Source organism: Quercus lobata, chromosome 6 (assembly GCF_001633185.2).
Source record: "Quercus lobata isolate SW786 chromosome 6, ValleyOak3.0 Primary Assembly, whole genome shotgun sequence".
Taxonomy (NCBI): Eukaryota; Viridiplantae; Streptophyta; class Magnoliopsida; order Fagales; family Fagaceae; genus Quercus; species Quercus lobata.
Window position 1 is genome coordinate 51,927,675 of NC_044909.1, and position 143,815 is coordinate 52,071,489.

A 143,815-nucleotide genomic window follows, 5' to 3' on the forward strand; every position below is an offset into this window, starting at 1 on the left:
ATAACCCATTTAATCATATAAATATCTTGATTATTATTGTTATGGTTGTTGATGCCCCTTTTTTTGCAAATCCATATCCAAAAGCTCATGAGGAAGAAAGCCCAATGAAAAGCAAGGCCCAAAGGTCCACCAAGAAAACCGAAGAGCAAGAAAGGTCCAAAGAAATAAGTGAAAGTGAAAGCAATCTACAGCAAAACACAAATCTGTCGTAGAATACAAATCTGCCGCATAATACAGATCTGCCGCATAATACAGATCTGCGGCATAATATAGTTCCCTGGCAGAATAGCTTCGACAGACAAAGACAAATTGGGCCCAAGACCCTTTTGATCCAGTCAACACTATTTGGCCTACAAAGGCCCAAATCCTTTTGTATAAAAGATAGGCGTGAGAACTAATATGAGAATCACGGTGAAAAGAAACAAGGAATGGCAGGAAGTGTCAACAGCAGGAAACGCGTGAAGGAAAGAAAAGCCAAACCAAAGGAAAATGACAAACGTAGCAGGAAACGCGTGAAGAAATAAGATAAAACACGTAGCAGAACGAAACAGAACTAATCTGCTACGGCAAGAACGGCGTGGCAGACAAACACAGAAGATAGCAGAGCAAACACAGAAGGGCCAGGGCACCACCAACCTGTACCCAGCCAATACAAGGGAGGTGGGCCCACGGTTAAGGGGATTCAGAGGGCGTGGTTTGATGGTGGGGGGAAAAGGGGGTCTATATTTGGTTTCCTGCCGTAACTTCTTTTCGGAAAGATATCTTGCTGGGATGGTATCTTACCCAAAAGAAGTAATAAATGGTTGGGACAATTTGATGCATGCCATAGAGCTAGGTAGTAAGGTAGAGGTATACAGCAGGAACAAACAAAAAGGAATTTTGTTGTGAAATGAGTAATGGTGCAGCAGACATGTACTGTACTGAGTAATGGCAGGGGCAACCAATGGATGAGTAGGTACTCTTAAAAGGATGCCCACAACAAACCAAAAACAACTGGTGAAGCCCTAAGGGTAAAAGGGAGAAATCTCATTGAATCAGTTGGCTATAAAAGGAAGGTAACCACGGCAGATTAAGGGGACCGAATGGAAGAGGAAAAAACAGGAGAAGAGGAAAAAAACAGGGGAAGGGAGAAAAACACTAAAAGAGAGAGACCCAATGGAGGGAAGCACTTAAGGGAGGAAAACCCATGGTAAGAGGATAGTAAGCATCCAGAGAGAGGTACCCAAAAAAAGGAAAGACCAAAAATGGGGAACAACACACGGCAGGAGAGTAGTAAGAAAGTAACGGTAAAGAAAAAAAAGTAGAAAAAGAAAGAAAGTGGTAAAACAAAGAGAGAAAATATGGCAGGAATAGGGGCATGCATCAATAGACCATCTTTTCCCTCCCTCTTAGCAAACTCACTCTTTGAAGTCTCCAAAAGTAATAGCTAGTAGCCATTTAGGCCTATTCTCCAAAATGCACAACTTTTGTGGCTGGAGCCTATGACAAGATTGTTCAAGTTGGGGTTTGGGTTCTTTCTTGGTTCACTTATCCTATGGGAAGATTCAGTACTTGATTTTGATTGCAAATATATTTTATTTATCTCATTATAAATTATATCTGCTATATTTAGTCATCCTGCCGTAACACGTTTTTATCACATCTACTGCATCAGTTATCCTGCTGTGGTATCTTTACTTTTTGTACTAGTTATTCTGCTGTAGCACCTTTTCTTTATATTTACCGTGTTAGCTATTATATTGCTAAACCTTTCCTGTGGAAGCTTTCTTCTTTATTTGTTATTATGTGTTTCACTGTTGACACAAACTAATCATTATCCTGCCATAAGTGTATATATATATATATATATATATACACATATATCTTGTTTCTCATGTTCTGCAAAAAATATATTTTATATATGTATATGTGAATACGTATAAGTATATATACTCATATATGTATGTATATATTTGAGAAAATGCTAACCCATTTAAACTAACATTTGTTTGATGGGTATTTTTTTTGGGTTTCAGATTTATTTATGTGCAGGAAGTAGAAAAGTATTCCTGCGGTAAAAACGAAGAGCAGTCATTCACATTGCAAAAGGCTTTACTGCACGGCAGAAGGCTTTAAAGTATGGCAGACAGCTTTAAAGCACAGCAGACAGCTTTATTGCACAGCAGAACGCTTTACGATAGAAAATTTTATTGCACAGCAGAAAGTTTTTTTGCATTATAGAAAAGTTAGTCCTGCGGCAGAAACTGGAGAAAAGTTCCTTTCGCGGTAGACATTGGAGAAAAGTTCATTTTGAGGCAGACACTGGGGAAAAGTTTATTTTGCGGCAAAAACTGGAGAAAAATTACTTCTGTGGCAGAAACAGAGGATAAGCACCACGTTTTGCCCGCCGTAAGCATGCTCCTAGCAGACGAGACATAGTTTGCGCATAAGCCGGACCAAATTGAGTTGTAGTTGGACCGGTCTCAACTCCCTTACTCAGAATACTCGAGCCCAATACCGCAGGAGGCAGCCCAGCCCACTTTAACCACAAAAAGGCCCACTACAATGGTGGGAGTTCTTAAAATCTTTTATATGTATATAGATTTAATTAGAATGCAAGCTACTAACTCTCAAATACCAAATTGAAATTCCTATATTTTTTGTTTATCAACTCAATTTAATCCAAATAAATAATATAATTATAAAAAAAATTATATTGTATATGTAAATTAATATTAAAATGCAGCACCACATTAAAAAGTCGGAAAGAGGTTCCAATAGGTCAAAGAGCATTGACAAACTACATTTTACCAACTACGAATATCAGATCTGAACTCTGAAGTACCTTTATGAGGAATGTCATGCACTAACAAATAGGAAAAGAAAATCACAAATAAGAAGGGGCAAAAAATTCAAAAAGTGTGCTCGATCAATAGCATGGAGTGGACGAATTGGGCTCCAATCTCCCATAATATCTGGCAACAATCATGTTTTTCCATGCCACGCGAAAACTTACTTTTGACAAATCCGACCACTCTCCAATGAGAACCTCACCTATCTATGGGTATGTCAAAATCACCATATTTAGATGAGAAAATTGAAACATACTCTCCCATAGTGTTGCATTTTGGGACGGAATCAGATTCAAACTTAGGGGGCGAAATTTTTTGTTCAAAGATTTAAAAAAAATAGAATATCAATACTAGAGGTTGACAAAGTTGTTTTATCAGTATTAATTTATTAATTATTATTTGTATTTTTTCTTTTGAAAAAAAATTAATAATAGGATTTTATAATCAAGAGTTTTGTAAGTCAATTGACACGTTTTAATATTTTCAAGGTCTAACTAATGTGTGGATGGAGTGATCAATATGTGGTGTAAGGACGCGATTCGCGGCGGACCGTAACAGTGTCGGGTTCGCACGTAAAAAGGCCCCTAACAATATCATTTGTAGAGCGTGGGTTTGGAAGGCTAGGCCTTGATCGACAGGCGGTGGGTTTTTCGTGGTGTTCTTACAAGTTTCGGTTTTCCTTCACCCCTGGAGTTTTTCTCCTGGAGGTGGGCTGGGAGGCTCTGGTTTTTGGCCATTTTTCCCAACCCCCTCTCTAGGTTACTTATCTTTCCTTTTATATCTGCCTGCGTTCATTGTCCTTTGTCCACGTATAGGGTCAACCTTTCCAAGACTGATACTTGTCCCATCAGCCCATACCCAAAGTCGTTGGGGGTGGTCGTAAAAGTCTAAGAATACGACTCTGTCAGGTTCAGAGCATTGAATGGCAGTGAGGGCAGCTTTCCCTGGATATTTTAGATCTTTCTCCCAAGTTTCAGTCCTATACCGCTTTTACCCCTCTTTCAGGGGGGACTTTGGGTTTGCCGAGGACTGAGCTGTCCTCGGCGGTATCCATAGGCTATTTTGTTGAGCTTAGGCCATAGCCCTCCTCGGTTTGGGCCTTCGGATTCTCCCCGGGTAGATGGGCCTGGCCCATAAATTATTGGGCCCCACAATAGCCCCTCAAAACTCGGCTGTCCAGCCTCTTGGTTGGAAAGGGGGGTTTTGGTGATGCCGAACCTCTTCCTACGGCCTAATCAATTTGGCCTATTAATAATGCTGGCGGTTCCTCATCTGTCCAAGAAATGCGCCGGTCTATGAGACAGTTTTTTAATTTTGCGCTTGATGCGCTCTTATCATTTGGGCATCCCAAAACGTGCTTTTAATGCCTACTATTTACGAGACTACTTTAATTCGGCGGTTTGTTTCGATGGGGTGGAGAAACGGAACCGGCATGTTGGTATTGGCAGATTCCTTTGGAGATCTGAACCTATTAAATGTCTCCCGCTCCACCCTCAGTATAAGAAGGAAATGAGGAGGTTATTGTTTTTGTAAAGAATTCCTTCTCATCCTTCTGAGATTTGAAATACTTGGCCTCCCCTAGGGTTCATTTTACCCACTGGTTCACAAACTAAATCGTGATACACTTTATCATAACAACAAGTGATGCAGGAGCCAAACCCCTCCCATAAACGCCATGTTCCAATAAAGCTCATTATGGCTCGATCGGGACAGGGATGGCGAAGACTCAAAATCAACCTCACCCTTCTTTCAGTCAAAATCCGAAGCAGGGACTTGTCACGTCAAATTTTCGGCGTGACTGAGTCGAGAACACCCATCATCAGTACCAACTGCTCTCCTATGAGCATACCTGGTATGGCTCTAGTGTGTTGGGAGTCAGGATCGAGGCAGGGACTAAGTGTCTCTACTTCTTCCTCTCTTCCTTCACTGGTGCTATCCTCCGTCTCCCTTTCTTAGTCTTCCCAGCACCAGTTCCATCCTGGTGCTTTCACTTCTCCCTCTTTTGCTCCTTTTTCTTTCTTTTCATCTCTTCTCTCTTCTTCTCCTCCTTCTTTACTCATGTCCTCCATCTTCTTCATTCATCTCCTCCTTCTTCTTCATTGATTTCTTCCTTACTATTTCCTTCTCCGCCATTTCTTCCCAATGAAGGTTCTTATCATAATATGAGCAGTATTGAGGCAAAGATTGGAGAGACTTTGAAGACGAGTTTAAAAGACGCCTGACAGTTTACTTATCTGTACTACGGATGTAATTGTCGCTTAGGCAGTTCACATTTTGTATAGGCTCGTTCGAGCCCCTCTTTGTACGTTGTAATAATTTTTCGTATTAATAAAAATCGTTGTTATTTTATTTCGCATGTTTTGTCTATATGCCTTTTTTTTAAAAATCTACAAACGCTGCTCGGCACAATAATATAGCATCTAAATCAATGACGACTAAGACCAAAATTCTTGATAATAAAAAGACGTCGCCATAACTTTAATAGAAATGCTTGGCACAATAAGGCCGATCAGTGAAGAGTAATACTTACCCCATGCTAGCCGAGGAGGAAAAACGAAGGCTTGATGTCATGTGAGGAATAACCATGTGAAGATATCTCACCCACCAAATGAACAGCCTTCTTATATGACTAAGTGCTGGGGCGTTCCACTACTTTCCTTACACCTTTATGGCCTTAACCTTTTATGGTGTTTAAGCCGTGGATGAAGTGTCCTGACATTTTTATCAAGTAACCCATCTTACGAGATTCAAACATTTTCTTATCCTAGTATTTGGTTTCCCCATTAGCTTGGGTCCGAGGACCATACAAGGCCTTGGTTCTGTCCAAAACTTGTAATTTTTATAACTTTTTGTACTTGGTTTCCCCATAGGCTTGAGTCCGAGGACCATACAAGGCCTTGGTTCTGTCCAAAACTTGTGATTTTTATAACTTTTTGTACTTGGTTTCCCTATAGGCTTGAGTCCGAGGACCATACAAGGCCTTGGTTCTGTCCAAAACTTGTGATTTTTATAACTTTTTGTACTTGGTTTCCCCATAGGCTTGAGTCCGAGGACCATACAAGGTCTTGGTTCTGTCCCTGGACCCATATGCTGAACGGGCCTGGGCCGCGAATTTACTGGGCCCACAAATTGAGAGGTATTTCCGTAGTCTTTGATCACGCGGTACTTCCTGGCGTCCCAGTGTTCGAGGTGCGCCTTCCCGAGACTCCTTTAACCTCAGGGTTGCAGATGACGTTAGAAATCGAGCCAGAGACGTTTTGTCTGTAGCGTTCCTTGGGACACTGCGCGAATTAAATGTCACCGGTTCACTTCTGGGTATAAATGGGATAGGGGATCACTTCACTTGCACATGAACTCTCCTGTTCCCTTCAGAACTATATTTCTTCCATATCCGCGATCTCTCTTTCTAGCGCCACTGCCTCAAAGCAAGATGTTTGAGGCTTGGATGGGGATGAAATGTCTCCGCACGCTTCAGAGGCACCGAATCCTCAAGGTGATATGGTATGGACAAGGATGGCACAGATTCAAGCCAGTCCTCCGTCTTGACAGGAGGAAGATGGTATTCCTCCCTCTTTTAGTCAAAATCCGAAGCAGGTTCTGGTCATGCCAGATTTTTGGTATGTCAGAAAAAGGAATTTCCGCCATCAGCGCCGTCTGCCCTGTAGCAGGCAAATTTTTGCGGGGGCTTCCCAACTTCCGGCTCCCTGCACCTTTTCTGTAGATGGTGTTAGCCTGAGGTCAGGTTCCCTGCACCTTTTCTATACCGGTGCAGGCCCCAAGTTGGGTTCTTTTGCTGCCTGAGTTATGGGCGTGCAGAAGCATGGAGGAGGAATAAGGTCTCGAGGCAGTAGCCAACCTCTCCTCTGTACTGCTTCCTCGGCTTTATCTCCACTCTCTTGTATTCTTCGTTACTTACATAGTTAGCTTCGATGTAGGCTTTGTTTCAGCTTTCCATTGTACACTGCACTGTTCCTTTGTCTTAATAAAGTATGTGTCTATTTCTCTATACATATCTTTCTTCTCCGTAACCACTACTTTATGCATGAATATTAAATATGAGCTTGCCCTTAATGATATTCTAGGCAGAGAAAGGCCTTAACACAGATTCCTACTAGTTTAGACTTACAAATATTATCAAACATAACAAGGTTAATCATCAATAAATTAAACTCTTGGAACTAACCGGGATAACGGCTGAGTGCTGCGCGATGCATGCTAGAGCGATGTCCGAGTACGACAAACTCTAAGTAATTCGTCCGAGAGGGTAGCCGAGTAGCGAGGGGCTTTGGTTGTGCTTATGGATAATATGTTACGCCGTATCGCATCAACCCCTTTGATATTGGGGGATCAGAGGGTAGATCGAGGAATCCGCGCAATCAAGGTATTAACCCATCTGTTAACGCGGAGCTTTCTTTTCGGATGGATTTTGAGGTTTATGTGCCATAGTTTTTTTTTTTTTTTAAATAGTTGGTTCCTCATCCAGGTGGTTGGTTTCCCCATAGGCTTGAGTCCGAGGACTATGCAATGCCTTGGTTCTGTCCAAAACCTAGTTTTCCTCATTCAGGTAGTTGGTTTCCACAGAGGCTTGAGTCCGAGGACTATGCAATGCCCTGGTTCTGTCCAAAACCTAGTTTTCCTCATCCAGGTAGTTGATTTCCCCAGAGGCCTGAGTCCGAGGACTATGCAATGCCCTGGTTCTGTCCAAAACCTAGTTTTCCTCATCCAGGCAGTTGGTTTCCCCAGAGGCTTGAGTCTACAGACTATGCAATGCCTTGGTTCTGTCCAAAACCTAGTTTTCCTCATCCAGGTAGTTGGTTTCCCCAGAGGCTTGAGTCCATGGACTATGCAATGCCTTGGTTCTGTCCAAAACCTAGTTTTCCACATCCAGGTAGTTGGTTTGGCTTGAGTCCCCTATGAAAACCTAGCAGGTAGTTGGTTTCCCCAGAGGCTTGAGTCCACGGACTATGCAATGCCTTGGTTCTGTCCAAAACCTAGTTTTCCTCATCCAGGTAGTTGGTTTCCCCAGAGGCTTGAGTCCATGGACTATGCAATGCCTTGGTTCTGTCCAAAACCTAGTTTTGCACATCCAGGTAGTTGGTTTCCCCAGAGGCTTGAGTCCACGGACTATGCAATGCCTTGGTTCTGTCCAAAACCTAGTTTTCCACATCCAGGTAGTTGGTTTCCCCAGAGGCTTGAGTCCATGGACTATGCAATGCCTTGGTTCTGTCCAAAACCTAGTTTTCCTCATCCAGGTAGTTGGTTTCCCCAGAGGCCTGAGTCCGAGGACTATGCAATGCCCTGGTTCTGTCCAAAACCTAGTTTTCCTCATCCAGGTAGTTGGTTTCCCCAGAGGCTTGAGTCCATGGACTATGCAATGCCTTGGTTCTGTCCAAAACCTAGTTTTCCTCATCCAGGTAATTGGTTTCCCCAGAGGCTTGAGTCCATGGACTATGCAATGCCTTGATTCTGTCCAAAACCTAGTTTTCCACATCCAGGTAGTTGGTTTCCCCAGAGGCTTGAGTCCATGGACTATGCAATGCCTTGGTTCTGTCCAAAACCTAGTTTTTCTCATCTAGGTAGTTGGTTTCCCCAGAGGCTTGAGTCCATGGACTATGCAATGCCTTGGTTCTGTCCAAAACCTAGTTTTCTCTTTGTGTGGGATCTTGGCTTTAGGGGAGTTAGCTCCTCAGCCAAGCCCCTAGAGTTTATCCATATAGTTAACGCTACCAAATGCCTAGTTTGCTCTTTACGGGGGACCTTGGCTTTAAGGGAGTTAGCTCCTCAACCAAGCCCCTAGTCAAGAAATGTAGTCCCTAACAGAACTTTATACTAGAACTCTATAACCAACGGTTAGAAATAACGAAGAAACTCTATCGACCCACTTCCTATACCAACACACAAGCCTTCCCATAGACGGCGCCAATTGTAAGGACGCGATTCGCGGCGAACCGTAACAGTGTCGGGTTCGCACGTAAAAAGGCCCCTAACAATATCATTTGTAGAGCGTGGGTTTGGAAGGTTAGGCCTTGATCGACAGGCGGTGGGTTTTTCGTGGTGTTCGTACAAGTTTCGGTTTTCCTTCACCCCTGGAGTCTTTCTCCTGGAGGCGGGCTGGGAGGCTCTGGTTTTTGGCCATTTTTCCCAACCCCCTCTCTAGGTTACTTATCTTTCCTTTTATATCTGCCTGCGTTCATTGTCCTTTGTCCACGTATAGGGTCAACCTTTCCAAGACTGATACTTGTCCCATCAGCCCATACCCAAAGTCGTTGGGGGTGGTCGTAAAAGTCTAAGAATACGGCTCTGTCAGGTTCAGAGCATTGAATGGCAGTGAGGGCAGCTTTCCCTGGATATTTTAGATCTTTCTCCCAAGTTTCAGTCCTATACCGCTTTTACCCCTCTTTCAGGGGGGACTTTGGGTTTACCGAGGACTGAGCTGTCCTCGGCGGTATCCATAAGTTATTTTGTCGAGCTTAGGCCATAGCCCTCCTCGGCTTGGGCCTTCGGATTCTCCCCGGGTAGATGGGCCTGGCCCATAAATTATTGGGCCCCACATGTGGCATAGGAGTTATCTCTATGGCTATGAGGATGGAGTTATTTGAGAGGAGCATAGTTGTAATTGGATTAATGTTATTGGGTTTTAGATGAGAAAATTGAAACATACTCTCCCATAGTGTTGCATTTTGGGACGGAATCAGATTCAAACTTATGGGGCGAAATTTTTTGTTCAAAGATTTTAAAAAAATAGAATATCCATACTAGAGGTTGACAAAGTTGTTTTATCAGTATTAATTTATTAATTATTATTTGTATTTTTTCTTTTGAAAAAAATTAATAATAGGATTTTATAATCAAGAGTTTTGTAAGTCAATTGACACGTTTTAATATTTTCAAGGTCTAACTAATGTGTGGATGGAGTGATCAATATGTGGCATAGGAGTTATCTCTATGGCTATAAGGATGGAGTTATTTGAGAGGAGCATAGTTGTAATTGGATAAATGTTATTGGGTTTTAGTGATTTTTTTTGCTAGGATTTGTAATTGATTTGTTGTTATTGTTTTTGTTTAGACTGGATTTATGATTTGTCCTAAGATTTTTCTTATTATCCGAATATGTGCATTTTTCTTTTTATAGATTTTTCTTGTTCTCTATTTGTTGGATTTCTTGGGTCAATTTGTAAATTTTGTTGGGGAAGGGGGGGGGGGGAGGTGGCAAGTATATAAATTTAAGAGCCAGAATTAAAATTCTTTTTATTAATATATGTGCTAGAATTTTTTTTTTAAAGGTTGGGGGGTGGGGGGATGGCCCCCCTTAGCCTTCACTAAGCTAAGATCATATAAAATGGTATAACTTGTACTACAATTGTCCATGTGGTATATTATGAATGGTGAAAAAAAGGTAGTGAGTCTATGAAAATGATATGCAGGGAGAGGTTTGGGTCCAGTGTCTAGTGGCATTGGACCTGTTGGGATTGTGACACGTGTCCATTTTTGGACATGTGTTACCATCCGACCTAATTTATTGCATTGAAAATACTCGACCTAAATTGAACCCCGCAGTCTACATATAAGATAATTGTGACCAAAATTATAACAGTTTATATGGTTCTAAAACTATTATGCTCCGTTTGAAATTGTAGAAACTTCCTATTTTGTTTTTGTTTTGGTCCAATTAGGCAATTCCCAATTGGTCAATATTTGCCGACTTAGAAATAGACCCTTTTAAAGTCACGAATGGCATTACAAATTTGCAATTTGCAACTGAAAAAATCATTGGTTTACAATTCTTTTAAGTAGCTAGATCCTTTTCATTCTTGCACATCCCACTCACCGTGTAGAAAGGACTTCCTAAAATGAACGACTGCGGAGCCTATGGGCAAAGTCTAACCTATCCTCCTGTTAATATTGACTTGATCAATGCGAACCTATCAATACATACATCAATCGCTTTCTGTCTTCGTTAGTAATTAAGCAATGAGGCCAATATTTTAATTAGTATTAACACCTCCATAATACCAAGGGAGAGGGTCCGATAGCAGTATAGCACTTGAATTTTCAAATACGGCCTTTGTTTATGTCGATTATTAGTTTATTACTCTTCCTCTTCTTCTTGGAAACAACTTGTACCAAAATAGAAAAAAAAAAAAAAATCTGTGATGATTTTCTTATGGTAGGACATCACTGTATATTAAATACCATTTTCCAAGTTGCAACTGGGTAAGTGTAGAGGTAAAACAGAGGTGTATGCGATATATTAAGTTTTATAATTAAATTTAAATGTAGTTCAATTGACAAATAAAGATAAATATAAGCATTTATTTTTTTCTGGCCCCAATACAATACGAACATATATTCAAAACTGAATAGGTATTCACGAATCTAATACAATTGACAAATAAAGATAAATATAAGTTTTTTTTGGGGTCTTAATACAAAATGAACACGTATTCATAACTGACAATGAAGCACTGACTCTTTAGTTAGTGCTTCAATTGCATGGTCTACATAGCTTATTATTACCTAGGGCATATCTTTGGTTGCTAAAAGATATACATGATCCAAAAGGACCTTATCTTTTTACAATTACGAAACAAAAGCAGTCACGCTCTTATTCTCAATTGGTCAGTGGAGTTTGAAACAAGAAGAAAGAGAGGAACTAGGAAGTGGATAGCCCTAGACTTTGAGCTAAAATTCCTAATGCAAATCCCGAAGTAATAGGCTCAAAAATATTGAGAAAACAAGTGTTCTCCTATACGAGACAACACTTGTTTTCTTTCCTTCTTTTCAGGGGCGGAGCTACTTGTATGAATGGGGCCATGATTTTAAAAATACTTTAATATATATAATTATTTAACATTTTAATTATTAGCCTACAAAAATAGACTTGGTCTTCCCAAATATTTGAGCTAGTCTAATGATGTTCTTAAAAAAATATTCCAATTGATCTAGTAATTATAGAGAATATTTTTTTTTTCCCTCACATTTATTTTTTATTGTAAAATGTGTTTTTGTGTCTATTAAAGTCTTGGATATTTCATATCTTTGAATACTTCATTAGTTCAATTGAAATTTTTTTACTCACTTTGGTAAACAATTTGGTAATTTATATTAAAAATGAAAATTTTAAGGATTTACTATGAAAGATACTAAATTATATGTGTGTATGGATATATGTGTTTATGCGTGTTTATGAAAATTTGTATAAATTAATAAATTAGTATCATAAGTTGGTCCTCCAAACAAAAATTTCTGGCTACGCCTGCTTATTTTTCAACCCTTTTTTTTCTTTTGGAATGGATTAAGTTTATGGTTTAATCAAGTTCACATTGAAAACCCACTTTTAAGAATTAGCAACTAGGAGTCTAGGAGAGGTTTTCCTTCATCTCGATTCTCTAGCCAAACGTGAGACATGTTTTTATGGTTTAACCAAGTTCACATTATAAACCACTTTAACTCAAAATAGAGACACGTGGCAGCTAAAAAATTTAATGATTCGTATGAATCATATGGGTTTGTTTAGTTAGATATTCTCCAAAAAAAAAAAAATAAAAAAAAAAATAAAACGAAAAACTCTATTTCACAATAACAATTCCTCGTAACTTTTTTAACGTTTATTTTAAGTTTTAAATACCAATTTACAACAGCTTATCTAAATACACTTAGTGTATGTTTGGTACACTTAATAATTCTTGAAATGTAATAGTTATTCATGTATAATATCAATTCAGTTATTTGGTTGCATCTTTATTATATGGATTAGTTATTACATTAGAATAACTATTTTTTAAATTGAAGAGTAGCTATTCCTCTTTAAAATGAATATAATAGCTATTCCTTAATGTATATAATACGCTTTAAAATTAATATATTTCAAAAAATATAAAATTTCCTTATACATCATCTTTTACAATCAAACTTATGAATAATAATAGTTATTTTATTACAATGTCTTTTATTTTCAGTAATAAAAATTATTATTCCTAATGTAATCTATATTCGGTGTACCGATCGTATTCTTAATGTCTCACTGCTTCTTAAAAATCAAAAAGATTTAGAAGTTTTTGGGATCTTATGTGTTTTTTATCTTCTTTTGTTACCGTTCCAAACCCATATAATGGTTGCCACCTGCTTGTGAATATGTGTGACCACGTGTCATTTAAATCCAACGAATGGACACCTATGTACACTCATGTCATACTGAGAAGGATGTTTGTGATTGAGAATAGTTGTAGCCAGAAAGCATTAAATACTCAAATTGCACGCAACAACATTAACTTAATAAATAAATAAAAACTACTAGTTATGTAAAAGAATTTGAGGACAGTTCTAGAGTATCAAATATGAGAATTAGCTCATTAAAGCATTTTTTTTTAATTATGGTTTATATGAACAAAAGGACATATGGGTTAAAATAGGGGGAAAATTTAATGTCTTATATAGAACACTGTCATCACATTTTGGATGCCAATCGATACGTGTGTTTGATTTATCTCTTTTTTTTTTTTTTTTGGAGCTTATCTCATTTGCTTGAATAGCTTTTACTCAAAAGCGCATCTTAAACAATTTAAGGAAATTTTTTTTAAACAATATACAATTTTTTTTTTTTTTGAGCAAATACAAATAAGTATAATTAAAGTACATATATAGAGCCAAGTTTATCATGACAAGTGATAACATTTTTATACATCTATGCAAAAAGCATGTAAACCCAACACGTAGTTCTAGAAAACTCCTAGCTCACCTAAAAAAAAAAAAAAACACTCCTAGCCAACCTTTTCCTAGAAATCGTATACCAAAAAAAAACCCAAAATACCTATTTTATGTTGACAATTTAGCATCTAAACATAGGAAATGTAAACCGACATCATTATATTTTTCCCTGAGGAAAATAAAAGTTACAGAGATTTAACAACCACCAGACTCCATAAATGAAAATAAAATAAAGAAAAAACATAGAAAAAAAATGTGAAATTGTTTTATTTTTTCATTTTTTGGTTGGTTATTGGCAGAAATTTCAATAGAAAAATAAAGAAAATGAAAAATCTATATCATGAAAAATATTTTGATGAACACATTGAAAAATGGTTACATCTTTTCTTTGACAAACTGAAAATTAGAAAATAATAATAATAATATTGCACTGGGACCCAAAAAAAAAAGATGTATTTCTTATTCTAATTAATATTACATCTAGTCCAATTTTTTTTTTTTTTTTTGATGAATCATCAAATTAAAAAAAAAAAAAATACCACTGCTATTTGTTCAAATGAATAAGTTTTGGGATAATATTTTTCTAACATATTTATTGAGATTGATGTTGATTGCATTTTATCATTAAACGAAAATACTATGATCAAACTCTAGGTTTCCTGTTTCATGAGAAAAGACTAACGAACAAGTCGTGAAATTATGTGTGAAAATAGATATGTGGCCGAAATCTATGTGTGAAAATAGATATGTGGCCGAAATCGCAGAATCATAACGGAAGACTTTAATGTGTCACTAGCAACCAAAATATTAACAAGTAAATTAAAATTATATTAATTTTTTTTTTTTAACAATAATGATTATTTAATTATTATATTCTATCTCTTTCTATCTACTTTCTGTTTGTTTGGTTTTTTATGTGTGGAGCCCACAGCTGCCCATATGCATTGCTGGCCTTAAGCCATCGCTTTGTTCGTTTTCTTTTATAGGCCTTTGTCTGCTGAGAAAAGAGGAGAGAGAGAAAGAGAGTTTCAGTTTGTTCAATCACACTGATTGAGAGCTCCGTATATATTCAATTATCTCTTTCTTTCTTCGTCCTATTCCTCCTCTAGCATCTACAACAAGACCAAAAAAGAGTGAAAAGTTTTCATTTTTATTCAATATTCAGGAAAAAAGAGAGTGACCCATATAAGAAAAAACCCTATTGGCCACAGTTTTTGAATTGATTTTGATGGATCTATGGATCTAACGCTTTTATACCCACTTGTATTGGTCTGTTTCTTTTAGATCCCCATCATTTTCATTTGGTGGTATTCAATAGCTGACATCAACTGATCTAGGAGCCTGATTACACTGTGAGTTCTCTTTTCCTGTGTATGTTTGGTTTTATTACAACTTAGCAATTAATGTGTTTGGTTTTTTTTTTTTTCCATTTAAATTTGTGTTTTTGGGAAGTTAAAGTTACTGAATTTATGGTATGTGGGCAAAAATTTGTATGATTGGAGTGTGGAATGTGAAGGTAGATTTAACCGTTACTCTTTGCCACAACTCCTATGTTATTTTATTCATTTAGAGGTAGTATTAGTAGGGTTGTGGTTTTCTTGAAGTTCTTAGTAGAAATGGAGATGGGTTTTGGATTTCAGGCCATATTGTGTTCACTTCAATGAGGTTTTTAAGCTGAGAATTTAGACTAAAAGTTTGTTTCTTTTGTTGTCTACATGATGTGGTTTTGATTGAGAGTAGAGGGTAGGGATGTTATTGTGCTAATCATGTTGTTTGTTTAGTTCATATGGAGGTTTTCTTGGCCTGCAGGGGAGGAGGTTGCTCTGGTTTTGGTTGTAGAGGGAGGGATTGCATCCATTTTGGATGTGGAGGAATTGGAGGCTGGCCCAGGTGAAATGAGGGATGTTATCAAGGTTGATAAACTTACTGAGGGCCTGCTGGGGGCCATCCTCGGACAGTTATGTCTACTCGGGTTCGGATGCAGCAGGCCGGCAAGATGGATTACTTTGGTACAAAGACACCGGGCAGCACATGAATGGTGAGTTCTCAATGGCAGTCGTCCAGGCCAACAATTTGCTTGAGGATCAGAGCCAGATTGAGTCAGGTCCCTTGAGTTCGCTAGAGTCTGGACCATATGGCACCTTCATTGGAATATATGATGGTCATGGTGGGCCAGAGACTTCACGTTACATTTATGATAATCTATTTCAGCATTTAAAGAGTAAGAAACCTATGCTCAGATGGATTTTTAGCATGAAAAGTTGAAAACGTTTGTTAATGCCAAAATTGACATTTACTCAGTTCCGTGTTAAAATTGAGAACCATGAAAGTTTACATGAGTTTCTTTCAGTAATTCAGGGCTTTTGTTTTGTTATACTTAAATCGTTGGGTTTGAGGTGGGAAATTAAGTCAATGGTTCTCATGATTGGGTTGAATTGTATTTTTGCAGGGTTCACCTCAGAGCAACAATCAATGTCAGTGGATGTGATACGGAAAGCATATCAAGCAACTGAGGAGGGATTTCTGTCTGTTGTTACCAAACAGTGGCCTATAAATCCCCAAATTGCAGCTGTTGGATCTTGCTGCCTGGTTGGTGTGATCTGTGGTGGTACTCTCTACATTGCCAACCTTGGTGATTCCCGTGCTGTGCTGGGGAGGCTTGTCAGGTCAACTGGGGAGGTTCTTGCCATCCAGTTGTCAGCAGAGCATAATGTGGGAATAGAATCTGTGCGACAGGAGATGTTCTCTTTGCACCCGGATGACTCACATGTTGTGGTTTTGAAGCATAATGTATGGCGTGTTAAAGGCTTGATACAGGTGAGTTAGTTGTGTGGGTGATGATGTCTTTCATTTGAACTAGCCCATGTAATAAATTTTTCTTCCCTTTCTAATTTCTTGTATCATTTTGATTTGTGGAATTGAGATGTTACAACATTAATGCTTTTGAAACCTTACTGACATTTAGTACTAAAACTAGCTACAAATTCCATGTCATATTATGGATCCTTTGATTTTTACCAATATTTATGCCAATATTAGTTCAGTTTGTGCATGCAGCACATGTCAGCTAAGTAATTAGAGTGATATATTATCCATGTAGGCCACATGTGATTCAGACTTTGTCATGTTGTTGAGTCCATGGTTTCTAGTCTCAGAGCCTGCATTCAGAGTAAGACTGTTAGAGTTGTTTGTGTAAATTTGTGTGCTAATAATTTCTGAAGGATGTTGTTTGAGGGACTATATTGCTTTAGACTTCATTTTGGTTCTGCATGGAGCCTCTCTTTTTCTTTGTAGGCAAGTTGTTTATAGTTCCTTTCCTATGTGCACATGTTTAACAAGAGGCTTCGCTGGAAACTCTTGGTTTTGTGGTGTTTTTCTTCTCTTTTCTGTTTTTCTTTCTCTTGACAACATATGAATTTCAGTAAAGAAAGTAATATTGACAAAGTATTTTGATGTGACTAAGGAAATCATGTTGGAAGACTAACTAGCTGGAGAATGATTTGAGGGATGAAATATGATTTTCCAACCTAAATACATTATTTAAGGTTGGCATTCAGCCGAAGTTAATTTGCATTGTCATGGAATGATTCATAGAGCACGTGCATGGCTTTGTGAGAAAAGGGTTTACATGTTACAAGCATCACTTATTAGCATTGTTTAAATCATGTATAATTCTATCATAAGGTTCAGCACATTCATCATGTTAGATTCTTTATAGAAAGCATATATTTGGACTATGGTATTTCTGTAAATAATAGGAATAGTGTGGAGATTACAACAAGTTTCTTTGTTATCTCTATAATGTAAGTATTCCATAGTTTGGAAGTAATGGCTCACAATAAAAATAATTAGGCTAAATTTCAAATTGTAGCCTCTAACTTTGACCTATTCTCAATTCAGTCCTTTAAGTTTAATTTTTTAATCCCTTTGTCATTTCGTCTAGTTTTGTCCAATCTGACCAATAATTTTGGTATTTTTCAATTTCCGAAACAGCACTGTTTTGATGGACCTAATGGTGTGGATTGGACAGAGTAACTATATTGGAAACAAATGGAAGTTAAAGGACTAAAACAAAAACAAAGAAAAAAGCAAAAAACACTTTAGAGGACTGAATCGCAAACACGTCGAAGTTAGAGGGTGTAATTTGTAAATCAGCCAAAACATAATATTGGTAAATTGCTTGCTGTTCCAAAAATTTGAGATTGGCAAGTCAGTTATCTGAGGTCCGAGTCACCTTTAATTTGGAACCTAAAGTTATTTTATACTTGAGAAACAATTCTTATGCCTAGTTGATCTAAGTGACAAAAGGAGGGAGAAGACTGTTAAGATCCTAATGTTCCACATTGGTTAAGTGTGTGTTTATAAGCTCTTGGACACCCTCCTTTTGCAAGCTGGTTTTCAAGGGTGAGTACTACCTATGAGTTTGTAACATTTGGTATCAAAGCCAACCATCACCCTGATTAATTGGGTGTAGCTCATTAAGTATGGGATCAAATGAGTTGCAACTTTGTGGTCGGGTCCCAGAAGGGGTGACTTAGAGGCTAGATTAAAATTACTGATAGTTGAGTGAAGTCACCAAAAAGAGAAAGAGCTACCAACAGATCAGTGTCGCTAGAGTGAGCCATCATGGACGTTGGCTACGGAGCGTGGTGGTATGTTATGATCCTAATGTCCTACTTTGATTAACCATGTGTTTATAAGCTCTTGGACACCTCCCCTTGCACGCCAGTTTTCAAGGATGAGTTCTACCTATGAGTTTGTAACAAAGACAAACGATGGTCACGTGCCTCTGGCAATTATTTTCCTTTGTAAGTGCCTTTGGCACTTATGCTGGCTTGTTTGATGAAAAAAGCCTTTGGTTGGATTGGTGTTTAAGATAGATCCTTCTAATATTGTTGATGAACCAATATGATAGGCCATTATGATCTTTGCTTTGAAGATGACTAGAAATCCTGGTTACAGATGGTCAACATTTAAAATTAAGAAACGCAAGGATGAAATATTTATCCGAAACGGGGGAATAAATGAAAGAGAAATGGCATTCATACAAGGATAAGACCCTAAAAATGTCTTTACATCGATGCCATTTATACTTTATAGTTTGTAATTGATTTTGACACAATCACACTAAAAGAAGTTATATAATAGTGCCCCTGTGATGAAGGACAGGGGATGGTGTTGGGCAGGGTCTTAGGTTCCACTGATTCCTGAAAAAGACAACCCTTGTACGTGTTATTGCCTTACTGATGATTCCTTACAATATCTCTATGACAATGGAAATTGGTTTCTTTTGAATTAGATGAATTTACCAAAATTAGTTGGGTATGTGGATTTGTATTCATGTACACATGCATGTATGTGTAAATTATGATGCAATTTTTGTGGCATGCTGAGCATTTTTATTTCTCTTGGTTTTAACAGTTGCTTATCTGTGGATATGTTTTGTGTTTCAGATATCTAGATCTATTGGTGATGTATATCTAAAAAAGGCTGAATTTAACAGGGAGCCTTTGTATACTAAGTTTCGCCTTCGTGGACCTTTTAAAATGCCAATTTTAAGCTCTGATCCATCAATTTCCGCGCATGAACTTCAACCCCATGATCAGTTTCTCATATTTGCTTCTGATGGGCTGTGGGAGCACCTTAGCAATCAGGAAGCAGTTGATATTGTTCAAAACCACCCACGCAATGTAAGATATTTATCACAGCAATGGCAGTTCTAATTTGTATTTGTATTTATTTGCATGAAATTTTAGAGTTACCAACAGTTGGCTTGACCTAGTAAATTTGGAATTGTTAGTTACTTGTGAAACTTTGTGGAGATCTTGGGGCTTTTCAGCCCATCCAATAAGTACACATGCTTTCACTTTGTGTTTACCATGATTGTTATGAGTATCATATGAGGGGCCTCAAGAAATGATAGAACTTGACATTACTTGTTCTGTTCATGCAGGGAATTGCCCGGAGGCTTGTGAAAGTTGCGTTACAGGAAGCAGCTAAGAAGAGGGAAATGAGATACACCGATCTGAAGAAAATTGACCGCGGTGTCCGCCGACATTTCCACGATGACATCACAGTCATAGTTGTTTTTCTTGATTCAAATCTTGTGAGCAGAGCAAGTTCAGTTAGAGGCCCTACTTTGTCTGTGAGAGGAGGTGGTGTTCACCTACCTGCGAAGTCTCTAGCCCCCTGTGCCACACCAGTGGAGCTTAATAGTTAATACTACTTGATTAAGCCGCCTCATTGTACTATTGTACGTGTTTTTAGATCCTTCTCAGAATTCCAGTGCCTTCAGCTTGTATATCCAAGAGAGATAAGAGAAGGTGTGGTCATTTTTATCTTGTACAATGTAGATTTAACCAAGAACGTGTATTTATTTAGTTTCTAAGGACTTGAGCAAGGAAAGAATCAGTGAAATAGAGCTTCAAAGGTGACACTGATGATTCTTTCTTCGAGACTGTGTTCTTACGTATTCATTTTCCTCCCCCTCTCTTTCTTTCATTTTAGAGTTTTGTGTTTTGTATATTATGTGAACTTCATCCCTTGAAATCAAAGTTTCGGATCCTGTTGCTTCACGGCTTTGCTTTACTTTTTGCACTTTCAGATTCTGCTTGTGTGTGCTTACTTGAAGAGATACATATTGGTCTGAACTGATTGGAAATTCTGCCTTAATTGGTTACCATGTATGTGTGTTTAATTACCAAAATGTCGTGAAAATTCAGTTTTGATAACTTGAAAACACCTCAAATGTGTTTTAGGTTTTCATAACTCATCACTAAAAAATCAGAGAATTGAATGATGGAAACAAAAGTTGAAAACACATCCAAATAAACTACTCAGTCATGGGATCCACCAATTTTGAGTTATAGGTGATCGAAAACTACAAATCCAAACAGCACCTTATACTTGCAGTTGGCAGGGAACTCTGGAAAAGATATGGATGAGCATCATTGGGTGCATTTTGCACATCAAAAGAAAAAATAAAGCTGGTACAAATATAGGTTCCAAAATGGGTCTTTGTTTCCTGTGTAATTTAGTTATAGATTGATGATGGAGATTAATTAAAAAGAAAAAGCTAATCCAAACTGGAATATTGCATACGTTATTTCATTGAACAGATTCAATCCCAAATCCACTCATTTTTCGGCCAATCAAATCCACTCATTTTTCGGCCAATCAAATCCACTCATTTTTCGGCCTGCTGAAAACCAAGTAGTTTAAAATTAAACAAACCTTTAGATTAGATTTTTATTTTCCCTAAAAGTTTATTTGTTAAAAGTTGACAAAAGTACAATGATACTAAAAAAATGAATTTTTTTTATTCACTTGAATATGTTTGGGAAGTAATGAAAGTTGTACTTTATAAGAGTTTTTAGTTTATTTTTGTTATTATTTATGAATTTTATTACACTTTTGGTACTATTTATGAGTCTTATTGCATTATTCAACTAACTTTTGAGTTTTTTTTTTTAAGGTACTTTTAGCAGTTTTCAATTTCAGCTAAATAAACTGTTTTCAAACGAACTCTTAAATAAATACAGTAAAACTTAAAAAAAAAAAAAAAAAAAAAAAAAAAAAAACAAAGCTGATCCAAACTAAACCATTGAAATCAACTGCTGGAGACATGCATGGTTTATGCCAGATGAGCTAACAATGAGTTAGAGCAAAATCTAACCAGTCATTAAGCTAAATGATAATAAAATATCATTTAGCAATTGGACTATACAACTTACGTGAGATTGAGATGAGAGATAAAAGCAAGAACAATTCTAGAGACATACCAAATCACACACACAATTTTAATTTTACAATTTGTTGATTTGTGCAATTGTGAGTAATTGATTTTTTTTGCGTACTAATAATTTGTGTAACCCACTATTTTTTGTGACTACTCACAATTGCACAAGTCAACAAATTATAAAATTGGGCATGCGATTGGGTGTCTTTAGATTGGTTTTAGAGAGTGCATTCACAAGAGAGAAATTAAACCTAGCAAGGAGACCAAAGCCAGACTTTGAGAGTCCAAACATCTATAGTTTTGTTGGTAGTAGTACTGTGAACATAACAATTAGGGAAAATAAAAGACCACAACTTTTTGTACCACAATTTTGGGACAACTCTATGGTGTGTGTGTTTTGAGTAAGAAACGGATGTGTTACAAAAGCTAAGAAAGTGAAACAAATGTGAGAATTAGTTGTCGTCGAATTATCCAGTACACAAAACCCTGAAACAGAAACTAGAAGAAAGGAAAATATGACAAAATCCGAATCTTGGGACCTTCCCTGGCCAGCAAGGGCATTGGTAATCCTATTCACCTCCCCAAAAACATGCTTAACCATATAATAGTGAATCCTCCATAATAGACATGCACTCATCCTCCAAAGGCAAAAGATAAGTATGAATGCTAACATAACAATTCAGAAAAGAGATTACGACTGAAAAATCAAGCTCATCAAAAGGCACAATTTTAATGTGATAGACTATGAATAATGAAAAAAAAAATTATAAATTTATACGAAAGTAATAGATAACAATTCATAATTTATCAAGTTAAAAAAAAAAAAAAACTCCAAATTCTGGAGGGAATTCACGTCAGGAGAAAGTGAAGGGAGCTTTGGGTAGTGCGGCTGCCTTTTTCCCGCTTCCCTGCGCATAGAAGTCTACCCCATTGGTCATGAGAAAGAGGGAGAGAGAGGAGAGGCTCCACTTCTTTAAAAATTGTCATTTCCCTTGTCACTTTTTAGGGGCACAATTCTCGATATCCTCCATTATTCTGATTTCTGACTTACCAAACTGTTCTTTGGCACCCTAATCTTGACTCTCATCATATAATTATTATTAACTTAAGGCTTGCATATTTCTTTTCCCATTATAGTCTGTAGAGCAAAGATTTGGCATAAATTTCTTAAAAGTTTTAATCATTCGTTGATAAATAATAATCTAGAATTTATTGCAAAATTTTAATATTTCTATGGTAGAATTACCAAGCCATAGGTGCAGTTTGGATAGCTGAAACGTGTTCAGCATTTTGCGTTTTCAGCCTCTCTTTTTTTTTCTTTTTTCTTTTTTTTTTTTTAACCAGCGTTTGTTGTCCCATAAACAGCGTAATTAGGCAAATAAACAGTACCTGGTTAATGAACAGTAACTTTCTTATTATTATTTTTTATTATTTTCAATTTTTAACAAAATAAGTTGTATCCAAACAGATTCATAGTCTGTTAAGTACTCAGAATTCAGAATATTTATAGTGTTGGTTTCATGATATTTTAATGATTAAAATAAGGCATTCATAGTTTCATGCTATAAGAATTATGTAAGTGTCACTTGTCTCCAACACATTGACTATTATGCGATGGAAAAAAAATTAGTAGTCTTCTATAGGCTATGTCAATACTGGTTCAGCAGGTGGTAAGAATTTATCAATGCTGTTGCAGTTAAAATTATTTACTTATCCTTATTTCTTTTCTTTTCTTTTTAATTTTTTTTTTTTAATTTTTCACATTACAGCTTACAAGCAAAGCCAAGCAATATGACAGGACGACTAAAGACCCAAAAAGAAAAACAAGGGTCCTCTTAGCAAGTTTTTTATTTATTTTTATTTTATTTTGCTGTGTAGTCTTGACTTTAGCCGTTAATAGACAATTGAGGGTCCAAATCTTTGTCCATATGTCTAGACTTAGCTAGGGTACTCCACAAGAAGACGAGTAATTCTGCAGAGAGATACAAAAATTTTCTCAACATTTTTCTCTAGTAAGTTAGTGCAAGTCTCTGCAGGTTTACATTTTTAAAAGGAACAGTGTCAAATCCACACCCATTTTTATGATAAGTTATGGTTAAAATATATTACTTTCACATCTTGCAGTAACATGAATTTTATTTTGTATTAATTACAATAATATATTATTTTTTAAATCATGAGAAAAATATATATAAAAATTTATCATATGGCCAGACTATAGTACTTAAAAGGTGAAAATGTACTTTTGGTCCCTAGATTTTGGACCTATTTACAATTTGGTCCCTAAATTGATTTAGGTACTAGATTAGTTCCTGATTTTCAAAAATCGTTTTTAAAATAGTCCCTACCGTCAACCCAGTGACAGAAAATGCTGAGGTGGCAAACGGAATACACTGTTTGCTGATGCGGCTAATAAAATAAAATAAAAAATATTTAAATGCCATGTCAGCATTTTCTGAATTAAAAAAGCCATGTCAGTTTAATTAAAAAAATAAAAATAATTTATATTTTTCAATTTCAATTTAATTCAAACTAAATTAAAAAAAAAACTTTTAAATCTAATTTTATTATTATTATTATTATTATTTTCATTATTTTTTAGGTTAGGAGGTAAGATCACAAGAACTTGTTCTTCATGTTCTTCCTGAACTCAAGAACAATCAAACCCAGAACAATGCAAAATTTCATACAAAATCCCTATCCTCCATCGAAACCTCCAGAACATAAAAAAATCATCAAACCCAAACCTACATGAGAAAACCAACCCAGAAAAATCATCAAACCTCCAACCCAGAACATGAACTTCATTCTTCATGTTTTTCTCCAAATCAAGACAAACCCAATTAACTAACCCACTCAAAATCAATCTCAGCACAAAAAATCCATACCTACAAACTGAAATCACCACCAACAACCAAAACAACCACCACAATCACCCACACCACCAACCACAACAACCACAAATCACCACCAAAAAAAAAAAAAACCAAATAATGAAAGCAAAACAGATCCAACACTCGCAGTGGCCCATGGTGAGCAAAACCACGGCCACCCACGAGCACCAACGGCCCCACGCCAGCCCACGGCGATCTGAATCCCACTTGTGCCGATCTGAACCCACCCACGGCGAGCCACGACCACCGAAACGCCACTACTCAACTAGAAATCACTGATTTAGAGAGAGGGAGACCAACCTAGAGGCGCTTGAGCCAGCGGCTGCGTCGTCGTTGTCGAAGGAAGAGGAGGAGGAGGAGGCAGCGAAGCCACCACTGGCCTCACCAAAACCTACGGAGGCTGGCTCTGAGCCGCAACCGCCACTGTAACCGTCATAGTCTGAGTCTGCGGGTGTTCCGGCAAAACCACAGTAGCGGAGGCGCTGGAGTCAAAAGCCGTGAAATCAAGTTGCCTCGCGAGCTTCTTAGCTGTCGGAGCCTCTGTCGTAGACGAGCAGGCTATCGGTCCGTCCGATTGAGCTTTCTTCGGAGGGAAATCGCTTCCCTCACCTTCCCCCATGAAATTCAACAAAACTCAATTCCAAAAAATATTATTATTATATATTTAAACTCAAATAAATAATCACTGAAATTCCTCAAATTGACACAGTTTCAGATCCGAAACCGAATCGGAAAGCCATTGAAACATAGAGAGTGTGAAGATTTTTTTTAAGCTGATGAGGTTAACCAAAAAAAAAAACAAAAAGAATTAAAACAATTATGAATTTTTATTTTTTAAGAAATGATTTTAGTTTAAATTAGATTTAAGGTTTTTTTAAAAAATTTTAATTTACATTTTTTTTTCTTAGGGCTGGCTTTTTTTATTAATTTAAATGCTGACACGACATTTAAAAAATGTTAAATATATTTTATTATTATTATTTTATTAGCCACGTCAGCAAACAGTGTATTCCATTTATCACCTTAGCATTTTCTGTCACTGGGTTGACGGTAGGGACTATTTTAAAAACGATTTTTGAAAATCAAAGATTGACCTAAGACTTAAATCAATTTAGAGACTAAATTGTAAATAGGCCCAAAATGTAGGGACCAAAAGTGCATTTTCGCCTACTTAAAATTAAGGGCTAGTCACATTCCGGAGTGTGCTTGCTTTTCATAAATCCAGCAGCACCACAACCTAGTAACACTAGTGGGTGCCTGAAAGAGAAGAGAGATAGAAAGCCTAAACTCTTGCTTAACTGTTAATAGAATTTTCCTATCGAGCCAATTAGCTGTAGAATCCATGCCAATAAAAGGATTTCATGAGTCCCACATGGAAAGGCTGTCAGGCTACAACATGCATCTCTAGGCATTCAACCAAATCACAAAGCACAAAGCTACAAATGCTTTTCCTGTGCTCAACACCTCATGTGATTTGGTCAGATTAAGGTCTCAACCAGAAAAGGCCTAATCCTTGCGGCAAAAATAAGAAAACCCATCCTATTTGCAATTGGACGAGAGTAGAAATGTGACCTCAAATCTACAAAGCTGAGAGTAGAAATGGGACCTCAAATCTACAAAGCTAAGAGTGCCAACCGCCAACACTAGAACTGATACTTGACAATTTCATGCCACATTCATAGAAGCACACCACCATCATGATCCCCAAGACATTAACAGCATTACCAAAATTTAAATACAGCCAAACAAAATGGGCATTCAAAACCAGAATCTATGGATTAATTTTTCATGAAAACAGAGTTATAAAATGATATTCACGGTCACAGAGCGTACATTTTGTGAAACAGCTCAAGTCTACAAAACTAGAACAAACATCTCTATTGCAAACACATCAAAAAAAAAAAAAACAAACAGAAAACCTTAGTTGCCTTTATATTTCGGGTCAGCCACCACGTAATGATACGCTATCACTAGTACGAAGATGAACACGCCAAGGAAATTGGCAAAGAAGCCGAGGTCCTGATCGTCGATCATCTGTAACAAAAACACGCAAAACATCACAATATCAATTTCTCCTTCTTGCTTAGTAAACAAGATCGATTAAAATTGAAAATTCCCAGTTAGGAAAAACTGACTCATGGCTACAAGATACCCAATTCATCACACATCCAAACAGAGAACAAGGACTTGAATTGAAATGGAGAACAAATTAAACTGTGATTTTTTTTTTTCTTTTGAATTAGATTGATCAGATTTCCCATTTACAAATTACCAATGTCAGCTCAGATAACCAGTTCCGGACCAAAAATCTTACCCCAAATACCAATTTGACTCCCAAAATTGATAAGCTAATACACAAAAACATATTCCAACTCATTCCAAAATTGATCAAAAATACCAATTGTTTTTCACAACCAGCCTGCCATACACAAAAACATATTCCAAATACTCATACAAATTATGCTCAATTACTCATTACTCAATCATGCAATTAGGTCCAGCAATGAGAAAGCCAATACAATTACTTAAAAAACCAAGAACAATTTTCATTTCAGAGGGAGAGTGGAGACAGGGAGTTACCGGCGGAGTGGCTGGCGGCAGCGAGGCGGTGAGCCGGTGACGGGTGAGAGAGAGAGACACGTCAGAGAGCCAGCACTCAGCAAAGCCGAAAGGCGAGAGAGAGACTGAGAGAGTTAAGGAGGAAGGTCCGAGAAAATAACAATTTTATAGTTAGGGAGTTAGCCGTGGGTTGTCCACAAAACGACGCCGTTTTCATGTTGTAGTTGTTGTTGTTGCTTTTTTTTTTTTGGGTAGCCCTTGAGATTTAGAAAAATGACACTCTATCCCAAACTTAAAGGGAAATTTTTTTTCCCTCTTGACATCTGATTTACCAAACTTTATTAAATTAATATTAGAAATGTTGTGTACTAACTTGCAATTTTCTTAAGAGCGGATTTCTAAAATTATCTTATTTCATTGTTAAAATTCATTGTTTTAAATTTTTTATTACAGTGTATTTTAAAATATTAAGTGTGAATTTTTCTTTTTCTTTTTTATTTTCTCAATGGGTTATGGGGACATTTTCCTTTGTAAGTGTTTTATAGTGTTTAATAAATATTGTATTTTTATAATAAATTTATTAATTATTTGTTTACTAGAACACTAGCATTAGAGAGTGTAAAACCCCCTAATTGCTATTTTAGCAACTAGACCCTTAAAAGCAAGTTCCATCTGAGTATGTAAACCCAAAAAATTATCCATCCTAACTACAGTAAGGTTGCATATTTGCAACCTTACTATTCATGAGGTTGTAAAGAAAATACTACTTTTCTAATCTTCCACACACTCTTTCTTCCTCTAACACACTTTCTCTCTCTTCTTACTTTTTATTTTTTTATTAGGTAATTTATATTATTTTATTAAGTTGCATGTAAAAATAAAAACTGAGATATTAGGTGTATTATTGGATGTGTTGGTAAAATAGATAAAGTAGTGTTTAAGAATGTAAAATATGTGTTTTTTTACATCCCCCAATGCTAAAAATTTAAAATTCTTACTTTTAAAATATTTCATTACTAATATAAACAATAAGGGGGAAGAGTGTTAAGTTTCTTCAAACTTTAAGGGAAGGGAGTGTTTTTCTCTTTCAGGTTTGGAGCTAAGTGTCATTTCTCCAAATTTCAAGAGAGGGGAGTGAAATTACCCTTTTTTTAACTAAGTGAAATGACACCGTTTTGTTTAAAAAATAAAAAGAAAAACTATGCTAAACGATTCCTTTATATATAAGGAAATTATGTTGGAAGATTGTGGTGGGCCTTTTTGTATCCTGGGTTGAACTGCTCCTGCTGTACTGTGGCCCAATAATTCTGGGATAGGAGAGTCGAGACTGGTTCAATTGGAACTCATCTTAAACCAGCTTGTGCGTAAGTTAGGACCCCTTGGCATAGATCTAGGTCACGTGCCCATGGCAGGAAATGCTGTCATAAAAATGTTATAGCAAGAGAAACGTAATATAGCAGGATAGTTAAAAATATTCTAACTAAAGTGCATGCTACTGACCAAAGGTGACGTCTAAACAATTTTTGCAAAAGGAAAACACGATAATATGAGTATGGCAGAAATAAATTAGTGACAAGAAAAATAATGTTAGTACTTTGGAAGGAAGGGGATTAGTTTGTCAAACTTGGCTCCTCAACAGATTTAAGTTTAAGAAGGTAACCAATCTCCAATATAGGTAATTTCACAGGGAATTCTGCCATAGAAATTACTTACTTTGGAAAATGGACCTAAGTGGCTTAATGTCAAATTCTTTAACTCGCTAAAGAATAGGCTATTGAGAGGGAGAGAAGTGAGCAGCCTATTGGTGCATGCTCTATCACTCTTCACTCCTGTTTTTTCTTCTCTAGTTTCTCTGTTTTTCAAAGTTTTCTCCTATTCTTCTTTGTCGCCGTTATTCCTCCTCTTTACTGTGCATAGTTAAAGCTTTTTTATACTACCTGCCGTGATAAGATTTACCATTTTACCCCTTAACTACTTTTAGCCTATTGAGGGTGTCCTTCCCAAATTGCCCATTAGTCTGCTAGCTGCCCAACCACCACCACTACCCTGTGCTGGCCGCACCATGCTTCATTCCTAGACAAAAGTAGTTTTTGTTTTGTTTTCTTGCTTCTCGTGGCATTCTCATCCGGATAAAGGTTGTGCTTCTCTCTTGTAAAGTTATGATTTACAACTATGTTTTATGTTGGTTTTATTCCATAACAAAAGGTGTTGTAATTACATTAATTTTGTTTTTTGTATTTTGTGGGATTTTATTATATTGGATTTAGTATTAAGTTAGTGAAGAATCGAGCATGAAATAAAGATTAGTGCAGTTTTGCGGCTAGCTAGCAAGAAGTTTGCGAGAAGAGTAGTCCACAAAAAGGCCATGTGAGAAGTATTTTGGAGTTTAGGAAGTTTTGGGGATTTGCCAAAAGAAACCAGTGAGGCTTGACGGATGCAATCAGGCGTATTGTGGGATTCAGAAAGTTAGAGAAGACATGACTTCGAGAAGTCTGTTGGTAGCGGGAGCTTGGAGGACTCAAGTACATGAGGTAGACTAGGCTTGGAGGGTCTTTTGTTTTTTTTGTACTCCAACTTTATTTTCTAGTAGATCGATTTCGACTTGGAGGTCGCGAAAAGGTTTTTCGTCGAGTTCTCCGATTTTCTCTTCGATAACACGTCTTGGTGTTATCTTGTATTTGCATCTCTTTTCTTTACTCTTTAAGCTTTATTTTTATCGTTGATAATGGATGAATATGGCTTAGGGTAGTGTTATCGGTTCTTTGTGCTTATTTACTCTTATTTCGCACTTAATCTAAATTAGAGTAAAAGCAATCTAGCAGTAATCTTTAATTGGGGGTTTGAACAAGCTCTTGTGTTTTAGCACAAATACTAGCTTTCATCTATTTTGGGTGATATGTCATCCTAGCAAGACATTTCCCTAAAAGACTTTGAGCGAGAACCCCAGAATAAGCTTCCTTCTTTTCCCCACTGTCAGACCATACCCTCTCTTATCTTTGACCCGCAACCCATCACCCCTGTATTGGCTGGGTACATGTGGGTTGTGACTAAGCCTTATGCATGCTCCACTCCCATATGAGTCCATGGCTTGTCTGGTGTTCACGTGTTTGCCATTGCCTACGAGTTTGTCTGGTCTTGCTACGCGTTTTGCTGCTCGTTTAACACTTTGTGGCGTGATGAGTAATTGAGTCTTCATTCCTTGTATCTTGTTCCTTCTTTGGGCTAGATATTGCTCGGGTATGGATCTTTTCTTCTTTAATTCGGTCCTTGTCTCCTTTTACTTCCGATTCGTGGGCCAACTAGTATTCCTGCCACACCACTGCATCATTTCTACCATGATAGCGTTTAACTTGTGTTTGCTGGGCCTTCTTTGGGTTTGCCATGTTAGTTCCATGTATTATTTTTTCCCTTAGTTTATGTTGCCCAGTACTCCTGTTGGGTTAATTCTCATATCATTTTAGGCATCCTTAGCCCATTTTATTTCTTTTGGCATCCTTGGCCCGTTTCATTCCTTGTGGCATCCTTGGCCCATCTCATTCTTTCTTACTTCTTTCATTCCCATGGGTTTTTGCTAAATCTTTTAGGTTTCCCCAGCCTAATTACCATATCCTTTACTTTTGGGTTTATTGGCCTTTGACCAATCTCATTTACTAATCCCTTCCTTTGGGCTTCTTCGGCCTGTCTTTGCTTGCTTTCCACTTCTTATGATTCTCATGAGTTTATTACTTCCTTATTTGGGGCTCCCTTGGGCCCATTTGCCTTTTTTGGGGCCTTTTTACTATTATGTGGGCCTGTGTACCATTATTCCTATCATTTGGGTTTAATGGTTTTTCTTACTTTGCTAATTCTTCTTTCTTCACCCCTTTTATATTGTTGGGTTTCTTCTTGTCATTGGGCCCTTTTGCCAAAATGGGCATTAACAAAGGCTAGCTAGCCAGAGAATGATTTGAGGAATGAAAAATGATTTTCCATCCTAAATACGTTATTATTTAAGGTTGGCATTCAGCCCAATTTAATTTGCATTGTCATGAAATAATTCATAAAGCACGTGCATGGCTTTGTGATAAAAGGGATTACATGTTACAAGCATCATTTATCATCATTGTTGTCAATCATGTATAATGCTATCATAAGATTCAGCACATTCATTATGTTAGATTCCTTTATAGAAAGCATATTTTTGGACTATGGTATTTCTATAAATAATAAGAATAGTGTGGAGATTACCACAAGTTTCTTTGTTATCTCTATAATTGTAAGTATTCCATAGTTTGGAAGTTATGGCTCACAATAAAAATAATTAGGCCAAATTTCAAATTGTAGCCTCTAACTTTGACCTGTTTTCAATTTAATTTTTTTAGTCCCTTAACTTTAATTTGTTTTCAATTTAGTCAGTTCGTCTAGTTTTGTCCAATCTTGCCAATAATTTTTGTATTTTTTAATTTCCAAAATGAAGCTATTTTTGAGGAGCTAATGGTGTAGATTGGACAGAGAAACTATACTGGAAACAAATAGAAGTTAAAGGACTAAAACAAAAACAAAAACAAAGAAAAAAACAAAAAACATTAAAGGACTGAATTGCAAAAGCGTTGAAATTAGAGGATGTAATTTGTAAATCAGCCAAAACATAATATTGGTAAATTGCTTGCGGTTGCAAAAATTTGAGATTGGCAAGTCAATTATCTGAGGTCTGAGACACCTTTAATTTGGATCCTAAATTTATTTTATACTTTTTTTTATAGAAAATTTTAACTTATGGTATCTATTCCTAATGATAACTCTTTTATCATCAGATTAAGACACTAATAAATTTTTGGTGTAGGCGGGGATTAAACTCCAAATCTTTTATTCAACCATCAGAGACTTTACCAGTTGAGTTCACTAGAACTCACATTTTATACTTAAGAAACCGTTCATATGCCTAGTTGATCTAAGTAACAAAAGGAGGGAGAAGACAAATAATAGTCACGTGCCTTTGGCACTTATGCCAGCTTGTTTGATGAAATTAAATAAGCCTTTGGTTGGATTGGTGTTTAAGATAGATCCTTCTAACATTGTTGATGAACCAATATGATTGGGCCATTATGATCTTTGCTTTGAAGATGACTAGAAATCCTGGTTACAGATAATGGTCAACGTTTAAATTCAAGAAACGCAAGGATGAAATATTTATCCAAAACGGGGGAATAAATGAAAGGGAAATGGCATTCATACAAGGATAAGACCCTAAAAATGTCTTTAGATCAATGCCATCTATACTTTATACACTTAAACAAATACAGCAAAACTTAAAAAATAAAAAATAACAAAGCTGATATCCAGACTAAACCATTGAAATCAACTGCTGGAGACATGCATGGTTTATGCCAGATGAGCTAACAATGACCTAGAGCAAAATCTAACCAGTCATTAACCTAAATGATAATAAAATATTATTTGGCAATTGGACCATACAACTTACATGAGATTGAGATGAGAGATAGTAGTAAAAACAATTCTAGAGACATGCCAAATCACATCCCTAATTTTAATTTTATAACTTATTGATTTGTGCAATTGTGAATAATTGACATTTTTTGCCTGCTAATAATTTGTGTGACCCACCATTTTTTGTCATTGCTCACAATTGCACAAGTCAATAAATTATGAAATTGGGCTTGCGATTGGGTGTCTTTAGGTTGGTTTTAGAGAGTGCATCCACAAAAAGAGAAAAAATAAACCTAGCAAGGAGACCAGAGCTGTAGACTTGAGAGTCCAAACATCTATAGTATTGTTGGTAGTAGTAATGTGAACATAAAGATTGGGGAAAATAAAAGACTACAACTTTATGTGCCACAATTTTGAGACAGCTCTAATGTTTTTGTTCTTTTTGAGAATGAAATGAATGCATACAAAAGCTAAGGAAGTGAAACAAGGCGAGAACTAGTTACCGCTGAATTATTTAGTACATAAAACCCCAAAACAGCAGCCAAGGAAGAGGAAAACATAACAAAATCAGGATCTTGGGACCTTCCCTGGCCGGCAAGGGCATTTGTAGTCCTATTCACCTCCCTAAAAGCATGCTTAACCTTATCATAAGTAATCCTCCATAATAGAGACATGCACTTATCCTCCAATGGCAAAAGGTATATATGAATGTTAACAGAACAATTCAGGAAAGAGACCACAGCCAAAGAATCAAGCTCACCAAAGGCATAACTCTAATGAGACAAAGTGAAATTGATAAAAAAAAAAAAAATAGTGAATTTATTGAAAGTAATAAATAGACACTCAAGTTTGCTTTAAAAAATAAAAAATAAATAATCGCTTACAATTTATCACATGAATACAATTTAGCGCGCCAGTGCAAAAAAATAATTCCAAATTGTAGATAAAATTTAGGGCAGGACAGAGTGAGGGAACGTTGGGTAGCTGGGCTGTCTTTTTCCGCTTCCCGGCGCATAGAAGTCTACCCCATTGGTCATGAGAAAGGGTGAGAGGCTCCACTTCTTTAAAAATTGTCATTTCCCTTGTCACTTTTTAGGGGCACAATTCTCCATACCTACGAGCTAAACCTGAAAAAGAGATAGAGAGATTCTCCATTATTCTGATTTCTGACTTACCAAACTCGTCTTTGGCATCTTTCTTTGCTAATCTTGACTTTCATCATAATATTATTATTATTGACTTAAGACTTGCACATTTCTTTTCCTATTGTAGTCTGTAGAACTAAAATATGGCATAAATTTCTTAAAAATTTTAATCATTCGTTGATAAATAATAATCTAGAATTTATTGCAAAATTTTAATAATTCTATGGTAGAATTACCAAGCCATAGTCTGTCAAGTACTTAGAATTCAGAATATTTATAGTGTTGGTTTCATGATATTTCAATAACTAAAATAAGGCATTTATAGTTTTGTGCAGTGAGAATATGTGTCACTTGTCTGATGTCTCCAACACAATGGCTATTTTGTGATGGAAAAAAAAAATAGCAGTCTTTTATAGGCTATGTCAATACTGGTTCAGCAGGTGGTAAGAATTTATCATTGCTGTTGCAGTTAAAATTATTTAGTTATCCTTATTTCTTTTTTTCCTTATTTTTTTAATTTTTAAAATTTTCACATTACAAGCAAAGCCAAGAAATATGACAGGACGACTAAAGACCCAAAAAGAAAAAGAAGTTAAAAAAAAAAAAAAAAAAAGTTGTCCTCGTGACCACAGTTCAAGTGTCAAGGTTTTAGCAGGTTTTTTATTATATATATATATATATATATATTTATTTTTCTGTGTAGTCTCGACTTTAGCAGTTAATAGACAATTGAGGGTCCAAATCTTTGTCCATGCGTCTAGACTTAGCTATGGTACTCCACAAAAAGACGAGTAATTCTGCAGAGATATACAAAAATTTTCTTAACATTTTCTCGAGTAAGTTAGTGCAAGTCTCTACAGGTTTACATTTTTAGAGGAAAAGTGTCAAATCCACACCCATTTTTATGATAAGTTATGGTTAAAATATATTACTTTCACATCTTGCAGAACAAGAATTTTATTTTGTATTAATTACAATTATATAATATTTTAAAAATTATGAGAAAAATATATATAAAAGTTTATTGTATGGCCAAACTATAGTATTAAAATTAAGATTGATGTTAATAGGCACTCTATAGTATCCATTATAAAGTAATTTTAGGTTAAATCATTTTGTTTTATCTCAGATTTTTAATTAACTTTATAAGATGTAAAGTCGATAAAATTAAATTATTAAATTTAACTTATCACTTAGTAATATTTTAAGTCACTTTATTAATTTATACTAATTTTTTATTACATGAACTCCACAATAAATCACCCTTAACTCTTGGATGAACATAAATGCCATTAACATTTACTTAAAATTAAAACCAATAATGTGCTCTCTCTTTTCCATTGGAGTTTGGTGAAATCTTTTTCTCTGAATAAAAATTTGCAATTCGTAAAATAAATAATAAATAAAAAAGTGTTAGCAATCAAAATCAACTTTTTCCTAGTAATAATTGAGTAATTGTAGAATGATTGTGAAATTAACTGTGGTGATGGAGAACCTATATTATGTTTCGGTAATATTAATTTAGTATTTATTTTGATATTTTTTATCTAATAAATAAGTGATATTTATTTCAAAAAATCATATCAACTACTTTAATAAATTAATCATAATTTTTTATACTATTAAAAAGATAAATTAATTATTTATTGAGATAGTTTAATGTAAATTTTTGAAATAAGTGTCATTAATTTATTGGATAAAAAATATCAAAATAAATACTGAATTGCTATTATCCAAACATGACATGAGTGCTCACTGTACATCTGCTGTGTGATGTACACAATGAGCTCACTAGATTCTCATCTGATTCTGATGGCACCAACTACAAAATTTTTTTTGCCAAGGTCAAGGTTATGCAAATGCCAATATTGTAATACATGCTGTCCTGTGGCAAAAAAACACAAGGGCAATTATGACTTTGGGCAGACCTAAGCCCCACTAAATCCCCTGTTTTACTGTTTCCTTCTTTATTACTGACAAACCAAACCAGCAATGATCAACCTCAAATTCCATTTATGTTTCCACGTTAACTTTTTTTTCTTCTTCTTTTTATCCTTTATAAGGTTCACTAGTCTCACACTCTTACTTCAGCGCGTGGTAGCACCCTCATAACCTGAATTGACATTTTTTTTGGCTTTTTTTTTTCAATTGAAGATATCCGAATCTCTTCGAGTTCGAGTATTATTCATCCGTGTGTATAATCAATGTCCTACATGCACTATATAATTATAATGAAGAAGCTCTTAGAAGGTTTTTGAACTCTGAGTCTCATGAATCTTGTGGGAGGTTAAGAAACTACTAGGTTACATGAAGTCACACTTGTTTATCGTGTATTGTAACAACAAATATTCTCGTGACATCGAAATTATTCCACTTTAAAAAGTCATCTTATTCTAAAAGCCTTTTAACTAAGTAGCATAACTTATTTTCCTTTATTAGGAAAATCAAAATTTGAATATTTCATTTTTTATTATTGTAACTATTAAATTACAGAAAACAGAAAGTCTACTTATTTCTTAAAATTACTTTTGTTCCACTCGCAAGTAAATATGATAATAGTAAATAGATTGGCCAAACGCACATTTGACTAATTTATGAATATTTAAACTTTAATTTCTCTATATAAGAAAAAACATAAATCTCCTAAAAAAGAGAGAGAAATGTATGACACTTCTGATAAAGAAAATGTTTATTAATTACACATTTTGGTCTTCAACTTTTGTCTCATGTTTCAAATTGGTTCTCAACCTTTCAAATGTTTTAAATTAGTCATTAACTTTTTAAATGTGCGTTAAAAAGGTTCTCCTCAACTGTTGTGAATTGGTGAATGAAAAGGTATAATCCTGGAAAATGAAAACATTAAAAACCAAGTATTAATGCTGATGCGAAGCCCAGGTGATAGTTTTTGTATATATATATATATATATATATTTTTTTTTTAATAAAAAAAAGTCATCAGTTGTTGTGACTTGTAAGAAGATGAACACGTTAAGGGCATTTTTGACACCAACATTGAGTTAACAAAAAAGAACATAACAACCATCATCAACTAGCACTAGAGTTCTAGATTAGCATTTGTGTTTGATTTTGGTAATTATTTGCCAAGTCATTTTTATCGACCAGTAAACGATGGAGAACTATTTGACATACATTTAAGAAGTTAAGAACTAAACCAAAATATTTGAAAGAATAGAGATCATTTTCAAAATATGTGACAAAATTAAAGACCAAATATGTAATTAAATCCTAGAAAAACATAAACCTTAGCACACACGTTGCATAGATCAAAGAGGAATTTGATTTCATGGTACACTTCACTAGTGTTTCGACGCTCCAACACCGCGTGAAGCAATTCATTCCAGAGATACCATATTTGCATTAAACAGTGAATCTGGGCCCAAACATTCTCTCTCTCTTTCTCTCCCTCTCTTGCTTTGAGCCTGAGAGTGAGTGATAGAGAGAGAGAGGCTTTTTTATTTTGACTCCTCAGTCATCACCTACCTATTTCTTCTAGGCTATCTGACACCAGACTCACCACCACCAAAATCTCTGCTAAAATCTAGCAAAATATGTTTGCCTAGGCCTCTCCATGTTTCAAGACTTTTGGGTCCATGGAGCACTGAGTCACTGACCAATCCTCTTTTTCATATTGCAAAAGAAATGTTGAGCTAGTCTCTGATAAAATCCTGTTGCAAAAGAAATGTTGAGTACTAAAAAAGCAATTTGGTTTGAGTGTATGACTGGCCTTGAAGCTTTTTTTTAAGAACCAATATTTACACCTAATTAGTTTTTGTCTCATCTCTGACAAACCCATCTGTCTTCTATGATGTCTTTCTCATCTCACCAAAGGCATAGCTATACTTCAATCAGTTAACAACATAATGTGATTCTCTACAACTTTCCCAAAACCACCTTTCTGCAATTCTGCCACATTAACTCGCACTCGAAACCTCCATATTTTGGCAGAACCCACCCTTTGTTTCAGAAACAACAAAAAAAAAACCAAACCACTTGCTCTTAATTTGTGCCAAAAGAGTTAAACACATTATTGGGTACTCTAAAGTCTTGCCAAAACATAAACTTTCTGCCACAACACACAAAACCTTCATCTTTTCTTTTGGCAGAACCTGCCTTTGTTTCATAAACAACAAAAAACTAATAAACCACTAGCTGTTTGTGCCAAAAGAGTTATACACATTATTGGGCACTCAAAACTCTTACCAAAACACAAAACTTCTTGAGTTTTTAGATAGAGATGGGTTGTGTTGTGTCTAGGAAAGATGAAGAAGACGATGTTGTGTCTATCTGTAAAGACAGAAAACGCCTCATAAAATTGGCGGTGGAGAGGAGGTATGCTCTTGCAGATGCACAGTGCAAGTATAATCACTCGCTTTGTGCTGTATCAGCAGCTATAAGGCTGTTTGTTGCTCGGCATTCAGGTTCATCTTCTTCATTTCTCATCACTTTTCCTTCTTCTTCTGAGACTACTGAGACCCTTATCTCCAACCCCATGTTCCTTCAACAAAGACCATCTGAACCCACCCATGAAACCATTTCATGTCCCACCTCAGATTCTACAGCTTTTTTGGACTCTACTATTAAGATAGTAAGTGAAAAACAAGACCAAGAAGATATTGGTGACAATGAGGTTGAGGATGAAGAAGAAGAAGACGGAGATGTGGTTTGTGAGCATTTTTTCGATGAGGTGGCTCAGCCAGTGGCAGGTGTACACAAAGATTCTGGTTGGGATTTCTTCAGTCTGTTTGATGGAGTGAGAACACAAGTGGAGAATGAGTTTAGTTCTGAGGAGGATCTGAGGGTGGTGAGAGAGGAAGAAGGGATTCCAGAGTTGGAAGAGGATGGAGAAAGAGGAATGATGAGTGAGAGAAAGGTTGAGGATTTGAATAATGATGAAGTAGATCATGAGGAGGGTGGTGAGGTTGAGTCTCTGACAGAAGGGGACGATGTTAATGTGAGCCAAGAGGAGCACAAAAGTTTTAGAGTGATTGATACACCCACTGATGGGAGGGAATTGTTGGAGGCATTGAAGGATGTTGAAGACCATTTTATCAGAGCTTATGATTCTGGTTTGGAAGTTTCTAGGATGCTGGAGACCAATAGAGTTCCAGTGCTGTCTGGTTTGGAGGAAATAAAAGGTTGGTTCTTTTCTCTCCTCCTTTTTTTTATTTTTTTTATTTTTATTTTATTTTTAAATTTCCTCTCAATGTTATAATTTATAATTTCTTGTGATTCGTACATGCTTGCCGTAGTTCTATGTGTGCATATATATGGTTAAATTAGAGGAAATTAGTTACGTTTGCTTCCATGGAATGCAAATTGAGGAATAAAATGTCTTGGTGCCTGATTTTGATGCACAGGGTTATGTGTCATTGGCGGTTGTAAGATGTGACATTGTAGGCTATTTTATTTTTTATTGAAGAAATTGTGTAATGTGGGAAGTAGATTAAGTATATTCTGCCAATTTCAAAGAATCATCCCAAAGGAGTAGGAACTCACTTTCCAGTTTCCATCTTGTAGGAATGCATACAAAGAATGTATGCCCTTGTGGTGACAGATATAATTGAAGTCATCAAATTCCATTTCCTTGAATTGAATTTCCAAAAACCAAACCATTCTTGGACCTGAAAATTTGAACTGTCTTTCCCTACTTATCAAAAAAATGAAAATTTGAACTGTCTTTCTTAAACATTTTTTTTTCTTAATGCCATTTGTCATGGTGTTCCATACAGATTTTGCCTTTTTATTATTAAATTACTGACAATCATTATCTTTGTCATGTGTTGGACATTGCTCATTCACCAACTTTCATCGTATCTTAGTTACTTCATCTATTCATCCATGAAATTTGGGTGCAGAGAGCTCAACTAAGCTCATTCGGTCAATTACATTGAATCGATCCACCTCATCTCGGTCTTCCTCATGTAAAAGTCTCCTCTCATGTAGCTCCAAAAGTTCTTCAACATGGACAGAATTAAAGAGTGATTTATTTGATGACTATGGAGGAATGGAATCTGGAAGCCATTCGCTAACACTAGAAAGGTTATATGCTTGGGAGAAGAAACTCTACGAGGAGGTGAAGGTAAATCTCATTCATACGCTTTCTTATGATTTCCTCCCAGTTTCTTATTGCTTTGTTAGTCTCTTTTACCACTTGTTTGCAGTATTTTCATTCTCTGCTAAAAAAAGGAGAGACATGGGACACTCTTTGTACCATCATTATATAGATATCGGTGATTAAAATAGATAGCTAGTCATTAGGGAACCTTTTATCTGTTTTCTTGTTTTCTTTTACCTATCTACTGTCTTCTTTAATGAACCACTCTTCTTTTATTATTTTTTGTTATTTTTCCTTTTTTTAGGCTTGGTAATTTACTCTTGAACCTCCCACTGGTTCTAACTAGCCTAAAGGTCATTGGCTAACGACACTGTCAATCTCTGCTTCTTATGCCTTCAATATGTTTTTGAACATTATTTGAAGGCAAACCTTTCTTTTCTCTTTTGCGTGTGTCACTTTTTCCAGTTAAAGTATTTATATGCTGTAGCAATGGACAAACTGAATCCAAATATGACTTGGAAATTTAGGTCAAACAACTTGTTTAAGACTAGAAAATCTTTGTTTCTGAAGGGAAAAAACAAATGAGGCAGATTTATGGTGTCATGAATGTGACCCTTGGGAGTAAAAACATGTTTCTTTGATTGGCTGAAACAGAGTTTTGAAAGCAGGGGAGGTCAGCTGTCAATTCTGCAAAGCTTTCAACTAGGTTTTTTGAAGTAAAACTAATTACTGAAGTTCCATTAAAGAATGTGAACAGCCATTTTCTTTCATCTGGGATGCAGATTTTGCAACCAGAAAGCTATCAATTTTTTCCTGCTGCACTTTGCCTGTGTCTGTGCTTAGTGTCATATTTTGTTCAAAGCTAGTCCCAAGCCCAAAAAAGGGAGAAGGGTTCCGGTAGGATGACAGCTAGCGTAAAATTTAGTCACTCCATTATAAATGGATCCACGACAGATACTTTTTGTGGACACTTAGTAATGACTAAACATTGTTTCATTACCTACTTTCTTGAACATGTTTTAAATCAAATTATCAGGCTGGAGATGAGAACAAGAAAATTTATGAGCGAAAATGCTCTAATTTGAGGAACCAGAATGCCAGAGAAGATGGAATCTGCTCTGGGGACAAGACAAGAGTTGAAGTAAAAGACTTGCATGCAAGGATCTTGGTTGCAATACGAAGTGCAGAATCAATCTCCCAAAGAATCGAAAAACTGAGAGACGAAGAGTTGCAGCCACAACTTTTAGAGCTAATAAATGGGTAAGAAAGTTGATGACAGAAATTTGTGGGTTAGATTAAAGAAGCTTGAAATTTCAAATTTTGTGATAACCTCCAATTCCGCCACTTCTGCAGCCTAATGCAACACTGGAAGATAATGGTGGAATCATATGAAACTCAAAACCGAATCATGTGTGAGGTTAAATCTTTCAACTGTCCTGCCTATGGAAAATTTTGCATAGACTCTCACCATCTTGCAACCCTTCAGCTCGAAGCAGAAGTTCAAAATTGGCGCACTTGCTTTACTGCATATGTTTCTGCTCAGAAGGCATATATTGAAGCTCTTGATGGTTGGCTATCCAAGTTCATTGCCCCTGAAGAGGAATTATACTCCAGAGGCAGGTCTTCAGTCCCACGGCCTATTTTCAGTGGGCCACCGTTGCTTGTAATCTGTCGTAATTGGTTAGCTTTCCTGGAGAAGTTGCCAGAAAAAGCAGTGACTCATACCATGAAAAGCTTTGAGAAGGATATTCGAGCTTTGTGGGTTCAACAAGGAGAGGAACAGCACCAGAAAAGGAAGGTTGATGGACTTGCCAGCGAACTTGACAGGAAGGTCCTGGCATTCCAGCGGGCAGAGAGCAGAATTCTTGAATCAAAGCTTCATGAGCATGAATCACAGGCAAATGTACGTAGTCGGATTGAATACTTGACAGAGAAGAAAGCCATGTTGGATATGTTTAGGAAGAGGCTAGACATGGAGAAAGAAAAGCACCATAATAGCTTGCAAGTTACGCAGCATGTCACTGTAAATGGATTTCCAACTGGATTTTCTTCTGTTTTCGAGTCCTTGCTTGGGTTTTCAAAGGCTTCTGAGAAAATGTATGCTGATCTTTTGGCATTCGGCAAAAATGCAAAGGTCTTAGATGAAGAGGTGAGCAAATAACTTAGTATACAACGAAGAGGAATGGACTTTGAGCACTGGAGTTAAAAGTCAACAGTGTGTAAAGAAAGCTGGAAAATGGTTTCGAGGATGTTAGTATTGTTAATTGTCAAAATGTATATTTGGTTAGGCTCTGGAGATGCAAGAATGAGTTAGTACCATTTTCTCCAAAAATAGTAAATTCACAACTAATAATGGCAACTTCTATTATCTTGTATATTTGTCGCAAACTTGTACAAATTAAATTCACCTTTTCCTAAAATCTAAATTTACTGCTCCCATGCACCAAAATTGTAATAGCACAAGAGGTAAGCATCTCAATTCCCAACCCTTTCTTAAAACATAAGAGCAATTCACTTCAATTGTCTCATAACTATTTGATAAACGGCAAGGTGCTTCTCTAACACTCAAAACACATAAGCTAAGGAACTCGATTGGCATAGGTGCTATTGAGGCTGATCATACACTCATGTTTTTCCTGTGTTGAGAGAGAGAGCTTAAACCATGACAAACTCAACTGAGGTCTTCTTCTGTATGATCACGTATTCCCTTTTAAGTTTTTCTTATCAAAATCGACAATAATACTATTTTCCTCTAAACACCTTAAGCTAGTGCTTCGAAAGGAGTAGCTTTCCATCTCTACATGAAATCTCTGAAATCCAACACCATTTAAGCTGACAAAGCTTTGAGAATAATCGTTATCCATTGATTCACAAGGTGCGTTGCTGCCACTTGATATTAGAGCAGCGCTCGAGGGCTGTTTGCTTAAAAAGTTGTCAACTGAATGCAGGGCCTCCCCTTCTAGTTCTTGCCACACCTGGTTCATTGTAGGACGCTGTTTGGGTACTTTCACAGAACATCTTAGGCCTAGTTGTGCCATCTTCAGCATTATCTCCATGTTGCATGGCTCTGATAGAAGATTAACATCTAAAATTTCTTCAACGCTGCCTTTCTCTAAGCTAGGCCTTGCCTGCATGCAATTTGTTCATTAGACACAATCCCCATTTTATTTGAACTTGGAACTAGCTATTAGGGTTGAGACCTTAATGAATGTTTCCGTTTAGTAGCCCTTATTTGCTTAAAGGCGAGACAAAAAATTACTTAAGTAAACAGACTAGTTTTGAAAAAATAAGCTGGCTTATTTGCTTAAAGTTACTTTTTGCTCGCCTTTAAGCAAACAAGCGTGGTCAAACACACATTAATTAATTGAAATTTTGAATTATATGAGATTACCTTAAATTGTCAAGAAAATCACAATCCTAATCTTCTATTAGGTACTTTCAAAATACATTTGATTTAGTACTCAACACCAATAAAAATATGTCATCACAATAAAATAATAGTACATAAACTCGAGAAGTAATGTGAAAATGTTAATTTTATGTATTAGATGACTTTTGTTATTGGTTTAGAGTAACACCTTAATGATTTTTTTTTTTAATTTAAAATTTATGAACAAATAGGTGCTTCGATTACTTATCCATTCAACGACATGATAATTAGACAGCCTTCCATTAGAGTAAATTGCAGGTCGTGCAGTCACAAGTTGCAACAATATGACACCAAAGCTATAGACATCACTGAATGGGGTCAAATGGAGACTCATACAATAAGCCGGATCAAGGTATCCTGGTGTTCCTTTAATTTGGCTACTCACATGTGTTTTGTCCTCAGTAGGCCCCATCTTCACTAACCCAAAATCCGAAACCTTAGCTTTGAACTCATCTCCTACTAGTATGTTACTTGGTTTTATGTCACGGTGGATTATGCTAGGCTGAAACCCTTCATGCAAATGAGGAATGCCTGCAAAATTTTCAACCAACTTAATTTACACCATTTTTTTCTTTGTTTTCGATTTTTACAATTATTACAAATTTTATTATATAAATTAATGCATTTTTAATGTTAAAAAAATCAGAAATTTATTTATTTTTGTTGACGTGCTACCAATGACATTTATTATCAATAACATTTGTTATCATGCCAGTTTATAATCATTTTAGTCTAATGAGGACTGCACCTTTAGCTGCTCCAATGGTTATGTTTATTCTCTGCCTCCAAGTTAAGCTCCTCCCTCTCTTTACTACATGGTATTAGTATATGAAGTCAACTAAGATAAACATATTTAGGAATGTTAACATGTAGCAATGCATGCCCTTCAACATACCCGTAATGTACTCAAGCATAGAACCATTTGGAACGTACTCATAAACTAATAATTTTGCACCTTTTGGTCCTGTTCAAGGCATAAATTAAGCTTTCAAAATAAAGAAGGGGCAATATTTGGGTATAATTTTGTACATGGACAGCCTAATTTGATATGTATTTACAATTTCGATACAATTTTACTTGATTATATTTTTCATTCTTTCTTTTTGTGAATATTACTTGAACTGTCATTGCTCCATCTTTAGTATATAATCAGCATGGCTTACTTTTTGGGTGATACTGTATCTACGTACCTGGTTCTTCACAATATCCCACCAGACTTACAAGGTTCTTGTGCTTTACTTTTGAAAGTAGCATCACTTCTGATCAAGAAACCACAACAAATAATCAACTAGTATAAAGACATAAAAAAAAAAAATAAATAACAATAATTTTCTTTTGCCAGGCTATAAAGACAACATGTTGTAATTGAGTACAATTAGTAGCGGATAAATGAAATTGATATAGCACCAATCACAACTTACCACCATAACAAGTTATGAAAAAATTGTGAAATAGTCTTAAGCATTGTTCTCATTAAACACAATAATTACATGCCTTAATTTTCTGGGATGGAAGAAATTGAAACTTTTTCATATATTTTTGAACAAACATGTGTGAATTGAAACTTAGTTACCATTTCTGAATTCTTCAACGCTTTGGTAAGAATCAGCAAGGGGTCTCTTAATAGCTAGTGTTCCTTCTACATCGAAGTCCCCCTTGTAGACATTCCCAAATGCACCTGAACCCGGCAAGCAATCTTGGCTGAAATTGTTGGTAGCCTCCTCTAGCTCCACCAACTGGAAGCGCCGCAACAATATATTCTCGAATTTCAAGCTCCCTAATCATCATTTTCCCAACTCAGAACTGAGATTTATAAGCAAAAAGAATTCACAAAGAATTTGAAGCACAAAAAGTCACTAACCTTTCTTCTTGTAACGTTGCTTGAGAATTGGAAAGAGTTTTCTTTTGCATAAGTAGCAAAATAAGGCAACCACCAATATACTTAAAATTGGTGGTGCTGAAACTGAAGCTACTTCAAGAAATTGTCTAATTGCCATTACAAAATTTGATAGTGTCCTGAAAGAGAAAGCGTCGTGAACCTGTATGTTGGGTTGTTTTTTTCACTTTTGTTCCATTTTCACTTGTATGAAATATTTGCTTCAATGAAGAGAAAGATAGTAGGAAATGTTAAGCAGAGGACATTGTAGTTTGATAAAGATTAACGAACAATGCCGGCTGTATATTTATTTTCAAAGTTAGCTAGTATATGTTTTCAGAGTCGTTTACCATGTCATTTGTGACTTAGTCTTCTTTCTTGGGACGGCACATAGGCCAAGAGAACATGTACATGTACAACTATACATTTACGTAAATTCATGCATGTATACTTTGTTTGCCCGAGAAGGCATTGAATCCCCATGCTTGTCTAGTGATTCATATGTGAAATAGAACTTATAAAAACGAAAAAAGAAAAAGAAAAAAGTGAAATAGGATAAAATACATACGGGTCTAGTTTAGTCAGTTGCTCTTTTTTTATTATTATTATTATATATATATATATATATTTTGTGTGTAATATAAAAGGATTTATATTTCTTTATTTTTAGGTTAAAAAGTGCAAACTATACCACTAAAGTTTAAGGGTTTTTGAATTTTATACCCTAAAGTTCTAAAATTTGAATTTTATCCCTTAAAGTTATACTTAATTTATATTAGCATCTTTTCATAAGTTCTTTTGTTGATGTGTCTGTTAATTAAGTGCCACGTAAGCTGATGGTGTATTAATTAATCCAATTGAAACGTGGCATGTGGATTTACCTATTCCACTTCAGACAAAATTGCCTAAAATGTTTTAAATAATTAAAATAAAAACTTTTTAGAAATATAAGAAATCAAAGTCTAAAACCAAAAATAAAATAATTCAATTTTTTTTTCTTAAACATTTTCTAGGGACCTAAACAAACAAAAAAATTTCTCAAATTTTGCCAAGAAACCATGCTAAGAAAGATCATAAGCAGAAATGACAAAGAAAAACTAGAAATAGAGGAAGGTAAATACATTTTAGCAAATATATTTGTGTAATAGAAGAGAAGAACGAAACACAATTGTAAGGGCAAGTTTTGGTTCCTAGGCCCAAAAAGTAAAAGGACTAAGGGTTCGTTTGGATACAGCTGAAAACTGAAAATTGAAAATACTGTAGCAAAATAATTTTTAAATGTGTAAATAATACCATGAGATCCATTTTTAATGAAAAAGTTACTGAAAAGTGATGTTTGTGGGTCCCGTGAACAGTGCACATGTGCACTATTCATGCAGAAAGTCAACATTCACGACTTAAAAAAAAAAAAAAAAACCTGAAAACACAAAGGCAAAACGCAAATCATCTGGATCCAAACGCCACCTAAGACCCAACGAGCCCAACACAATGAATTCATAGAGAGTGGGTTGGAAATTAGACTTCAATAAGTTGGACAACAATCATAGTAGGTTAAAGATGACAAGAAAACAAAGATAAACAAATTTTGTGCAGGGAAAATCTTCCTCGTTAAAGTTTGAGGAGAGTAGTTCGTGTATATAATTCTCTTGAACTTGATTATAATTCTTGTAGGGCCCGATAATCTGTGGCCCTGGCCTATTTATTCATTGGGGCCCAAGGCCCGGGCCGAGGAAGGTTATAGCCAAGGATAGGTAATGCAAGTACAAAATAGTCCTGAGACACAGCTGAGGACGATTCAGTCCTCGGCATGTCCGAGGTCCCCCTGGAAGGAAGGACAAAAACGGAACAGAAACAGTCTGGAAAAAATCTAAAAATATCTATGTCAATAGGGAAGGACACCCTGGATAGTTTAACGACCAAGGACAAAGGGAAAGCTGCACTTACTGCCATTCAATACTCTGTACCTGACAGAGCCATACCCTTCAGCTTTTACAACCACCCCCAACTACTCTGAGTATGGGCTGATGGGACAAGTATCAGTCTTGGAAAATCGAACCCCACACGTGGACGTTGGATAAGGAAGACAGGCTAGTATAAAAGGAAAAATAAGCAATCCGGGGAAAGGGGTTGGGAAAAATGGCCAAAAACCAAAGCCTCCCAGCCCGCCTCCAGGAGAAAGACTCCCCAGGACGAACACGATTTAAACCATATATGAACACCACGAAAAACCCGCCGTCTGGTGACTAAGGCCTAGCCTTTCAAACCCACGCTCTATAAATGATATTGTTTAGGCATTTTTACGTGTGAACCCAACACTGTTATGGTTCGTTACAAATTGAGTCCTTACAGTTCTTATTGCTACAGTTTTATTTTTTATTTTTTATTTTTTATTATTTTTTATACAGATTCTCATATGTCCCCCTAGTAATGGGGGTCTTTCTTCTTTATATTACCATGTTTTTCTTCATTTCAGCCTTCCACGTGTAGATCAAGTTGCCAGCTTTGATCCTTGTCCCATTAGCACATTCCTGAAGTCATTGGGGGTAACTGTAAGGCTGAATACTACTATTCAGGTATCACATTTACATAAATGCGGTCAAGAAGTTAGCTGCAGAGCATTTAATGCAGTAGCAGCAGCCAAGGTTGTCAAAATCGCGATCCGGATCGTAAAATCGCACGATTTTACGATCCCACCTCACCAAAAAGATTAAAATCGTAGCAGGATCGCAAAAATGTTAGGATCGTTTGTAGGATCGTGTAGGATCGTATAGGATCGTAGGATCGTATGGGATCCTACCGATCCTACCATTAGGCTTTTTTGGATTTTTTTTTTTTTTTTTTTTTAAGTGGGATTCATTTGGGTCATTTGGGTTAGTCCAGTAAAATAATGCCTGGCCCACCTAATGGTCCAATACCCACAAGCCCAATGAATTAAAGTCCTAAATTACCCCTCTCTCAAAATAAAATCCCAAAAAAACCTATACTACTTAAGTTAAGTTTTCAAACAAAACCTAAATATTTTAGAAACACTAAAAAGCTTCAGCAGTCAACAGACTCAAACACACAACACACGCACCTGCTCCCTCCCGCGCGCCTCCACAGTCCGACTCCCCTGTTAAAAACCCAGCACTCAGCCCTCTCAATGGTGAACTATTGCTACTCTCAATCTTTCTTAAGTATTTAGAAACTTTCAAAAACCAGCACCTCAGTCCCGCACGGTCGCATCTGCTCAATTCTCTGTCAAAAGCTCCAGAACGTAGTAGCTCTGTCCCGCGCACCTCCACAGTCCCCTGTCAAAAACCCAGCACTCAGCCCTCTCAATGGTGAGCTATTGCTTCTTTCAATCCTTCTTAAGTATTTAGAAACATTTAGAAACCAACACCTCAGTCCCGCACCTCCTCAATCGAGTCAATCCTCTGTCAAAAACCCAGCACCTCTCAGCCCTGTCAATGATGTTGCCGTGAGCCATTGCTGCCCTTTAAGCTTTCTGGTAATCTTTTTTGGTAGTTAGTACTTATTAAGTTAGTAGTTTATCATTTATTTGCACTTTGATAGCTTGATTCCAGATTGTTGTGTTGTGTTGTGTTTATGTTTTTATTTTTCTATTTTGTTAACTAAATTAAGTAAAATTTGAAAAATTAAGAAACAGGGTCTTTAGTATTTGATTCTTTGAGAAATATTAGTAAACACAATTAGTAGTTTAGAATTGCACATAACCTGTTTGATGAATTTTCTGTGTGATTTTTTTGAGCATGCTCTGTATCTTGGTGTCTTTTTTTGCGGCTCTAGTACAAATATACAATGTCTAATTTGGCTAGAAAGAAAATTAAGCGAAAAAATGCACCAGGAAATAGGTCTGACCTGGGATGGGAACATGGTGTTGAAGTAGGTTCAAGGCAAGTTCAATGTAATTATTGCAAAGAAATTCATAGTGGGGGTATATATAGGCTGAAGCATCATTTAGCTGGGACTAGGAAAAATGTTTCAGCTTGTCCTAGTGTGCCAGAAAAGGTGAGGGAAAAATTTGCGACTCTTTTGTATGCCCAATCTGAAGCATCTATAAAAAAGAAAAGGTGGTATACTATAGAAGAAGAGGATGATGGCAATGATGATGAATTAGTTGAAGTACAACAACTACATTCATCAAAAGGGAGGGGCAAACACATAGGCTCCATGGATAAGTTTGTTACAAAAAATAAGCAAGTAACAATGAATCGTGTGTTTAAAAAAGGAGAACGTGATCTAGTGATCCAACAAATTGCTAGATTCTTCTACACTAGTGCCATCCCTTTTAATTGTGTCAAAAATCCGGAGTTTCTGCAAATGATTGATATGATTTCAAGATTTGGGATTGGCCTCAAGCCTCCTTCCTATCATGAGATTAGGGAGACATGCTTGAAGAAAGAGGTAGATTTTACACAACAAATGCTTGAAGAATATAAGGTTGAATGGAAAAAAACAGGTTGTTCAATTATGTCTGATGGCTGGTCTGATAAGAAAAGGAGATCCATTTGTAATTTTTTGGTGAATAGTCCCAAAGGAACCATTTTCCTATACTCTATAGACACATCTAACATATCTAAAACAGCTGAAAAAGTTTGTCAAATGTTAGATGAAGTTGTCGATAGGGTTGGAGAGGAGAATGTTGTGCAATTGGTGACTGACAATGCTGCTAACTACAAACTAGCTGGAGAGATGTTGATGCAGAAGAGAAAGTGCCTGTTTTGGACTCCATGTGCTGCCCATTGCTTGGATTTGATACTTGAGGATTTTGAAAAAAAGATTAAGGACCATAAGTACACAATTGCAAAGGGGAAGAAGATTACAACGTTCATATATTCTAGAGCTATGCTTTTAAATTGGTTGAGGGATTTCACTAAAGGGAGGGAATTGATTAGACCTGCTGCCACTAGATTTGCAACATCATATTTGACATTGTCATGCCTTAATGAGTTCAAAGGAGAATTGATGGCAATGTTTTCTTCTGAACAATGGAGGTGTAGTAAATTTGCAAAAACAAAAGAAGGGAAAAGAATTCATGCCATAGTTATGGATAACAATGGCTTTTGGCGACTTGTTGTCAAATGCTTGAAGGCCGCAATACCCCTTTTAAAGGTGCTTCGCCTGGTTGATTCTGATACACCTCCAATGGGATTCATTTATCAAGAAATGGAAAAAGCAAAAGAAGAAATACAGAAAAATTTCAATAATGTTCAAAAGAGGTAACCATTTTATTTATATCTTCCTTAAATTTACATTTGTTTTTAATTCATTAGCTTATTAAATATATATTCTTTTTTTTTAATATAATATCCACTGTTTTAAATTGTAGTTACAAAGAGATATGGGATATTATTGATGATCGATGGGAAGTGCAACTTCATAGGCCTTTGCATGCTGCGGGATACTATTTGAACCCTTCTATTCATTATGATCCTTCTTTTGATCCGGGTTCAGATATTAAATTAGGACTATATACGTGTCTTCAACGAATGGTTCCAGAAGTTAGTGATAGGAAAAAGATAGATATGCAACTTGAAAAATTCAAACAAGCAAAGGGGCTCTTTGGTATTGAAGCTGCCATACTAGCCAGAGATACCAAACAGCCAGGTAACAATTTTGTTTTTTGTTTTTTGTTTTACATTCAAATTCATCTTTATTAGTTGTAAATTTTATTCTTAAGACTAAGATATTATAATTCATATATGTATCAGCTGAATGGTGGGACTCATATGGAGATGATTGTCCTGAATTGAAAAAATTTGCTATAAGAATATTGAGCTTAACATGTAGCTCATCTGGTTGTGAAAGAAATTGGAGTGCGTTTGAAATGGTAAGACCAATTGACTTTGGTATATTATGACAAGATGGTTTTCTATTTTCTTTCTTAGTAAAAGTTTGTTTCTTCCCCCCTCCCTTGTGTTTGAGAATTCTCAATTAAAATTATTACAACTATAGGTACATTCAAAAAGGAGAAATCGCTTACACCAGAAAAAAATGAATGACTTGGTCTTTGTTATGTACAACTTGAAGATAAAACAAAAAAGAGCTAAACCATTGAGTACAAAAGAAGAAATTGGTTTGGAGAATTTGTCTTCTGATGATGAGTGGTTAGCAGCAGATTCTGTAGATTCAGAAGATGATAGTGCGGATTTTAATGAAGACAATGAAGGTATTAATTTATAACTTTAAAGCCTTCCTTTATAGCTAATATTTATACAAGTTATCAATGTATAGTTTGAATGTGTGACCACTAATCACTAATTTACATTTGTATACTTTACTTATCAAAAAAATTTGTATATTTTGGTTATCAATGTTAGGTGATGATGAGGTTTCAAGAGTTGCTGCCAAAGGAAAAAGTGTGCTAGTTCATGATGTTAGTGATGAATTTCCTGAGAATGATGATGGTTCTGATGATGATGATAGTGATCGGCCCCCACCTGGATTTGAGAGAGTTAGGGATTTCGATGATTACGCCATGGATGTTGATACTAGGAAGGATATAGATGATGAAATGAGATATGACAATGATAGTGACTAGATTAGAAGAACTTTAGAATGAGAATTCTCTTTTGGATTTTATATTTGTAATTAGCTAGTTTACCTTAGATTGAGAATTCTCTTTTTGAATTACATATTGTAAATTTGTAGTTAGCTAGTTTTTATATGCTAACTAGCCTAACTTATTTTGGATTTGGAACTTAGAATTTGGAAAACATTTTCCATATGTGTAGATAATATTTTGGTACTTAATTGCTAATTAAACATGTATTGAACTTTTTAGATATATTATGTCAAAAGTTAAATATATTTTGTTTCGTTAGAATAACATAAGAACAATGTAGTGCGTGTAAATTACATTTTATGATGCAATTTTTGTTTTTTAATGGATGAATTCATATTTTAAGTGATTATATAACATACAAAGTTATTATCAATAGGATTTTTGCTTAAAATCTGAAAATAGGTAAGATCTTACGATTTACGATTCGATCCTACGATCCACGATCTTACCTACCTCCAACGATCCTACGTAGGATCCCGATTTTGACAACCTTGGCAGCAGCTTTCTTCTAGATAGTTCTCAGCTTGCCCTTGTCCTATTCTCTCTTGATACTTATCCTTATCAATAAAATTGTCTGGTGTGTCGTTCTTGATGGCAAGTCGAACCTCTGACCTCTACTCTGCTTAGTCGAGGAGGCATTTTCCTTGGACTACTTTCCCAAACCTTTATGACCAAAATTCTTCCATAACTTACTTATTTGTACGTAGATATGGCAAAATGGGTGGGTCGGGTTGAGCCGGGTTCAAGTCAGGTCAATCGGGTTGCATGTCAAACGGGTTGTTGTAGGTCAAAAACAGGTCATTTTAAGCTGGTTAAAAACTGGTTCGGGTCAATCGGGTTGTAGGTCGGGTCGGGTTGACCTGTATTTTTCACATGAATTTTTTTTATAAAGAAAACAACATGCATTTGCCATTTGGAAAGTCATACAACAAATTACTTTGAATTCACCACTTATATCAAGAATGAACTACACTTATTAATACTTATTCAATAACTTTAAAAATTATACAAATCCTATCATTGCTATCTAAAACAAAATAACACAAAGATAAGTAACAAAAATACACAAGTTTTATTTCTACACAATATCAACATCCCAAAATATAAAACAAAATTACAAATGACTTATTGGATAATTCATTTGACAAAGAATAAAAACATATAAGAAATTTACAATCTTGAAAATTAATTTTATAATCTATTGTCAATTGTGGTTGGCACTCTATTTCAATTTGAGATATACATTAAAGTTTGATTGTTTACTTATTTATACATTGTCTCTTTTATGAATATCATATCATTGTTAAGCAACACACACTCTAGGAAATATAATAATTTATTTTGAAAAATCGTTTATTTTGGACATAAATTGTTAAAAAATAGGTCTAAGCATTCATAATTTATGTTAATTTGGCTTTATTATTTTCACACTTGTAAATGTTTCTCACATATGTTTATAATTTTAAATCTATGTTTTTAACTGTACTGTAACCAAATTATCTTGGCATGTACTTTGCTATTTAATATCTAAAAATGTTTACTCATTACAGAATGCTCAACCATTCATCTTTCAATTAATTTGCATGCAGTTATGTAAATGTCTCAATTGTTTCCTTAAAACTCACAACAAACAATTAAACCAATATTGTCTTAATTTTATTATTTTTTTTACCCAAAATTTTTTTTAAAAATGATTCGGGTTTGGGTCGGGTTGACCCACACAAAAAAACATGGGTCGGGTCACAGATCAACTTGTTTTTGTTTCGGGTCAAAAAAATCGGATTCGGGTTAGGTATTTTTCGGGTCAGGTCAGAAAATTCTGACCCATTTTTCCATGTCTATTTGTATGTCTTCGTTAAGGTTTAACCATCCTCGAACAGCTAAATGTCCTCGGACAAGGCCCGCGGTCTAATATATATTCTTGGACCCTTCATCCCTACAATAATAATCAGACATTGGAGAAAACTTTTACTCAAACTCAAGCTTTGCTTTTGTTTATTTTCCTGCTATTAGCAGCATGTGCAACATATTATTATTTGGGCCAGTGCCTATTTGTTTGGGTCCCTAGAAACTTATTTATTGTTTGATTTTTAAAATTTTTTTGGGGTTCCCTAAAATTGTTGTAGAAAATGAAAAAAAGAAGAAGGAATTATTGTATTTTTTTTTTAGTTCTTATTTTAAATATTTAAAAATAGGTTTTTTTTTTTTTTTTTAAGGTTTTTAATTTGACATGAGTAGATAAATCCATGTGTCATGTTTCAATTGGATCAATTAGTACACTTCATAAGTTTATATGGCATTTAATAGACACGTCAACAAAAAACTAATAAAGAGACCGCTGATGCAAATTAAGTATAATTTCATGAAGTAAAATCTAAATTCTGAAATTTTAAAATATAAAATTCAAAGACTTTTAAACTTTAGGGATGTTATTTGCACTTTAACCTTATTTTTAATACTAGGTTTTAAGGTTTTCCAACTCAAAACAAGGTTTGTTAAGGAATTGTTTTCACTCTTTTTGACTAGGTAGTATTGGGGGGGTGGGGGGGGGGGGGGTTGAGATTATTTATTTATTTATTTTGGATTATAGAATTCTTTCTTGTAAATTCAAAGAATTATTTATAAATTTAAGTATTTCTACTCGAATAAAAATTGACCTAACATTATCATGCTTCCTTTTCTGCATTAAGAACTGACACATAATGAGTAGGACTTGATGTTGTATAAAATTTCTAGAAGTTCACCAATCCTTGTCTCCATCATATCATCAATTTTATATTTTGTATTTATATGGGATTTGTGGGTGTAAAATAACTTTTAGCGACGTTACTAAATAATAATAATCTATTGCTAAATTTAGGACCAGCTGGAAAAAAAAATTATATATATATATATATATATTTTACTAGGTCTAGGATATATATGCATCCAAAAGCTTGAACCGAATTCCAAATTAGAGCCACTATATTTTTTTAATTCTACATTTCTAGAAAGAAAAAATTATATTATTATTAGACTGTTTCAAACAGTTTAAAATCACAAACCGATATTATTATATAATCATTAAAACAAATGGAAATGTTGTGGGTTTCAGTTAACTCAACTGGTAAAGTATTTGATGGTTGTATAAGAGATCTGGAGTTCAATCCCCGCCTACACCAAAAACTGATTGGTGTCTTGGTCTGATGATAAAGAGCTATCATCAGGAGCGGACGTCATAGGTTAAAAATCTCTCCAAAAAAACAAATGGAAATGTTACTTATCTACCGTTTGAATTTTTTTAGTCATTGTTTGACATTCCCACCAAATTAATAGGCTCATAAATAAGTTTTTTTTTTCCCCTCTCAATAAAGGATAATAGGATCCTTCTAAATCTAATCCTTATTTTCTGTCTACATCCTGACTTAGCAAGTTAGAGATGTGAATAAACCCAATCCTGAAACAATAATGAGGCTCAGGAGAAAGTATCTTCTGCATTGAATAGATGCACTATGCATCTCACAACATATAGGTTTCCTTTAGTAGCAAACCCACATTACTATAAGATAATCATTAATTAGATGGACATCGATGGAGAATAGGCTTAGAGTTAGTTTATATATGGGCAAGACATATAAACATGTACATGCTAACCCCAACAAATTAGAGAGAAGTAGGACAAAAAAGCCGGGAGGCTTCTGAAGTGGCCAAATTAGAAAGGGGTGGAATTGGATGTTCAACAAATCTCCCCAATTGAGGTTCAAATCTCCCTAATATTAGAGATTGTAGCTAGAGCATATGTGTGGCACAAATGTTTTCTATGTAATTATGTAGGAATTGTTTTAACAATTATCAAAACGATTCATACGTGATTGGTCATGAGAAAAGCTTAAAATGGCCAAATTAGAAAGGGGTGTAATTGGAGGCACCCCAATTGAGTTAGTGCATAAATGTGTGGCACATAGCCACAAATATCTTCTATGGTTCTTGTCGGGCTAAAAATTTGGAGCCTAAGCCCAAAATGTATGGAGTCTTGGTCCAATGAGTCCAATACAATAAATTTGCAGAGAATGGGTCAAAGAACTGAGTCCTAATGAATTGGACAACGGCTAGTATTGGATCAAAAGACAATCAAGCACAAATAAGAGATATTGATGTCTGTGGACTTTCAGTCCGAGGAGGCCACAATTATTGTATATTGATCATAGTTAGATACTAAGATAGTTTAGATTGTTACAGTGTTTTCTTTTTGTTTTTCTGATCCCTTTCTCATGGGGGTTCTTCCACATTTTATAGCTCCTTTATGATCATCTTGACCCTACACTTGTTGATAATCTGAATCCACACTTGAGTGCCCATCCCATTAGACACCCTTTTCAGCCTTCTGTGAGTTGTGGTAGCTAAGACAGCACTGTTCAGAGGTTTTCTCCACATAAATGCGGTCAGAAAAGTAATTGCAATGCATTTAATATGGTGGTAGCAGTTTTTTCTTAGATATTTTGAGTTTCCTTCCTTCTCGTACTTTCACAGGGCACATTTAGTGTATACTTGGACTACACTTGTTGTGTTTGAGGAGGTATTCCTCCTCGGATATCCTTCTATTCATACCCCACTTGTGAGATTTCAACTGGGAATCCCTTAGTAGCTATTCGTTCCTCCTCGGACTTGTCTATGTCCTCGGACATGGCCCAAGATCCAATACGCTACTTTGGGCCCTAGTCCCTACAGATCTATATATGTGAAAGGGGTGGGAATTGTTTTTAATAATACTCATGTCATCATGTGTAACAATTCTTACACATATATATTTGATCATGAGAAACCCTTAATTTTCTATCAATAAAAGTGAAGGGACAATTGGGAAAAATCACATGAACCTATGACTACTAAAAATTTCCCTAAAAGGGAAGGCACAATTCGAAAATCATTCAATTGATGCATGTAGCATGTGACAGGATCACATGATCCACTTTATTTTTGAAAAGGAAAATACTAAAGGAAATCATCTTTTTTATTATATAAACCTTACAAAGTGATGTAACAATGAATATAATTAGTAGACTTCAACTACTATTTAAATTATGGGTTCTAGTTTGCTCAACTGATAAAGTCTCTAATGGTTGCATAAGATATTTGAAGTTCAATTCTCGCCTACACAAAAAATCAATTGGTTTTTTGGTTGAAACTCTATCCCAAAAAAAAAAAAAAACCTACTATTTAATTTTTTTTTTTGGTAATTTGTAACACATCTATTTGTAAGTTCTATATCACAAAATTTGTAGTATTTTTTTGGAAATTTTTGAAAAATAAAATGTAAGAGAAGGTATACAGTATACCATCCTTATAGTAATAATGAACTCAAGTGCTAGTTGGGACTCGGGACTCAGGACTCAGGAAGGATCGAAATTAGGGAAAAGAGGTTGTGTGCTGCAAAGAGTCGGTAACATTGATACGGTGCCTTTTGAATGGAAGAAAATCACTGGAAGACTTTAGTGGGAAATTGACATATGGTTTTCTCACGGTTGGTTTGACAATTGACACAAATTTTTGGCAAGTTGTCTCCTTCATTTAATAAAGTGCCGAAAGAGAAAGTAAAGATTCAAGCCAATGAGGAATTAGAACACAAAATGCTCTATCACCACACACTCTTGATACGATGGTCACTCCACAAGTATAAGTGCTTATAGGGTATGGGGAGTAAGGGTTGGGGTTCAAGTCTTCATAATGGAGCTTCACACACATATACACTTAGATTATGTTAGAGTAGAATTTCTATCTTGTAAAAAAAAAACACAAAATGCTTTGTATACTTAAGAAAGTAGAAAAAAATTTGGACCATGGCTTAGCTCTTCTTCTTCCTCTTCTTCTTCTTTTGTAACGGATAGGGTATTGGTTTAGGAAATTTTTTTTAGAAAATTTTTTTGAAAAAAAAAAAAGTAATTAGTTTTTTTAACAACTTTTTATATTTTTTTATAAAAGTAATATTAAAATTTTTCTAAAATAGTTTATTAACAAATACCCAAAAAACATCCTAAAATAATATTTTTTACATAACCCTCCCTTTTTTTCTTTTTTTTCTTTTTTGATGGGAACCCTCCCTTTATTTATACATACAAATTAGAAAGCTATGTTTTTAAATGGAAAATACCCTGGGCTACCTTATTTACTTTTTTTTTTTTTTTTTTTAGAAAGAGCTATTGTGGGGCCCAAATGATTTATGGGCCAGGCCCATCTACCCAGAGAGAATCCGAAGGCCCAAGTCGAGAAGGGATATGGCCCAAACTCGACAAGATAACCTTTGGATACCGCCGAGGGCAGTTCAGTCCTCGGCAGACCCAAAGTACCCCCAGAAAGAAGGGTAAAAACGGTATAGGACTGAAACTTGGAAGAAAGATCTAAAATATCCAGGGAAAGCTGCTGTTACTGCCATTTAATGCTCTGAACCTGACAGAGCCGCATTCTTTGGCTTTTACAACCCTTCCCAACGACTTTGGGTATGGACTGACGGGACAAGTATCAGCCTTGGAAAGGTTGACCCTATACGTGGATGAAGGATAGTGGACGCAGGCGAGTATAAAAGGAAAAATATGGAACCTAGAGAGGAGGTTGGGAAAAATGGCCAAAAACCAGAGTTTCCCAGCCCACCTCCAGGAGAAAGACTCCAGGGGTGAAGGAAAACTTAAACTTGTACGAACACCACGAAAAACCCACCGCCTGTCGATCAAGGCCTAGCCTTCCAAACCCACGCTCTACAAATGATATTGTTAGGGCCTTTTCACGTGCGAACCCGACACTGTTACGGTCCGCCACGAATCGTGTCCTTACAATTGGCGCCGTCTGTGGGAAGGCTTGTGTGTTGGCATAGGCGGTAGGTCGAAATAGTTCCTTTTTTATTCCTAACAATTGGTTATAGAGTTTCAGCGTAAAGTTCCGTTAGGGGCTATGCTTCTTGATTAGGGGCTACGTTTGTCAGCGTTAATTGCGTGAATAATTCTAGGGGCTTGGCCGAGGAGCTAACTCCCGTAAAACCAAGTTCCAGTGCCAAAGAAAACTAGGTTTTGGACAGAATCAGGGCATTGCATAGTCCTTGGACTCAAGCCTATAGGGAAACCAACTACTTGGATGAGGAACCAACTATTTAAAAAAAAAAAAAAAAAAAAAACTATGGCACATAAACCTCAAAATCCATCCGAAGAGAACTCCGCGTTAACAGATGGGTTAATACCTTGATTGCGCGGATTCCTCGGTCTACCCTCGGATCCCCAGTATCAAAGGGGTTGATGCGATACGGCGCAACATATTACCCAAAAGCACAACCAAAGTCCCTCGCTACTCAGCTACCCTCTCGGACGAATTATTTAGAGTTTATCGTTCTCGGACATCGCTCTAGCATGCATCGCGCAGCACTCATCGGTTATCCCAGTTAGTTCCAAGAGTTTAATTTATTGAGGATTAACCTTGTTATGCTTGATAATATTTGTAAGTTTAAACTAGTAGGAATCTGTGTTAAGGCATTTTTCTGCCTGGAATATCATTAAGGGCAAGCTTATATTTAATATTCATGCATAAAGTAATTGTTACGGAGAAGAAAGATATGTATAGAGAAATAGACACATATTTTATTAAGACAAAGGAACAGTACAGTGTACAATGAAAAGCTGAAACAAAGCTTACATTAAAGCTAACTACGTAAGTAACGAAAAATACAAGAGAGTGAAGATAAAGCCGAGGAGGTAGCACAGAGGAGAAGTTGGCTACTACCTCGAGACCTTATTCCTCCTCAATGCTTTTGCACGCCCATAACTCAAGCAGCAAAAGAACCCGACTTAAGCCTCACACCGCTGAGGGAAAGATGCAGGGAGCCGGAAGCTGAGGAGCCTTCACCAAAAATTTGCCTGCAACAAGGCAGAGGCGCTGGGGGCGGAGAATCTTTCTTCTGACACACCAAAAATTTGGCATGAACAGAACCTGCTTCGGATTTTGACTAAAAGAGGGAGAAACACCCTTTCCCCTCTGTCAAACTGGAATATTCTCTTGAATTTGTGCCTCCTTTGCCCGTGCCTCACCATCTGGAGTCTCAGGAGGACACGGCGCCTTTGTGGCGGAGAGAGCTCTTTTGCCCCAACCCTCGCTTCGAACATGATGTACTAGGAGAGAAGATTGAAGGATTTGTGCGAAAGTAAAGCGACTTTCTCTCCTATTTATTTAAGAGATAAGGTGGAGGCATTTTACTCACGCGGCGTCCCAAGGAACGCTACAAACAAAATGTCTCTGGCTCGATTTCCAACGTCGTCTGCAACCCTGAGGCTAAAGGAGTCTCGAGAAGGCGCACCTCGAACACTGGGACGCCAAAAAGTACCGCGTGATCAAAGACTACGGAAATACCTCTTAATTTGCGGGCCCAGTAAATTCGCGGCCCAGGCCCGTTCAGCATAGGAGCCCAGGGACAGAACCAAGGCCTTGCATGGTCCTTGGACCCAAGCCTATGGGAAAACCAAGTACAAAAAATTATAATTATTACAAGTTTTGGACAGAACCAAGGCCTTGCATGGTCCTCGGACTCAAGCCTATGGGGAAACCAAGTACATAAAAAAATTACAAGTTTTGGACAGAACCAAGGCCTTGCATGGTCCTCGGACTCAAGCCTATGGGGAAACCAAGTACATAAAAAAATTACAAGTTTTGGACAGAACCAAGGCCTTGCATGGTCTTCGGACCCAAGCCTATGGGAAAACCAAGTACAAAAAATTATAATTATTACAAGTTTTGGACAGAACCAAGGCCTTGTATGGTCCTCGGACCCAAGCCAATGGGGAAACCAAATACTTTGATAAGAAAAGGTTTGAATTTCGTAAAGATGGGTTACTTGATAAAAATGTCAGGTCACTTCATCCACGGCTTAAACACCATAAAAGGTTAAGGCCAATAAAGGTGTAAGGAAGGTGGTGGAACGCCCCAGCATTTAGTCGTATAAGAAGGCTGTTCATTTGGTGGGTGATATATCTTCAAATGGTTATTCCTCACACGGCATCAAACCTTCGTTTTTCTCCTCGGCTAGCAGGGGGTAAGTATTACTTTTCACTGGTCGGCCTTATTGTGCCAAGCATTTCTATTAAAGTTATGGCGACATCTTTTTATTATCAAGTATTTTGGTCTTAGTCGTCATTGGTTTAGATGCTACATTATTGTGCCGAGCAGCGTTTGTAAATTTTTTTTTTTTTAAAAAAAGGGGCATAGAGACAAAACATGCGAAATAAAATAACAACAATTTTTATTAATACGAAAAATTATTACAACGTACAAAGAGGGGCTCAAACGAGCCTATACAAAATGTGAACTGCCTAAGCAACAATTACATCCGTAGTACAGATAAGTAAACTGTCAGGCGTCTTTTAAACTCGTCTTCAAAGTCTCTACAATCTCTGCCTCAATACTGCTCATATTACGATAATAACCTTCTTTGGGAAAAAATGAAGAAGAAGGAAATAGTAAGGAAGAAATCAATGAAGAAGATGGAGGACATGAGTAAAGAAGGAGGAGAAGAAGAGAGAAGAGATGAAAAGAAAGAAAAAGGAGTAAAAGAGGGAGAAGTGAAAGCACCAGGATGGATCTGGTGCTGGGAAGACTAAGAAAGGGAGACGGAGGATAGCACCAGTGAAGGAAGAGAGGAAGAAGTAGAGACACTTAGTCCCTGCCTCGATCCTAACTCTCAACACACTGGAGCCATACTAGGTATACTCATAGGAGAGCGGTTGGTACTGATGATGGGTGTTCTCGACTCAGTCACGCCGAAAGTTTGACGTGACAAGTCCCTGCTTCGGATTTTGACTGAAAGAATGGTGAGATTGATTTTGAGTCTTCGTCATCCCTGTCCCGATCGAGCCATAATGAGTTTTATTGGAACATGGCGTTTATGGGAGGGATTTGGCTCCTGCATCACTCGTTGTTATGGTAAAGTGTATCACGATTTAGTTTATAAACCAGTGGGTAAAATGAACCCTAGGGGAGGCCAAGTATTTCAAATCTCAGAAGGATGAAAAGGGATTCTTTACAAAAACAATAACCTCCTCCCTTCCTTCTTATACAGAGGGTGGAGCGGGAGACATTTAATAGGTTCAGATCTCCAAAGGAATCTGCCAACACAAACATGCTGGTTCCGTTTCTCCACCCCATCAAAACAAACCGCCGAATTAAAGTAGTCTCGTAAATAGTGGTCATTAAAAGCGCGTTTTGGATACTCAAACGATAAGAACGCATCAAGCGCGAAATCAAAAAAACTGTCTCATAGACCAGTGCATTTCTTGGACAGATGAAGAGCCGCCAGCATTATTAATAGGCCAAATTGATTGGGCCGTAGGAAGAGGTTCGGCATCACCAAAACCCCCCTTTCCAACCAAGAGGTTGGACAGCCGGGTTTTGAGGGGCTATTGTGGGGCCCAAATGATTTATGGGCCAGGCCCATCTACCCGGGGAGAATCCGAAGGCCCAAGCCCAAGCCGAGGAGGGCTATGACCCAAACTCGACAAGATAGCTTTTGGATACCGCCGAGGGCAGTTCAGTCCTCGGCAGACCCAAAGTACCCCCAGAAAGAAGGGTAAAAACGGTATAGGACTGAAACTTGGAAGAAATATCTAAAATATTCAGGGAAAGCTGCTGTTACTTCCATTTAATGCTCTGAACCTGACAGAGCCGCATTCTTTGGCTTTTACAACCCTTCCCAACGACTTTGGGTATGGACTGACGGGACAAGTATCAGCCTTGGAAAGGTTGACCCTATACGTGGATGAAGGATAGTGGACGCAGGCGAGTATAAAAGGAAAAATAAGGAACCTAGAGAGGAGGTTGGGAAAAATGGCCAAAAACCAGAGCCTCCCAGCCCACCTCCAGGAGAAAGACTCCAGGGGTGAAGGAAAACTTAAACTTGTACGAACACCACGAAAAACACACCGCCTGTCGATCAAGGCCTAGCCTTCCAAACCCACGCTCTACAAATGATATTGTTAGGGCCTTTTCACGTGCGAACCCGACACTGTTACGGTCCGCCACGAATCGTGTCCTTACAGCTACCTTATTTACTTATTATATCTAAAGTCAGACATAATTCTACTGATAGAACTTTTAGAACTAAAAAGCACTTCAATAAATAATAATAATAATAATAATAAAAGGTGCCTGGTGACCCATTAAGATTGCCTTTGGGATAGCTTATTTTTGGACAATTTTTTTTACTATTTTGCTTATTTTTGCTATTATTCATGGGTTTCATTATACTTTTGATACTATTCATGAGTCTCCCTGTATTATTTCAGCTAACTTTTAGCTTTATCTATCGTATTTTTAGCAAAAAAATTTTAATTTCAACTAAATAAACTATTCTTAAACGGACTCTAAAAAGAACTTTAAGGTCCTTAAAACTAAAAACGACTTTAATTGTAAGCCTAAAACTGAAATATTTAGAAAAAAAATGGTCTACAACTAATTGTTAATAATTTATAAATTTATAACTTTAAAGTATTATACACTGTTAATTCGCGACGCACTAAAAACATCAGAGTTTTACAGTTAAACCTCTAAAGGTTTGTCTTGCGCTACGTAATGCAGATCCTTAACATACTTGTTTAAGTTGAAAAGGTCTTTTGAGCAAAAAAGAGGGCAAAAAAACTTTCCAATTCACTGCTCATGATTTATGGACAGGGCTGGCTCAATGAATTTGGGGGCTCTAGGCGAAAGCTTTAAATGAGGCCTTTTATTATATTTAATTATAAATTCATATATTTTTTTCAATTAAAATTTATTTTTCTTGCTTTTCGAGAAGCAAAATTACTAATTAAATTTTTGCATTCAAATTCCGCTAACATTTCTTTTTCAATTGGTAACATGGCTAATCCACTTAATCTTTCTTGTGACATAATTGATCTTAAATAGGATTTTATTAATTTTAATTTTGAAAAACTTATTTCTACGGAAGCAACTGTAACAGGTATAGTTAGTAATATTCTGAAAGCAATACATACATTTGGAAAAGATTCTAACCTTTTTATATAATTTAGTACATTAATCGGAGAGTTTTCATTTATTTGCAAAACTTTTTTTAAAACTTTTAGTTTTTAAAATAAATCTAAACCATCAATATCAGAATAATTTTCATGTGTGAGAAAACATTCAAGATTAAGGCAATTTTTTTTCAGACTATAAAATTTTTTGATGGGATATTATATAATATATTATTACTATTTGGGGCCTCTTTATCAGTGGGGGCCTTAGGCCACTGCCTAAGTGGCCTATAGCTTCAGTCGGCCCTGTTTATGGATCCAGAACTTTAAAACACTTTTCACTATAATTTGTCAAACACCCAAAATACTAATGAGCTCTTCAGTTAAAACTTAAAACTTTATATCACAAAAGCTATATACTAAAAATTTATAACTAAAGCTCTACTTTCTAGAACAATGTCAAGTAAACATTATATCGTAGAAGCTCTAGTACTAAAGTTCTACATTTAAATCCCTACTTCCGATAGTTAGTTTCGATTGGGATGGTCGCAGGGTTGGACAGAGTTGGATCATGGGTGCTTTATCCTTGTTCCATCCCCTTTTCAGGACAAGTTATGGAGGTGTATAGGGTGGAGGCATTTTTCATTCCTAATTACTAATTAGGTAGCCCTATCACCAATGAGATAAGTATGAGAGAGAAAAGGGAGGGGTGGCAATGAGAGTGCCATGAGAAAACAAACAAGTGTTTATGAGATGAAAATAAAATATGTATAAAAATTAATTTATAAAAAAGCACTGCATAAAAATAAACTAAATTATATATACATATCACTCAAGGCGGAAAAAAATCTATGTGGGGCGGAACGAGATAGGATCAGTGGTGGCTCCAGAAATTTTTTCCAAGGTGATCATGAAGAAACTTAAATTAAACAAAATCTAATAAAAAGATAATTTCATATATTGACAACAACCAAAAATGAAAGCAAAAAATAAAAAAAATAAAAAAAAAACTCAAATATATGAAGTGTTACAATTTTCTTCTACGATTTTTTGATTAAAAAAAAATTTGAAATCGTTGCATGATAATTAATCTCATTATCAATACTGCAAGCTAAATCTTTTTCAAAATTTTACTTAAATAAAAATTTTCTTGGATTTTTCTTTTTGTTTGTAAGGGCTCTATATTGTTAAGAGGAACAAAGTTTGAGGACAAAATTTGACTACAAACTTAGTTGTAGTTTAAGACTATAATTTCCACTAAACAAATTAACATGACTACATATTTTGAAAATCTAACCTTTGAATTGTATGTTCTTTAAACGCATGTCAAATTTCATGTTAATCAGATGTTATTTACTATTTAATCCAAAAACTTATTTTTTTGCGTATAATTTTAAACTACAAAAACTAGAAATTTAAACATTTGATTGATGACATAAGTTATTTATCTCTGATCTTCTTGAAGTTTTGAAAGCATGGAGGATATAAGAAAAGAAAACAAAATGTAACCTAATTGTGGATTTGTCAAAATTCGTATCCAGTAAAAAAATATCGAGTGAAGTTGTAGCCTTAGTCTACAACTAAGTTAATTTATTGCTAAATTTTGTCTAAAGTTTAATTATATTGAGCTTAAAAAATTTTAGGGTGGTCACACATTTTTTTAAGGGTAAAAAAATCATAAAATTTTTAAATTTTATATATAACAATAATTTTTTTTTTTTTTTTTTTTTTTAACGTGGAGCCGCCAGTGGGTAGGATGGATTGAATGGGGCGGGAAATTTTCACCATCCCTAATGTCAGACAAGAATGAAGCCTTAACAAGTAGAATGAACTAAATAAGAATTTTTTTTTTTTTTTGAGAAGGGAACTAAATAAGAATTAAACAGGTAAGATGAGACTTTCTTGCCTCTATGTGGACTCTAATTTACCAACAAGTCTAACATGTAATAAAGATACTTTACCTTCTTCCATTCAATGACTTACTTTATAAGAAAAAAAAAATTCAAGTTACGCTTGATCTAATTTTTAATGACGTTACATCATTCTTTTTTCTTTTTTTTTAAAGGAATATTTCAACAAATCAATCTAGAATTACACTGTTTTGTTATACTTTTCATACTTACAAAATATCAAGATGGTTAGAAATCAATAACTATTTTATAATAAAAAGTTTAAATTTCAAGTATTTTTAATTTTAAAATTATATGCAAAACATGAGTTTATGGATTGGAAAATAAATAATATCAAATTAACATGAATTTTATGAGGCGAGATTTAAGTTACACTTGGGGTAATTTTTGACAATATTACACAATTTAATAATAATTTATTTGGACAAATTCACCATAGAATTACATTTTCTCCTTATACCTTTTATGCATGCAAAATTTCAATACAATCAAATACCAGTAATTATCTCATCTATACAATGTTAAATTTCAAAAAAAAAAAAAATTGAAATTATAAACAAAACATGAGTTTTTAAATTGAATAGTAAATAACAACTTAATAATACAAAATTGGTTCGTGCATTAAACGGAAACGCATAAATCATTGGTGGAAATTTTAAAATATTAGTCCAATTAAAATTTATTAAGTTGTGTAATATTAACAAAAAGTTACATAATATATCCTTCTACATATCAATTGAGGGTCACCAGTGGAATACACTAAGAATTCACTAATGTAATAACGTGAGCAGGAACAGCTGAACTACCTGAGGATCCAACAAACTTCTCTTAGGTAGGCATTAACTAATATGCATGATTCATCCATTAAATGAATTAGGATCAAAAGGTTGAGATGAACCATAATTAGGAGGGACTCTGAAATTTGACTGAACCATAACTAAATGTTAAGAGTAAGTATGTTGTAGGTGATAGAATATTAAAAGGTTAAGATGATCCACTTGGGTGAGCTACCACAACATTCACCACCCAAGCAGTAATATTTAATGGTCAACTTGGAATTTACAAAGAAAGATGAAGAGGGAAATGAAGAGAGGGAGGTGGTAGTGGAACAAGTATACAATAAAGATGCTTAAATCCTGTTGACTTGGGACACTGTTACCTGTAATCAATCTCCAAACATGCCTATTCTGAGCCATCTCAATTGTGTACTCCCAATATAGGCCTATCATCATCATATTTATCACAACAGTCTCATAAATGAAGGACAAATAGCCGCTTCTACAGGAGCAGTATTGTTGAGAACATGATAAATATAACCAACAAAGTTAGCTCAAGCATTTTGAAGATGACCACAATATTTATGGCAAGAACAAAAATTTTAAATTACATCAAATACTTCCGGACATAATAATATTTTGGTGACTGCTATCATAGAAACTGGCACTATTCACATCACAACACAGTTTGGCTAGTGAATGGTATCTTGGTTAGTTTTAGATTACTAGCCCTTTCATATACAGATTCTCAATACAATAAAAAAAAAAAAACTAAAGATCCATCCACCATCCTTAAGTAATAGACCTGGGTTTAATCATCAAAGACCTTCAACAACAAGAAAGAGTGAGTAAGGAAGGGGCTGCGAATCCAAAGAAGCAACAAGAACTGTCTGTAACTCAAAATTTTTATACATGATCACTAATTAAGTACAACGATCCAACTCACATCGTGGTAGGCTCCAACTACAAGAGTGACAACGTAACCATATATTGAACAAAATGCAAAAGCCCTAAAAAGTTAAGAACTGTATAAATAATAAAAGAAATTTTCTTCAGTTTATAATTTACAAGAGTAAAGTCACAGATCCCTTCTGCATAGTGGGCAAGAACCATGCCTAAGAAGCCACTTATCTATGCAAGCTAGGTGAAATATATGGTGGCAATGAGGCAAGCTCCTAGCCATCTCTCCGAGTTGAAAGTCCTGAATATGCAGAAATGCACAATGCCAATTAGATAAACATATTTCATAAGTTGGGTATGATAAAGCAAAGGTTAGCTAGAAAAGACGAAAATTATGGCCGAACCTGAAGGCACACTGAGCAAGAGACTCTCTCTCCAGAAGCATCTACATTGTTATTGCTTGTAATTATGATCTTTGGGATTTTTTCAACTGAATCTCCAGGCAATCCTTTAGCCCCACCAGTGTCAAAAATGTTTGGGATCTCATCAAAGCTTGCTTCAACAGCACCCATCTGATTAAGCACAATGAATTTGTAAGCAAACAACAAAAATCCATGCTTAATTTTCTGCACATCTCTGTCAGAGACTAATATTTGCATTGCATTATTATTACCTGACTTTGCACTGCACTTAACATGGCCGGACCAATCCTTTCGCGAACAAGTCTCCCACTTAGAAGGCTAGCTATGACGTCAATCTGTACCATTTTAACATGAATTGGGTTATTGGGGATAGATTTTGCAACATAATTGGAGCTTGGAAACCAAATAGGAACAAAAAAATTGTCAAATCTTTCTTCATTAAACTAACACCATATCACATCAACAATAAGGATGGAAGTTAAATTGCTCACCAAGTAGAGGACACACCCAATACCGGATTCATCCGATTGCCAAAGAACAAGAGAAGATTCAAAAACTTCAATGGAGAAAACAGCTCCAGATATTGCTCCAACAGCAGCCCCTCTAACAAACCCACTTTCAGTCTCTTGGCCTATCAAAGCTCCAGTCATAGCTCCTAACAAGGTACCCACTGCCAAGACAAATGCCCATTTTCCATTAGTATCAGTTTAGGAAAACAAGTAGTTTTCAGTGCTAGAATTATGGTTAAAAGATTAGATTCACCATTTCTTAATAGCTTAAGCTTTTGAGACAATTAGTGATTCATCATGGTATCAGAGAAATTGGTCTTGTGTTCAAACCCTTCCGGGACAAATAGGTAATTAATCATTAAAAAATGAAGGTGTTTAATTCATCCCTTAATACTGAAGGAAACTCCTAGTTATGGATGTATTGTGAATATAGATAAAGGACAACAAATCCAGCACCTCTTTGTCTACACACGCTAAACCTGTTCTCTTCAACTATACTAATCAGAATCCAACAAAAACATACCCTGTACCCAATACCTATATATTGTTTTTATTCCAAAAAAAAAAAAAAAAACTCATTTCTGTCTTCAATGAATTCTAAATTTTAGTTTTTGCAATTCAATTCAATAGTGGAATCAAAACCCAAATGTGAAAAACAACAAACTATATAAATAAGAACAAGCAAATTCATCATGGTAACAGAGATTAACAGATCAATACAAAAACAAGCCCAAAAATCCAATCTTTTTGCAAGACCCACCTCAGGAAACAAAATCAAATGCCAATTCATAGAAAAACATGAAACAATAAAGAGAATCTGAGGGGGAAAAAAAGAGACCAACCTAATGCAAAGAAGAAGGTGAAGATCGCAGAGAAGATGTTCCCAATAATGGCAGACACAGCAAAATGGCAAGCTTCTCTAACCCTTTCAATGAAATTCCCGAACGAAGATGAAGAAGATGAAGAAAAAAGAGATGGGTATGCAATAAAATCCATTGTCTTGGTCGGGAATTATACAAAAATAAAAGCTTTCTATGGCTGGGGTCTGGTTGATCTTAAAGATTTGGTTTAAATGGACCGATATATATATAAAATGTTTATATATACACAAAAAAAGAGATGGAGATAGAGATGGATGGGTATGCTTAGTGCTTAAGAGAAAATAGAATGGAGGAAAAAATAAACAAGAAAAACAAAAAACCAATCAACCAACTCGCATTTAAAGCTTTTGTTTAAATTTCTTTCCCTGAAAACCAAAACTTTTTCTTAGCTTAATTTTCTTGTGGCTGATCAAGAAGAAAGGTCTTGTTAAATGTGATTATGAATATAATAGTACTATTAAGGAAGCAGACAGAGAAAGAGAGACAGATGAGAGAAACTTCTTTTGGCGATATCCACGGGATGTTCACTTCAGCCAATTTTATTCGTCCACAAATTTTTTATTTTTTTCAGCAAATTGTGTTATAATTTTTCGGTGACATACATATTTTTCCACGAGAGATTGGTCATATAGTACAAGTTGGTACTGCGACGTGTGTTTTTTTCATCTTTGGTCGTGTTTTTTTTGGTCAGCCAAGCCAAGTACTCTATTTTATATTTATTTTGGCGTTTGGTATTTAGAAATATCTTCCACAGGTGGGTGGGTTCTATAGAGACACTCATTCTGGTTGAACCCCACACCATTTGAAATCAATAGTTCTAATAGTTCTAAGATTACAAATTATTTTACAATTTTCTTATCATAATTTTAATGTGACAGATTATGAGTAGTTAATTATCATTTATATATGGATCAACTATTTTTTCTTTACCAATCACTTTCTGCCATGTCACAATTGTGATAAAAAATTGTGAAAAATTACGTAGTCTTAGACTTTTTTTCCATTTGAAATTAATCAATGTACCTAAAAGGGTTTAGATTGTTGGGAACCTCTTATATTACGTGAATTTGAGTAATAAGTCATTATCATGAAGTTAAATCTTAACTCCTTCTACTAATCTTGTAGTTTTTAACAACATGAAGTAGTAATATTTAAGCATAATCAATGTCATATTATTGTTTTTAAGCTTTGAATTCATAATTCATCCAGTATCAGGCATGGCTTATGTGGATTAAGTCATAACATGATTTTAAACCTTATATTCACTTAATAATCTTGTGGTTTAAAACAATAAGATTTAATATTCATTAAAAAAAAAAGATTTAATAGTATTTGAATCTAATCAACATCATTGTTTTTAGTATTTGAGCCAAATCAATATCATATATTGTTTTTAAGGTTTGAACTCATCATCTATCCCATATCAAGGATGCCTTACATGTCTTATCAAAAAATAAAATAAAGAAGAGCATGCTTTATGTGGATCGAGTCACAACATGATCTTAAACCTTATGTTCACTTAAAAATATTGTAGTTTCTCTTATAAGAAAAAAATATACTATAGTTTCAAACAATAAGATTTAAATAGTATTTGAGCCGAATCAACATTGGATCATCGTTTTTAATATTTGAACTCAAAGACATATCATGACCCTTGGTCACATGCTTGAGTAGGAATAAACTAAAATGTAATAGATTAGTTACTTTGTTTAAAATGATTTTCATGGTGCCAAGGTAGTGAATATATGCTTTTTTTTTTTTAATAATGTTCTTAAATGTTTTAAATGGTAAAAATATATATTATTATAATCATGACTTTATAATACTTCTCTTTAAAAAATAAAAATAAAAAACTTAATGATAAACATACCAAAAGAAGAGTTAAATTTGTTAACAGATCATCTTACTTATTATAAGAGATAAACAACAATTGGAGCTTTATATCAATTCAAAAAAACTAAAAGATAATAATATATAGTAAAAAAACCTACCCTGATTCAGAAATTTTCACTATAGAATAAATTATTAACAATGGTTTAAACTAACAAGGCCTTTGTAAATTGACCACAAAACTCTTAACTCTTCTACAAAATCTTCGTGTTTAGCGAATTCATTTGTAACCACAGGAACTCTCTAGCACTCTAAAAAGAATTATTTTTAATTTTATGCTTTCCAGGTTGTAAAAGGCATAGCGAAGAATTTTTAATTTCTTATTTTTTTTAACTTAAAAAGGAATACACATAGATATTCTTGGCACCGACAGCATTAATTAGGTCTTGAAAATCATGCATTAAAGTGTATTTAAAAGATGAGAAATTAATGCTACGTCCACAATATTTTTCACAATAGATTTTAGTGATAAATTTCTACTCGTTGTTATTGGAAAATTATTGAATACTCCGGGAGTATCATAAATACATACTTCCCATTCTTATATGAGTTGTGGGTTTTACCGTAAATTTAATTAGTGGAACCCAAAGTTATGTGAGATAGGAAAGTACACATTTATGATACTTCGAAAATACCCAATAATTACCCGAACTGTGGATAAAAAAAATAATTAGAAAACCAATAACAACTTATCACCTAGAACTTCTTATAAAAATATTGTGATAATGTTGTGGATGTAGAACTTATCTCAAAAGATATATATATATATATATATATATAAAGTAATGTCATATCTATAAACTATTTTACAACATTTTTACAAAGTTGATATGACTAAATTCTTATTAGTTTTCATTTAGACCTATCATTAATATCACTTTTTCATTTATTAATAATCACTAACCACATCTGTAATTTGTAAAAAAATTTATAAAATAGTATGTCTTTCTAACATTTTAAAAAAAGAAAAAAAAATTCTACCTAATTTTAGTGATCGTTTGAGCAAGTCTTGCGTACTTCAATATCTTAAAAGAAGCTTCTTACACAAAATTTTGTCTACGTTATTACAAGTTGCACCGACACATTTAATTTATCAATCTAAATTCTAACACGGTCCAAGAAAATTTAAATCAAAAACAAAAGGAACTTCGTAGGTAAGTGCAAACTGAATTGTCACTATACTTGCGAAAATTTCAAATATTTATGTGGTACGAGGCCTCACTCGGTATAGGAGTGACTATGCAATCAGAAAACACGTCGCAGCCATAGTTGAAAATGTGTGCTTAAAAAGTATACCACGCAAACGCGGTGAAATGGAAAATTTGGTCAGAGCATAAATATAGTGGCTTAAGGGGACCGGTCCTTAAATAGCCAAGACTTTTAGCTTATATATGTTGCCGAACCTTTCTGCAATTTAGTGAGAGTGACTTGCTACATTTTTCAAATTAAGTTGTGAAGTTTTGTCATTAAAAAGTGAATTCCAGGGTCAAAAGCAAAGAAAATAGGAAAATATTAGAGTTATAAACTATTTTATAATATTTTTTACAAAATGCTAATGTAATGAGTAATTCTTATTAAATGAAAAAGTGATGTTATATTGTGCTTAAATGAGAACCAATGTGAGTTAACCATTTTAATAATTTATAAAAATATTGTATAATAATTTGTGGTCGTAGCATTTAAAAGAACATAGGTTAAGGCAGCAAACACTGTTGGGGCCAAAAAGGAACTTAAGAAATGAATAAAAGGTGGATGTTGAGACAGCACACAGCAGAATCAATTCAATTAAAATATATGTCTTCATCAAGTTGCTGCACCCATCCTTTCATTTATATTTCTTCTCCTTCAATCATGCAAATATCTCCGGTGACAAGCATACCAAATCATCAATGTGACTCTAAAAGTATCAATGTAATGATTCTAAAAATCTTTAATAATAATAATAATGAATATCATACGGGATTTTTTTTTAGAGGAGTATCATATGAGAGGTTGGTGGAGCTTCTTCTTTATTTTATTTTATTTTTCCAAGAATCACAGTTGGTGGAACTAACAATGATAAAAGAATATGAAATTGACATTCATTTAGAGAAGATCTTCTCTCACTTAAATCTTTTAATTTTTATATGATATTTTAGGGTTATTATTGGATACTCCGGAAGTATACTCTCTCTCTCTTACATAGAGTAGATTCCACCCACCATGAGACTCACATCTATGTGAAAGAGAAGGAATATAATCTGAGACTGACCAATAATTTTTCAATAGTTAGAGTTTAGTATAGTTAGTAAAATATGTGTACTACCTTTGTGTTAGAATTACATTTCCGCCCTTGTGTTTGTTTGACTCAAAAAAAAAAAAAAAAAATTATACTACATTGGATGTTATATGTATGAATGTATGTTGAAGGGAGGGGGAAAAATCTCATTTATAGTACAAGAAAATGCTTTAAAAATTCATGTTTTTATAATTAAAAACATAAAATGGATATTAAAATTTTATCATATTATACTTGTGCAAAGATACTTCAACTTGACAAAAATTTAATACTCTTACATAAATTTTTTTTAAAGATATATCTAGGACAAGAAAATTATAAAAAAATAAATATATGTTTAATTCCATGGTTTACTATCTATATTAAACATCAAGATTTTCATGTTTTTATAATTTTGAATATTTTATTTTCTGCCTTAAGAATTTTCTATAACGTGGATTTTAGATGTGGTTGTCAATTTGTCATCATATAAAATAAATATGTATATTTATAACAGCGTTTACATAAATGAAAATAAAATCGTTTAAAATTATATAATTATGAGACAATAAATATTATTTTTCCCTAAGAATGAATGAAGGAACATATTAAACTAACATCTCCTTCATTCACTAAAATTTTCATTTTGATAGAAAAAAGCATTCACAAATTGACTCTCTTTTCCTTTTATCCAATGAGTGAAATGAAAGAGGAAATTTTCAATAACCGTGAATTGCGACAGTAGCTTTGCTTAATTGGTTATTCCTTAAGTTTAAAATGTGTTTGGATTAAATTTATGGTTAGCTTATAGTTTACTTTCTTTTATACATCCTTGTATAATCTCATATTTTAGGTGCAAGACTACAATGTATTTTTATCAACAGAAAAAAAAAAAAAAACTAATCCAACACACGCTAACTCTTACATAGATGACATTTTTAGAATGCTGGTTTAGTTAACTTTGTATTTAGTTATAACTTATATCACTTTCATTTCTTTCCATAATCTTCAAGAAGATAATCGATAGTTCAATCATTGAGCTGCCTTCTTTCCTTAAAGCTTGTAAAGAATGCTGATTTGGTCCACTTATCCTATCACAAAAATCTCCAATATTAGTTTATGGGTCATTGTTTAGCTTAACCACCAATTAAAAAAAAGAAAAAAAAAGTGAAAATATCTTTAAACTGTTTATACATGCTTGAAATTTCCACTGAGGACCAGTTTAAGACGATAGAATTCAGGAGAAAAAAAAAAACATAAAATCTTTGGTTGTTAGGCTTTGATTTTTCTTGTTCTTTCTTTTAGGTCTTTTGGCAGGGGTGATGACACATTAGCTCAGCCAAACTTTGCAATGTTATAACCACTAATCAAGTCATAAAGAAATTTCCACTGAGGATTAGTTTAAGACAATAGAATTCAGGAGGAAAAAAAAAAAACACAAAATCTTTGGTTGTTAGGCTTTGTAATTTTATAACCACTAGCTCAGCCAATCTTTGCAATGTTATAACCACTAATCAAGTCATAAAGAAAGACACAGAATCACGCTATGATGATCTCTTGGGAGCCTGCAGACAACAACCTAATCTTAAGGGAATTAGCCAACTTGAAGTGGATGTTGTTGAAAATATTTCTAGAGAAATCTTGAATTCTAAACCCAATACCACATCAATGAAAGTCAAACATAATAAAAATTGAGTTCAAGAGATATCTGTGGTTCTAACACCTCTTGTTGTGCCTAGGCATTGGGTTGGGTTCAAACCCCAAATTGCTGGGTCTTGCCCCATCCCCATAGTTAGTAATATATGGAATTGAATATATATACAAGATTAAATAAATGCTATATATTCTAGAATTTAAAAGTTTTCGATTAAGTAGGACTAAAATAGAGTATATGGAATATAAATTTAGTAAAAGTAGAAATAAAGATAAAGGAGCTCTAAGGCTTAATATAGTCAAGAGATACCAAAGACCAAGAACTTATGATACCTTGGATCAATAAATCATAAAGATTAAGAGATTAAAGTGGATGTGAATTATAAGATATAAGAGTAAGGTGGATAAACACATCATGAGCACTGTGTAATTGTAAAATACCTCTACGGTAAGGGAAAATTATATAAGACTACTATAAGATTAGCTCTGCTTTATGGTACTAAATGTTGAGCTATTAAGAAGCAACATATTCATGAAATGGGCATAGCTAAAATGAGAATGTGAAACTGGATAAGTGGAAATGCATAGAAAGATATGATTATGCTAGAAATTCCCTTAAATTCCTAATTTGATTTGGTTGAGGTTTTCTTGTTGATAGAGAAGCGGAAAATAATTCCCATCTCCAGCTCGTCCAACGGGCTCGTCCAGAGCCTACAACGCAGGATTGATCCCAGAGTTTATCCAGAAGAGGAAGAAGCGTCCATGAATAATAGCACCACTCCATAAACTGTCCTCCATGAGGCATGATCGTCCATTGGGTTCGTCCATGAACAATCGATAGATATCTTTGGACGAACCAAACCGTCCTTCGAATAAGTTAACTTCCATTAGCGGTTACAATTTTATATCCGTTGAGGTAGTTAACTCCGGAGTTGTTGGTTTCCACAAATCCTGGAACGGTTATTGGACAAGTAACCGTCCCAGGCTCCCTATATAAGGGACCGGTCTGAACCCGACAAAGGGAAGATTCTCACTCAGACAATTTTCCAAAATACTTGGAACTTCCTTCTCTACAAAACTAACTTCTCCATCGGAGGGGGTTCGACCGGTCTTCTCCGGTCTCCTCTTTGATTGCGTTTCCTTCCTTGCAGGCCATCAACCGTTTCGATAGCCCACCGAAGCCAGGCCATCCACCTTACTGATTCGGAGCGATATCAGTTGGCGCCGTCTGTGGGAAACCGAAGGTTATTTTGCGACTTTCTTTTCCGCGACAAAGGGTTAGGATGGTCAGGACCAGGTCGAGGGCTACTAGCCCTGGCCGTCAGGGAAGCAGAGGCGCTTCAAGTGATCCCCAGCGTGATCGCCAATCTGCACCAGTCATGCAGACGTCATCCGTTCAGAATATGCAATCCATGGCGGCTGCAATGGCGGAATTGACTCGCCAAAACCAGGAGTTAAGGATGGAGATCAGTCAGAGAAGACAGACACGTGAGGATCACGCAGGACAGACACAAGGCCATGGTGACAAAGAGAATACTGAGGTTGGAAGCCAGTTTAGAGGCACCACTTCACGGGTAGTGCCACACTTGAAAGAGGAGATGGACCAAATGAAGAAAGTCATGGAGGAGATGAAGGAGAACATGAGGAGAACTAATCCTATAGAGGATTTGGTCCACAGAACAGATTCTCCTTTTACGGCTTCCATCAATGGCCACCCCTTACCATCAAAGTTCAAACTGCCTTCCCTGGACTCGTATGATGGGACGCGTGACCCCTTTGATCACATTGCAACATTCAAGACGACAATGCACCTCCAAGGGGTCCCTGATGAAATCATGTGTCGAGCCTTCCCTACTACCCTTAAAGGCCCGGCACGAGTTTGGTTCAGTAAAATCCCCCCAAGTTCCGTAAGTTCTTTCGAAGAGTTAAGCAAATTGTTTGTTAACAATTTCATCGGGGGACAGAGGCACAAACGCTCTTCGTCCAGCTTACTGACCATAGAACAAGGGGAGAACGAAAGCCTGCGGTCATTCATCACTCGCTTCAACAGGGAAGCCCTTAGCGTGGACGAGGTGGACGACAAGCTTCTACTGGCAGCCTTCCACAATGGGATTAATTCGGATTTATTTATCCACAAGCTATACGAGAAGGAGCCGCAAACCATGGCCGAGCTCGTCCATTCGGCTCAGAACTTCATGAATGCAGAAGATGCAATCATAGCCAAGAAGAGGAAAAGAGCTGAGAGGATGGAAGCGCACCCAGCTCGACACTCAGAACAAGCCCCTCGTCCAAAGAAGGGACGGACGGAAGATAGAAAGGAACGAGATGGCAGGAAGACAGGTCCCATGGGAAGAAGCCAGAACTATACGCCCCTGAACGCTCCACTTAATCAGGTGCTCATGCAAATCAAAGACGATCCTTCTTTAAAATGGCCAGAGAAGATGAAAGGGGATCCCAACAAGCGCAATAAGAACAAATATTGTCGCTTTCACAGGGACCATGGGCATGACACGGATGAGTGTTATGACCTAAAACAGCAAATTGAGAACCTTATCAGGCAAGGAAAGTTGAAGCACTTTGTTGGAAGGGATCGTACAGATGAGAAGCTGAAAGGCAAAATGGAGGAATCATCCCGGCCCCCACTTGGAGAGATAAGGATTATCGTTGGAGGGAACCTGATGGGGCGATCTTCCAAATCGAAGAAGACGTATCTCAAAGCGGTACAAAATGTCCAGCTCTCTGGACGACCACCAAGGACGAGATTAATGGACGAGCCAACCATTTCCTTCACCGATGAAGATGCTGAGAGGATCCATCACCCGTATGACGATGCGATCGTTATTACACTGCTCATTGCAGATTATACAACCAGAAGAATGTTAGTTGATAATGGAAGTTCAGCAGACATATTGTACTACCCCGCCTTCCAACAGATGAGGCTTGGACGAGATCAACTTCGTCCAGTATGCTCACCGCTGATAGGATTTGGAGGAATGAAGGTGCAGCCCGTGGGTACCATTACATTACCAATGGTGGTAGGGTCATACCCGCAACAGATAACCAGGGAAGTCAATTTCCTCGTGGTAGACTGTACTTCTTCATACAATGCCATCATCGGAAGACCCACTCTTAATAGTTGGAAGGCGATAACCTCAACCTACCATCTATCAGTCAAATTCCCTACGGAGTACGGGATAGGACAAGCACAAGGAGATCAGTTGGCAGCTAGAGAATGCTACTTAGCCATGATGGCTTTGGATGAACAGATGCAGACAATGAGCATCGAGGAGAGAAGAGTTATTGCAGAGCCCACGGAAGTGTTGGAAGATGTTCTTTTGCAAGAAGATGATCCTGAGAAATTTACCAGAATTGGAACAGGTATGAAGGAGAAGGCAAGAGAAGACCTCATCCAGTTCCTGAGAAAAAGTATCGACGTTTTTGCATGGAGTCATGACGACATGCCATGAATCGACCCAAGTGTGATCACTCATCGATTGAATGTATACCCCTTTTTTAAGCCTATCCGTCAGAAGAAGAGGGTATTCGCTCCCGAGAGGGACAAGGCAATCAAGGAAGAGGTTCAAAAACTAACCACGGCAAAGTTCATTAAGGAAGTCTATTACCCGGACTGGTTAGCCAATGTGGTGATGGTGAAGAAAGCTAATGGAAAGTGGAGAATGTGTGTAGACTTCACTGACTTGAACAAAGCATGTCCCAAGGATAGTTATCCTCTGCCACGCATTGATCAATTGGTGGACTCTACTGCTGGTCATCAGTTGCTGAGCTTCATGGATGCCTTCTCAGGATATAATCAGATCAAGATGGATGAAGCCGATCAGGAAAAGACTTCCTTCATCACCAGCCAAGGCTTGTTTTGCTACAAAGTGATGCCCTTCGGCTTGAAGAACGCAGGGGCAACTTATCAAAGGTTAGTGAATCATATGTTTCGTCCACAAATAGGACGGAATGTGGAGGTTTATGTCGACGACATGCTTGTGAAGAGCATAGACGAGGGAAGCCATCTAGAAAACCTACAGGAAACCTTTGAAACACTTCGGCGATATAAGATGAAGTTGAACCCAAGCAAGTGTGCATTCGGAGTATCGTCGGGAAAGTTTCTGGGGTTCATGGTCTCGCAAAGAGGAATTGAGGCAAATCCGGACAAGATCCAGGCTATATTGAACATGGAGCCACCGAAGAATATCAAAGAAGTCCAATCCCTCACAGGACGAGTTGCCGCCTTGAACAGGTTTATTTCGAAAGCCACAGATAAGTGTTTACCTTTCTTTAAAGTCCTCAGGAAGGCATTTGAGTGGACGGACGAATGCCAAAGGGCCTTCCAAGACCTGAAGGACTATCTCACAACTGCCCCATTATTAAGTCCATCCGTGCAAGGAGAAGAACTGTACTTATACTTAGCGGTGTCCCCACACGCCGTAAGTTCAGCTTTAATCAGAGAAGAGGGGAAAATACAGAAACCGGTGTACTACACTAGCCGGGCACTCAGAGGAGCAGAGGGAAGATATCCGCTCATGGAGAAATTGGCTTTTGCGCTGATAACGGCTTCTAGGAAGTTGAGACATTACTTCCAAGTTCATGTCATCAATGTCATGACGGACCATCCGCTTAAGAAGGCAATGAACAAGTTGGAAGCCGCAGGACGACTGATTCAGTGGGCAGTTGAACTTAGCGAATTCGACATTCGGTACCAACCGAGAAATGCAATAAAGGCTCAAGCCTTAGCAGATTTCATCGCAGAGTTCACTCCAAGTTACGAAGACCTGGGGGAAGGAGAGTACAACAAATGGGTCATCCATGTAGATGGATCATCTACATTATATGCTGGAGGAATAGGAGTTGTTTTGCAGTCGCCGGAAGGGGACAAATTGAAATACAAGGCCCGTCTGCAATACCAGACTACTAACAATGAAGTGGAGTATGAAGCCCTTTTAAAGGGGGTGGAACTGGCCAAATCTGTAGAAGCAGACACAATACTTGTCATGGGAGATTCTCAACTGGTCATAGGCCAAGTCAATGGAACATATGAAGCCAAGGAAGACAGAATGAAGAAGTATCTAAGGAAGGTAGTACGCCTTGTGAAGAAATTCAAAAAAGCAGATTTTGTTCAAATCCCAAGGGAAGAGAATGTAGAGGCAGATACTCTGGCGAAGGAAGCATCTGCGAATGAGGCGTTGGACGATATAGATGGTGTATACTACATGCCAAGTATAGACCTTCCAGAACTGATGCAGATAGAGGGAGAAGAAAATTGGATGACCCCAATAGTGTCCTACTTAAAGGACGGAAGGCTTCCAGAAGAGAATGACGAAGCTAGGAAGCTCAAGGTCAAGTCAGCCAGGTATGTGCTTATGGACGAGGTGTTATACAAGAGAGGTTTTTCCCAGCCTCTCTTAAGATGTTTGGCCCCAGACGAAGCGAATTACATGTTGAGGGAGGTTCACGAAGGAGCATGCGGGAACCATTCAGGAGCCAGATCACTCGTCCATAAAGTCATCCGTAGCGGGTTCTATTGGCCAACCATCCAAGCTGATGCTAAAGCATATGTCAAAGTATGTGATCAATGTCAACGCTTCAGCAACATTCCCAGACAACCAGCAGAATATCTCACGCCAATGATGGCCCCTTGGCCTTTCGCGCAATGGGGACTAGACATTTTGGGGCCCTTTCCGACTGGAACTCGGCAAATGAAGTTTCTGGTGGTGGGAATAGATTACTCCACAAAATGGGTGGAAGCCGAACCCTTAGCCAAAATTACGCAGCAGAATGTCAAGAACTTCGTCTGGAAGAACATTGTATGCAGATTCGGAGTACCTAGAGTACTAGTGTCTGACAATGGACGACAGTTTGACAATACACCCTTCAGGGAATTTTGTGAACAGCTTGGAATGAAGAACCATTACTCCTCACCTTCCCACCCACAGGCCAATGGCTAGGCAGAAGTAGCGAACCGATCCTTGCTGAAGATCATCAAGACTCGGCTCGAAGGGGCAAAGGGAATATGGCCGGATGAATTACCAGGTGTTTTATGGGCTTATAGAACGACAGCGAGAACTCCAACAGGAGAGACTCCTTTTAAACTAGCCTACGGAAGCGAGGCAGTTATACCAGCAGAAGTACACATGACGAGCCACAGGGTGAGGAAGTATCAAGCTGAAGAAAACGAGGAACAGCTCCGTCTTAACCTTGACCTTATGGACGAGGTCAGGATGGATGCAGAGCAGAGGACAGCAAGGTACAAAAATCTAATGGCAAGACAATATGACGCTATGGTGAAGCCTAGGCGTTTCAACATAGGGGATCTCGTCTTGAAGAGGGTTACCTTGGCAACAAGAAACCCGGCCTACGGGAAACTTGGCCCAAATTGGGAAGGACCTTATAGGGTTATCAACTGCAAAAGGCAAGGATCCTACTATTTGGAAGCTTTGGATGGGCGGAGGCTGGAACACCCTTGGAATGTTGAGCACCTCAGGAAGTACCATCAATAAGTGCTGACTCTTCACCAGTGTCCTTGGACGAGGTATCCGGACGAGCAGAAGTATTTACTACTATTAAGTGTTTTTAAGTATTTTAATAATCCCCTAGAAAGTACATTAGTGTCTTCACTTTTGTGCTATTCATGGATGAGTTGGTTTGTATTTCTAATTCAATAAGGCACTAGCTCATGAGCATGTGCCATGCCTGTGGACGAATGATTACATAAGTTTGGGTTTTCAAATATATATATTGTTTTAAAGTATATTATTGGAATCCTTATATGGTCATTTAGATTGATCCGCAAAAAAGAAAGCGAGCATGGACGAATGAAATCCTTGGACGAAAGGACATATCGTCCATGAGCTTTCCTCCAAAGGAAAGATGAAAAGGTACATCCGTCCAAAGCAAGAGACGAGATGAAACCTAAGCTGAAAATGAAGCTAAGGTCTATCCGTCCGTAACACAGGACGACATGGAACCTAACCCAAAATTGAAACTAAGGTTCATCCGTCCAGAACATAGGACGAGGTGAAACCTAACCTAAAAATTGAAGCGAAGTTTCATCCGTCCAGAACATAGGACGAGATGAAAAATAAGCTGAAAATAAAGCAAAGTTTCATCCGTCCAGAACATAGGACGAGATGAAGAATAAGCTGAAAATAAAGCAAAGTTTCATCCGTCCAGAAAAAAGGACGAGATGAAAAGGAAATACTCGTCTAGACCTCAAGACGAGATGAATTCCCAAAAGTGTTCGTCCAAGACGCGGACGAGCGAAGACTTCAAAACTAGCTTAACAATCCATTACATTGGACGAAAAATCGTTAAAAAAGTCTAATCATCAAGGACGACAAAATGATCGTCCATAATTTCGGAATAACGAAAAATCTGGGCAAAAGGAACCAATTTACTTTCTTGGTGATGTAATAAAATTCACCCCCATGCCCAAGACGAGGTGAAGTAAATTCCTAGATGGACGAACCACACATTGATGAAAATAAGAATTTCATACATAAAGCTGGAAACATATATATTCAAACACAATGGAAGTAAAAGTAGAAGTATTCATTTCTTTCATGAAATTCTAAGGGTGGACGACCAACGTCCAAAAACCCCTTTAGTTTTGAATATGAAAATGTATATAAAACTCGTCCATAATCCTGGACGAGATGATTGTACTTGCATAAACTTAAAAAAAAAAAGGGAAGAAGTAAAAAGCCCAAAACAACAGGCACTTCTATGAAAAGGCAAATAAAAGTAAACTTTCTAAGGAAATAGATTTCACTTGGGCAAGCTCGTCTTGGGATCGTCCTGAATGACTTCAGTGTTAGCATCGTCCATGATGTTGACGTCCTCGGAACTCGTCTGCAACGCGGAACTCTCTGTAGCAAGAGGGAGCTTGAACGAGTTGAAGTCCAAATCAGGATACGCCTCCTTGGCATCAGCACGGAAGTCTTCATACCCAGCTGCATAATGACTGTCTAGACGATTCTTGTACTCGTCAGATTTCTTAAAAGCAGCTATTGCTTCCTCACGTGCCTTCTCCAAGGACGAGGTAAGCTCTGAAACTTGTCCCTCGAGATGGACGATGCGGGTATCCTTCTCTAAGTTGTCAGCTTTGAGCTCCTCTACTTCGTTCTTCAACTTCGTCTCGCTTCCCAGCAGACGATTAAAATCCTCTGTCAACCTGATGACCTCCCCCTTCTTAAGCAAAACCTCATGGCCCAGCTCCTTAGCCTTATCCTTGGCTGTCTTGGCCTCTGTAGCAAGCTCCTTGGCCTGGCAGGTCGCTGTATAAAACTTTGACATAGCCTGCATTTGGACGAAAAGGAGTTAGACATTTTATTCAAATTAAATGTTTACACACAAGGACGAGGAAGAAATTTACCTTGAAAAGGTCATGGATGCCAGAACGCTCAAACTCCTTCACTGACATGTTGTAGCATTCGTTAACCTCATGATCAGTGACGATCCCTTTGAACGTCCTCCATGCATAACCCTCGTCCAGAACCAAATTAGAGGGACGATCAGAGGATTCAGACGAGCCAGACTTCTGAGAAGTTTTGGGAGCTGGGGGAGGATCAGACGGAGCAGGATGAATCGTTTGGACGGGCTCCACGTCCACCACAGGCTCGTCCAAGTTCACTGTTGGTGGCACGAACTTGGGAACCTTTGGAAGGGAAGGCCTTTGTTTTTGCTTCTTGTGGCCACGACGACTGGGAAGGTCGTCCAGGTCCACAGTACTTGAAATTGGTTTTGACTTCCTCTTCCCAGCCTGGACGGAAGCCACTTTGACAGTAGGAGCAGCAGCATCTTCGTCCCCGCTAGCCACTGTTTTCTCTTTGTTTTCCCTCATCGTGCTTATCCCTATGACGAGAAAAATTAATTTAAAAAAAAAAAAAAAAACTGAAATAACAAAGTATAGTGGACGACACTTACTTCGACGAGTGAGCTCTTCGTGACTTAAATTCTCAGCAGTTGGGATTGGACCAAGTCCCCAAGTTGCTAGACGAGTAAAAGTAACCAAGTCGTGGAAAGTCCTTCCTGGAAAAGTGCGAACCACTTCTATCTGATCCAAGAAAAACTTATCCAAACGTGGACGAACGACAGCTGCATCACCAAGATAAATGGTTAGACGAGTGACAGATTAAAATTTGTTGAAGGACAAAAAAGATAAAATGGAAAGAAAAACATACCCTCAGGGCGAAGACGACCTAGAGGGCTGGTAAAAGGAGGGAAGGAGGGAATACCCACATCAGCTGGGTCCCCAGCCCAATTTCCAGAAATAATAAAAAATTCTTTTTTCCAAAGACGGTCAGACGAACTACGGCCCGTTATTAAACTGTAATACGAACCTCTGGACGAGAACTGGTAGAACCCAGCAGATTTTTTGATCTCTGAGGGCTTATAACAGTAAAGGAACTCGTCCACTGTAATTGGACGGTTCCCTTCCAATGCCTCACGCCATAATACTTGCATGGCAACTATCGTCCTCCAACCATTGGGATTGAGCTGGTTTGGCCCAATACCCAACCTTTGGAAGAGGTCTCTGCAGAAAGAGTTTAAGGGAAACCTAAGGCCAGCTAATAGGTAAGAAGCGTATACCCCTAAGCCTGAGGAAGGGGAACAACACCATTCTCCAGGCTGGGGTAGACGAGGGTTAAGCTCTTTAGGGATTTGGTATCTATCTACAAGAGTTTTTAACTTAGCATCGTCTAAGGTGGACGCTACCTCTGGGGCACAACTATAGATTACATCTTCGTCCTCTTCCTCGTCTTGAGGAGGACTTGATGGCTGTCTGGACGAGCTAGCCCCAGATCCAGAAGCCGCCCTACGTTGTTGTTCCTGAAATTCCTCTAAGGGAATCCCAGGAACCCCAGACGAGTAATGCTCGTCTGAGGAGTCACTACAGGACGAACTATCTACACTACCGTCACTCTCAGAAGAACCGTCCTGGTAGTCGTCTATCTCTCTCTCTAGACTAGAAGATGAAGGCATGGTTGAAATGTAGAGGACTTAAAACGAGAGCCTAAAAAGAAAAAAGGAAGAGGAAATACCTGATGAAACTAGGACGAGAGCTAGACGAGAATCTTGGACGAGTTGGCAGAAGAGTGAGGAAAAAAGTGAGGGGCATGAAAGAGAATGCGCTATTTATAGGCCCCAGCAACAGGGTCAACGAAGCGACACTCACCACTCAGAGATTGACACGTGGCGATCTCTTTGGGAAACGGGATCGACGCGACTGGCCAACCAACGGTTTCGTGACACGTGGCGTACGAAAAAGCGAAACTTTGTTGAAATCACGACAATGTCCTGGACGACCCTTTGGACAAAGGGGCAACTGATAGAGAAGCGGAAAATAATTCCCATCTCCAGCTCGTCCAACGGGCTCGTCCAGAGCCTACAACGCAAGATTGATCCCAGAGTTTATCCAGAAGAGGAAGAAGCGTCCATGAATAATAGCACCACTCCATAAATTGTCCTCCATGAGGCATGATCGTCCATTAGGTTCGTCCATGAACAATCGATAGATATCTTTGGACCAACCAAACCGTCCTATGCTAGACAGACGGAAGCTCAACACTTAGACTTTCAACAAACCCTTCGAATAAGTTAACTTCCATTAGCGGTTACAATTTTATATCCGTTGAGGTAGTTAACTCCGGAGTTGTTGGTTTCCACAAATCCTGGAGCGGTTATTGGACAAGTAACCGTCCCAGGCTCCCTATATAAGGGACCGTTCTGCACCCGACAAAGGTAAGATTCTCACTCAGACAATTTTCCAAAATACTTGGAACTTCCTTCTCTACAAAACTAACTTCTCCATCGGAGGGGGTTCGACCGGTCTTCTCCGGTCTCCTCTTTGATTGCGTTTCCTTCCTTGCAGGCCATCAACCGTTTCGATAGCCCACCGAAGCCAGGCCATCCACCTTACTGATTCGGAGCGATATCACTTGTTATGGAAGAAATAAATATTCTTTTGTGTGAAAGAAAATTAATCTTCCTTGGCATGGAAAAAATAAAAAGTTTCTTATTGAATATGTAATTGGGTATTCCTTGACCTTCCATGTGAGGAAAACAAAAGACTTTTAGAAGAACATGATGTAAGTTTCTTCGAGAGTAGTTTGAGTGTGTATCTTTTTATGTAAGAGCGTTAATGGGTGTATCAAGGCTTTGAAATTATGGGTAATAGTTGTCTTTTTCAAGGAAAACTTGCTTCCATTAAGGCAAAGTTCCTACAACAAATAAAAAATGATGATTGCTTGATGGAATTTGAGTTAATGTGAAGATCATTAGAAATTGACTCAAATTCTTAATTGGTTTGGTTTGGTTTTTTGGTTTGAATGGAAAAAAAAAATCCTTGAGATGGAATTAAAGTTTCTTATTGAATTAACAATTGAGCCTTATAAATAGGTATCTTTGCAAAGGGAAATGGTTGGTAGTTTTAGCTTAAAGTCTACCTACATAAGGAGAGGAAAAGACTATTAGAAGAACACAAAGTAGGTCTATAATATTTGAAGATTAGTTTGAGTATTTATCTAATTTCAACGTGAAATAATTATTAGGTGTATTAGGTCTTTGGAATTATGAATTTGTGTTTGTTAGGCTAGTGAGTTTGTTTGTATTTGTGAGAGGTTTTGTTTATGTTTCTGAGATATATGAGCATTGTATGTTATGTAAGTGGGTTTGGTTCATGAGATTTGATTAAGAGTGATTATAATCCCTATTGTTGATAGTGGATTTTGGTTAATGTTGCCAATAGCTTAAGTAGAAAATAAATAACAATTCTTTTTTTTCTAAGGATGTATTTAAATTTATTCGGTCGTGGATTTGAAATAATTAGGTGTAAAATGTCAGGGAGAGGCTCCCCTCCGATTAAAACTCTCATGTTTCCTCCCATTTTAATACAGATAAAGGACATGTGGCAAGTAACAAATCTAACCCATCAACCACCCACAATGCATATTCATTCTACCCATATTCGCAAATCTAGAGAAACCAAACCCACATTAAAAAAAACCAGCTTCTGCCGTCGAACCAAACAGCCCAAACTGCGAAGAAAAATTTCCAGCATGTTTTGAACTGAACACCTCTGATGCTCAGACCATAAGAGTGCTGACGAGAGAAAGAGGAAAAGAAGGGAAAAGGAGACAAAAAATTGAGAGAATGACATGGCATATTTTTAGCCTTTATCTACCACATGTCCTTCATCTATATTAATCCTTCATCTATATTAAAATGGGAGAAAATGGGAGAGTTTTAAACGAGAGGAGAGCCTCTCTCAAAATGTCATTCTAAATCCAAATATCACAAGTGTTTTTGTTTAAATAAAATCTCCAAAACCCAAATCATCATGTGTTAAATTTATACAGACAATTATTGTTTCAAATCCATTTTGTACCGAGCAAAGAAATCTACCTTCGGTTGAGGGACTATACTATTTTTCGTGGATTTGTACCGAGCAAAGTTTTTTTTTTTTTTTTCAGTGGGACACCATAAATCAGTTTCTCAATCCGTCTTGCTTACTTCGGCGTGGCAATGAAAATGATACCTTTTGGTTCAAAGAGAATACAAGTACATATAAGAATGCAATGAATGATAGCCCAATAAGTCCACAGAACACTTCAATGTCCATACTCTCTTAATAATAGTATTAATTATCTTTGTACAAAGGCCTCATCCACCATTGCAAATCGTGGGCCAAATTTGCGGAATAGCATAATTTTGGCAAAATTTTAGGAAAAAAAAGCATTATGACAAAGTTATTTAGGGCCTGTTTGGTAACTCATTTTGAACATTTTAAATAATATTACACATTTTTTCACCCACACGTGTATCAAAAACACCCAAACAACATTGTTCAAACTCCTCTACCAAACACCCCCTTAGTTATGTAACACATTTTTAAAACTCAAGTCTGACAAACTCGAATTCCAACTCAAACCTGAGTTTGGCGAATTCGAGTTTCAAGCAATGTGGGCTCTATTGCTAGACGTGTCATGCGAACTGCTTGGAACTCGATTTTAACAAACTCAAATTTCAAAAATGTGATACATAACTAAATAACTTTATGAGGATGTGTTTCTACTCAAATTTTGCTAAAATTGTTCTATTTGGCAAATTTGGCCCAAATCGTGACTCATTACATGATTTTAAGCTGCATGATATATTGGTGTTGAAATGAAAGCCATATCAAGATGTCAAAACTGCAATTTACAATATAAATTTTAACTTTCAAGTGCTGGTGACCCAATAAATCTAAAAGAATGTTGTTTGATACTTTGATTTGCCGCTACATACATAAACAATAGCAATCTATCAGGAAATTAAAGCGACGAGTATTGTTTCTCATATACAGTTTTACTGTTGAAATCGCAATTCTAACAAAGACATTTTTTTTCCTTTTGGGATCAGCAACAAGGGCATTATTACTTGCTGAGACATTGTAGCGGACCTAAAATTATCACCAAACTCTTTGATTTACCATTCTAGGTGCTGCAAATAACACCATTTTGGTAGATTGTGATGGGACTAGCAAAGGGGGAAGTATAGTATGAAGAATATAAGATAGAATCATAGAACAAAGTTTGATTTGACAATGTGGCCATCTTGGCCAAAATTTTATCTGAATCCTATTTATAAGATAGGGTGGAAGTTATGAGGACAGGCCTATGTACAATTCTTTTCATTTTTGGGTCAGTGGACCTTATATACATTGGACAAAAATAGTATTAAGAATTTAAGATAGAGTCTTATATTAATATTTAGAGATGTCTGAATGGAAGAAGATTATACCACATCTATAGGGTCCTAATAATAAGTTCTAACATTCCATTAAAATAAAAAACAAGAAAAGTAAAAATAAAATCGGCTGTCCTAAGGTTTTTTTTTTTTTAATTAAGAATAATTATATTCAAGAAAGATGGGAGGGTTCAAAGCTATTTCTACTTTGATAACAAAATATCCCAATTAAGAAAGGAAAAGATAGTTAAGGGTCCATCCCAACTAAAATGAGCAACCTAACTTGCAATAGTATCGACTATCCTAGGTTCTTCATCGTGTTTTTCTTCTCGACAAATCCTAATGCAAGGTTTTATAATCTATATAAAACCTTATATAATTCAGGATACAAAGTTAATTATAGTTATTCACCATAATAAATTATTAATGATTATTTGTAATTTACATTCTAAACTTCAAAATTCTATTATTAATATTATAATTTGAAATTAATTTGCAATATCTAACATACGATTTTAATCAATGTCTAATCTTATGTTTTTGTTGGAATAAGAGGCAAAAAGGGGGGAAGAGTCTAAGCCACCATTCTCCTCCCTTTCTCTTTTGTCCTAATTAATAGGTTAATGGACAGATATCAATCCTAAACCATTTAACTACTATTATATTCACTCTAAATTATAAAACGTTTGTAATTATCACCATGATTCGAAATTATCTATTGACAATTTGGACATTGATTTAGACAATGATGGATAATTTGATAGTACAAATTTATATCGAATGAAAATGTTAATTGTAAGCTTTTTATTATTTTTGTATATATTATAATTGTCTTCACAATTTATAGTGAATAATTAGGTAGGTTGACCATGTACCTCCATGTCCAATTCTTTTGTTAGAATCATAATAATAAACTTTTAATTGAAAACTTTTAAATTCTATAATATATAGCATTTATTTATTAATAAAAAAATAAATGGATATATTACAGATTTGAATGAAAAATCCAAGGCTAAATAAATGCTATATATTCTAAAATTAAAAAGTTTTTTATTAAGTAGTACTAAAATAGAGTATATGGAATATAAATTTAGTAAAAGTAGAAATAAAGATAAAGGAGCTCTAAGACTCAATATAGTCAAGAGATACCAAAGACCGAGAACTTACAATACCTTGGATCAATAAATCATAAAGATTAAGAGATTAAAGAGGATTTGAATTTAAGATAAGAGTAAGGTGGATAAACACATCATGAGCACTATGTAATCGTAAAATACCTCTACAATAAGGGAAAATTATATACAACTACTATAAGATTAGCTATGCTTTATGGTACTAAACATTGAGCTATTAAGAAGCAACATATTCATAAAATAAGTATAGCTAAAATGAGAATGTGAGGTTGGATAAGTGGAAATGCACGGAAAGATAAAATTATGCTAGAAATTGCCTTAAATTACTAATTTGATTTGGTATAGTTTTCTTGGTATGGAAGGAAATGAATTTTCTTTTGTGTGAAAGAAAATTAATCTTTCTTGGTATGGAAAAAAAAGTTTCTTATTGAATATGTAATTGGGTATTCCTTGACCTCCCACATGAGGAAAGTAGAAGAATTTTAGAAGAGCAAGAAGTAAGTTTCTTCAAGAGTAGTTTTGAGTGTACATCTTTTTATGTAAGAGCATTACGAGGTGTATCAAGACTTTGGATTTGTGGGTAACAATTGTCTTCTTCAAGGAAAACTTGCTTCCATTAATTCAAAGTTCCTACAACAAATAAAAAATGATGATTGCTTGGTAGAATTTGAGTCAACGTGGATATAATTAGAAATTGACTCAAATTCTTAATTGGTTTGGATTTTTTTTTTTTTTTTGATAAACTGGTTTGGTTTTTTTTTTGGTTTGAATGAAAAAAATAATTCTTGAGATGGAATTAAAGTTTCTTATTGAATTAATAATTGAGTCTTTGTTGAGGACTCTTTTTTGGCCCGACGTGGCACTAATTCATTGGCAACCCATGCCACATCAACATATTATTAATTTTTTGGGTAAATCTATTTAAAACCCAAAATAAGCTCATATTTCATTCAACTACATGGATTGGGCTCACATAGCCCGTGAGATCCTTACTTCAAGAGGCGGATTCATGGTCCACATTTCCTTTTTATCAATTGGGATCATAACCCATGATATCATCAACATCAACATATGGATTGGGCTCACACAATGAATCAAAACTCACGGCCCATATTACCTCTCTCATATTCATGTAAAGTGGCTTTTTCAACAAAAGCCCATATTCACACAAAACGACAACAAAACCCAAGGTACGTCATCTCATCTTCGGCTTATGATCCAAGCTCATGAGTCTCTTCGAGGAAACTTTGGGAGTCGTGGTTTGGAGGGCCAAGAGGTACGTTTAGTAAAGTTTTAGCGGTTCAAAGTTGATAAAAGAAACATGTTGCTTGGCGTGTCTTCTTCAACTCCCTGAACTCTGACAAGTCCGTGTGTAACGAGTAACATATGGTAAGCATCTCTTATCACATAACACTTAAAATGATAAGACTCCCCATTGCTTTTCTCCTAAAACTTAACATTCATCATATGAAAAATACTCAATATCTCAAGCTATTTAAATGCTGAGAGAATAATTGTTCATTCAATCCCCAGTTGTTGCTATACAAATTTAGAAATTTCATTATATTATTCTACATAAACTATATTACTACTTTCAGCTAAAATCCAACTCAAACACATGGCCTAATCTGATTGGCTATCTCCAAATATATAAAATATTCATGATATCTCTAATACCCAGCTGCTGTCTGCCACAATCAGACTATATATTTCTCTACTAGCTGCTAGAGCCGAGCATTAAATGCTTTTCTTGCTCACCAAGATTAAGTCACAACACAATGAGATCTTAAGTAGATCTCTAAAACTTCATTAACTATCAACCAATCATTCTATTACTTACTAAAAACGTGTTGTAATGGAACCTTGGACAAAAAATGCAAACAGCCGAAAAAGGAAACATTTTCAGCAGAACCCCAGCAGTGTATTCAGCACTTGACACCAGGCTGAAAGTGATATCATCAGCCATTTAATGCTGAAATCCTAGCAACCAGCTGCTATACCCAAAATAGCAAGATACCCTTGAAAGAGATCTTACCATTTTCAGCCAAATCCATGAAATGAATGTTGAATGTCCTCTCCAGCAGTCTGAAATAGAAATGACAACGGGTCGGGTTTTTCCATACTCGGACCCGACCCGCAAGCCAAGACTCGTGGCCCGAACCCGGCCCGTTTACTAAGCAGGTTTTTTTCCGGGGCCCAAACCCGCCCCCGCGAGCCCCGTTAAGGGATTGGGCCCAATTCATGGCCCAACCAAAAAAAAAAGAAAAAAATTGAAGCCCAAATTTATTTTTGCCTACATTCAAGCCTGCATATTCTAATTCAAGCCTAGATAATGTGGCCTAAATGCCAAATCATAAGCTACTAATCATAAATCAATAAATCACCTGTTACTTATAAATCTATAAATCAATAAACCATAACTAATATCATAATCATAATTCAATAAATCATAACTAAGATTTTAAATCAATAAATCACCTAGCTAAGATAACCATTTAATCATTAATCAACAAAATCATAACTAAAATCACCAGCTAAACATAAAAATAAAATAAATCCAACAAGTCCAAGAAATAAGTCAAAAGTCCAACGAGTACAAGAAATTAAAAAGCTACAAAATAAATCCCACAAGTTTAGAATAATTACAAACCAACAAATTAATCTAACAAGGCTAAGAAATTAAAAAAGCTACTAAATTAATACAAAATGTTTAATCAGATTGGTTTGTGTCTGTGTTTGTGTCTTCCATCTCCGTTTGTGTCACAGAATGCTTTGAGACTTGAATCAGATAAAAGATATGTGTACAAAAATTCACTACCATATTTCACACTTAGTTTCACTGATTTCAACATCCCCAATGTATTACTTATCATCAAATACAATCCTAATTACCAAAACAAACCCAATAACACCACAAACACCTTAACCCATAAACCAAACCCTCACCCACCCAAAACCCAAATAAACATTATTATCATCACAACAAATTCAATGAACCACCACACAATCAAAACCTCCAAACAAATTTTAATGAAACATTGAAAAAAAAAATCCAAAATTTTAAAACAAAAACCTGGATAAATCATACATTTTGCCTCTTTATCATTAAAGAGTGAGATCATATAAAAAAACTTTACAAATCGGACAACAGAGGAAGAGCGAGGTGTATCTGAGGTCCTGAGGAAGAGCGAGGCCGTGAGAGTGAGAAGGCAAGGCGTAGCGTGACTGCATGAGTGAGGGCGTGTGCGTGAGGCAGTGACTGGGAGTGAGTGAGGGCTGTGAGGCCGTGTGTTGAGGGAGTGTCAAAGTGAGGGTGAGGAGGCGAGGGAGGCGTGACTGAGGGAGTGTGGGAGTGAGGGTGAAGGAGTGTCGGAGTGAAGGAGTGTGGGAGTGACTGGCTGACTGCGTGAGCTAAAATGAGGGACTGAGTTGAAGGAGAGGGAGTGTCAGAGTGAAGGTGAGGACTGAGGGAGGGAGGCGTGAGTTTTGAGTTGCTGCTGAAGAAATGAAGGATTAGGGTTAGATTATAGGTATATATATATAGGGGGTATTTTTGTAATTTCAGGGTACCGGGTTTTTATTCGGGTCGGGTTTCGAGTCGGGTTTCGAATTTTTTTGATAAAACCCGGACCTGCTTCGGGTTTTTCTTAAAAAACCCATACCCGACCCTATTCCTAATCGGACCGGGTAAAACCCGGCCCATTAGGGTCGGGCCGAGTACCCGCGGGTCGGGCAAAAATTGTCATCCCTAGTCTGAAATCACCCAGCTGACCTCATCTGCTTCTGCCCAAAGCAACAGCTATAACAACTGTCTCATGATAGCTGTCACAGCTTTTCTTGACAGCTGAGACGACTTTTTCAGAACAGATGTAACAGCTAAACACACTACAACACTATTACCCCTCTTATACTCATTCTCTCACTCTTCATATCTAGAAAATACACCTATCTTACTGCTCCTATCTCCAAATACCTAAACACACCTCCATCCTCTTCTCTTTCAAAATCTTTCCTCTTGGAAAGCAATCTCTACAACTTCTCTAGCGGTTATAATCTCATATTTTTACTGTCTTTAACCTCCATATCTCTTATACTTCCATATATCATACATATTACAAATACTACGTCCCACAAAACATCTATATCTTTCACCATTTCCACGCTCCTTAAGAGATATCAAACACTCATACCAAAAGCCCTTCTCATGGAAGGCATAAAATTTTAATGCTAAAGCCCTTCTCCTAGAAGGCACCAAGATCTCATATCAAAGCCCTTCTCATGGAAGGCACAAATTCATCTTACATAAAACCCTTCTCTTAAAAGGCACAAATACTCCATACAAAAACCCTTCTCATGGAAGGCAACACTATCCATAACTTCACAACAACTAAAAGAGCAATGTCAAGGGGAAAACTCATTTAAGTGCATGATAAAAGGGGCAAGCTTAACCAACCTCTACACACAGCTGGACATACTTTCTCTCCCTCCAGTTGCACCCATTCTCCCCCCTCAATCTTGAAGTTATCATAGCAAACTGGCTCTCTACCGCTGGGGCCACTTTGCTGGGATATTATCAACTCACAAAAGTTGTACAGCTGGAGCTGCAAACCATTAGAGATAAGTGACTCTGCTTCCATATCTTTAAAATTTACATCATTGAGTACACGATTACTTCACCTTTAAATACATATTACTTTATTTCAACTATTATTACAACTATTAATCAAAGCTATTATATTAAACACATATTACATAACATATATTACATATTTATTCGACCATTATCGTGATTCTTAGACCTTGGCTTTAATGGTTTTGTAGGCTTAAAAGTACGCCGGTAGCCGTTGGATCACGTGGCCCAATGTTGAATTCCAAACGCAACTCCCCAAATAAACCCAGGTCTAGCAAGGTCACCTTTCCAACGGACTACACGTGGCCGAGCAACCGAAAAAGGCCCCCAAACAGTCTTAAAATTAGGTACCGTTGTAAAGTGATGTAGGATAGAATTTACTATTTAACTTTTGTAATTATTTAATTTTGGTATTTTTATGTAAAATTCGTTATTTTAGGTTTAGGTTATTACTTCCGTGTTTTTAGGTGCTTTTATTGCTTTTTAGGTCAAATTTGGTTTTTGTTATAGTTAGCTATCAGTTAGGAGTTATTTTAGAATATATTTGATTGTCTGTCAAGTTTTATAAAACCTTTAAATAAGCCCCTAAGTCTATAAACATTTTTTTTTACAATTATTTATTTTAATAAAAATACAGATTTTTGTCTATTATTTCTCTGGTGGATTCCAAAACCCTTTCTCCTTGTGAATTCAAGGAACTCTCGTGGATTCGAAGTTATATTTAGAAGCAAACGTGTTTTGTTTCTTGTTTTCTAAAAGTAGACATGTTCTACTTCTTGATGCTTCCCCGCATCACAAAGGAAAAGTGTTGGTAGTTTTAGCTCAAAGTCTACCCACATATGGAGAGGAAAAAACTATTAGAAGAACACAATGTAGGTTTATAATATTTAAAGATTAGCTTGAGTATTTATCTATTTTCAATGCGAAAGAATTATTAGGTGTATTAGGTCTTTGGAATTACGAGTTTGTATTTATTAGGCTAGTGAGTTTGTTTGTATTTGTGAGAGTTTTTGTTTATGTATAACAATTTATTTTTTCTATAAATGTATTTGAATTTATTAATTCATGGATTTGAATTAATTAGGTGTAAAATGTCATTCTAAATCCAAATATTGCAATTGTTTTTGTTTAAATAAAACCTCCAAAACTCAAATCATCATGTGTTAAATTTATACAAACAATTTTTTTTTTCAAATCCATTGATTACATTCTTAAATTCAAAAGCAATACCAAGAAATCTATAATTGTTTTATGGTTGAGGGACTAAAGTATTTTTCGTGGATTTGTACCGAGCAAAAGTTTTTTCCAGTTGGCACCATTTAATCAATAATCAGTGTTTCAATCTGTCTTGCTTAGTTTGACATGGCAATGAAAATGGTACATTTTTTTTTACGGTACTTTTTGGGTCAAAGGGCTTTGGAAAGCTCCAACCTTACCTCGCATTAAAACTTTCATGTGGCAATGCGCTCACAATAGCATTGGAGTGAAGGAGTGCCTTGCAAGGAGAGATGTGGTGGAAGATGTGGTTTGTCCCATTTGTAGTAGGGAAGCTGAATCTATTTTGCATGCTCTCAGGGATTGCTCCTGGGTTCAATTGGTGTGGAGACAGCTTGGTGTGCAGCTGAGTAATCACGGCTTTTTGATGTCTAATTTGCATGATTGGCTAGATATGAATGGTAGGACAGACACCAATCACATTGCTAGGAAAACTCCTTGGAAGTTGTTTTTCCCATTGCCATTTGGAGCATTTGGAAGACTAGGAATGATTTTGTCTTCAATAGGAAAAACCAGAATCCAAGTTTGGCGTCTGAGATTTTAAAACAAGCTATGGAATATGTGTGCTGTGTTGCAACTCCAAGGGGGCTGACTCGCCATGTTATCAAGAGGGTGCGCTGGGAGAAACCACCATTTGGTTGGGTAAAGCTTAATACGGATGGGTCTGCTGATGGAAACTCGGGACTGGCAGGATGTGGGGGGTTGCTAAGGGATGACCACAGTAACTGGCTAGCTGGTTTTGCAAGGAGAATTGGGACAACTACCAGCTTTGTGGCAGAGCTATGGGGCCTTAGAGATGGTCTTTCTTAATGCTATAATCTCAATATACCTTCCATCATTGTTGAGCTTGATGCCAAAGCAATTGTTGATATTTTTCAGAACTCAAGCTATGAGAATAACATAATTTCTCCGATCTTGGATGACTACAAACAGTTGATGGGGCTGTTCCAACAAGTTCAAGTTAAGCACTGCTACCGACAAGCTAATCGCTGTGCAAACATGTTAGCTAGATTAGGGACTGTGCAGGTCTTAAGCTTTGTTAGTTTTGATAGTCCACTTGAGGATATTAGGTGTGTTTTGGATGAGAATTGTAATAATGGCAGATTCTTTAATAGGATCTGCAATGACCTTTTTTTTTTTTTCTTTTTAGTTGTTAATAAATCGTCTTCTCTACCAAAAAAAAAAGGGAATACAAGTACATATAGAAATGCAAATTACAAATTTACAATGGGTGATAGCCCAATAGGTCCACTGAACACTTGAATGTCCTCTAGTAATAATTGTACACTAATACTATTATTTATCTTTGATGACTGGAGCATTCGGTAATGTTGTTCTAGTAAGGGTGAGTTTGGTTCAGCTTTTAGAAAAAGTGCATAATAAAAAAGTGGAGTTTTGTAAAAGTGCATAATGTAAAAAGTGGAGTTTCAAAAAGCTGAGTGTTTGGTAAAAGCTGTTAAAAAGTGCATAATGAAAAAGCTGAGTGTTTGGTAAAAGCTGATAAAAGTGGCTTTTTGAGGGATAAATGACCAAAAAGGACAATGTATATATAAGGAAATTTATTTCAAAATTTTTTTTTTTTATGTGAGTTTGTTTCATACTTAAATCAATTACTTCATCATACTTAAATCAATTTTTCTCTTTCTAAAAAAATTATTTTTTTCTTACCAATATTAGCTAATAATAATCTACCACTTAAGATTTATTGTGAAAGTATTGTAAAAATATTGTGATAAAAATTGATAGTAATTTTAATTTTAACATACTATTAAAATTATTTTTTTCTCTTTCTAAAAAATTATTTTTTTCTCATCAATATTAGCTAATAATAGTCTACCTTAAAATTTATTGTAAAAATATTGTGAAAATATTATGGTATAATTTCTTTTTTCTCCCTTTTTTTTCTCTCCACACACGTGGCTCTACTTCCTTTTTTTTTTTTTTTTCTCCTCTTTTTTTCTCATCCACCCACGTAACCAACCACACCCTCTTTTCTTTTCCTTTTTCCTTCTTTCCTCTCCATCTTCTCAGTCCAGAACATTCCTAGCTCTCTTTTCCTTTTTCCTTCTTTCCTCTACCATCTTCTCAGTCCAGTCCAGAACATTCCCAGCTCTTCTTTCTTTTCTTTTTTTTTTTTTTTGCCTCTTAGCACTTCGGTCCAGAACACCATCTGTTCTTCTTCTTCTTCTTTTTTTTTTTTTTTTTTGGCCTCTTAGCACTTCGGTCCAGAACACCATCTGCTTCTTTTTTTTTTTTTTTTTTTTGGCCTCTTAGCACTTCGGTCCAGAACACCATCTGCTTCTTTTTTTTTTTTTCCTCTTAGCACTTCAAATCGGAACACATCGGAACCATCGTCACCAACGCCAGAACTCATCCTTTATTCTTTTTTTTTTCACACTTCAGAGAAGAAGATGATGATGATGATGATGATGAAGATGAAGATGAAGATGATTGAAGCTGAAGATAAGGATTTTGGGATTTTGGGTTTTTTTTTTCTATGGATTTTGGGTTGATTTTGAGTTGGGTTTGGGATGGGTTTTCCGGATTTGAGTTTATTTTAAGTTGTTTTTGTGTTGATTTTGAGTTATTTTTGGTTTGGTTTTGTTGATTTTGTGTTCGGAATATCAAAGGTGAAATGGGTTTTGTTGATTGTGGGGGTAGACTGGTGAAGAAGCAGAGGAAGATGAAGAGGAAGAAGATGAAGGAAAAAGACACAGATGAGAGATGAGGGCGTGAGAGACTGATGGGTATTTCGGTAATTTTCGGATTTGCAACGGTAATATACAAAACGTGCTCTGCGCGTTTTCATTTATGGACCCTCAGGGGTCCATAATCCTTCCGCGTTTCTACTCAGTTTTTTCTCAATGCTCAAAACGCAACTTTTATAAAAAAGTTGCGTTTTGAGTTTACCAAACGTAAAAATTGGTTGAGCGTTTTTCAAAACGCGCATTTTGGGCTCAAAAAGCCGAACCAAACGGGCACTAATATTATTTGTATTTTTTGAAAATATGTGTGGGTGAAAAAGTGTGTGAAAATACGTGTAATATTGTTTAAAAACTGAAAAATATTGCTTAAACTACCATAGCAAATGGCCCATATTTGGTGATTTAGTACTAGTATTATTTATCTTTGTTTGGTTTAGCGACTTCTCAGCAAAAAAATAAATTTAGTGACTTAAGATCTTCGTATGCCTCTACATACGTACATACAATACAACTGCAATCTACCAGGAAAGCAACAAGTATTGTTTCTCATATCTAGTTTACTGTTTAAGTCGAAATTCTAAGAAAGAGATTATTACTTGCTGGGACATTGTTCTTCAAAGTGGACCTAAAATTATCACCAAACTCTTTCATTTACCATTCTAGGTGCTGCAAAAAAAAAAAAAAAAAAAACCATTTTGGTAGATTGTAATGGGACTAGCAAAGGGGAAAGTATAGTATGAAGATAGAACACACTTTAGTTAGATAGGATACAACTTGAATATGTAATTGGGTATGGAAAAAGAGTTTCTTATTGAATATGTAATTGGGTATTCCTTGACCTTCCATGTGAGGAAAACAAAAGACTTTTAAAAGAACATGAAGTAAGTTTCTTCAAGAGTAGTCTGAGTGTGTATCTTTTTATGTAAGAGTGTTAATGGGTGTATCAAGGCTTTGAAATTGCAGGTAACAGTTGTCTTCTTTAAAGAAAACTTGCTTCCATTAAGGCAAAGTTCCTACAACAAATAAAAAATGATGATTGCTTGATGGAAGTTGAGTTAATGTGGAAATTGTTAGAAATTGACTCAAATTCTTAATTGGTTTTTTGGTTTGAATGAAAAAAATAATCCTTGAGATGGAATTAAAGTTTCTTATTGAATTAATAATTGAGCCTTATAAATAGGTATTTTTGCAAAGGAAAATGGTTGGTAGTTTTAGCTTAAAGTCTACCCACATAAGGAGAGGAAAAGACTATTAGAATAACACAAAGTAGTTTTATAATATTTGAAGATTAGTTTTGAGTATTTATCTAATTTCAATGTGAAATAATTATTAGGTTTATTAGGTCTTTGGAATTATGAGTCTGTATTTATTAGGCTAGTGAGTTTGTTTGTATTTGTGAGAGGTTTTGTTTATGTTTCTGAGATATGTGAGTGTTGTATGTTACGTAAGTGAGTTTGGTTCATGAAATTTGATTGAGAGTGGTTGTAATCTCTATTGTTGATAGTGGATTTTGGTTAGCGTTGCCAATAGCTTGAGTAGAAAATGAATAATATTTATTTTTTTCTATGGATGTATTTGAATTTATTAATTCGTAGATTTTAAATAATTAGGTGTAAAATGTCATTCTAAATCCAATTATTACTAGTGTTTTTGTTTAAATAAAATCTCCAAAACCCAAATCATCATGTGTTAAATTTATACAAACAATTATTGTTTCAAATCCATTGATTAAGTTCTTAAATCCAAAAACAAGCGCAAGAAATCCACCTTTGGTTGAGGGACTATACTATTTTTTTGTGGATATGTACCGAGCAAAAAATTTTTTTTTTCAGTGGGGCACCATAGATCAGTGTTTCAATCCGTCTTGCTTACTTGGGCGTGGCAATGAAAATGGCACCTTTTGGATCAGAGGGGAATACAGGTACATATAAGAATACAATGAATGATAGCCCAATAGGTCCACAGTCCACTGAACACTTCAATGTCCGTACTCTCTTAATAGTAGTATACACTAGTACTGTTTTTTGATAGATGTATTACACTAGTACTATTATTTATCTTTGATGACTGAATAATCATATTTGGTGATTCGGTTCTTCGTTCAATTTAGCATATGGTTAGAGATTATATTCTGAATTATAATGTAATACTAATCTATCATACGAAGTTCTCACCCAGCATTATAAAAGTTGCTTGATATGTTGGTGTTGAAATAAAGGCCGCATCAAGATGTCAAGAATAGCAATTTCAGCGTCTCTTCATGAAACTCAAAACTACAATCTACAGTAACAGTTTTAACTTTTAAGTGCTGAGACCCAATAAGTCTAAAACAATGTTGTTTGATTTAGTGACTTATATATATATATATATATATATATATATATATATATATATATATATAAGGTTTGATTTAGTGACTTAAAATCTTCGCATGCCTCTACATACAAACAATACAACAGCAATCTACCACCAGGAAAGCAACAAAGTATTGTTTCTCATATTTAGATTACTGTTTAAGTCGCAATTGACTAAGAAAGACATTATTACTTGCTGAGACATTGTTCTTCAAAGTGGACCTAAAATTATCACCAAACTCTTTGATTTGCATTTCTAGGTGCTGTAAATAACACCATTTTGGTAGAATTGTGATGAGACTAGCAAGGGTGAAAGTATAGTATGAAGATAGAATTAGACACATGTTCATATCTCAGTGTGTCAAATCTCACTGGACACTCGACACAAACTCATCTTGGTTAGATATTGTTCTTCAAAGCAGATCATATATTTTCACCAAACTCTTTGATTTATCATTAAAGCTGCTGCAAATAAAATAGCACTATTTTGCTAGATTGAATAGGGACTAGGAAAGACCACCGAGCCTCTTGGCCCAAGTGGTACCCGGTCTTCATAGTGACCTTCAGCTCAGGGGTTCGAGCCCTTGCACCTACATAAACAATTACCTAGCAAAAAAAAAAAAAAAAATTGGGACTAGGAAAGGGGGGAAGTATATTAAGATTGAATCATAGAACACAGTTTGATTTGACAATGTGGTCCTCTTGGCCTAAATTTTATCTGAATCCTATTTATAAGATAGGGTGTGAGTTATGAGGACTGTCACAGTCACTGGCCTGAATTATCTTGTAGGGCCTCATATGCAGGCCTATGTTCTTTCTTTTCATTTTTGGGTCAGCGGGCCATATACATTGGACAAAAATAGTATTAAGATAGAGTCTTATATTAATAATTAGAGAGCAGGTATTTAAATGGAATAAGATGGTATCACACCTCATAAACAAAAAAAATTGTATCACATCTAATGGGCCCTAATAATAAGTTCAAAAGTGAGTTCTAGTTGCCGCTTTGTAACTGAATTGACACCTTTCCATGCACAAAGTGCTTGGAGATTTAGGAGAGAAAGAGTTTGAGTTATTAATTATTTCTCAAAAAAAAAAAGTGAGTTCTAGTTACTGGTAAAATTTCGTACGATTGAATAAAAAATCTAGGGTTCGATTCCTACCTACACAAAAAATCAATTGATATCTTGATTTAATGATAAAGAAAGCAATCATCAAAAGTAGTCATTTATTGTAGGGCCTCATATGTGGGCCAATGTACATTTCTTTTCGTCTTTAGGTCAGTGGGCCATATACATTGGACAAAAATGATATTAGGATAGTCTTATATTAACAATTAGAGAGCAGGTGTTTAAATGGAAGAAGATTGTATCACATCTCATCAAAAAAGAAAAAAGATTGTATCACATCTAATGGGCCATAATAATAATAATTTAAAAGTGGATTCTAATTAACTCATCTGACAGCTGAATAAGAGATCTGGAGTTTGATCCTCGTGTACTCTAAAAACTGATTAGTATCTTGATTTGATGATAAGAAGGGTAATTATTAAAATTGGACGTCATATGTTAAAACTTTTTCAAATTAATAATAATAAGTTCTTACATTCTATTAAAATATAAAACAAAAAAAGTAAAAATAAAAATAATATCGGATGTCCTAAGTTTTTTTTTAATTAATAATAATTATATTCAATAAAGATGGGAGGGTTTAGAGCTATTTCTACTTTCATAACTTAAGGACCATCCCAACTAAAATTAGGGCTATCCAAATTGATCCGGCAACTCGACCCACCCGAAGAACCGGTCGGACCCGACCCGAATCCGGCCAACCCGACTGCTCCGGCGGGTCAGTGGCGGATCTTCACCACCAAAAACCGATTCCGACGGGTCGGTTTCGGTTTTCCTCCTCAAAAACCCGAACCGACCGAAAGATTTCCAGATTCCGGCAAAAATTTCCAAAATCCGGCGATAATTTTCCAGAATCCAGCGAAGAAACCCAGATTCCGGTGATATTTCCCTTAGATCCAGTGAGATTTTGACCGGATCTGGAGAAATCTCATCAAATCCGGTGAGATTTTTGCCGGATCTAAGGGAAATCTCGTCGGAATCTGCGTTTATTCGCCGAATTTGTGTTTTTTCACCGTTTTCTCGTTGTCTTCTCAGATCTATAACTTCGACCGACCCGCCCGCCACCTGTTGATGGTCTGAACCGTCCGACTCGATTACTCCGGCGAGTCGGCGGCGGGTGCATTTTTTTCTCACCCGATTCCGGCGGGTCAGTTCCGGGTTGGGCACAAACTCGACCCAGACCGACCCGTGGACAGCCCTAACTAAAATGAGCAACCTAACTTGCACTAGTATCAACTATCCTAAGTTCTTCATCGTTTTTTCCTTCTTGACAAATCCTAATGCAAGGTTTTATAATCTATATAAAACCTTATATAATTTATAATACAAAGTTAATTATAGTTATTTACCATAATAAATTATTAATGATCATTTGTAATCTATATTCTAAACTTCAATTTAGCAACAAAAAAAAAAAAAAAAAACATTCTAAACTTCAAAATTCTATTATTAATATTATAATTTGAAATTAATTTGCAATATCTAACACACCGTTTAAATCAACGTCTAATCTTATGTTTTGGCTGGAATAAGAGGCAAAAAGAGGGGAAGAGTCTAAGCCACCATTCTCCTCCCTTTCTCTTTTGTCCTAATTAATAGATTAATGGTCTTCTCAAAAACAAAAAGAAAGAAAAAGAAAAAGAAAAAAAGATTAATGGACAAATATCAATCCTAAACCATGAAACTATTAGTATATTCACTCTAAATTATAAAACGTTTGTAATTATCACCATGATTCGAAATTTATCTATTGATAATTTGGACATTGATTTAGACAATGATGGATAATTTGATAGTGCAAATTTATATTGAATGAAGATTTTTTTTTTTTTTTTTGTGAAGATGTTAATTGTAAGCTATTTATAAATTTTTGTGTATATTATAATTATCCTCACAATTTATAGTGAATAATTAGGTAGGTTGACTGTGAACCTCCACGTCCAATTCTTTTTTTAGGATCATAATAATAAACTCTTCACTAATTTTCACGCAAGCACGCACATATGCACACTCGCACGCATGTGCTCGTGCGCATGTGCTCGTGCGCGTGCACACACAACTCTTCGCTAGTCCTCACATTTTGGGTAATAAATATTGAAATTAAATTTCAAACATTATTAGTAATATTCATAGTATAATGTATAAGATATGGAATACATGCACATTTCATTCAGGTCAAAATTAAAAAAAAAAAAAAAAAAAATTATTTTTAAATATGACATATAAAATTGAAATTAAAAAAATTAGCATTTGCATATATTACTGTAGGGACACGATTATTCACGACCCAAGAATGACATTGGGCTCGTATGTAAAGGGCCCGAACAATATAATTTGTAGAGTGTGGGCTTGAAAAGCTTGACCTTGGTCACTGGACAGCGGTCTAGTCGTGATTTTTATGGAAGCTCATATGAGGGTGGACCTGGCGTGATTGACAAAACCTTTCTTCAGTGCGACCTATGGGGTTTTTGTCCTCGGACCCCGTCCGAGGAGCTTAGTGTTCTTCTCACTTTCCCTTTTTTGGGACTTCTACCTCCGGGATCCCCTTCCCCCTTGGTTCTTCTTCCCTTTTATACTAGTAGTTATTTTTCTTTAAATGTCCACGTGTAAGTTTCACTTTCTAGAATGGAGACTTGTCCTATCAGCCCATACCTAAAGTGGTTGGGAGTAGACGTAAAAGTTGAATAACATGGTGAAGAGCATGGGCATGTCAGACGCAGAGTTCTTTATTACAGTATTGGCAGCTTTTTCACTTGTCCTGCCCCTGTACTGAATTCGTCCTTTTCTTTAGGTGTTCTATGAGGTGCCAAGCATAAGATCGTCCTCGGCAGTATTCTTAGGCCTTTTTTGGACTTTCACTACGCATCCTCGGAAGTTATTCTCCTCGGCTTGGGTCTTGGGCCCTACTGTGAAGTGGGCTGGGACCACAAATTCTCCGGCCCCACAATTACATATTTGAACAAAAAAATTGGGCCTAAAAGAACTATTATATATGTTAATTTATTATTTTTATTATATTCTAAAATTTTCTGGGATATATTCTTATTTATTAGTATATTTACGTTGCCTTAATATAATTTTATAAGATGTTATAATAAATCAACTAATTGAGTATTTATTAGATTTTTATACTCTTATTTTTTTGTACTTTTAATTAAAATATATAAAAATGAATGAATAAGATGATATTTAATATATTCCTTCATTCACGTACTTGACTGGGAAAAGACAAAATAACAAATGGTGTTTATTGTTTCTGTAGGGACTCGTTTTTCAGTCCAATACAATGAATTTGTAGAGAGTGGACTAAAAGGCTAGGCCTTGGTGAATGAGCAGTCGTTAGTCATGGTGGTCATGATGATCGCACAGAGGTGAACTGTGCTTATCCAAAAAGACTTTCTCCTCAGCACGACCTGGGTGGCTCCGGTTCAAAGCTTATAAGGTAGAAAGTGGGGGGGAGGGGGAACCAGGGCCAAGAACCGGAGCCACCCAGGCCATGCCGAGGAGAAAGTCTTCTTGGATAAGCACAGCTCACCTCTGTGCGATCATCATGACCACTATGACTAACAACTATCCGTTCACCAAGGCCTAGCCTTTTAGCCCACTCTCTACAAATTCATTGTATTGGGCTGAAAAACGAGTCCTTACAGCTTCATATTATTATAATTTAAAATAATTTTACTTTAATTTATATGAAATCTAGTATGAATACATAAATATATATTATATATGACAACAATATCTACTCATTTAATTATAAAAACTGTCAAGAAAATTCAATCTCATAATAAAATTATGAAAATACATAAATAAATTAAAAATATTGATTATTTTTGGCAACTTTGAAAATAGTTTCTTATTCATTTTTTTTTTTTTTTATATATAAAACGACTTCATTACATACTAATTATTTTGTTACAAAATAACTCAACCTTATCCAAAGCCAATAAATTCTCTATACCACAAATGGTAGGTTAGCAAAAATAACATGATTGGTAGATTCAGTACGTTAAGAGGCACCAAATTTGGCCAATAAATTAACACATTAGTTGGTTTCCTTGAAGATGTGATTGTCAAGTTAAAAATAGCATGAACCCTAAGCTCTACATCCAGCTCAACACAAATCGAACTAATCCCTTTTTTTTTTTTTGAAATAGTTTTAATATGGCATCCGCTCTTGATGATTATTATCAAATCAAGATACCAATTAGTTTTCGAGAATTGAACCTTAAATCTCTTATTCAACCATAAAAAACTTTATCAACTGAAACTCACCATCAGAGACTTTAACCCCAAGCTTAATTGTCAAAATGTTTTTATATAAGTATAGTATATAAAAAATAAAAAATAAACATTTAACATATATTTTATACATTATAATTATAAAAATATAATAAAAAATACAAATATACAGTGTATATAGTATGATTTAGAGATTGAAAAGGGTAGTTTCTCAAAAAAAAAAAAAAGAGATTGAAAAGGGTCACATGGCGCTAAAAGAATATGCAGCTAAAAAAAGTGTACGAGACGAGTGTAATCGGGGGTTGGTAGGGTGTCAAAACGTGAAGTGAAGGAAGGAATATGCGAAAGGTCCAAAAGGAAAAAGGCAAAATCTCATGAACCCAAAAAAGATACTCACCTCACCCTAATATTTTTTCCGTTCAACAACAACAACATTTCAGCATAGCCGCACCCTTATCTCACACTCTCTGAGCAAATAACAACAACATTTCAGAGTTCAGATTTCTAAACTCACTCACAAATCACTATATATATATATATATATATATATATTAAGACAAAAAAAACCGTCTCAACGTCAAGCTCTACTCTCTCTCTCTCTAGAATCTTCTCTCTCTAGATCTCTCTCTCTGAGTGAAACTCGAAGCTCCAATCGTCACCATGGGTAATCTTTTCGTTTCGTTCACTTCGATCTTTTTCTTTTATTCTTATTCTTATTGTTAGGTTTAAATCTAATGGTTTTCAATTTGTATTTGATTTTCATTTCGAATCGCAAAAGTTTCTTTCGGATTTTTTTTTTTTTTGATTTATATGTAATGGAAAAGGTTCGGATTAATTTCATTTTGAATCGCAGAAGTTTCTTTCGGATTTTTTGTTTGTTTTTGTTTTTGAATCTGATGTGGTTTTGATTTGCGAGTTTGATTTGTTTGGTTGTTGTTGATGATGATGATGATGATGATGGTGATGATCGCAGCTAGTGAGAATCCATTCAAGAGCATATTGAAGACGCTGGAGAAGCCAGGCGGTGGTGAATTCGGCAAGTACTACAGCTTGACAGCTCTCAATGATCCGAGGATCGGTTAGTAGTATTTCCGTTTGGTTACTGAGAGAATTGCTAGGAAAATCAATGTAAGATCTTATGGTTTATGGTACTCTCAGGCTAATTGATCCTTTGGACTGGTAGTAGTAGCCTTTTGTTTTTGTTTTCGTAGCTCTCAGTAATGATTTAATTTAAATTTCTTTACGTTAGGTTAATTAATTAATACGTTAGGTATGGTAGATCAATTACAAATGATTATACATATTATAATATGAATGTATTGGATTTTATTATTTTAGTAATGATATAATAATCCTGCTCAAAATGTTATGATCAATACGACTGTTTAGATGGAAATGTTAAGAACTATTTTGTAATTATACTAATATTTATTGTAAACGGCATTAGCCGACCCCAAAAAATTTGAGATTAATGCCTAGTTAAACTGATATTTATTGTAATTGGCGTTAAGTGATTTTTAATTAGAACTATTAATTGATTTATTTTTTCCGTGGAATGGTGTTGCCTGTTTGGTGTGGATTTTTAGACTTTTGATAATTCGATTGATGTTTGTGTTGCAGATAAACTTCCTTACTCTATTAAGATACTTCTCGAATCGGCAATTCGTAATTGCGATGAGTTTCAGGTTAAGAGTAAGGATGTTGAGAAGATTATCGATTGGGAGAACTCTGCTCCCAAACTGGTTGAAATCCCATTCAAGCCTGCTAGAGTGCTTTTGCAGGTGAGCTATGAGTAGTGATTTGATCTTGCTCTATGAGATTTTGGGGAATGTTGTCTATGAAAGGTTGACATCATTGTGATGTATGTCTTGTGCTCAGGATTTCACTGGGGTACCTGCTGTTGTTGATCTTGCTTGCATGCGAGATGCTATGAACAGGCTTGGTGGTGATTCTAATAAAATTAACCCTTTGGTGAGTTACCCATGGATTGACTCAGATTGGCATATCTAGTTCTCTATTTGTTTAAAGTTTCCGTTTTATTTATTTTTTCCTTTGGTTTCGTGTTTATGGGAAAGTGCCAATCAATACAAGGCTATATAGATTGATTTGGTGTAGTGGTGAACATGTTTTAGAGATGGTAATATAAACATTTTGTAAATGCAGGTTCCTGTAGATCTTGTCATTGATCACTCGGTTCAGGTTGATGTGGCGAAATCAGAAAATGCGGTGCAAAAAAATATGGAATTTGAATTCCAGCGAAACAATGAGAGATTTGGTTTTCTCAAATGGGGTTCAAATGCATTTCATAACATGCTCGTTGTTCCTCCTGGATCAGGGATAGTTCACCAGGTAATTGCATCATTTGAGGAGTGCACTTGATACTGCTTTGCTATAGATGCATCTTGTCATGATCTGTGGTCTGTTAGGTTTGTGAAGATCAATTTCTGGTATCTTTCTGCAATTCCCATAATCTTGCAGTGAATTTGAGGTTTGTGATGTTGATTACAGGTCAATCTTGAATACCTAGGCAGAGTCGTCTTCAACACAGACGGCATGCTTTACCCTGATAGTGTTGTTGGAACAGATTCACACACAACTATGATAGATGGATTGGGTGTTGCTGGATGGGGAGTTGGCGGGATAGAAGCAGAAGCTACTATGCTTGGCCAGGTAAAAAAGAGTTTGATAAGTTATTCTGTATGACTGTATCTTGTTATTGGAGCTGGAAAATGGAATGTTTCTTTGTTTGAATGTTTATATAACACAAATTTGTTACTTTCTGCAATATTCTTGTAGATATCAACTCTTTCGTTGCCTATATTGAAATAATTCATGAACACAAACACATATATTTGCAAATGCTCCTCGAGTTTTGTCTAATTGCACTTTTTTCTTCAGAGCAAATATTTATTTTTATAGTATTCTTTTTTATGCAGCCCATGAGCATGGTCCTGCCTGGTGTGGTGGGGTTTAAATTATTAGGAAAACTGAGAGAAGGTGTGACAGCTACCGACTTGGTTTTGACAGTAACTCAAATGCTTAGGAAGCATGGAGTTGTTGGCAAGTTTGTGGAGTTCTATGGTAAACCCATTAAATTAATTATGTTCAAGTTCTATTTTAGCAATTTTGGTGGTCATTATTGTCTGTTTTGCCAATCTATCTAACAGTAGATGTTGGCCTTTACTCTCTTGTGCAGGGCAAGGCATGAGTGAATTGTCACTAGCAGACCGTGCCACTATTGCCAATATGTCTCCCGAGTATGGTGCAACCATGGGCTTCTTTCCTGTGGATCATGTTACTCTGCAATATCTGAAATTGACTGGCAGAAGTGATGACACTGTAAGACATTATTGAATCATTTTATTGTTATTTCCTTTTCGACATAAATTAACTTGTAAATTCTCATGCAGATTGCTACGATTGAATCCTATTTACGGGCTAATAAGATGTTTGTGGACTATAGCGAGGTATGCATACAACTTATGTTAGATACAACATTCCTGCAGTGTATACAATAACATGGGTTCTGACTATAAATCTGCTGCCTGAACTCAGCCCCAAGTTGAGAGAGTTTACTCCTCTTATCTAGTGCTTAATCTTGAAGATGTTGAACCTTGTATATCTGGTCCAAAGAGGTACATTATACAATATAATTTTTAACTTTCAGTCGCACACTTAATATGAACTGTACCATTTTCAATCTTCCATGATTTGCCACTCAAAATCAGATTCTTTGCAGGCCGCATGATCGAGTTCCTCTAAAAGAAATGAAAGCGGACTGGCAAGGATGCTTAGATAGTAGAGTTGGTTTCAAGGTAGGACCTATTTCAAACTTTAAGAAAATCGTGGTTAATTGTCAGGGTCATTAAGCTGCCAAGTGCGTAGTTGTGTGGGACTACTCAAGTGTATTCCAGAATTTTGTTCTGGCACTGCTAAACATTGCATGAGGAAAAAAAAAAAAAAAAACCTATAAATATTGGAGAAAAATATCATTTTACATTGAGTGTTAAGAAATACTATATTATGTCCATAGCTTCAAAATTGAAAAGAACATAAGTATATGTATCCTCTTTTCTAAGATTATGTTAAGGATAGGAAGTATATAAAACAAATACTTGAGAAAGATCATAAATGTCTCAGTCCAATAGTAACACGAAGATGAATATAATCAGTATATTTATAATAATAACAATCTACTAATGGGGTGGTTCCAGGGTGTCACTTCCATATTAGGCCCAGTCCACATGGAATTCTCAGTTTTACCTAAAAATGGTTAGCAATGTTTTTTTTTGTTTTTTTAGACTTGCTGCAGAAGAAGTGGAAAATTGTGAAGCTATAAGGGAGAAGCATCAGAGCTTGATCCATTCACCTTCCCCTAATAATGTGATTCATATCTGTTTTTCAATTTCTGGGGACAATCCATTACTTTGTTGTCAATGATTTCTTTCCTTCTTGTACTTTTGGCTTTGTGCTAGCATCTGCGTGTTTCCTTTATTATTTTCTGTCTGGTGAATTGGGTATTTATACATGCACATAGTGTGTTACCATGGGACTGTTACTTAATGACTGCTGTTAATTAATATAACAGTTACCACTTCCTCCCTCTTCTCTTTGAGCTTACTTTTCTTGCATGATATATAACAGGGTTTTGCTGTACCGAAGGAATCTCAAAAGAAAGTTGCAGAGTTCACATTTCACGGGACCCCAGCACAGCTTAGGCATGGGGATGTTGTTATTGCTGCTATCACTAGTTGCACAAATACTTCCAATCCTAGTGTAATGCTTGGAGCTGCACTGGTTGCGAAGAAAGCCTGTGAACTTGGATTGGAGGTTAGATGTCTCTACCTTTGTGTGCCTCTGCACGTTCCCCTACACTAGTTGTCCTTATGGGTAATAAGAAAAGAAAGTATGCAAGATTCAATAAGAAGATCTGTCTGCAGAGATACTCAGTTAATAAATTTTGTGTTAGATGAACTGCATTAGCAAGCACTCAGTGTGGGATAGCATGAGATATGCTAAAAGACTCCATATTTCTATTTGGAATACCATGTGACTGATGATGTTGGTTGGATATTTGTTTTGTCTGCTTTGTTGTTCAATCACGTGAAGTTTTGCATTTAAGATTTTTTTTTTCCTTTTTTGATAATTTATAGAAGTTTTATAAGTAATAAAAGTACTTCATGTTCACGATAATGAACAAAAGGTACTAGAAACAATTACAAGCAAATCAAAACAAATTGTTGAAGGCAAAGCAATGAGTATTTGAGTGTGCATTCTATATCAATTGTTTTGCACTTACATATGATGATATATCTTTTATCAGGTGAAGCCATGGATTAAGACAAGTCTTGCTCCAGGTTCTGGTGTTGTAACCAAATACTTGCTAAAGAGGTACTGTTTAGGTGATTTAAAATGCCATTTTCAGAATACGCTCATGCACATCCATATGCATAATTCCTGAGTCATATTGTGTCTGCAGTGACTTGCAGAAGTATTTAAATCAGCTAGGGTTTCATATAGTCGGGTATGGTTGCACAACTTGCATTGGAAATTCGGGAGATCTTGATGAAGCTGTGGCTTCAGCGATTACTGAAAATGGTAGATATTTTGTTGTGCTTAGTGCTTGTTTGGATGCCATCCATAAGAGTTTTTCAAGGTGAAGTTGTTGATCTTGTGCATAATTCCAGATATTGTAGCGGCAGCTGTGTTGTCTGGAAATAGGAATTTTGAGGGTCGTGTGCATCCTTTAACAAGGGCTAATTATCTTGGTTCTCCTCCACTTGTGGTTGCATATGCTCTTGCTGGGACGGTATGTTGCTTGTATCTTTGCGTATCTTTGCAAACACATGCACTTGAGAGTATCTCTCATTTGGGGACAATGGTGCAGGTAGATATTGATTTTGAAACAGAACCAATCGGGTTGGGGAAAGATGGAAAGAAGATATTTTTCAGGGACATTTGGCCATCCAATGAAGAAGTAGCAAATGTGAGTTGTTCAACCTGCTTAAGTATATTACTTTTACATCCAGATTTAAAGATCATTAGCATTCTCATTTTTCTTCTTTCAAATCCTTTCATCAGGCTGTACAATCAAGTGTGCTGCCTGATATGTTTAGAGCTACTTATGAGGCAATCACAAAGGGAAATCCCATGTGGAATCAATTATCAGTACCTTCTGGCACTCTCTATGCCTGGGACCCAAAATCAACTTACATACATGAGCCACCATACTTTGCAGATATGAGTATGTCTCCTCCAGGCCCTCATGGAGTAAAGAATGCTTACTGCTTGCTCAACTTTGGCGATAGCATTACGACTGACCACATCTCACCAGCTGGTAGCATCCACAGAGACAGTCCAGCAGCCAGATACCTTCTGGAACGCGGGGTTGATAGGAGAGATTTCAACTCTTATGGAAGTCGCCGTGGTAATGATGAGGTGATGGCAAGGGGCACTTTTGCCAATATTCGCATTGTCAACAAACTATTGAAAGGAGAAGTTGGACCAAAAACCATTCATATTCCAACTGGCGAGAAACTCTCTGTGTTTGATGCGGCTATGGTAATTTCCTCTAAGCTCACCTTTTACATATGGTTGTTAATAAATGATATTTAGCCTCTGATTCATGAACAGAAATATTGAAAGGAACAGATGGTAATGAAATGTTTAAAATTATTAATTATTGCCCTGTGTATGCTCCAACATTGGTGCCATCTAAACTAACTTATATTTTCATGTAGGATTATCAGTCATTTAGTTGTGATACATGGGTTTGTCACTGAATCCTAGTTTAACCAGTGATGTTTATTAAGGACTTTCATTCACTGTACGGTTGTCCATGTGCTGGATACTCTTTCTCACCCTGTTGAGTCTTATAAGTCTGTTTAGAAACTGATTTATTTTAATGCTTTTGATTGCTGCCCAAGTTTTTATCTTTTAACTTTATGAAGCACTCCTAGAAGAATTCAGAAATGTGTGCATCAGTTTTTTAAATTCTTTTTCTTTACAGAAATACAAGAGTGAAGGGCATGATACGATAATTCTGGCTGGTGCTGAGTATGGGAGTGGAAGTTCTCGTGATTGGGCTGCCAAGGGGCCAATGCTACTGGTACACCTTATATAGTATTTCATTTCATTCAATTTCCAGTTTGTTTACAGGCTGAAAATAACTTTTTCAGTTTGTTTCGGCTTTAATATGATGGCTTTAAATGATAATTGTCCCCAGGGTGTGAAAGCAGTGATAGCAAAGAGCTTTGAGCGTATTCATCGCAGTAATTTGGTGGGCATGGGTGTCATTCCACTATGTTTTAAGGCTGGGGAGGATGCTGACACTCTTGGGTTGACTGGCCATGAACAAGTATCCATCGATCTTCCAAGCAGTGTGAATGAGATTAGACCAGGTCAAGACGTCACAGTGGTGACTGACAATGGCAAATCATTCACATGTACACTAAGATTTGATACTGAGGTAACACAGATTAGACCAGCCTTTTCTCATTTTTATGTCTTTTCACAGATGAAAGTACTGGTTTCTTAAAATTTTCCATTCAAACATTATGTTTTTATTAGGGGGGTTGAATAACATAAAGTTTCGGTTACTTCCATGCAGGTGGAACTGGCATATTTCGATCATGGAGGGATTTTACAATATGTCATCCGAAACTTGATCAATGCAAAGCATTGAATTAGCCACGTAAATCAGCAAGCCATGTTGATGGCTTTGTGCCTGCCTCTAATTTTTGGCCATCCAAATAATCCATATGGGCGAGGAAACACACAGAACGTTGTTTCCAATTTGGAGCATACCCTAAGCAATTTTATGAATAAAATGTAAGGAACTGGTGGAAATATCCTAGTGTTTGACATGAATGGATCCTTTATAATACGAAATTCCCAATAGTATTTGATTCAGTGTTCATCTTATTTATTTAATGTTGGGAGTTTTGATTACAGGTAAAAAATGGCTCGTAATACCACTTTAATTTGATAGGTTGAGGACGCCAACTACTTTTACGAATTCTCATATAGCTCCTAACCATTAATGCAATGCATTAAGTGTGTGTTTGGCATAGGCTTAAAGCCATTTTTTTTTTATTCAGCTTATTTTTGCTAATATTTATGGGTTTCATTGCACTATTTGGTATTATTCATGAGTTTCACTGTATTATGTCAACTACTTTTTAGCTTTATCTACAGTACTTTCAGCAAAATATTTTCAGTTTCAATTAAATATTTTCAATTTCAATTATATAAGCTGTTCCCAAACATACTAACTAGTGTCTTGAATTAATTGAGATCATAACAGCAGCCCAAGGAAAAGCATATGTCTGCAAATTAAATGACCTTTTATAAGCTTGTATTGCTATGCAAGTCCTATCTAATTTTGATAGTTAGAATCATATAAGAATCGAACGTAAGATTTTCCATTATGGCAAAAATAATGAGGGGGGGGGGGGGGGGTGGTGTTTCAACAAGCTTCGTGAATCAAATCCGGGCTAACCAACCTAGTAGATTGCTTGCATTGATTAGAGGCATCTTGCAGTTTAGAATTTTACCGCCACCCAAACCTGATTTGATTATTTCCCATTGCCAAACCTCAATTCATTTATGACATAATGTGCCTTGCAAAGGATAAAGTATCTACGGATCGCCCCACATTTGTAAACCCAATACCTCTATGTAACCCATACGTTGTGAGGGGGCGTTTCATATGCTCTCTATCTCCTAAGATAAATATTCCTTGAAAAGACATTGATGAATGCGGCATCATCTTTCAAAACATTCTCGTTGTACCTAGAAACAAGGTACATATCTCCATTATAAAATCAATCCTCTAAAGACACACTAGACACGTTTTTAAATAGTTATCACGCAACCGTCATTGCTGGGCACCGGTCAAGTCATGGTAGTCCTTTTTTTCTTTTTCTTTTTCTTTTTTTTGAAACAGAGTAATGGTAGTCCTATCAGGGATCTAATTCCACTAGTAAATGGGCAGTCAGCTTAACAGACATACATGTACCAAAGAAATATGGGTCCAGGCCATCCATTTTTCCAAAATATTTTCTCAAGAATTAAAAAAGCTATCAATATTTTTTTAATTCTCAAGAAAAAAAATTTCATAAATAATTTATTATTGTGTGCTGGCACACATTAGCAAAATCCAAGAAATATAAAAAGAAAAAACATTATATAAATATTTACAAACAGAAATAAATGTACCAAAGAAATATAAAAGAAAGCACATTATCTTTCATTGATTGTAATATTCTGTTTCACAAAGGGCACGTTTCTTATCAACAAATGTTCTAAACCTATTGATGATTTAAACACCCATAAACATTTTAATTTTTTATTATATCGGTGGTCATAAGAATCTAAAGGGCTCACAAGCAAAAAAATGCAAGTTAGCAAAAGGTGGAACTACATCAAAATTATGGCAAATTTATAGCATGAAGGCATCGAGCTGGTATACAAGGTTACATACGAGACTTTTAAGCCCAATAGCGCTGGAGCTCTGACCGAGAGATAAAAGTACAACAATGAGATGAGAACTCATTTAAACCTGCCCAAGAAACAAGCATTAAGGACACCTGACAGGTTTTCAATTGAGGATAAATATTATTATAATCTAAACCAACCAAGCAATTTCTAATTCAAGAACATATCACAAAAAAAATGTAAAAGATAAGAAATCAATTAAAAGAGGGATTGGTTTTTTCAACTAATAGATTCATTTATCAAGATTACAGCTTCTCACATTAAGCAGCCAGACCTTACCTACATTAACCAGGTTTTTTAGTTTTTCTTCCTTTATTTATTTGTTTTTATTTAAACAAGGCATCAATCCAATAGTCTCCAGCATCAAAATTACAACAAAAATTTTAAAATAATATCAGATGCAGTGCAAGGCTCAAAATATTTTCCAGTGCCCCACATTAAAAATCCTTTCATTTGCTTCAAAAAAGGCCAAAGATAAACTGCTGATCAGGCCCTTCAGTGTATGACTAGTGGGCTTGTAGAGGAACTAAAACTACAGAAGAAGAACAAGCTTCACAAACACAAATTGCATGCTCAAAATTTTGTGTTCAAATAATTGGGGGAGGGGGGGGGGGGGGGGGGTGGTGGAGATTTGAACCCTGGATGTTTCTGTTTGAAACACCAACAGGTTACAAACACAAGGATCTTGGCATGTGTTCAGATATTCAAAGCTGACAAATATTTTATCTTCTGCAGTCTGTGGTGCACAAAACTAGTTCTTTTTTTCTTTTCTTCTTTTGGTTAAGTAAAACTAGTTCAAATATTGTTAGATTGTCAACTGCATATCCAGGCTAGTAGTAAATGAAATGCAAATATAAACTAACTACAACTAGAGCCCACACAATCAATCTCTGTGAAAGCTAGCATGCTGATCTAAAATCATCAAGCTTTAATATAAATATTTAGAAGAGCATATAGACCATATCAATATTTGTTCCTGTTGTTTCAGTTGTGGCTTTACTAATAACAGTAGGAGTTAAAATCTAGAGTTTGTTAGTTATTCAAACACAACTTTTCCTATCGAATATTGAAAAATTCTTCTGGTCTCAATTTCAAGTCCAACCAAAAAGCTAAAACCTATGCATGTCATTTGCAAGATATTCATTTTAAATAATGGTTTGTGGAATTTACATTTGTAAAACACCAGCCATCATCAAGGATGTTAGATTACATGATTAAATTCACAATTTCCTAACTTAAACCTTTTGGGAAAATCAATTATTTATCTTGGCATTAGAGCAAGTCTCGGGTTCAAGCCCGGTCTCCACCTTACCTCCCATTTAAAAAATTCTCATGTGTTGGGCCTCGCTTAATAAAGACAGTTTAGGCCCACTCGTTAAAGAAGAGTGTAAGATTAAATGATCAAATTCATCATTTCCTAATAGCTTAAGCTTTTGGGACAATTAATAATTTATCAAAGGACTTAACCATTTATAACACCAGCTTATCATTCTCAAGTTTTATGTTTCACTTTTAATTTTAGGAAGAAAATGGTGTAAATTGTAGGTAAACAAGATAACAGAATATCCTGATAGATAAGCTTGTCAACAATGTATCAGCTTCACTTTATGTCAATATCTCTACATGCATGCAACAATCAATATCTTGATGTTCGTAAAGAAACGCATCTTGTGTATCAACTCATATGTATTTCTATTTCTAATAACCACTAAATTGCTAGTTTAAAATGAGATACTAAAGATTTCTTAATTGTCTATTCTGGGAATACAAAATTACCTTTAACACAGTAGCTCAAATCTTGTACTCATTTACACGCACCCATTTTGTAGCTGACCACTTGTTCCCCTTGATCACAGGGCAACCACCTGAACAAAACAGAAGAATAGAACTCAACATTAACAATTGAATGACGACTCAGCATATTGTGAATAATTAACTAATAAAATGATAATTAAGATGTGCCTCATAAAATGCAGTAGTACACACACAAGGGAAATGCCACTCCTTCAAAATATGAAGGCATATTGGCCTGGAAATGACTGAAAAGTGAAAAACTGAACTAGGTGCTTCAGCATCTGAATGATTAACAATGATAACTAACCGTGCAAACTTGATGGATCTAGACTAGCATCAGGCTTCATGCTCCAGAAAAGCAAAGCATCACCCATCTTTGGTTTAACAGAAAGTCCTTCTTTTCCACAATCAGATAGCTCGTTCCACCAAGGCACCGCGCTAATATTCCCCTTGGCCGAAGGAAACACTGTCTCACCCCCTTCTTCAACGTCTGAGCTGTACCGTTATGAAAGAAGATACTTTATTGAAAGAAAATACTTGGGCCTCCAAAAATTTACAAGGCAGAAATTTTATGTCACTTACAGATACATAAGAACTGTAGCCATACGCTGACCCCCATTTTTAGTGTTGAACTCATCAAGGAAGTAGTCAAAGTGAGGCTCATATTTTTGTCCAACTTCGTAGTGGAGCACTTGAACCCCTTCCCCGTGATCTGTTTATGATCAGCTTAATTATACAAGACAGATAACAGATAAAAATCAAAAGCCACACTTTTTTCCCTTCCTGTTCCCTCATTCTTCCATAGACCATATTGAGAATAAAGCTTCATTTCCATCTTTGTCATTTTCAAATAGAAATATATATTCTTTAAAAAAAAATTAACAATTCCCAAATTCCTTCTTATCAAGAGAAAATGGTGTGTCTAAGAGAGAAACATGAGAAAAAAATCAAAATTTGAGGATTTGACAATAAACCATAATGAAAGAAGGTAAGTAAGAGTGAGACAAGAAAAATTCATTCCGAATTTAAAAAAAGATGAAACAGAAACTTCCATTTTGATCAACAAAAACATAAAGAAACATTGGAGTTTCAAACCACATACCCATAGGTAAAAAGGTGAAATCAGCAATCTTTTTCTCAATGTTCCTAATAATCTTATCACGTCCTCTTGCCAGAAATGTTCCAGAGCTTGTACGAACCCTGAATTTAAACAAAATATTACACATATGATAGTAATTTTAAAATAAAAAATAAAATAATAATAATAAAGGCAAAGGAATGAAGATTAGGTCAAGGACAACTTCCATCTTCAAGATTAAGCATAGATGGCATGAGAGAAGAATGGTTTTAGGATTGCAGACCTGCTATCTCTACTCTTTCCAGTTGCACTATCCACAACTGTTGACTTTTGCATGTTAGGCTTCGCAAGACTGATTAGATATTCACATTCCTCCTGGGTCTGCCCAAATTAGTTAACCATATTCAGCATTTGGTAAAATTTATATCACACATATCAAGGCCCAATCAAAATCAAACTCATCTAACAAAAATGCATATCAGAAGTATCCTATGACTCCATCCAACATAATAAGCTCAGACTCTAACAATAACTTGTTTTCCATTTTTTATTTTAATCAAATCATGAGATTGCATGACTTGAACTACCCTTCTCTCCAAATTGTTGACACCCAAGGACCCCAAAAATTCAAGTGTACTTGTAGAATGAGTACTACTCTTGTGCATTAAATTTGTATGTATGAAATAGGCTTTTCTTCTTACTGGATGTATTGGGATGTGACTTTCACCTTTGCTTGTACTGAATTTCACATGTTCTTCCAATAATTCACATATAAATCTGAAAGATTGAAGTCTTAAAGACCCATTTTCAGTTGGGGCACAAAACTTAGGTACAGTTTCTTTTTTCTTTTTCTTTTTTCTTCTTTTGGATAAGTAATGAAAAATATAGTGTCACCTAAGTATACAGGAAGTATACATCAAGGAAAAAATACAATCAAGTGCAAAAATTACAAGAGTCCATTAAATCATGAACTGAAAAAATAAATAAACAAATAAAAGAACGATATCCTAACACCGCAACCCAATCCAAAAGAGTCTTAAAGAAGAAAAGTATAAGATCTGGAACTGTTTTTTTTTTCAGAATCCTCAAAGGTCTGGTTATTTCTCTCCCGCCAAATGCACCACATCAAAAAATGTGGGACAGCCATCCAAATAGTACAGTTTCTTAGTTTCTATACATTAGGTTCCTCAATTAAATTCACCCATGTGGTTGTATTGCCATTGCCGATGGGTCATATGGTTGAATTTAATTGTCATTAAGAGAAGATAACACGGTTTGTATTTCTTATTGGTCAATACAACAAATAGCATACAACACCTATAGATCTGTAGCTAAGTTTGACCTTTTAGTTGCAATTTTTACCGCATTTCTAGCAAATATTTTTCTTCTTCCTTAATATATAATGCAGATAACGCCATCGAACGCAGAATAATTGAATCAATTTCCCCAATCAAACAGAAATTACACTAAATGAACACGAACATTTTGGAGATTCAAATTCAATTCACATGAAAGATGCATATCTTAGTTGTTATAATCAAGATAAACAATGCAACATTAATATAAACAAAATTAATCAACATTAACAGCTTAATCTTATCTTTATTTATTCACACACAATTCAATTACACCAAAAATAAAATAAAAAATAAAAAGCTCACCAAGAAATTGTGGTAAACAAAAGCTCTAGGCTCCCAAGAGATCACTTCAACCCACTGCTCTGGTCTCCCTTCCTCTACAACACTAAGAAAAATGATACAAACAAATAGCAATAATTACCGAATTGCCATTCCATTCCAATTTCAATTCCAATTCCAATTCAATTCAATTCAACCAAATAAATCAAAATTCAGAAAATAAGCTTACTCGTGGACGGTGTTGTGTACAATGGAGCTGAGATCGTTGGCCTTAGGCGAATCGGAAGCGCTTGGAATCGAGAGGATCCCTAGGGCAAGGAGAATGAGAATGACGAAGGTGCACATGATGAGCATGGTCAACATCATTGTCGACGACGACGACGGCGACGGCGGTTTCCGACCTGGTAGCCGCGAGTACCTCGGCTTCGCCATTTTTTGGTTTAAGCTATTGGAGCTCCGAATCGAAGCGAATAGAAACACTAGAGATCGGTTTCTCAGATCTGAAAGAAGATAACGAAGAAATTGAGAGTTTTGAAATTTCTGCTACTACTACAAAAAGTCTTTGTGAGAGAGAGAGAGAGAGAGAGAAAAGAGAGAGAAATGAGATGGTCTGTTAATTAATGTTACTGTCTAATTGGTACTGCTTGCATTTAAAGTTTTAAACTATGAGTACTTCCTTTATCACTATTCAAATGATAGATAAATTTCTATCCAAAGAAAAAAGATAAATAAGAAATGAATTAATTTCCATTTTTGTTTTTCTTTTCTTCTTTCTTTTTTTGTTTTTTTTTTTTTTTTGTTTTTTCATTACAAGACAGCACCTTTTCATATATTTGTTTGAGTAATGTCATAAATATTACCTATTTTATTATGTAATTATTATAAACTGATTTGTTACCAATTAAAAAAAATGATTTAAACATTTATTTATTATCTTAGATTTATTACACAATTATTACAAATTGAATTGTTACTAATTGAAGAAAATTATTTATTATTTTTGGTTTGTAAGTTTTTGTAATAAAATTGATAGTCCTTTTAATATCAACGCACACCCTCAGTGCGATGGTCAAGTCTCAAAAATGGAATTTCACATACATATACACTTAAATTAAGTTATAATATAATTCTATTTTGTATAAAAAAAATAGTAGTTTTATTATTATTTTTTTTCACAACATTTTATGCTAATAAGTTATGATGATTTAAGATCACTTTTTAATACAAAATTTTCACACGTCAATTATAACTTATTTACTCATCAAGTTATGAAATTGCATGTGAATAAGGGTGAGTGTGTATCCTTAAAGTTTCTCTTTTAAATTACTATTCTATATTATTATAAATGGACACGGCTTGTGTCCAGTGCATTGTGCATTGATGCATTGAGATATGGACAAATGTCCAAAATTGGGCATGCCTCCAACTCATTATAAACTTATCTTAAATGCTTATCTCATTTTCTATCTTGCTCTTATAAATGCAAGGGTGTTTTTTCTTCCCTAGAATCCTAAAAACGATGACATTAAGGAGAAATAGGAGAAATTGTTATTTACACTAGGAGGATTGCTGCTGTGACCCTCCCTGACCAATGAAATAATATTATCTATGCAAATGTATGTGTGAGCTTCCTAATCAGCATAAGAAATAAAAAATAAAAATTATTAGATAATGTCACATTTGCATAAATAACATTTTATTGGTTGAGAGGTTAAGGAGAACCTTTTGGTGGACCTAATAATTTCTCAATAAATAGAGTCACTACATAAATGTACCTAGCTGTGCGTTTATTAAAAACCTGTTATTATAGTTTTTTAACTTATTTTTTATGTATATATTTTTTTTTTGATAAAGTCTTTTTTTTCCCCAAGTCAACTATATTTTAAAAAGCTTTTAATAGCAAATAAGCTTCCAGCTAAAAACTATATCCACAGGGACCCTAGCCAACTTCAGAAAGCTTTGGGGGAAAAAAGAATAATGATCAAACTACCCACAAAAAAAAAAAAAAAAAAAAAAAAAAACACTCATTTTTAGGGCCTCATGCAAGTGTTGTTAGAAGATGCACTTCTATTTTTGTATTTGAATTTGCTGTATTTAAAATATTTCATTAATTTTCCACTTTGAAGTTGAAATATTTCACATTTAAATATATTTTTTTCTATATTCAATTTTTAATATAACATCACATGCGGTTACTTCTTCACGAGTATTACCTCAAAAGACCTTGAAAATAAAAGGGATATTTTTTCCTAATTTTGAAAGTTGGTGACGTCTAGTGGATGATTTTATCGTTCTATTTTTAGAATACATATAGTAGTGCATTGTAAAGTGATTAAAGATAGTAATGTTTGTGTTAAAAAATAAAGGAGTAATTTTTGTAGGTTTTTTGTTATAAAAAAATTAAAAAAAATAAAAACCTTCACTACATGAATCGCATGATAACAAAGAAGATATATATGGTTGGACTTGGGAATTTTGAATGACAATATTGATCATTGTAATAAATTAATATTTATTTATTTATTTTTTTTGGTGTGTGATTGATGACACATAAACTCATAAAAGTTATATAGTAAAATTTGTAATATTTATAGCATCACTTAAGTTGGTCTTTTAAGTTTTAATCAGTAACCACTTGTTGGTTGAAGTCATGAAAAGGGACCTTCGGCTGCATGCATTCATTAATGATTGGGGTTAAGAAAATGTTTTTTGAGCATTGTCATTAATAAATAAAACAAACCACCGCATACTTTTGGTGTAATGGTCACTTTATAAGTATAAGTGTTTGTGGAGTGTGGGGGGCAAGGGCCATGTTTCAAGTCTCTAGGAGAGAGTTTTCATACACATATATACTTAGATTAGGTTAGAGTAAAATTTCTATCTTGTATACAAAATAATAAAAATAAAAACAGACTGCCACTGCACCACTTCAAGAGACTGGGACTTTTTTTTTTTTTTTTTTTTTAATAATTTTGGTTAATAGTTCAGATATTGCATATTGGTGTGGGTCTTTGTGCTAATGAAGTTAGACTGAGGCCATTTTTGTTAATACAAAAAAAAGCAACCTAACAAAGTTGACCATTCTTTCTTAACCTAAAGAAGGCTCCTGGAAAGTGCAATGTAGGCTACAAATAGGATTAAGAATTTTCTAAACAGAAAAGTATCACTGTTTAACAAAGGAGGTATATATCAGTCAAGTTGATCTGGCTTTAGAGTTTCTACTCATTAAGATAAGGTTTTCCAGTTTGTCTATATACACTTTGAAACACATTTATGGTCTACACTAAACATTGTAGGATCAAATGATGACATATAAGCAAAAGGTATACAACATTTAACTGAAGATTTTGAAAAAATTTGTGAAATTTTAGAAACATGCATGCTCATTTTTAACACAGGTCTATTGTTGACATAATTTTTTTATATACTAATTACAATTTATCACTTTTGATAAATCATGCAATTCTTTAAAAACAAATAGGGGGTAAGACTGCTTATCATAACCTCTTCAAGACTCCATAAAAGTGCGAATTTTGTGCATTAGATACAATCTTATAAATTGTGCAATATATATATATATATATATATATGTATTTTTAAAGTTTTGTGAGAAAAGTGAGTCTGAGTTTCTAAATTTTCTAGTTTTTATTGGTAAGTTATATGCATACCATTGCTTCTTAAATGGTTAAATCATTTTTTTTTCATATATATATATATATATATATATTAATAAATACAATTTAATTCAAATGTATGTTGTCCGCTTCATGATGATTGATCTCTATTATCAAGCTAAGACATCAATTTATTTTTTGTGTAGACTAGGTTTGAACTTCAAATCTCTTATTCAATGAAAAATGATTTTACTAATTTTTTTATGAGAAAATTTTATTAATTGAGTTAACTAAATAACTTTTTTTCTTGCATGAATGGAAGAGATGCCATTAAAACGGAAAATTATTAGGTACTACCGAAATATCATAAATGCGTTGTCCCCCCTCTCATATAAATGGTGGGTCCTATCATGAATTTAATTAGTAAGACTCATTCATGTGAGAGAAGTAAGTATGCATTTATGGTACTATGAGTATATATAATAATTTCCCCATTAAAACTATAGTTTCTTGGCACTTTTATTGTATTTGGAGATTGCTGAATTTAGAACATTTCATTAAATTTTCCGCTTTAAAACTTATATTTCCCATATACGAATTTCCCATTTTATTTTTTAAGTTCAATTTTTCAACAAAGGCTACCCTTTCTTGAGTCTTGAACCATTGATCTTAAAAGCTTCAGTTTTAGAGGTTAATCATTTCATGTTTCTTCTTTAGAAGAAAAATAGATATCTTGTTCCTAATTTCGGAGATCGGTCACAACTAATGGATGATGCTATCATTAGAATTTTATTAATACTCCAGTGCAAAGTGTCTAAAGACAATAAAGTTTTTTATTTTATTTTTTTCTAATCACATTATAAATAAAATAAAATGTAAAGGGCAGTAGAGATCGATCAGCCGTATCAAATTAGAACAATTAAAATAAATAGTCAAAATATATTTGTAATGTTACAAATCCAAAAATATAGTATTTATTAGTTCCATGTCATTTAGAAATTTTAATTATCAAATGAATTATCTCCATTCTAGTTTAATGGAAAGATTACGTTACAGGGCATAATATTACCCCTTCAACATGAAAAAGTATTAGTGTATCACAATATTAAGTATATGCAACGAGCCTCTCACAACTTGTAGACTCCATTAAGCATTAGTGTCTCGCTCCATGTACTTGTATATTGAAACAAACTTATCCTCTCCTATCGTAGGTGAAGCACAAGTTCACAACAAAAAACAGTTCAGTCCTTATCAGAAGATAAACATCACTCAAGTCAAGTCAAACATTATCTTATGGAGGTTGAATCAGCACATGAATATTTTTTGATAATCAGCACATGAATAAAAATATATAACAATAAATGTCTCCCAAGAATAGTTACAGGAAGCTTCTATCTCTGTATCAAATTATTTTCAGATTATATAACCTACAAACCTGATACATATAATATATATACACCTTCTCCTCTGACATATACCATTAAATAAAATTACATCAGCTAGTTGAAGTTGAGCAATGGACATAGATTATTATAAACACGTTCCTCCTCTTCTTGGGAAGTAGGTCGCACCAGACTTGTCTAGCCAGTAACCACTAATTGGCTGAAGCGTTGAAGAATGCACCTGCATGCATTCATAACTGAGCTTAACAAAATGTTATCTGAGATTCTGAGCAATGTTAAATTCCATAAATTTCATTATATATACCAAATAAAGTGATAGTGATGAGTTGAATTATAAACACACGATTAAAAATTATTAAATAAGAAATTTATTCATTATATTATTATTATTATTATTATTTTGGTAAATATTCATTATATTATTGATATAAGATCAATCATATTGTCATGTTAGTTTATAAATTTTTATAGTAAAATTGATGATAAATTTAATATTTTTTGAATAAAAACTATTTGTCTTATTTTAAGTATTCTATTTTATATTCTACTAATAAAATCTACTCTAAAAAAAATACACACAAACAACTTACTATATTTTTTTTTTCCAGTAAACAAAATTTAAAATAAAAACGAAATTTTTTTTTTTTCATTTAACATTAGATTGCTAAGAATTTTGTTAGTTGCCTAGTTTCAAAACAAAGTGGAAAAATAGCATCTCGAGTTTTTAAAACTCGAATTTTGAGTAGAAATTGAGTTTCTAATACTCAAGATCCTAAGCTACAAATGTCTGACATGGACTTTTTTCCTCATGGAGCCATGTTGAAATCGAGTTTCTAAAACTCGATTGCGATAGGTTGAAATCAAGTTTCTAAATCTTGATTTGTGATCATATTTCACCACTTCAGCGTCCAGACCAGAACACTCTCACACCCAAACATACAAACCCCAACCTAAGACAAGTGCAGACATTAGAAAACCCATCAACAGAGACTCCAAAACACTCTCACACCCAAACATACAAACCCCAACCTGAGACAAGCACGGACATCAGAAAACCCATCGGCGGAGACAAGCGCATCTCATCTGTGGCAGAAAACTCTCGTCTCCTCTCATCGGCAACCTCTCATTCAAAACCTCACTCGAGTTTCACTTCTTCTTCCTCATGATCTTCTGAGTTCTTCGTGCAAATCAGACTCAAATCGTCCAATCGCCTACTCAGATATGTTCTTCCTCTATTCTTCGTCGCTGTTCTTCGTTGTTAGATCGTTGGTTCTTATTCAGGTCTGTTCTTCGTCATCAGATCATTGGTTCTTCTTCAATTCTATTGTTGTTTAAGTACCAAAATCTAGTCTTAAAGACTCGGTTTTGCTTTTTAGAACTTGAGTCTTAAAAACTCGAGATCTATGTGGCATTTTTTGTCCAACTCATCCAGCACAAAGACTCGCAAAGCAAGTCTTTGAGACTTGAGTTTTAATATAGATCTCGAGTTTCTAAAACTCGAGTGCTAGTTTGCTTATATGTTTCAAACGCGTGTTAACTTATTACATTGTAGACCCTTACACAGCTAGTCAGCAAAATCTCCAAATAAAATCAGTCACATGTTATATAATAGAGAATATAATAATAGTCTATATATTGATGTATATTTTGTATGTAATACTATGCAATACAGGGTCTTATATAAACATATAATGTGTGAAATACAAGTACAATATTGAAAGGTAATCACTGTTTAACATATTTTTGAATTAAGAATTTCCTAGATCAATTGAAAGGTAATCACTGTTTAATTATGACAGAAATCAGTCATTTTAGTCAAGTTGAGATGGCTACAAAGCTTCTACGCGTTAAGATAAGGTTTTCCAATCTGTCGTGACACAATTTTAAATAAAGGGGTCTATGCTTAAAATATTTTACGATCAAATAATAATGAACTAATAAAAAATTGATACTAACTGGTAAAATCTCTGATGATTGTATAAAAGATTTGAGAATTAGTATTTTGGTCTGATGATAAAAAATTATCATAAAAAATAGAGATTATAAGATGAAACCCTATTAAAAAAAAACTAATAAAGCAAAAAGTTAAAACCATATTTGACTAATGTTACCTTACGTCTGTGGCCGCCTTCTCCACTTTCTAGAAAGGTGTGTGGCAATATGTTGAAATGGGATTTGGTGTGATTTCGATGCTTGATAGTTGATAGGTTAATACAACTATACACTACGCAAGATTTACACTGATTGGGTGCTTTTTCATGTGTTGTTTGTTCGTTTAATGCATTGCCAAGAGAAATGTGTTTTCTTGGAATATTAGAACGTGTAAAGAAGGGAAACAGGGTTTATGTTTCCTCACTCTCACAGTTTGTGATACCCATTCAGCTATTAGGGCATTCCCATCAACACTTTAAAAAAATTTAGTATTTATCATTTTAAAAATTAATTTTATAATACATAATACATCATTTTATAATATTTCTTCCATCAAAACTTCTTATTTTTTTAATACTCTATTTAAATATTCTTTCTTTATTATTTTTTATACATTTTTTATTTTTCCTATCTCTCTCCTCTGTCTCTCTTTTTTTCTCCTCTCTCTCTCTTTATTAAACAAATAATTTTTTTTTTTTAACAATCTATCTCTAGTAGCCCACTGTAGCTAGATTGCAAAATGAATATGATTTGAAAGCTTTGATGGAATATGCTTTTTGATCTTTAGATACTAAAATTTAGCATTTATAACATTTAAGAGTGTTGATGAAAATGCTCCAAGTGAGGGGAAGCATACACCTAAAATAGGATATATTTTCTCATAAACAAGAGCATATATAAGGGAAAATTCTTAGGTATTCTTAAAGCACGAAAAAATCGTGCTCTCTCTTCTCATATTCATTGTGGATATTACTATAAATTTAATAAGCAGACCCTACTATAAATGTGAAAAGAAAAAACATCATTTTCCATACTCTAGGAGTATCTAAGAATTACTCATACATAAGAAGTTATTGTTGTTCTTATTTTTTGTTATAATTTTTTTTTTTTGATAGGATATAATTTTTTATTTGAGTGCTAAAGAGATTTCCAAGACTATTTGATACTTGATTAGTCTAACCCCACAGTCACATAACAAGCAATCATCGGGTAAATTCCTATGGATAGCCTTCAAAAGTTGGTTGAATGCTAATCCAGACTGGCCGCCGATCTCAGCCGGCCCGGTACCGGTCAGTTCGGTCCAAATTACGGAATTGGGCCTGCTGTGATAATGGGCTTTTAGCAAAATTTTCCTAATTGATTGAAAAAGCCCCAGTTCAATTTTCAGGCTATTTTACCATTGTATTCTTAGTAAAAGTTCACATCTTTTATGACAATTACTTAGACCATTCATCACAGATTCACGGTAAATCTAATATTTGTAATATACCACCGCGCGTGTCGGGCAAAGGCCGAAATTTAAGTATTTAGAAGAGAGTTTTACACATGTATTTATTTAGATTAGGTTAGAATAAAATTTCTATCTTATATAAAATATATATATATATATATATATATGCAATATAAATATATAAAATAGGTTGACTTTAAAGTAAATATGCAAAGATTAAAATAAAATGTAAACTACAAATAAATGTAACTGAACTGAAAACTTGCATCGAAGAAATTACTGGAAGTACTTACAAATGTAGTTATTTGGTTTAACTTGAAATACTTGTAATGAAATCACTTGCAAATGAAAGCTTATAAGCTATAACTAAAATACATATTCTGGAATGAGAAGGGTTTCAGAAATGTAAGTTGGAAATGATACAAGTTTACGATAGAAAGCTTTTGCTCTACCATTGGCTTTGACATCTTCAAGGCTTAACTTTCTAATTATAATATTGGAGGTGCTCTTAAATGCGGTGAGAATGGAGACTCTTTTTTTTTCTAACAATGGATGTCCTTTTGTCTGGCAGTGAAGTGTCTATGACAATGGAATATTATGGGATGTCCTGCATGCATGTTGTGATGTCTTAGCTTTTGTAATTTTTCTTGATGGAACATATTATTGTTGATTGCATCGGTGGAAAGAGACATCATATGATTCATATTGTATAGTGAAATGATACACCATATTACATAGCGGAACGTACATAATGGGATGTACTTTTTACAGAATGCATTATTGTTTGTATCGGTAGAATGATGTACTATTATTGTCTTATTTAAGATTACTGTTAATGATATTTTCAATTTTTACATAGAGATTGGTGAGATTTTATATATATATATATATATATATATATATATGGTGAAATGATACACCATATTGCATAGCGGAACGTACATAATGGGATGTACTTTTTACAGAATGCATTATTGTTTGTATCGGTAGAATGATGTATTATTATTGTCTTATTTAAGATTACTGTTAATGATATTTTCAATTTTTACATAGAGATTGGTGAGATTTTATATATATATATATATATATACATATTCAAAAACAATGAAAATCCTAACAAAAATAAAAGTAAACAAAAGAACAAAATATCGAAATACAGCTCTCTTCAAAAAGGATTTCGGAGTTTTTCCCATAGATTTTGATTTTGACAAGAGTACAAATCCTAAAGGAGGAGAGAAAGCAGAGTTTTGAGGGTTTTTATTTTTAAGTTTTTTTTAAAATATATAAAATATTAAAAATTATATATAATTAATTAATTACTGTTCGGTCCGGTCTGGTCCAAGGACCGAAGACCGAATTGTTTTTTTTCTTAAATTTAGCACTGCTATTCTTTTTCAATAATAAGTATTGAGCTCCAAAAAAACAGAGTAAATGGCTATCGCATATGTGATATGGGGCGTGATCACTGCTATCTCAGCCTTGATTATCAAACTATCTCTCCACATAATCACTGGCAGACGGAACAGAAAGAGAGCCGTGGGGTTCTTCCACCCTTACACCAACGATGGCGGCGGCGGAGAGCGAGTGCTTTGGTGCGCCGTCAAAGCCATCCAAGAAGAGACTGCGGACCTTCACATTGACTGCGTCGTCTACACCGGCGACCACGACGCCTCGCCTCACAGCTTGGCGGCTCGCGCTCTCGATCGATTCGGAGTCAACCTAATTCACCCTCCTAAGGTCCTCTCTCTCTCTCTCTCTCTCTGTGATCTGGAATTTACTTAGATTAGCTGATTGGATTTGGGATTTTATTTAATTGAGAGTTTGAGAATTTGTACACTCTTAGTTTTAGACTAATTCATGAAAAGTTTCGGAATTAAACAAATTTCATGACTCCTATAGTTTTGTAGTAGTGAGGGACCTGAGAGTTATATGTTTATTGTTTGAGAGGCAATCTTATTTTTTTGTTTGTGTGTATTGGTAAGTTACATATGTGTCTGGCATTCCAGTGTGTTTTGAACTCATGAGCTAAGAAGCATGGATATGAACACTGTCGAGACAAAAATTCTTGAATAATTAAGACACCTACCTACGATGGCGATACAACAACTATCAAAATCTTTATAAACATTAAACATAGGTAAAAATCAAGTGTGCCCTGGCATGTCTGTGTCTAGGCCTTGACGGAAATGCCATTTGAGCCAAAGCTTATTGGTGAGATGTTAGTCTGCAATAATCTGCCCCGAACCTTTGGAACATTCAATTGCCTTGCGTAGCACTATATCTCCAATTTTGTTGATTATATCACTAATGTTGTAGGGAATGTGTACTTTAGTAGCAGTGATTTATCTTACTGATTATGGTGGGTGTTTGATTCTTTGTTCATTTGATGTTATTCGCTGTTACAATTCATGTTGTTGTGAATATTAGTCAATCTTTGAGTTTTGAAATTTGAATTTTTTGTTGCATTGTTACCATTGTTATATTATCTTAGTTTTTGATATCTTATATGTTCAGGTGGTGCATCTATATAAAAGGAAGTGGGTTGAAGAAACCACTTACCCTCACTTCACTATGATTGGTCAAAGTCTGGGTTCAGTCTATCTCTCATGGGAAGCTTTGTGCAAGTTTACTCCATTATATTATTTTGACACTAGTGGATATGCTTTTACGTATCCACTTGCACGGATGTTTGGATGCAAAGTTATCTGTTATACCCATTACCCTACTATCAGTTTAGACATGATATCTCGTGTTCGTGAACGAAACTCAATGTATAACAATGATGCCTTGATTGCGCAAAGGTTTGTTTCTTAAATCTTTAGATCACACATTTTGTATCCATGCTTTGTGATGGTTACCCTGAAGGGTTTGTTCATATATCAAAACTTTCTGTTTTTCATTTCCTTTTGTAATAATTAAAATTAGAATATAATTATAATTTTAATAAGTTTAGATTGAACTTAAAGCTGTTAGCGTAAACAAAAGGAGGGGGGAGCATGGAAGGGAAGTTATTGCTCCTCGTGTCCCTGCAGTGTGTTAGATAATATCCATATGATTCTGGAATTAAGGTTGATTGATAATTTGATGAATGTGGATTATCTAAGTCATGAACTTGGTAGTGATTTTTAAGCATTTTTGTCATGAGCAAATCAAACATTTTTGTTGGGTACTTCCCCTGCAAAACCAAATGCACCCCCGCCTCTCCCCCCCCCCCCCCCCCAAAAAAAAAAAGAAAAAAAAGAAGAAGAAGAAGAAGAAAAATTCCACGGGTAGCTTTTCCCTTCTTCCTCTTACCATATACAGGCAAGTATATGGTCACATGCCCATACAGACTGAATATTTAACTTAGTTGTGTAAGCAACCTAATAGTCTTATGAGGTACTGTATCTAACATTTCTTTTCTGAGCTGTCACTGATGGCCTAAGTTGGGATCTTCTACATTACATAAAGCTCCTGCATGCATTTGTAATGGATCTAGAAAACTTTGTATCGACTGTTCTCTTCTTATGTTATAGTGTAAAATTTTCTTATGTTTGGCAGTATTTGGCTATCCCGGTGCAAAATCCTCTATTACACAATTATTAGCTGGATGTATGGATTTGTAGGCTCTTGTGCGCACCTTGCTATGGTCAACTCTTCATGGACTCAGTCTCATATTGAAAAGCTTTGGAGAATTCCTCACCGAACTAAGCGAGTGTATCCTCCTTGTGATACTTCAGGACTTCAGGTTTGTAATTTCCTATTTCTTTAATCTAAGGATTTTGTATGTATTGTGGAGTTGAAGGCCTTCATGTATGTGTGCCTTTTTTTCACCGTCAGTCCAAATTTCTCCTTCCATTTTTCTTTATACAACATTGTTATTGATCTTAGCATTCAATTTATGTTCCTGAATATAAGTCATCATTTATTGTTGTTAATTTTTTATTAAACAAGTTATCATTTATATTTTCTTTGCAACAAGATAATATCTACTGGTGCTAGTTTAGTAGGATTAGCCACATTTTACTCTCCTTTTTCTTTCCTTAAAAAAAAAAAAAAAAAAAATCAAATGGAAAATTTATAGGTTTATGTCGGTAGCATATTTTCTCTATTCTGACAATAATACTTTGAATTTATAATAATCCTCTCTTTTGTTAAAATTCCTATGCGTCCTGTGGGTTCTAACAAGTTGCTGTCCAAACAGGTTCTTCCTTTGGAAAGACCTTCTAAAACTCCAATAATAATATCCGTAGCTCAATTTCGTCCAGAGAAGGTGGGGCATACTTGTATTATCCTTATGAGCACAAGGTATCATAAATGTGATGGCTCATTTTTAGGGCCTTTTGAAGTTATGGCAAGTCCTTCATAACTTGATTCTTTGTTCTCAGGCACACACTCTCCAACTTGAGGCCTTTTCAGTTGCTCTTAAAAAGCTAGACGCAGACTTGCCTAGACCTAAACTTCAATTTGTGGGTAGTTGTCGAAACAATTCAGACGAGGAAAGACTGCAAAATTTGAAAAATAAAGCTATTGAACTAAAGGTGGATGGGGATGTGGAATTTCATAAGAATCTGATGTACAGGTTTGTGCCTGTCAAATATATTCTGGATCCTTTATACATCCATATTATGTTGTGTGGAATTTAACGATGAATATGTGCATTAACTTCTCTGACCCACGAGTATACATTTTATATAAAGAAATTGATTATACTCAGTCCAAAGAATTTTGCCAATTTGATGGACTTCTCCCACCCAGGGTTGTTACATGTATCACAGATTCATGTAGTACAAGACATGTGGTAAACGTGCAGGGGATTTGAAGATAAGCTGTGTTTTCCCTCATTAGGCAGCAGTTAATCAGATTATTACTATACATCATGTACTTGCTTAAAAATATAAAGAGCGGTTGCTTGTGCTTCTTAGACTCTTAGTGCCCGTTTGGGTAGAGCTGAAACTTGCGTTTCAGCTCTACGTTTTCCTACTTTTTTTTTTTTTTCCCTCTGCACGTGAACAGTAAAAGTACTGTGCAGAGGACAAAAAATACTGTTCACGCACTGTTTATGCACTGTTCACGCACTATTTATGGGTCCCACGACACTATTTACACATTTAAAAATTATTTTGCTACAGTGTTTTCAGTTTTCAGTTTTCAGTTTTCAGTTTCAGCAACAATAAGCTCAATCCAAACGGACCCTTAGTGTTGGAAAGTCAAATGTTCAAAGTTAACAGCCATGTGTGTCTTGATCTTCTGGGCAAAACCAAATTATGTGGAATGGCAAAATTTTTGAAATTGACCAAGTATGTCACTGGTTCTAGGACTTTATGATGGTGCATATTTTGGAAAATTATCTTGGGTATACTCAGCATTAAATCAACTTTATGTGGATCAGCATTTAATTCAGAAATTAGTTACTGTCCTTTTCCACTGATGTTTCAAATGATCGTGGGGCGTTTGGAGGGAGCCAACTATACGCTTCCATTATAAAATATGATCTGTGGTGATTGACATAAGGGAATTAGTAAAGCCATGTAAACAAAATATCCAATTCATAACTACCATTAAATTTTCCATTAGCCAGCGTATCTTTGAAGTTGTGGATTTCTTTATAATCTTTTTTGTATTTGAGTTTTTTTTATTTTTATTTTTTTTATTTTTTTTTTTTTAATATAGAGTTTTTCAGAAACCCAATCTTGGTTATCTCCTATTTTGTAGGTTTTTTTTTTGGCTGTCTTATCTTTGGTATATTCCTCACAATCTGCAGGGACTTGGTGAGACTTTTGGGTGGTGCTGTTGCAGGAATCCACTCAATGACAGATGAACATTTCGGCATAAGTGTTGTTGAGTTTATGGCTGCAGGCGCAATTCCAATTGGTTGGCATCTTTTATGATCTCCCATTTAAAACAAGATACCTTTCCACTACTGTATATGTTGCTCATACTTTTCCTTCTCTCTTCAGCTCATAATTCTGCTGGCCCAAAGATGGACATTGTCTTAGAAGAAGATGGACAGCAAACAGGATTTCTTGCCTGCAGTGTGGAAGAATATGCAGATGCCATCCTGAAAATTATAAGGATGTCTGAATCTGAGAGGCTCGAGATGGCTTCAGCTGCAAGGAGCCGAGCAGGCAGATTTTCTGAGCAAAGATTTTATCAAGATTTCAAAGCTGCAATCCAGCCAATTCTAAACCGTGGTTCCTAATAATGGACAAATAACAAATACAACGTGCTCTTAACTTTGAGAGTGTAACATATTGGACCCTTTAATTTTTTTGGCCTTTTAGTTGTAATCCAGTAATTAGATGAAGTTTTGTTGTCTAAATGATTCACGATAATTTTAATCTCCAATATACCTCATAAAAACCTTAAATATAATTAATTCTCATATGACCTGATGGGCTGTAAATTCTAGTTAACTCAATTGACAAAATCTTTATTAAAATGTTTGAGATTGAATATCAACTACGCTAAAAAATAAATTTATTGGTGTATTGTATTGAGAATAAAGAGCAATTATCATAGAATGGACATTATAAACTTAAATCTTATGTTATAGGAAATAAAGGTGTATCCATTGTCCAGAAATTTTTTTTAGAACTCTTTATGTGGCAATTAGCAACTAGGTTTTTGAGTTCATCCAAATAATTAACTAGCTGTATGCTTGTGGTACGGATTGATTAAAAATTCTATATATTAGAAAAGTAGATTTTAAAAATATTATGGGAACTTTAATAGTGCCATAGATTAAATTATAGAAATACAAATATATATTGGGCTACTTAACTTAACATAAGCGTATAACACCTAACTAATAGACTTTGACCTTAAGTGAACTATCCTAATTAATGAGAAGTTAGTCATTTGTTATAAAGAGAAACTAGTCACTTGACCCAACCACAACTATTAAGTCCAACTTTGATTAAATAATATGTGATATGATTATATAATGCAATGTATAGATTTCACCACTAAACTTTTTTTTTTTCTCATTATTTTCTATAAATTTCTTATATTCTCTCTTGAAAAAGTAGTTATTCTCTCTCACTTGATTTTTATCCTTTCTTGCAACTCTACTTTATATTAATTAATCATTGCGATTTTTAAAATTTTATTTTGGGTTCATACTTGTTGGTATTATATTTTTTTAGTTCCCCATTACAAGTAGTATCTCTCTCTCTCTCTCTCTCTCTCTCTTTCTTAGTTTTGGTTTGATTTTTGTTTGAGTTAATACTTGATTATTTGGGAAGTTAGAATTTGAGTTTATATCAAAACATAATTTTGGCTATGCTAATTACAAATCGGCATTCGGTCCATTTTGGTTTATTTTGGTTCACTTTATTTATTCGGTTTGGTTTGGTCTACTCCCCACTTCAATTCAATTAGGTCCATTTGGTCTACTTCGGCCAATTCAATCCTATTCGGTTTACTTTGGTCAATTCAGTCTTTTTCGGCTCACTTTGGTCCATTCCATCCAATTCAGTTCATTACGGTCTATTTTGGTTCATTCAACCTAATTCGGTCCACTCTAGTCTAATTCAATCCATTTAAGTCTATTTGGTCCACTTTGGTCTATTTGGTCCATTTTCTCTATTTTAGATCACTTTAGTCCAATTCGGTGTACCTACATAAGAATGGGAAAAATACAAGTTTAGATTGAGAGCACTATAAATTATTTAAGTAATATCAATTGTAATTATATGATAAGTTTTGGTTATCATAATAATCTCCTTAAAAGAATAAAAGTTTAAATTATAACTTTGAAACTTAAAAATTTTAATTGTACCAAAAAAAAAACTAGGAAAATATAATTGTGGGGGCTAGTCAATTAACCGGCCCATTAAGGTCAAGATCGTTGGGCCTGCGACACATCCGAGGTTGCATATCCGTCCGAGGAGGCCAAGTTAGGTCATAAGGTAATTACCGAAGGGGGGTGGTAGTCAATATTACGAAAGTAGAGTTCCGTATTCGATCGAGGACACCATACTCCTCGGCAGCATGCGTCTGAGGACGATCAAGACGCGGTCTTGTTACAACCGGACCTCGGAATTATGCCACCACTGAAAATGGGATAACAGACCAAGGATAAGAAAGAAAAGGCAAACAAATATCTATAACTACAGCTGCCTCCGCATTAATTACCTCTGAACCAACTCTCTGGCCGCATTAATGTGGAGGTGATACCTGAATAGTAAGGAGGCAGTCTTACAGCTGCCCATAGGAAGTTCCAGGAGGTGCTAGATGGGACAGAGAGAAATCCCTCGAACCCAACCTAAACGTGTGTGGTGAGGATGGAACGCAGAAGGTGGTATATAAACTGAAAGAAGAACATGTAAGAAAGGGATCGAAAGAAAAGAGAGAGAAAAAACAGTATAGACTGAAGAAGAAGAATGTGGAAAGAAAGAGAACAAAATCGATTACCAGAAAAGAAACTGATTGTTGTGCCATCTCTGGGCCTTCGATATACGTGAGGGTGAAACTCTTTATTCTACAAAAAAGTTAATCTAGCTCTTAACACCCACACTCTACAAATTATATTATCTGGGCCTATTTACATGCGAACCCAATATCATTTTGGGTCGTTCCAAATTGTGTCCTTACAATTGGCGCCGTCTGTGGGAAGAGCTTGTATTAACTTAAAGGACTTCCAGTGCAATGTTTCTGATGGAGGAGGTGGGTCCACATCACCACACAGCGGGACCACATCAGGAGGATGCCAACCTGCACCAGGCAGAGTCAAGGGGCTCCCAGCATGGTGATCCTCGAAGGAGTCCCGAATGGAGAGAAGGCCATGAGGGGAGTGTACGTACAACTTATACCACCAGGAGCCACTCTCGTGGGAAGAGTCACGTCTCCCACGCGAAGCATGATGGGAATCTGCAACGTGAGATTGCAGATTTGAAGAGGGAGTTGCGCCATGCACAGTGGGAACGCTCCCCACCTTTCTCCGAACCATCATCTGAGGAGTCGGATGGAGCTAGTTACAGGCGGAGATCGAGAACTCCGCCAAGTGAGACTTTCTCCTACGAAGAGGAACACCGCCATCGACGTAAGCGTAGAAGTCGCCCTAGCAGGGGCTTGGGAAATGACGCCATGAACAAAGTCCTGAGTCAAATTTCCAAGTCGCCTTTTACAAGAAACATAGATGATGCAATTCATCCTCGGCGATTCCATCAGCCTACGTTCTCTCTGTATGATGGCCATTCAGATCCGGTGGAACATGTAAGCTATTTCAGCCAGAAGATGGCTATCTACTCCAGGGACGAGGCTTTGATGTGCAAAGTTTTTCCATCGAGTTTGGGTCTGACGGCGATGAGGTGGTTCAACGGCTTAAGGGCCAATTCTGTTGGATCTTTCAAAACACTGACTCGGGCTTTTGGTGCTCGCTTTATTACATGCAGTAGGACTTCTCAGCCTTTGGGATCTTTGCTGACTCTGTCTATGCGAGAGGGCGAGACTCTCAAGAATTACTCGGATAGGTACTAGGAAATTTTCAATGAGATAGAGGGAAAGAACGATGTTGTGGCTATAACCACTTTCAAAGCTGGTCTCCCAGCTGATCACGATTTGAGGAAGTCCCTGATGGGTAAACCTGTCACCAGTGTGCGCCAACTGATGGACAAAATAGATAAGTACAGAAGGGTAGAGGAAGATCAACTTCAGGGAAAAGGAAAGGTCAAGGTGATCCCTCAGGAGAGGAGGGATTTCAGGTCGGACCATTATAATAACAGCCGACCCCGGAGGGATTTTGTTGGGCAGTCGGGTTCGACGGACGCCCAGGTGGTTAATGCAATATTTCGAGAGCCAGTGCAGTAGGTTTTGGAGAAAATAAAGAACGAGCCATTCTTCAAATGGCCGAACAAGATGGCGGGAGAGCCTCGGAAACGCAACCCGAACTTATACTGCCACTATCATCAGGATCATGGGCACACGACGGATAACTGTAGGAATTTATGGGATCACTTGGAATAGTTGGTTCGTGAAGGGAAATTAAAACAATTCTTGCATCATTCCAGTGGAAGGGCGAGCCAAGCAGGTTCAGAGGTGCGAGGGGATGCTTCATCAAGACTCCCTCTGGGTACGATTAATGTCATCTTTGCTGCCCCGGGAAGGACTGGGTCTTGCCCCTTCAGGGTATTGTTGGTGTGCCGATCCCCGGCCGAGGATCATTCCCAAGCATTGAAGAAAGCCAGGGTGCGTGTTCCCCTGATTCTAGGCTTTTCCGATGAGGACATGGTTGGGACCATACAGCCCTATGAGGATGCTTTGGTGGTAACGTTGAGAATTGACGGGTACGATGTCAGAAGGATGATGGTTGATCAGGGTAGCGCTGTGGATGTAATGTATCCAGACTTGTACAAAAGGCTAGGCTTGAAACCAGAGGACTTAACAACCTACAACTCTCCTCTGATAAGTTTTGAGGGAAGGTTGGTCACTCCCAAAGGACTGATCAGGCTGCCTGTGTAGGCAGGTACGGATGTGGTAGAGGTCGACTTTATTGTCGTAGATATTTTTTCTCCGTACACGGCTATTATGGGCAGACCTTGGCTTCACACCCTTAAAGCGGTCTCGTCTACTCTGCATCAGAAGGTGAAGTACCCATCCGGAGACTAAGTGTTGGAAATAGTAGGGAGTCAGGCGGCTGCTCGGCAGTGCCTAGTAACGGCTATACAGCATCGGCCAGAAGTAGAAACCTCGGCTACGGCCGACAATGAGTTATAGCAATTAAAGTCCCCAATATCAGGCTTGGACGTGCCAGCCGACGGGGTAGAATGTGAAGATCTGGAGAAGGTAGTTGTTGCTGGCAATCCAGAAAAATTCTTCCAGGTTGGGGCTAGATTGCCTTTGCCGGAGAAGGCGAGGCTGCTGGAATTCCTCCGAGCCAATGTGGACGTTTTTGCATGGAATTCGTACGAGGCCTCGAGGGTGGACCCGAATTTCATTTTTCATCGACTCAATGTGAATCCCGCCGTTATACCCAGGAGGCAACCTCCTTGACGACCATCGAAGGAACACGCCGAGGCGGTTAGAAGTGAGGTTGCCAAGCTCAAACAGGCAGGGGCTATCAAGGAAGTTTTTTATCCTCAATGGTTGGCCAATACTGTAGTCGTAAAAAAGAAAACTGGAAAATGGCGGGTGTGCATCGACTTCACGGATCTCAATAAGGTTTGCCCCAAGGATCCATTTTCCTTGCCGAAGATCGACTAATTGGTGGATACGACCGTGGGTCACCCTAGGATGAGTTTCTTGGATGCCTTTCAAGGGTATCACCAAATACCGCTGGCCGCTGACGATCAGGAAAAGACTGCTTTTGTGACCCCGATTGGGAACTACCATTACAAGGTGATGCCCTTCGACTTGAAAAACGCCGGATCTACCTACCAACGCATGATGACAAAGATGTTCGAGCCGCAACTGGGTAGAAGTATTGAGGTTTATATTGATGATATGGTTGTGAAAAGTAAAGTGGTCCGAACACGTGGAGGACCTCACGAGTATCTTCGAGATACTGAGAAAACATAAGTTGCGCTTGAATGCTTCAAAGTGCTCCTTTGGTGTAGGTTCTGGGAAGTTCTTGGGGTACATGGTGACCTATAGAGGAATTGAGGTGAACCCAGACCAGATTAGGGCCATTAACGATTTGCAAGCACCTCGGAATCCGAAAGAGGTGCAGAAATTGACTGGGATGATTGCTGCGTTGAATTGGTTCATCTCTAGGTCGGCTGAGAGGTGTCGTCCTTTTTTCCGCCTGTTACATAAGTGGCAAGGATTTTAATGGACCGTGGAATGTGCTGAAGCGTTCCAGCAGTTGAAAGAGTACCTGTCCAGGCCACCTATCATGTCTAGCCTTGAGGTGGATGAGGTGTTATTTGCTTATTTGGCGGTAGCCCCTCATGCAGTTAGTTTCGTCTTGATACGAGAAGACAATGGCGTCCAAATGCCAGTTTATTATGTAAGTAAATCCCTCTATGAGGCCGATGTGAGATATTTGTCATTAGAAAAGGCCATATTGGCCGTGGTCCATGCAACACGCAAACTTTCGCACTACTTTCAGGCCCATACCATGGTTATCTTGACCCAACTGCCTCTTAAGTCCATACTTAGAAGTGCCGATTACACTGGGAGAATTGCTAAGTGGGGTACGATTCTGGGTGCTTTCGATATCAAATACATGCCTCGCACCTCTGTGAAAGGTCAAATCCTTGCCGACCTGGTGGCTGAGTTTGCCGAATGCCCACAAGAAGATAATGTGAATCAAGGTCACATGGATGAAAAATCGGTTGGCCAGATATCCGCTCAAGGTGGGTCCTTTTGGAGGGTGTACGTGGATGGGGCCGCAAACCAATGGGGAGCAGGATTGGGATTGGTGTTGATATCCCCCGAGGAGGTCATCATCGAGAAGTCGTTAAGATTGGGGTTCTCGGCTACTAACAACGAATCAGAATACGAAACTTTGATAATGGGAATGAGTATGGTCCGAAAAATGGGTGGAAATGCTGTGAAATTATTCTCAGACTCGAGATTGGTAGTCGGCCAGGTGAGAGGGGAGCTGGAGGCCCGAGACCCAAGGATGCAAGGATATCTGGACCGGGTTAGGCGTATGCAAATGAAGTTTGAGTCCTTCGACTTGTTGCATATTCCTCGAGGTGAAAATACACACGCTGATTCTTTGGCAACCCTTGCCACCTCCTCAGTACGGAATTTTCCTCGGGTGATAATCGTTGAAGACCTGTGTACCCCCACCTCACCAGAAAATGAGGTTTGCCAAATCAATCAAAATAGCCTATCACCAAACTGGATGGATCCCATATTGAAATTTCTTGAAAGTGACATATTGCCCGAAGATAAGATGGAAGCTAAGAAAATACGAAGGAGAGCTCCTTGGTACTGGTTATCTGGAGATAAAAAGTTATACAAATGGTCTTTCTCTGGGCCATACCTGCTCTGTGTGCCTCTTGAGACAGCAAAGTCAATCTTGGAAGAATTGCATAAGGGCATTTGTGGAAGCCATACAGGAGGAAGGTCTCTATCATGTCGAGCCCTCACACAAGGATATTGGTGGCCAAGTATGCGGAAGGAAGCGCAGGAGTATATAGGAAATGCGATCAGTGTCAAAGATATGCTCCAAATATCCATCAACCGGGAGGGGTTCTTAACCCTCTCTCTAGCCCTTGGCCTTTTGCCCAATGGGGGCTGGACATTGTCGGCCCTTTCCCCAAAGCCATAGGAAACAAGAAGTACCTGCTGGTCGGCACAGACTACTTCACTAAATGGGTCGAAACTGAGCCCTTGGCAAACATCAGAGATGTAGATGTGAAGAAGTTTATATGGAGGAACATTGTTATGCGATTTGGAATTCCCCGCACTTTTGTCTCAGATAATGGACTCCAATTTGATAGCAATGCCTTTAGGGAATATTGTTCGGAACTGGGTATAAGAAACAGATATTCCACTTCGGCTTATCCGCAAGGCAATGGGCAGGCTGAAGTTATTAACAAAGTAATAGTCAATGGGCTTAAGAAGAGACTGGATGATGCGAAAGGAAAGTTGGTGGAAGAATTGCCACATGTGCTTTGGATGTATTGGACAACTCCCCGATGTTCAACGGGGGAAACACCCTTTTCCATGACCTATGGGGCCGAGGCCGTCATTCCCCTGGAAACTGGATTCCCAATGTTAAGGACCAGTACATTCTCTTCGGATAGTAATGATGCCAAATTGGAGAAAAGTTTGGACCTGATTGAAGAACGAAGGGAGAGCGCGATGGTACAACTAGCTTACTACCAACATAAACTCAAGCAGGGTTATGATAGTAATGTGAAGATGAGGCCATTAGCCGTAGGAGATCTGGTACTGAGGAAAGTTCTGGGGGCCACCAAGAATCCAAATTGGGGAAAACTGGGACCTAATTGGGAAGGGCCATATCGGATCACTTCTGTAGCGGGAATAGGAGCCTATTATCTCGAAGACCTAGATGAAAAAACTGTACTTCATCCTTGGAATGTAAATAACCTCAAGAGGTATTATTATTAATAAAAGTGTTTCAATTCAAATGTTTCTTTTAATTTATGTCAACCATACACCCTGTACTCCAACGTCCTATGACATATATTGAAATGTTAAACAGAAACTAAGTTATGTCAGGTTCTCGGACCACAAACTTGGTCAAAATTAACGTCCTATGATGTATATTGAAATGTTAAACAGAAATTAAGTTATGTCAGGTCCTTGGACCATAAACTCGGTGGAAATTAACGTCCTATGATGTATATTGAAATATTAAACAGAAACTAAGTTATGTCAGGTCCTCGGACCACAAACTCGGTGGAAATTAACATCCTATGAGGTATATTGAAATGTTAAACAGAAACTAAGTTATGTCAGGTCCTCGGACCACAAACTCGGTGGAAATTAACGTCCTATGATGTATATTGAAATGTTAAACAGAAACTAAGTTATGTCAGGTCCTCGGACCACAAACTCGGTGGAAATTAACGTCCTATGATGTATATTGAAATGTTAAACAGAAAATAAGTTATGTCAGGTCCTCGAATCACAAACTTGGTGGAAATTAACGTCCTATGATGTGTACCGAAGTATTAAACAGTAACGGAGTTGTGATAGATCTTCTAATCACAAACTTAACGGGAAATAACGCCCTGTAACACTCATTGGGGAATCAAAGAGAGATCCTTGGACGTAAGTTAGCGTACAATCAAGGTACTGAAGGCATGATTTTATTTAGTTTATAAACTTTCGTAAAGAATTGCAATTGATTGGAAAGAATGTGTGCATATCTAAAACGTCTTCCTAGGATCCTGTTGTATTATTGCTTATTGCCTATTGCTAATTATCAATTGACGATATGTGTGAGTAAAATTGCCCCATACAAGCAAAAGGTAGTTGAAATGGACCTATCTAAATTACAATAACACAGTGAACGATTACAAAAATAACATGAAGCAGTAAAAACGATAAGAAAATAAGCGAGGAAGTCCCCCACTAAATGTCTAGTTAAGCTACAAAACAAGTTCTACTTTTTCAATTTCAATTGGATCTTTGGGTTCTGGCTGGTGGGTATGTCTGCCTCCGAAGTGGTGATTCCCTCTTCAGCTTTGGTAATGCCCCCAGTTGGTAGAACTGTGGAGTCCAAATCCTGTTGAAAACCTTGGGAGGCCATCTTTGCCTCCGAAGCGGTGGTGGTCTTGTCTGGGGAAGCTCTTGGAGGGGCAAGTCCCCCTTTTGCTAATTCCGGCTGGCCACGGCTGGGAAAACTGTGAGGCGAAACCTCCTCATTGAGGTTAATAACTGAAGAGGGAGCATCAGCCTCAGGGGATAGAAGAACTGAGGGGCGGATCGCCTCGGGATAGAATATGTTCTCTGGCTTACGTAACTCAGATGAGACTTCAACCCCAACACGGTTAAGAGCCTCACTCCAGGTTCTTGCACAGTAGATACGGCATACCTCCGGAACCTCGGCTCTCAAGGCCTTCTCAGTTTCAGCTATACCGATCTCGTAGCCTCTCTGCTCAACTTCGTTCATTGCCTGTTCGGCATCGATTTTTGCTTTCTCGGCTTTCTCCTTAGACTTTTCAGCTCGCTCCCTTAGCTTTTGAGTTTCCTCCAGGTGCTTCTTGAGAACTAGTACTTGCTCTTGAGTCTTCTTTAGCTCGGCATTCGCCTCACGCAGAAGTTTCCCTTGGTTCTCGGCCTGTTTTTGGTAGCCTTCTAATGCCGACTCGGCACTCTTGCGAGCTTGCTCTTCGACCTGTAACTTTTTCCTTGCATCGGCCAAGCCCTGTACAGCC

At 36.0% G+C, this 143,815-nt stretch overlaps 11 protein-coding genes across 11 annotated transcripts; 6 read left to right on the forward strand and 5 right to left on the reverse strand.

Moving 5' to 3' along the window:
- The first annotated feature begins 14,521 nt into the window (after nt 1-14,521).
- On the forward strand, nt 14,522-20,113 carry LOC115994428 (probable protein phosphatase 2C 46). The gene is made up of 5 exons (XM_031118575.1): nt 14,522-14,890; nt 15,348-15,759; nt 15,988-16,355; nt 18,992-19,228; nt 19,492-20,113. Exons 2-5 carry the CDS (start codon nt 15,441-15,443, stop codon nt 19,756-19,758), a joined length of 1,191 nt encoding a protein of 396 aa, XP_030974435.1. The 5' UTR covers nt 14,522-14,890; nt 15,348-15,440; the 3' UTR covers nt 19,759-20,113.
- A 5,814-nt stretch (nt 20,114-25,927) lies between these two features.
- Nucleotides 25,928-26,858, reverse strand: LOC115950608 (dolichyl-diphosphooligosaccharide--protein glycosyltransferase subunit 4A-like). The gene is made up of 2 exons (XM_031067815.1): nt 26,751-26,858; nt 25,928-26,204 (listed from the first exon to the last, which is right to left on the reverse strand). Exon 2 carries the CDS (start codon nt 26,202-26,204, stop codon nt 26,091-26,093), a length of 114 nt encoding a protein of 37 aa, XP_030923675.1. The 5' UTR covers nt 26,751-26,858; the 3' UTR covers nt 25,928-26,090.
- A 9,863-nt stretch (nt 26,859-36,721) lies between these two features.
- On the forward strand, nt 36,722-41,752 carry LOC115995382 (nitrate regulatory gene2 protein-like). Its single transcript, XM_031119934.1, has 4 exons — nt 36,722-38,457; nt 39,178-39,401; nt 40,414-40,637; nt 40,731-41,752. Exons 1-4 carry the CDS (start codon nt 37,557-37,559, stop codon nt 41,536-41,538), a joined length of 2,157 nt encoding a protein of 718 aa, XP_030975794.1. The 5' UTR covers nt 36,722-37,556; the 3' UTR covers nt 41,539-41,752.
- Nucleotides 41,753-42,073: 321 nt separating this feature from the next.
- On the reverse strand, nt 42,074-44,804 carry LOC115950473 (putative leucine-rich repeat receptor-like serine/threonine-protein kinase At3g53590). Its single transcript, XM_031067668.1, has 6 exons — nt 44,669-44,804; nt 44,381-44,584; nt 43,703-43,771; nt 43,556-43,618; nt 43,017-43,338; nt 42,074-42,506 (listed from the first exon to the last, which is right to left on the reverse strand). Exons 1-6 carry the CDS (start codon nt 44,802-44,804, stop codon nt 42,074-42,076), a joined length of 1,227 nt encoding a protein of 408 aa, XP_030923528.1.
- Nucleotides 44,805-49,234: 4,430 nt separating this feature from the next.
- On the forward strand, nt 49,235-51,276 carry LOC115994091. The gene is made up of 5 exons (XM_031118118.1): nt 49,235-49,905; nt 50,016-50,293; nt 50,398-50,516; nt 50,642-50,855; nt 51,007-51,276. Exons 1-5 carry the CDS (start codon nt 49,289-49,291, stop codon nt 51,225-51,227), a joined length of 1,449 nt encoding a protein of 482 aa, XP_030973978.1. The 5' UTR covers nt 49,235-49,288; the 3' UTR covers nt 51,228-51,276.
- A 15,494-nt stretch (nt 51,277-66,770) lies between these two features.
- LOC115993749 (NEP1-interacting protein 2-like) lies at nt 66,771-69,148 on the reverse strand. The gene is made up of 5 exons (XM_031117724.1): nt 68,583-69,148; nt 67,723-67,901; nt 67,483-67,566; nt 67,214-67,381; nt 66,771-67,110 (listed from the first exon to the last, which is right to left on the reverse strand). Exons 1-5 carry the CDS (start codon nt 68,734-68,736, stop codon nt 66,988-66,990), a joined length of 708 nt encoding a protein of 235 aa, XP_030973584.1. The 5' UTR covers nt 68,737-69,148; the 3' UTR covers nt 66,771-66,987.
- A 6,556-nt stretch (nt 69,149-75,704) lies between these two features.
- LOC115950474 lies at nt 75,705-77,888 on the forward strand. Its single transcript, XM_031067669.1, has 2 exons — nt 75,705-76,595; nt 76,815-77,888. Exons 1-2 carry the CDS (start codon nt 75,705-75,707, stop codon nt 77,886-77,888), a joined length of 1,965 nt encoding a protein of 654 aa, XP_030923529.1.
- Nucleotides 77,889-82,124: 4,236 nt separating this feature from the next.
- LOC115950475 lies at nt 82,125-84,411 on the reverse strand. The gene is made up of 4 exons (XM_031067670.1): nt 83,610-84,411; nt 83,353-83,523; nt 82,802-83,280; nt 82,125-82,725 (listed from the first exon to the last, which is right to left on the reverse strand). The coding sequence occupies exons 1-4, from the start codon at nt 84,409-84,411 to the stop codon at nt 82,195-82,197; spliced, it is 1,983 nt and encodes a 660-aa protein (XP_030923530.1). The 3' UTR covers nt 82,125-82,194.
- A 21,531-nt stretch (nt 84,412-105,942) lies between these two features.
- LOC115994392 (aconitate hydratase 1) lies at nt 105,943-113,556 on the forward strand. Its single transcript, XM_031118526.1, has 20 exons — nt 105,943-106,288; nt 106,598-106,702; nt 107,245-107,405; nt 107,503-107,595; nt 107,788-107,973; nt 108,133-108,294; nt 108,561-108,705; nt 108,821-108,963; nt 109,035-109,091; nt 109,180-109,259; nt 109,364-109,439; nt 110,269-110,454; nt 110,948-111,015; nt 111,104-111,222; nt 111,312-111,433; nt 111,512-111,610; nt 111,706-112,185; nt 112,634-112,732; nt 112,850-113,092; nt 113,234-113,556. The coding sequence occupies exons 1-20, from the start codon at nt 106,285-106,287 to the stop codon at nt 113,306-113,308; spliced, it is 2,703 nt and encodes a 900-aa protein (XP_030974386.1). The 5' UTR covers nt 105,943-106,284; the 3' UTR covers nt 113,309-113,556.
- Nucleotides 113,557-114,851: 1,295 nt separating this feature from the next.
- LOC115949593 (probable prolyl 4-hydroxylase 10) lies at nt 114,852-120,259 on the reverse strand. The gene is made up of 8 exons (XM_031066875.1): nt 119,861-120,259; nt 119,656-119,737; nt 118,278-118,375; nt 118,019-118,116; nt 117,499-117,628; nt 117,224-117,411; nt 116,899-116,987; nt 114,852-115,186 (listed from the first exon to the last, which is right to left on the reverse strand). The coding sequence occupies exons 1-7, from the start codon at nt 120,061-120,063 to the stop codon at nt 116,914-116,916; spliced, it is 873 nt and encodes a 290-aa protein (XP_030922735.1). The 5' UTR covers nt 120,064-120,259; the 3' UTR covers nt 114,852-115,186; nt 116,899-116,913.
- A 9,173-nt stretch (nt 120,260-129,432) lies between these two features.
- On the forward strand, nt 129,433-134,405 carry LOC115993722 (GDP-Man:Man(3)GlcNAc(2)-PP-Dol alpha-1,2-mannosyltransferase). Its single transcript, XM_031117679.1, has 7 exons — nt 129,433-129,767; nt 130,545-130,831; nt 131,571-131,757; nt 132,214-132,282; nt 132,398-132,591; nt 133,774-133,883; nt 133,970-134,405. Exons 1-7 carry the CDS (start codon nt 129,462-129,464, stop codon nt 134,209-134,211), a joined length of 1,395 nt encoding a protein of 464 aa, XP_030973539.1. The 5' UTR covers nt 129,433-129,461; the 3' UTR covers nt 134,212-134,405.
- Nucleotides 134,406-143,815: the final 9,410 nt, after the last annotated feature.

Coding starts and splice junctions, on each gene's coding strand:
- LOC115994428 (XM_031118575.1), top strand. CDS start 15,441: ATGTTATCAAGGTTGATAAACTTACTGAGGGCCTGCTGGGGGCCATCC. Junction 16,356..18,991: donor GTGTTAAAGGCTTGATACAG/GTGAGTTAGTTG, acceptor TTTGTGTTTCAG/ATATCTAGATCTATTGGTGA. Junction 19,229..19,491: donor TTCAAAACCACCCACGCAAT/GTAAGATATTTA, acceptor CTGTTCATGCAG/GGAATTGCCCGGAGGCTTGT.
- LOC115950608 (XM_031067815.1), bottom strand. CDS start 26,204: ATGATCGACGATCAGGACCTCGGCTTCTTTGCCAATTTCCTTGGCGTG.
- LOC115995382 (XM_031119934.1), top strand. CDS start 37,557: ATGGGTTGTGTTGTGTCTAGGAAAGATGAAGAAGACGATGTTGTGTCT. Junction 38,458..39,177: donor TGGTTTGGAGGAAATAAAAG/GTTGGTTCTTTT, acceptor ATTTGGGTGCAG/AGAGCTCAACTAAGCTCATT. Junction 40,638..40,730: donor CTTTTAGAGCTAATAAATGG/GTAAGAAAGTTG, acceptor CCACTTCTGCAG/CCTAATGCAACACTGGAAGA.
- LOC115950473 (XM_031067668.1), bottom strand. CDS start 44,804: ATGGCAATTAGACAATTTCTTGAAGTAGCTTCAGTTTCAGCACCACCA. Junction 44,585..44,668: donor GCAACGTTACAAGAAGAAAG/GTTAGTGACTTT, acceptor AATGATGATTAG/GGAGCTTGAAATTCGAGAAT. Junction 43,339..43,555: donor AACCATTGGAGCAGCTAAAG/GTGCAGTCCTCA, acceptor AAAATTTTGCAG/GCATTCCTCATTTGCATGAA.
- LOC115994091 (XM_031118118.1), top strand. CDS start 49,289: ATGTTAGATGAAGTTGTCGATAGGGTTGGAGAGGAGAATGTTGTGCAA. Junction 50,294..50,397: donor CAGAGATACCAAACAGCCAG/GTAACAATTTTG, acceptor TATATGTATCAG/CTGAATGGTGGGACTCATAT. Junction 50,856..51,006: donor TTTTAATGAAGACAATGAAG/GTATTAATTTAT, acceptor TATCAATGTTAG/GTGATGATGAGGTTTCAAGA.
- LOC115993749 (XM_031117724.1), bottom strand. CDS start 68,736: ATGGATTTTATTGCATACCCATCTCTTTTTTCTTCATCTTCTTCATCT. Junction 67,567..67,722: donor TTGGGTGTGTCCTCTACTTG/GTGAGCAATTTA, acceptor AAAATGGTACAG/ATTGACGTCATAGCTAGCCT. Junction 67,111..67,213: donor CTTGCTCAGTGTGCCTTCAG/GTTCGGCCATAA, acceptor CTGCATATTCAG/GACTTTCAACTCGGAGAGAT.
- LOC115950474 (XM_031067669.1), top strand. CDS start 75,705: ATGGTCAGGACCAGGTCGAGGGCTACTAGCCCTGGCCGTCAGGGAAGC. Junction 76,596..76,814: donor CGCAAACCATGGCCGAGCTC/GTCCATTCGGCT, acceptor CCACTTAATCAG/GTGCTCATGCAAATCAAAGA.
- LOC115950475 (XM_031067670.1), bottom strand. CDS start 84,411: ATGCCTTCATCTTCTAGTCTAGAGAGAGAGATAGACGACTACCAGGAC. Junction 83,524..83,609: donor AGGTCGTCTTCGCCCTGAGG/GTATGTTTTTCT, acceptor TTGGTGATGCAG/CTGTCGTTCGTCCACGTTTG. Junction 83,281..83,352: donor CGAAGAGCTCACTCGTCGAA/GTAAGTGTCGTC, acceptor TTCTCGTCATAG/GGATAAGCACGATGAGGGAA.
- LOC115994392 (XM_031118526.1), top strand. Junction 108,295..108,560: donor AAGCTACTATGCTTGGCCAG/GTAAAAAAGAGT, acceptor TTTTTTATGCAG/CCCATGAGCATGGTCCTGCC. Junction 111,016..111,103: donor ACCAAATACTTGCTAAAGAG/GTACTGTTTAGG, acceptor TTGTGTCTGCAG/TGACTTGCAGAAGTATTTAA.
- LOC115949593 (XM_031066875.1), bottom strand. CDS start 120,063: ATGGCGAAGCCGAGGTACTCGCGGCTACCAGGTCGGAAACCGCCGTCG. Junction 119,738..119,860: donor GTACACAACACCGTCCACGA/GTAAGCTTATTT, acceptor CATTTTTCTTAG/TGTTGTAGAGGAAGGGAGAC. Junction 118,117..118,277: donor GGAAAGAGTAGAGATAGCAG/GTCTGCAATCCT, acceptor GTTTAAATTCAG/GGTTCGTACAAGCTCTGGAA.
- LOC115993722 (XM_031117679.1), top strand. CDS start 129,462: ATGGCTATCGCATATGTGATATGGGGCGTGATCACTGCTATCTCAGCC. Junction 129,768..130,544: donor ACCTAATTCACCCTCCTAAG/GTCCTCTCTCTC, acceptor TTATATGTTCAG/GTGGTGCATCTATATAAAAG. Junction 132,592..133,773: donor CATAAGAATCTGATGTACAG/GTTTGTGCCTGT, acceptor CACAATCTGCAG/GGACTTGGTGAGACTTTTGG.